We start from the raw sequence: 144,179 nt of genomic DNA, 5'->3' as shown, positions 1-144,179 counted from the left end.
TGTTGAATAGACAGCCTTTTTCTGGAAATTAAAAAGGAGCAGTTCAAAATTAAGGTTGACTATTAGGGTAAGGAGTATCGCAACGATGGTGATGAATGGATATCTAGAATCAAAATATGAGTCTAACTAAATGCATAGTGCTTACTTCAAAACAGTGGCACCCCTCGTGATTACAGCGAATGGTGTGGTTCTACTTACCATTGTTGGGTATGCAGAGGTCGGTGATGTTAATCTGGCCAGCAGGACTCAGGGTGGATTCGTTTCTTCTTATAATAGCAACATTGATATCGATATCCTTAGCCAGCGATTCTTTGATTACTTTGGCTGTCTCACAATCTAGGAGAGTGCCTTCGTAGGACGGTGATTTGAACCTGACACCCATGAGGGATTCTCCGTAGTAGTCGCTAAGACTAGGATCAACTGTACCGATGACTAGCTTGTAGTCCCCTTCTCTGATGGCGGCCCAGCCGTTTAGGTCATCAATGCTTATGAGCATATCGTTTCTGGCTGACACTTCTCCTTTTCTTATGGCATCCCATTGGTTGACTCCGTCTATTTCAGCCGTGACGTTGCCTCCTGCGGCTGCTACTAGAGTCGGCACCCAGTCTGTGACGTGGAAGAGACCTTCCCAACTATCAGCTTCTAGTTCTGGATGCCACAGGACTGCTGCGGACCTCACAGCTCCGTCAAACGGGGTCCCTTTAAGACCTCGGAGAGGCAGGTTGGTTCCGTAGTTCTGAGTTTTCCCGACGGGAGCTGCGCCGTTGTCTGACACAAATGCGATGATGGTGTTCTGAAGCATTTTGCTGTCGGCTAGAGCGGCTACTATGTCACCGATACTTCGGTCCAAGCTCGTCACCATACCTGGGAAATAACAAACAGTTGTTACTAACAATGTTGGTGTATCTACCTATAATAAATAAATACTTAAATAAACAATTATAGAGCTTCCACTATGTTATTGTATTTTAGACGTTTCCTTATGTCTGGTAAGTAAAGTTGGTTTTCCTTTGCAGTCATCAAATATGTATGGGATTTCGGCTGTCAAAAAACCAATAATATAATGGACAGAGTATAGGTACATAATTTTCTTCTTCTAAATTAACTATGTTACTTTTTTGATAGGATTAGCCAGTCAGAATAGCGTTGAATATGTAGGGTAACGTAACGTACCTAGGGACACTTTCGACTACCCCAAGTTTGAATGAAGATATCGCAGCGTACAACTATCATATTAATGTGAAATTTACTTTATTCGGTAGGATATAATATAATCTATTATCTCTAGTATTTGTGATGAAGCTTTGGTGTAACCAGATTTTTTTTAAATGAAGACAAAAGTAAAAATGCTTGTTTTGACCCAAGGTACGTTACACGTTTGTACCTTGGGACACTTTTAAGTGTACTTTGGGACAAATTGATCTATTATATTTTTGGTGCAAAAAGTCTTGTAATCATCCTTATTTTATAATTACATCGACATCAAATTATCATTAGTTTTTAACGAAATTATATTTTGCGATTCTGTATGAATCTTATGTTCCAAATTGGAACATTCACTTAAGAGGAATATTTTCCCTTTCTTTTACTTTATCTAATGCTTGTTTCAAACGATCCAGACTTACTGCAACTCTCTTCGTTCCAGTTTTACTCTGCCACTAATAAGAACAGAGATTTATTGCGTTATTTAGAAGTTAACAGTCTCCATAGTACAAAACCATAGGATACAGTGTCCCAAGGTACAAACATTATCGTGACCCAAGGTACAAAAAAGCAATATATAACAAAAATCTCAATATTTTTATTTTTATGTTAGGAATCTTTCAAATAATTACCGTGACATAAAATTAAATAACTGATAATATATATGTGACATCCATGTCTCTATTTTGAGCATGCCTCAATGAGATAAAGCAGCTCAAAAAACTATACAAAAGCAAATTTTGACTCCAAAAAACTTCATATTGTCTTCACCACACACTCGATGCCGGTATGATCACGAGACTCACTAGTTTTGCCAAGCGAGTAAAATACTATGCCTAGGGTAGAATATTAATGTGTTTATTTAGCCGGTTTTTAAATAAAATCAATGTCCCGAGGTACAAGCGTCCCAAGGTACGTTACGTTACCCTAGGTATAATTTAGAGTTACTATCTACTCATCACTGCCGAGGCTAATTTCATGCACCTCGTACATAATATTTGCAAATTGTTAGTTATCTGTAATATTGGACTTAACTAATAACGAATTGATATTAAATATTGATAAATGAATATTCAGCGTTGACATCGATTTCCCAATTAGGGATTTAAATGTAGATTTCGTTCGCAACGGGCCTCAAATATCGCGTCGTGCTAATTACACCATCTGTCACAATGTTTGCTCTCAATAGCCTGTTCAAATAAGTGACAAGCGACACGTATTTTTGACAGTATTTGTAAATGTTTGCGATGCCAGCAAAAGCACATTACGTAGGCAAAGAAAAGTTTCCGTAACATTTTCCGATGTTGTCGGAAAAGTAATATCGCACATTCTAGACACGTACTTTACTTGCTGTATTATCGTAATGCCAGCGTATGCGTATCATGAAAGTTAAGTGTTCGTATATGGTAGAAAAAACCTTATTTGTCAAAGTCGCTGAGACTATTATCATACACGTCCCGGCTCTTATTCAAGACTGAAGAGCAGCTAAGGCCTTTGAATCTTGTTAAGTTACATTGCTCTTGCTTTCATGTTTATTACTTGCTTCAGAAATATTTATATTTTACTGAAGGATACCAGAGCGATTTTCTTAAGCAAATCGAAGTAAAAAAGTTTACCATGGCAGAGCTTTCTGTACCAATAGTTGGATAATCGGAGACTGACAACTGGTTCACCATGGTGACATATACCCTACTCTACTTCTTGTGTTTGTCACCGACGCGGTGAGAAGAACCTATAGTTACAAATGCAGTGGCGCTTATTTATTTATTTACTAGCTGTTGCCGCGAGCTTCGCTTCGCCTTAAAAAGTTTACCCGTGGGAATTCCGGGATAAAAAGTAGCATATGTGTTAATCTAGTGTCTCAGTTAACTTAACTCCATACCAAATTTTGTTACAATCGGTTCAGCTGAGCCGTTTTGACGTGAACAAGCCGCGTGCGACACTTGCAGGAAGAGGGGGCGACAGCCGTCGTGGCTACGGATAAGATCACTAACTAACCAGCATAGAGGCGTCTAGTGGAGTGCGCGACGTGGTGGTTCCAGGCCACGGCGCCGGGGGGCGGCTGCAGGCTCACCATGCCGCCCCCGGCGTGGGGCGCCGCGTCCTACACCTGCAGGAAGAGGGGGCGGCAACTGTCGTGCACGCGGATCTACTAACTAACCAGCATAGAGCCGTCTGCAGGTACAGGGGGCGGCAACTGTTGTGGCTGCGGATCAGATGACTAACTAACCAGCATAGAGTCGTCTAGCGGAGTGCGCGACGTGGTGGTTCCAGGCCACGGCGCCGGGGGGCGGCTGCAGGCTCACCATGCCACCCCCGGCGTGGGGCGCCGCGTGCGACACCTGCAGGAAGAGGGGGCGCGCGATGTCGTGGCTGCGAATCACTGTAATCAAGGGGGGAGGGTGTTAGGATTAGTAAAGCGGTGTTGCATGGTTTGGTAGTTGATTTTTTGCTTATACACTTGCGACCAATGAAAAAGTTTCATAAAGGTAAGTTGCTATGACACTGAAACTCTTCCATTGCTCGTGAGTGTATTAAAATATAAGTGTCTATAACATCCACCTATATGCTATTATATTTTGTCAGTGCATCATTATACCGGGGGCTCCAAAGAATAATAAATTGAGCTCTGCCTCAATAGGGAACAAAAGTACTTAAATGCAATGTTATTTTGGTTTGATAATGTTGATATCACATAACTACAATATGAAATACCATATTATTTGTAAGTAAGTAGGTATATTTTTTCTCCACCAAAATAACCTTAATTGCTGAATTTACAAATCAACCTCAAATCATCTTTCTATGATACTCAGCACCGGTAATGCTATACCTACCAATTCAGTAATGATTCTTTGATTAAGCTAACGGATTCAATTTCCTTTTTCAGAGAACACAATATAATGAAGGATCCGTCCTCTCGCTACACAGAAGTAATCTTGCAACTATCTCTGCTCTAATAAATGCGTATTCTGTCACGTAACAATAAATTACTTCGTTCTTTGTAGCTGAATCCACTACTGAGCTAAATATCATTTATCACATTGTAAGAAAGCTCTTTTTAAAGTTATACAATTTTAAGTACCTTGGACGTAATAAGATTTATTATTGATTAAAAGTACTTATAAAAATACTTGTTGCAAAAGGGGTCATTCTGAACAACTTTTGCAATACGACTTTTGTTAATTTGCAAAAAATATAATATATTCTTATCCAGTACAGTTGATACACCATTCTAGAAGACTCTCCTATCTAGTGTTTGAAATTCACGAAAAATAAATAGTAGAGCAAAAGTTGTGCAGAATGACCCCTGAATCACCCGCTTTTGATGTAAGTATACCTTTTTTGCATCATCAAATGTACGAGTATAATATACATTTTAAATTATGAAAAAATAGCCCCTGAAGGGTTAAATTAGAAGGAGAAGGAAGTAAAACACTCACACTGCACGGCGTGGTCTGTGAGCACATCGGTCAGGTGGCCCTGCGGCTCCGGCGCCGGAGTTATGTCGTTGTACAGGTCCAGCCCGAATAGCTGGCTGTTGTTGTAGTTCTGGAACAATAATTAGTAATAATTGTGGTTAATTATGAAGTGTTGGGAAGGAAAAAGTGCATATAGGGGGTTTTTAATAAGGTGCGGAAATCATCACGCACGCTATCCGAGCGCTATAGGACAAAAGCCAATCAGCTAAATGGAATCAGTGTGTATTTTCATAAATTGAGCTAAGACTCTATGTTGAGTTAAAGCTCGGTCTTAATTTTATGGAAATAGATAATATCAACATACCATTTAAAAAAAAACCTTATACGCTAACCAAAACCCATCCTCAACATACCTCAATATGATCGAATGTGTAATAATCGATCGAGTCATCCAGAAAGCCGAAGAACGAGTCGTATCCCCTATTGGTAGGCAGGTAGGCGGGGCGGGACTTGCCGAGCCCCCACTTGCCTACCAGGTGGGTGCTGTAACCGAGCTGCTGCAGCCGCTGCGGCAGGGTCGTCTCCTCGGAGGGTAGGCCGCGGTCCTCGTGGGCCATGATTGAAGGTCCTTGCATTCCTGCGGAGATTGGGGAGTGGGTTGTAGAAGATAAATTGAGAACTGCAACTGCTTGAAAAACAGTTAGAGAAGAGTTATAACGTGCCATGAAATTAGTATTGGATGTCGTAAAGGTATATTGTCAAATATATTTAAAGTTATTGGAGTTTTCGTACGTAACAAAAATAAAGTAATCAGTAATGTTCTCAAAATAGTCTAACTAAATGGATAATAATTTCAAGATCCAAAGGCGTCATTATTCCGGCCCAATAAATCTAACGACTGGAAAATTTATCAGACGACGACTTCAATTTCGGCGCTAACCTGCCTGTAACTGAAATACGTACAAATAATATGTATGTATGTTTGTATGTATTTAGGTAGCTATAGTGCTGTTAATACATACTAGTCAGTACCCCAGTAGACCCAAATCTATGTAGAAAATCTTTTCATATAAAATGTAACTTTTTTATCACTACAGGAATCTAATTCTTGCTTAATTTAACAAAACTTATAGGCCTTACAAGTCATTAACGTATAGGGACGTACAGTCGTACATAGGTACTTATATATTTCCTGACAATAATCTATTATTTGCCTACCTAGTCTAAAAGCTCCCGTAAACAACCATCGGTAATGAGAGGTACATGTTCATTATCACAATAAAATACTAGGTTATTGTTTGTGATTACGAAATTAAATATCGCTTTTGACTATCCAACCGACAAATGTTTTATTAAAACAGTAGGTGCGTTGTTCTGAATGTTATTTCAAAAACATGTGAATGCCAGTTTAACTTATTAATTTGAGGGTTATTTGTGTTTATTTTTACCGTAATTATATTTTGCTCATTAACTGTGAACAATTGTATGTTTGGCTAGACCTGTGCCTACCTGTGTAACTAAGTAGCATGTACTACACTGGATAAATATTGCATAACTAATTGTATACAGAATATTGCAAAAAGGTTTGAGTAAGCAGAAAGAAGTGACTCAAATGGCCATTTTGAACAACTTTTGTTTTGCGATTTTTGAAAGTTCGTGATAAAAAAATGTTATTCAGTACAGTGGATAAGTTGGCAGCCGAGGACGCTTTTTCGTCTACCCCAACATGGAGGAAACTAACCTGATACATCCATCCGTCTTTTCAGTCAGGCGAGCTGCCCGACACATAAATTTTATCCTGCCATTGTTGGTTTTCATTTGTTGGTTTTCTAGGGAAACTTTACTTAATTCACCAGGTATAAGCATATATTCTTAAACGTCACAGGACTCTTGCTTAATTTTACAAAATATAGTTCCTATATAAACAAGTAAAGATCAACGTACCAAGCCTCATAGGGTACTTCCCGGTGAGGAATGCGGTCCTTGCGGCGGAGCCCCACGCATCCGTGTAGTACTGCTGGAGGGAGACCCCCGTGTACATGATAGCGTCGATGTTGGGCGTCAGGATCTGGTTGGAGCCGTGGAAGGAGACGTCGTTCCAGCCCTGGGGAAAGGTGGAGTCGGGGTGAGAATTGGTGATGGTGGGATGGGATTGTGAAGAGATGGAATAGCGGTAAATCCTGATAATTGGAATAGGGCTAAGTCTCGTAAGGTAAATCCTTATGATCAAAGGATGAGATTAAGGTTAACTGACTGCGCAAATAATAATATGTTGTTTCTTCAAGAAAAAAAAGCGGGATTTGAGACGACCGAATGGCGTAGTGGTTAGTGACCCTGACTACTGAGCCGATGGTCCCGGGTTCGATTCCCGGCTGGGGCAGATATTTGTTTAAACACAGATATTTGTTCTCGGGTCTTGGATGTGCCCGTAAAATGGCAATAGGCCCGCCCCCTATTACATTGGGACTAACATAACACTCTGGCGAAAAGTGGGTGCAGCAATGCACCTCTGCCTACCCCGCAAGGGAGTACATTAGTACAAGGCGTGAGTGCGTGTTTTTTTTTTTTTTGAGAGGTAATTTGATGGTGAGGTAGTTCATGGTTCATCTAAAACGCTTCAGCTATTCATAAAAATATTGCAGTAAAAGGGTCTAAAATATTGCAGAAATATTCAAAATGTGTTTTATTATAGAAAAGTTGTCCTTACCAAATCGTCCGCCATGATGATCACGATATTCGGTTGCGGCTGTTTCACCTCTTCTTTATTTTCGTTGGAGATTTCTGGAGACGCTTCCTGCTCTGATGCTGCGCTTTCCGCAGCACTCGCAGAAGCGTTGCCTCCAGCTGATGAGTTGTTCTCCTCAGACTGGTTCTGGTATATTTCAAGAACTACTTCCTTTCGTTTTTGCTCTGTTTCAGCCTCTTGTGTTTTGTTTTCGTTGGAATTAAAAGTTTCTGATTGCGCATTTGTTTGATTAGTGGCAGGGTTTTGGTCATTTGGTTTACCGGTGGCAGGGATTTGGCCATTAGTTTGGTCATTTGGTTTGGTGGTGGCTAGATTTTGGCCATTACTTTGGTCATTTGGTTTACCAGTGGCAGAGTTTTGGCTATTAGTCTGATTATTAGTGGAAGCTTCAGATTGTGATGCTGTTTGAGCTTGCGTATAATTTGGGGATTCTGATTGAGCAGTTGTCTCGGTAGTGGCAGACTTTTGAGCATTTGTTTGAGTACTGGTAGGATTTTGGGCATTTGTTTGATTGTTCGTGGTAGCTTCAGATTGTGATGTTGTTTTTGCTTGATCTCGTGGATTATTTTGTGTTTCTGATTGCGCAGTTGTCTGGGCAATAGCAGATTTTTGGGCATTTGACTGGGCAGTGGTCGAATTTTGATCAATAGTTTGATTATTCGCGGTGGCTTGAGATTGTGCTGTTGCTTGCGCTTGAGATTGCTGCCCTACTGCTTGTGAATTATTTTGTGATTTAGTTTGATTATTTGTCTCTGCTGTTTGTGCCTGATCAACTTGACTCTGTGCTTTTGTGTTATTTTGAGTTGAAGTTTCCGTTTGATTGGCTGATCCAGTTACACTCTGCGCGTTACCACCAGATATATCCTTGGACTGAGATGTACTTACAAAATTTGATTGGGCACTAGACTTTGTGTCATTACCATTCTGGTTATCAACAGATTGTTTATTCGTTTCTGCAGACTTAAAATTTTCTGGATAAGTGTTTTGTTCTCGGGGTTCGATGTACTGTGGATAGTTGAATGAGGTTTCTTTGGACTCAGGGCTCTCGTCAGAGATACTTCTGGAGTTTGCATCCTGCGCCGTCGATGGAGAAAGAAGAGACGAGGCCATCATGGCCACGCTGTAAAGCATAACACAACTATTATAAACTCAGCTTTTAAGAAATCAGGGTTAAGGTTAAAATATACTCATAAAAATTATTCCATCGTTAGTCAATTGTTAGTGAAAATTTGAAATTTGAAATATTTACCCTAGTATTTTGAAGGCGGTGATCATTTTCGTTGATCGTAATCGCTTGGAAGTGTCCAAGTGCTCCCACTACAGCGACTTTGCTAATACGAACTGATGTGGAGAAAATAATTGGAGGTGGAATTATACGAAGCTATTGTGGCTGAGTGATAGCCGATAGCGTCTTAAATAATTGTTATTCTTAGATTATGGTAGCTTCTCAGCAGCTTTTTTGGATAATTTAAGTTTTACGTTTTATATACCAGAAAATTTATGTAAGCTACTAAATAATTATTTTTTATGTAATTTTCAAACTTTTTTAACTTATTTTGCGAAGGTTGGGCAATGACTGAACCTCGCTGAACGCTACGTCTTGTCAGTATGCCACCACCTTACCCCGCACCTGTATACACAATGTATTATTGCCGGTATCTCATTCGTCATTGCCTAAAACTTGAAAATACATATCGGCCTCCAATTAATTAAAACAAATTGTAGGTTATTAGCTGTTTTCCACTTCATGGAAAAAGTTAAGAGCTGTAAGCCGTAAACCCTATGCTGCTATTCATCCTGACATAGGATTTCATTGAGGTCTAACCAATTGATCTATATCTATCTATGTATATCTAGACAGCCGCTAACACTAATAACAATAGGAGTCATTCATTAACCGACATTATGACAAGGCATGTGTCAACTGTTTTTGTAGTAGGTACTTCAGCAAACAGTGAAAGTACTTGTTGAGGAAAATAACAAAAACTACTCATTAGCAGGTGTTTATATTTCTTAGGAACCTTTATTATAATTTAAATAAGTTAATTAAGTCACGCCACGCACTATTAATTCAAATATGGCATTTACTATCATATAAATATACCTATGCTGGCCCGATGAAATAATATCCCGTGCGCAAGTCATCGTCCCGGCTTGTGTGATTGTAGTAAACTAGCGAGCTGACTTCAAGCAGGTCTAAGTGTTAAGGCCGATTCCCCAATTGTGCTTAGAAAGAAAGAAAAAAGGAAAGAAAAAAATATTAGAGTAGCGTATTTAGTACACCTCTACAGGCTCTACATTGTACAATCTAACCATATTTTCATTTTTTTCATATAATTCAGTTGTTCTTAATCCATGTTAAAATTTTCTAACATTATTATTACATTGTATTATGTAGATTCAGGAGTTCCTGCTACTATATGGACAGAATTGGCACTTAATAAAAATAATAAAAATAAAAATAAAAATCATTTATTGGCACCGATAAAACGTTTTTACAATAGTCTGGTGGTTACAATAATTTGGTGAGGAGTTGATCTATATAGTGTTGACAGTGTCCCCTACACTAGGTACAACCCGTATCGTGGGGGACGGTAGGCAGGTTATTTGTATTGTTTGGTCAGGTATTCGTTAGGTGGCTTTATAATAAAATTATGGACCATTAAATGACATTAATTAACAATTTAGATTTTAAACTAACAAAATTAAACTTAAAACCTAAAACCTAAGTTAAGCAGAATGTAGGATAGAATTTAGGCTCGCTTGTACACTTTTATAGGAAAAAATATATATAATAGTTAAGGATAAATAAAGTCAAATAAACATTAGTTAATATATATAAAATATAAGTTTATAAATATATAAGCAAAGTATATGTACTTACTCCAGATTATTACACAGATAGGAACGGTCCTACAAAGGGTTTCAAGGTCATTCCGTTATACAAATAATGTCCTCAGTTTGGTCATAATTCAAACCAGTGAGCCATTTTTTCATGGTATCCTTTGCCTCCTTCATTGTAGCATTATTCATACTACAGTGTTTTATAGCTTTGTTGTATGTATGTGGGCGAAGAAAATTGGGAAACCTTTGAGCGAACCTTGTGTTTGTGGCATGTACGGGCAATTTAAATGTTCTTTTGGATAAGAGAATGGGATAGTCCGTGGAGTTAATTGTATTGCGGTGTACTTGTAGACATGTGCGATAAATAAATAGTTGTCTCATTGTTAGCACTTGGCAGTCGGCATATATTTGAGTTGTGGGGTACCGTTTCGGCTTTTTGAGCATTACTTTCAGTATGGACCGCTGCGCTCTTTCTAATATTAACATACTTGTTTTAGACGCTCCACCCCAGCATGTGATGCAGTATCCTAGGACTGATTGACAGAGTGCCATGTATACGTTACGAAGAGTATCTAACTCTGCACCGTTGCGGAGTAAGCGCATAATATGAATTAGCTTTCTTGCTCTGCCAGAGGTGTATTCTATGTGTTTATTAAAGTTCACTTTTTCGTCCAAGATTACTCCGAGATATTTTAAGGAAGATAGCCTTTGGATAGTTTCGCAAGAACAGGGTTATAGTTGATGTTGACACATATGCATTTTTAACTTAAGAGCTGGATCGGGTGCAGACGCTTTAGTTTTATGAAAACATATATAATTTGTTTTAGATATGTTGAGGGTCAAGAGATTATGTGAAAGCCAAGTTGCAGTTTGAGTGAGGCCAGTCTCTGCCTGTCTATATGTCTCATCCCAATCGTCTCCCGAGAAAAGCATAGCTGTGTCGTCCGCATAGCATACAATTTTGGCTTTGTTGGAGGTTAGGACATTGCTTATGTCATTCATATAAATAATGAATAGCGTTGGCCCAAGAATGCTGCCCTGCGGTACTCCATAGTTAATGGCTGATGGGTCACTTGTAGTGTCAGTAATTTTGGTAAGCTGTTTTCTGTTGGTAAGGTAACTTTTAAACCATGAGAGAGTTTGTCCCCTTATGCCTAGGTTTTCTAATTTTTGGGTCAAAATAGGTATCGATACCGTGTCGAATGCTTTTGCTAGGTCTAGAAAAGCACCCAGGCAGCATCTCCCATTGTCTAAGTGAGAGGTGACAATGTCTAAAAGTTGTGAGACTGCGTGCTCTGTGGAGCGCCCCCGCCTGAAGCCGAATTGGATGTCGGATAATAAGTTATTTTGCTCTAGGTACGAGGTGAGTCTGTTATTTGCAATTTTTTCGAGTAGTTTAGAGAGTAAAGAGAGTAGTGAGATAGGTCTGTAATTAGAGGGACAGGATTTATCACCCGCCTTATATATAGGTGTGACTGTTGCAGTTTTCCAAATCTCAGGAAAACAGCCATTGGACAGGCTTAAGTTGCAAATGTGCGCAAAAGGTTCGATTATGTGTTTGCATATTATTTTAATGAGCGGGCTTTTAATGCCGTCCAGTCCCGGGGCGCTTTCATTTTTGAGTTGCTTGATGTACTCAGATATTTCCTGAGGGTCGGTGGGTTGAAAAAAGAAAGATGATGTTGGGGTAGATGTACTTTTCACTAGGGCAGCAAGTTCAATCTCCGTTTTTCCAGTTAATGAAACTATTTTACTAGCCAAGACTGAGCCTATAGTTGCAAAGTGATCATTGCATTTGTTGATTGAGTCATGTTTGTCTTGAGTTGAAATTATCTCAGTAGCTGGATTATGTTTTGGCGTTATTTCACAGATTGTTTTAATTGCGTTCCATAACTTTTTTGGATGTTCTTTGCAGTCATTTAGCAGGTTGTTTTCGTATTGTGCTTTGACTTTGCGCAGGACATTCTTGTAAAAATTACGGTATCTGGTGTATATGAGTCTGTCTGTTGCGTTGTTAGGAGATTTTCTACTTTTAAGATGCAATCGATCTCTGTGGACCATACAGCGTATTAGGCCTGGAGTGATCCAGGGTTTGGAGTTAATTTTTGAGCGGCTAACTGTTACTAGTTTAGTGTGTTTGTCAATAGAGTTTTTGACTAAAACTGAGAACTTGTTAGTTGCCTCGTTGACGTCGCGTGAAGAAATAATGTCAGTCCAGTCTGTCTGTTTTAGATCCTCCGCTACCGCTTCGTAGTCTGTTTTTAGATGTTGTCGTTTGCTACTGTTCACGATTTTTTTATTTGTAGATATAAAAGCCATGGGTAAATCATGATCACACATTGAGGTTTTACATACGAGAGCTACTGCTTTACTTTTGGATTTAATAAGAATGTGATCTATACACCTATCGTTTCTAGTTGGTATAGTAATTATTGGAGCTAAGCCATGTGCAGCTGTCGTACAGAGATATTCGTTTTTATTCTTATCGTCCCCGCCAGGCATAATATTGATATTTATATCACCCATCAGCAATATGTTTGATTTCTGTTGAATAGAACTAAGGTGGATGTCTAGAGATTCAATAAACTTATCCGTGTTCTTGAATGAAGGTGATCGGTATAGTGCAATTATTGTAAAATTATTCGAAAGCTCAATATTAAGACAGTCAGCTTCCAGAATTGGCGGTTCAGTAATTTTAGCTTGTAAGTAGTTTTTTATATAAACAATGACTCCGCCATTCTGATTTATGTATTCAGAAGAGTGGTAATGTGAGTAACCATCGATAGAATTGACATGTGGATCTTTTCCAAGCCAGCATTCTGTCAGAACAATTACGTCATATACAATATTCAGGCGTTTTAGTAATACGAGAAAATTTGCAAAGTTACACGTGTGGCTCTTAATGTTATAGAGTAGGACCTTGAAGTTGTGACTTTCCAGTAAAAACCCTTTGCATTCTTCGGCAAAATCAGTAGCGTGACAGGTAGCGTCAAGTGTGCTGTCTATATCAGATGTTATTTCTAAGGTGGCCATAGTTTATATTGGGGATAACTATGAAAAGTTAATTTTGTTTTTTGGTCACGCTTGAGATTTGCTAGGTAATTGGACTGAATGCCTGAGATAGGGTTGGGGTAGCTTGGAAAACGGAGAGGGCATGAGTAATATGAAGATAAATTAAATGAAAATAATATACTATAATAATACATAAAAGTATATAAAAACAGAGTACACATAAAGGTTAGCGTAATGTTGTGTTTAAGTGAAATAAATTTAATCTTCGTTTGGGGTAGGTGTGGAAGCGAGCCTGAACTTAGAATACTTATCAATGTTATACAGAGCATTGCACTGAGGTAGTTCGCTATACAATTTTTAAGTGAAGTAAATTTAATCTTCGTTTGACGTGGGTGTGGAAGCGAGCCTGAACTAAGAGTACTAATCAATATTATACAGAGCATTGCACTGAGGTAGTTCTCTATACAATTTTTACTTAGAATACTAGGATAACATTTACTATGATTTGGCTTATTTTTCAAGAAGGAACATGGAGTGGACGGTTCTAGAACAGGTGTGGATTCAATGTGTTTATGCGCTGGGAACAGAGACTGTGACTTTCCCAAAGATACGCTCAATGTCATCGCAGTTTCGTATTTGTCTGGGTGACTTGTCTTGCTCTCTGCGGACGTATATGCAGCCGTTTTTGACCCAGGTATATCTGAATCCTGCTTGTTTGGATCTGGTCCTAGCTTCACGAAAAAGTCTGCGATTTTCTTTCTTATTAGACTTATTAGATAACTTTCTCTTTTGCAAACGACAAATTTTATTGACCTTTCAAACTTTGCCTGTGAGCTTTTAAACATTTCGTATTACATTACTTAATTAAATTTCAACAAACTGAAAACTAAAAATAGGTCTTAGGTACTGAAGTAGGTATTCGGTACAAATGTCATTGTTAATAATTATTCAGAATTGACTTCACATTATAAGGGCTTTCTTCAAAAAGAGGTTTCTATTCTATTCTCTGTGGGGGTGTCAGTACCTGCACCTGGCTCTCTCGAATGGAACCTTTGTGCATATCCCCAAGGTCTAAACTGCCTTCCTAAGCTTGGACCATTTCCCACCACGCTGGTCCACTGCGGGTTGGTGGGTTCACATAATCTAGATGTGCTAAATCTAGATTATGCAGGTTTCCTCACGATGTTTTCCTTCACCGTAAGAGCAATGGTATACATTGTACTTAAATTCAGAAAAGAACTCATTGGTACATGTCAGCGCCGGGATTCGAACCCGCATCTCTGGCGTGAGAAGCGGGCGCTTACCCGACTGAGCTACCACCGCTCTAAGAGGTTTTTATTTCGACATCTTCGATTTATACAGGAATAAGAAGTCCAACATTACAAAAACATCCAAGCTCTGAGAGGTAAATCAATAATAATAATAAAAAATTGTAGCTCCCGAAAATCGAACCCCAGAATCAGTGCCAGAGTTATAACTGTAGAGAGTCAAATAACATCAAAAGTAAATTTAAAGTGACAAAACTTCTGTACAAAGTTTACTGAAACATTATACAACAAGAAATTCCTTGGACTTTTTGGTTTATAAAACACCCATTTGCATGAAACAGGCTGTAAAATGTTTACAAGAAATTCAGCCGTCCAAGTTTCTTTGAATAAGTATATTATTATAGGTAAATTCACGTAGGGTTTGTGAAATGATTGTAGTCATAATACATTTTTTAGACATTTAGTCTATTCTTGGTTACCCCAAAAGATGATGACAGAATAAATTTATAATTATAATAGTCGAGTTATCGTATGATTAATTAGGCACTTTCGTACAACCATACTCTACCCAGTTAAGCATGTTACAACAATTCAGTAATGCTATTTATTTCCCAGTTATCAGCTAAGCACCCCTACGTTCCGTATAAACCGTCGATTTTCTACAGCTGTGTATAAGAGGCTACTCTTTTGACATGCGCTTTTCCTGTTACGTGTAGCATAAGAGCTAGATTTCAGGATCTCCAGTAGCTTGTGGTATTATTTTAAAAGTATTTGAGTTAAGCTAAACAATGATACCAAAACCGTATCTCTACGTCGAGGCAGTCAAGAATTATTGAAAGATCAAACACACCTAACGGAGCTCATGAAAGTTGATTTCCTTTACAATCAGAACTCTTTCACTAAAAATTATGACTCTAAGTAACAAGTACCCCTATTACATCACTTTAAACTAGTACATTTACATGAGTAAAATGCCTTTTTCAGTTTTAAATTAGTGTGTTTTTGAAAACATCTTTGACATCATTCTTGTTACAATACCAAAAGTTTAATTTCAGCTTAATTAAAATGCAGAACAAATATCAAACAACGATGTGTCCCATGCGTCACAGCTGACGTCTCCTTCTATACAAAATTAGCGTGTCTAATCTTAATCATACAATATTCGTAGTATTCTAGATATTATACCAGTAGGTGACGACAATTATATACTTAAATCCAATTAATATTCATAAAGTAAAAATCAGAATTGAAATTTTAAAGGCAGATTGCTCTTTAGGATTGATGGATAATTATAATTGGAACCCCATTTTAAACCGTGAATACATTACAAAATGTTAACTATTACATCGCCAACATATTCAATAATTCGTAAATTTATTGCCCTCCATTAAAAAAATAGTTAAGTAGGTACTAATATGAGTATGCACAGCAAAAATTTATTAAGTACATGAATTCCCAAAAGTTGCTTATTTTTATGAGACGTTTCCGCTTGGCTCACCTGCTGAGAACACCCTGTAGAGATGAAAAATATTAGATATTATAATGGTCAAAACAATAACATAAATTCCTATAGCCATAGACTAATATTAGTGTATTAGTCTTTGCTATAGCTATATCAATATTCTATTCTATTCCGTGTAAGTACCTACCTACTTCAAATTAATAAGCTACCCACGTAAGCAACCTTATTCCACAAAATTGCATATAAGGGTCAAATTGGTTATTACCGTTGTGCTCAAAATGCCCACATCAGCATGAATCAGCGGCCATCCATCACACGCGATCCTCGCCCCTCGCACCCGCCCCTGGGGGGTAACTCTATATGAAAGATAAAGAAACATTTATTCGACACTTAGGGCCAGTTTTTTGATCCGTGGTCAACTTTAACCATTAGTCAAGTCACTTGTCAAGCATGACAGCTGCATACAAATTTGGGTGGTTTTTAACTAATGGTCGCCATTTTTGACCAATAGTTGAGTTAACTAGGGATCAAAAAACTGGCCCTTAGACAGCAACAACAACAAAAAGAAAAATACAGAATTAAAGAAAATAAATACATATACAAAATAACAAGTTTGGGGGCCTTACTACGGCGGCCACGACTGTATCTCGTTGTATTAAACGAGCTGATTGCACGATAGCTCTCGTTCGTTTGTTTTTCGTCAGTATGGAGTAACCCCCATGCCGCTACCGATAAAAACAACTATCACTAGACAAATTGATGTTAACAGCAAAGATTACGTTCGCCTATCTTGCTAATTATTAGTTCTTTAACTGATTAGATTATTGTATTAATTATTATACTTTTGGCCCTGATAATGAGCGTATCGCGCCGAAATTACCCGGATTAGCGAAGGTTGAGGAGTAGGTAATAATAAATGTGTCAGCAGTGTTTTTCAGTAGCCGTACACTGCACTGCAGCCTCTAATTTTTCATACCTACAGCCAAAATGTTGACTTAAAAATCATGAAACTGCTGAATATTATACCTACATAATTATATTTCGAGGGTTTCTCCTTTTAATTTCAGTCCCATATGGTTTGGTTTGGAAATTTCTTGAATTTGGAAGGCAAGTAGAGCAAAGTAAAGTCTATGAACTATGCCATAGACAACTTTTTATGTTAAAAACAAGGGTTTTGTGTTTAACCGGTTATCTGTACAGTCTGAGGCCGTGAAACCTAACTTATATCAGAACGGGTAGCACGGGGCGCAATTAAGACGTGACAAAATTTACGTAGCGCGCTAACTCACATCGCACAGTCTCAAGAGCGAGCGCGACGGACTTTTGTCACGTCTTAATTGCGCCCCGTGCTAGCCCTTCAGGTAGACTTGCCCTGGACTTATACGACATAATTATGTAAGTATGTTAGATGTGCCCTCATAACTTCAAAACTACATAAGTACTATTTATAACATTTTGAAGAAAATATTACCGGCAATGTGAATGTGGACCATAAAGTAGTGATTGAGAATATTTTTTTATCAAAATACGCCTTATCAGCTGTGTGGGGTATTAATTTATGCTTGCATGACTGACTCCTCTGAGCATGATAATCACGAGTTATTTTAATTTATATTCTTTTATTAATTAATCTTTCATTTGTAAGATCAAACTGTCTCCTAATATGTATGTTAAAAAAGTCTCAAGTACCTAGTTTGGGAGCCAGGGTTTCCATGTTTTATATTTTTTATGTATAAAAATAACTTTAAATTTGAGATATAGGTACAATATTATATTGCAATAAATTCTGAAAACTAGGTTTGCAATTTTCCGTGGATTTTCCAAAACAACAGGCCGGCAGGTGGGAGTGAATGTGCGTTTATTTCAGCGGACAGGGTGATGGATGCGCGCCCACACTGACACACACACACATATAAATACACTGACACAAACACACACACAACACTAGTTGGTTACAGCAGACATTTAGAATCTAGATGTGCAGGTTTTGAGAAAACAGTTAGTTTGGCTTCACTGTTTGTGTTTTAAGTAATAATAAAATTGTTGGATGTTAAACATGTTTTATGTATTAATTTGTGCAATAAAGTACTAATGCCTAGTATCACCATAGTCTGTTAGATCATTGACACCCCGGTTATATTGTAATTTCATCAATTATGCGTCATCTTCATATTAAATTCATGTCAGATGTGTCAAAAGTCGACAACTAATCCCTTGTTATGATCTAACAGAGTATGGTGAAACTGGGGCTTACCCAATTAATTAAATAATTAATCCACTGCTTGCTTAATATCACTGCGTGTTGCTCGAAATATGGTCTAATCGTAGAAAAAAAAATTGGAATGACCCTAGTCCCTCTTTCCATCCACCCCGCCTTTTCTCTAACGCTAAGACTCTACCCATTTCTAGCATCTAACACGATAGCTAAGTAACTATATACAATGTAGTGGTAGCAAAAACAAGGCTCCATGATATATTGCAGCTGTCAGTGAGCACATCAGTCTGCTCAGTGGCGGCGAACTTACACAATAGATATCTACGGAACCGCTGCGGAACTTTTTGTGAGGCCGACCTCTTTGATGGAGTACCAATTAGATAGATAGACTGGAATTATTGCGAAGATTTGGTTTCTAACTTTACAATCGCTTGAGGTCCACTGTTGGATATAGTTCAAGAAACTATTTTTTTGGGTCTCTCACATTTTTCTACATAAGTATGTGACAAATTTAGTAAAAGATGATTAAAAGCGCAAAGGATTTAAGAGTTAACAGTCAGATTATGGCTACTGCAGTTCAGATCATGATCATGATCATTATACAACATTGCAAGTTTGCAACTAGGTAAATCATAATCAATATTAATAACAGCAGTATACAAATCCATAACCATAATTCGGGCTTATTACTTAATTAATTTTGCGGTGTTTATGTAATTAGGTTTGGAATAGCCGTGATTAGCACATCATATATTATAATATCGAATACCAATCTGTGAAATGCATTCAATTAAATCGATCGCAATGGAATGTCAATCACCTTAATACCAAGAGTTCTATTGCTATTTGTAATTCATGCAGAAATCTATTCATAAATTAGGTATAAATAATTTGTCAAATACAATTTTGTAAAAACCCAAAATTAATCAGCAATCAATCGGCGTAATTGAGGCTAAACTTTTATATTAAGCGGAAAAGGGTGAGTCAGTAGCTAATCCTTACTAATATTATAAATGCGAAAGTAACTGTGTCTGTCTGTCTGTCTGTCTGTTACTCTTTCACGCCAAAACTACTGAACGAATTTGAATGAAATTTGGTATACATACGGTCTAGACCCTGGGAAAGAACATAGGCTACTTTTTATCCCGGAATTCCCACGGGAAAACTTTTTAAGGCGAAGCGAAGCGCGCGGGAACAGCTAGTTAAAAATATAAATAAATAACTGTTCCTGCGAACTTCACTTCAAAAGTTTTCCGTGGGAATTCCGGGATAAAAAGTAGACTATGTTCTTTCTCAGGGTCTAGACCATATGTATACCAAATTTTATTCAAATCCGTTCAGTAGTTTTGGCGTGAAAGAGTAACAGACAGACACAGTTACTTTCGCATTTATAATATTAGTTAGGATTAGGATTAGGGTAGGATTAGGAAAAATACATAGGGTAAAATTACAGTGAAACAAGCTGTCAATGTAATATGAAGTAAGCCTCTTCCTCATATTTGGACTAGACGAAAGAACAAGTGCTTGAAACTATGCTAAGTGCCAATTTCTCCATAGTCGGTTAGAGCATAAACAGGGAGTGGTGGTTGACTTTTGACACATCTTACATGAATTTTATATGGAGATGACGTTTAATTTATAAATCAATCCCTGTCGGTTAGATAACCGACTATGGAGAAATTGGCACTAAAGCAAACAATATCTGACGTGGCCAAAGGAAGATACCAAGGAAGAAGTAGAAGAAATATCTTTACATACACTTGACAAAGAATAGCTTTCGAGCATTGCAGCGGTAGTCCCGTCACGTGGCAGCGAGTGCTCGTTACGACTCCACAGGAATATTCTAGATAGAGGAACAATCTTGTCGATTGTGAAGGCATAAAAAAAATTTGGGGTTGCCAAAATCTAAAATTATTTGTTGTAATTCGACTCTGTGTTTCTATAAATCTCATTGTCCACGATTTTAATTAAAATCAAACTTTGTGCCTTCAGAATCGACATTAATGTCACAGCAATCCTGAGCCCAATGACGATTAAGGTTGTAATGATAGAGCTTGTTTTATATTCTAGTCATAATTGTATCCCACAGCGCGGCGGGGCAAAGGGCCTGGCCATGCTTATTTCACATGACCTGCTGTCGACCACCTGACAACATTCGTTGATATAACGAATTATTTTTATACTTGATTATTACGACTGTTTAGTTACAAACTATAGACAAAAGGATACGAAGTTGAAGAGTCGGTTTTATTATACCTTACCTTTAGTGCCCTATTTGAAATAGTATGTTACACTGCAGCCGCCTATAGTAGTATCCCTATCATACTCATAATCTTATAGCATAGTAGGTGCATCATTCTGTCATTTAATCTTCAGTAAATCCGAGCCTCTATTGTATCTCTATCTCTTTAGGATCTCTTCATGATCGTTCCATAACTCCGAATAGGTCGGCAGTGCGCACGGCTGCTGATCACAGGATGCAAATGTTTGCTCAGATTCAGACTCCGCCGCCGCTGCATGAGCTCGGTATAACCTGAATATTTCAGATGACTTAGTAGTCTGAAAGGATTCTTGGAGATACGAACTATTTAATTTGTCATCATAATTTCACTGGGTCTCTTTAACGATTGTTTGTTGGTGTAATTGATTGGGGATAAGGATGGTTAAGAGCTGAGAGTCGTGTTACACCTTTGCACTAAGGATGATGTTTGATTGTTTATGATGAAATAGGTAAGTCCTATATCATATTTTATATGATTTCCTAGGTCCTACTTAATACCTACATATAATACGGAAAAATTCAAGAGGTGCCAACTTAAAGATAGGGAAAGCTTTATCATACTTACTTAATTCAAATATAGGAAAATTTATGTAAACATCAAATATTCATTTATCCAAAAAAAAGTTACTAACTAGGTAAGTACCTTCTTAGGTACATATTTTCCAAAGAAAAAAGATGATGAAAAGCTAGTTTTTCTATTTTACTTAACGGTGACTGGGAATCATCATTAACTGCAATGAAACTCACATTACTACTCTGTGTACCAATGTACATTGCACATGTACCTATAGGAAAGAAGTTTTAACCCTGCACGTGTGGAAAGAAAGAGCGTTTTTCTTTTCGCTTGAGTGCACGGGAAAGACCTGAAATTCCTTTCATCAAAATTTCAGACAAGCTCTTTTACAGTTCTACAAAATCTGTGCAACTTATTTTAGTAAGTATTTCTAGCTCTCACCTCTGCATAGTTTTAATACTCTTCGGCTTTTACTTATGTACTTAATTTTTTTATGTTTTTTAATTTTAAATGCGAAATGATGAGTTTCACTCGCTCAACTTCGCCATTGCAATATCAGTATCTGATAGGGGGAGACGCCATCGCTCGAGTGACGGAGGTGCGCGATCTCGGAGTAACATTCGACCCGCAACTGACCTTCCGTCCTCACGTCATGAAGGTGACTAATGCTGCCTTCCAGCGACTCGGATTTGTGCTGCGCAACGCGGCGCCGCTCACGGCCGCGGCCACGCAGGCCCTGTACGGGGCTCTGGTGCGCAGCATCCTAGAAACAAACACAGTGGTCTGGTCTCCACATGAAGATAAATATATCCTTATGTTGGAGCAAGTCCAGAAACGATTTCTTAGATATTTATATAAGAAAAAGCACGTTTACTACCCGTTTATGTACCCTACTAGATTTCTGGAAGGACATTTAGGTTACAATTCGATAGAGCTGCGTAGGAATTTGGCTTTGGTAAAGTTCATCTTAAACATTATCCGGAACAAGATTGATTGTATGGATCTTGTTGAGAAAACAATTAAATTGTTTGTACCTGATAGGTACCTAAGGGCGCGTAGCCACAAGTTGTTTGCGGTGCCGCCGTCGCGCACGAACCTGTACCGGTGCTCGCCCGTCGCGCGCGCGCTCGACTTGCTCGGCTCCCTGCTCGCCGAAGCACCAGAATGTGATGTATTTGTGGATAGAATGAGTTCGCTGATGAATGTATGTAAATGAATGTTAGAGAGAAGTATGAAAGTGAGTGCTATATGTTAAATTAATATTGTAACGATTTGGGTTTTGTGTTCCTGTTATGTTACAATGTGTGTGTGTAAATAAATAAATAAATAAATAAATAAACTTAAGTTGGGGTACTTAATAAAATCATACAATTTTATTGTCGTTTGTTGATTTAAATTATTTATTTATTCCAACTTCAGAATGACCGACCACCGGTCAACCGCTATAATTACTTTTTGTGTTTCTATTATTTTGATTGCGGCCCTGATTAATGATAAAATTAAATTTAAATAAGCACTTGAAAAATGCTGAAACCTGCTTTAATAAGGTACCTATTTAATGTTATTTTTCCAGTATCTTTGTAAACCTGTAATTATTATTAATTATTTAATTCTTTTTTGTACAAATATTACAAATAAAAGTACAAAGGGTGGATTTAATGCTAAAAGCATTTTCTGCCTGTAATCATACGTCAACATTATAATGAATTTCTGCTTATTTTAGCTATACGATACGACCCGTAGATATGTACGTGTTAGACCAGCCACCTTATCGATCAACCTAAGTTTGCCCAGTTCTACTACATTGATTTGAGCTCGAGTCCGCTCAAGTACTGCCGTGTACACAAGCGTAATTGGTTTCCTCCTGGACACACAGACTGAAGTTCCGACCACAGCTATACATATAGCTAAGTACAAGAAAGTACATAGCTATACAGTTAAGTATAAGTACTAGAAACTAGGAACTCTTCAGTGTACTTATATAACTCACGTGTAGGTAGGTACCCTCCTATATTAATATCGGAGGCAGTGAAAATAACCCCCAAATTAAATTCATAGAATGAAGTTAGAATCTTTGTGTTAGAAAGAAAGTAAAAATTGGAAAAGGTATCACGATAACGCTTGCAAGGTGCGTGCAAGCCTCTTGTAAAATGACAGATCGATCCATAACAGAATTAGACAGGCCAAGTGCGAGAAATAAACCTATAAGTACGAATAAGATTTCATACGTTCAAATCTTGTAAAACGAATAGGTAGGTACATGTAAACAGAATCTCAGCCATAAATGTTAACACAACGAACATAGTCCAGTAGAAAATGAATATGAAAATCGCAATTAGTCGCTGTCCGAAGCAGGCGGGAATAAAACACAGGGGTCCGCGTCGACGCCATATATTACTAGACTCATTTTGGTGCAAAAAGTGGTAGTTTAGTGCAAATTAGTTTTACCTCCGTGGTCGCCGCGCCGCAAATTGAATTGTGGCGATTCGTGATATTAAATTCTAATTCTCGCAGAGAACGCTGGAAGATAACTCTGTTATAAATTGCGATGGAAAGAATTACTTTTTATTTTAGATTTTTGTGGTTTGAAAGTTTCTTACCCTCTTACATGCGTAGATAATTAAACTGATCAGGTGAAATTGTCGTTTAAGTAACAATATACAACATTAATTAAATTAAATTTATACATATGCTCACGACAGTAGTCAGAGGTGACTCGCAAGCGCCCCGCTCTTCGCTGTACATTTGTACTCACGTGATAGGTCGCGAGCCGTATCGCCGTTTTTGAATGAGTACAATGCACTGAAGTTGTCATAAAATTAAATTTATATTATAAAACCTAACGGTTGCATTAATTGAATAATTATGATGAATGCTTACGACTGTAATCCCCGAAAGGGTAGCCAGAGGTGACTGGCAAGCCAGCCACCCGCTTTTCGCTATAAGTACATAAAATTGATACGTAAGTGTTATTCGATTAATACATAATCTTCATCAGAACAGAAATAGACATTAGATAACTATAATTTGCCTCATCATCATACGTAGCGGCGCGACCAGGACGCGACTTTGTTGATTGTATACTAATTGTTGATTGTACTAATCAATAATTAAAAACAACATGTAGGTACTTACCTATAACGCAACTAAAATTATCAGTGATCAAACTGACAGTACAGGACCTGAACAGCGTCAGCAAAAATCCTAATCTACTAAAGTCTAATTCTATAGATAGATAGATATAGTACTCTTTATTTTCACACCAAGAATAATTAACAATATTACATTACAACTTAACCAGGGTACAAAATGCGGTCTTATCGCTTATAGCGATCTCTTCCAGACAACCTTTAATATAGCTAGTATTTCAATACAATAATACACAAATTCACACAAGTGCGTTCACTTCATCGGCAATGCTCGCGCCGTTTCTCCATACATTCATGAAAATTCGTTGAAAATCGGTCCTGAATCCGATATGCCGCTTACCTTAATGGTCCACTGTACAGTCGACAACAATCATAATTGTTATGATATCCTAACTGTTAGACTAAATACCTCAATTTTGTCAGGTCCCTGCAATACCTGGATTGTAGAGAGATAAATGTGGCAAAATAATACAGACAGACAGGGGACAATTGTAAAAGTTGACTAAAACGAGCTAAAACTTGCGGGTGCCTCGAGAGTGCTTCAACAAACTAGCACTTCGGACTGAATATCATTGCAAACTCGGGAATACGTACTTTCTAAAACTGGTAAATTGACTTCAACGCGGTTTTCAACCAAATAGAGACTCCTAGATTTATATCAACAGTACTTAAATACTAATATTATTATACTATAAACCTTGTATAATATTATGTGTAGTCCTCGTGCAGTTAGTTAGTTAGTTTACTCTAGTGTTTGTTACCAACACGCTAAGAAGAAGCATAAGAATAAAGAGGACAGATAGATTTGTTTGCAGGTATTGAATTAAAGTCCTGAAACTAATAAACGAATTCAATTGTTACATTATAAGTTTTCATAATGATGTATTTGTCACATGATTACGTACTAGATACAGACAATACCGTTCTGTCCCGGCGGCATGGATACGTTATCAACGTCAATAGACTCCACAAATCACAACGCCGTATTTATGGCGAATCGCGTTTACCTTTATCTACGTAGATAACGGCCCCGTGCAGCGGGTACTGTCCATGTCTCCATGAATTCATAAACTGTCAAACGCTATCTTCCCCACCCCGCCGCGACAGTTACACAAACTTTTGAAATAAGTTTTAAAGCGTTCATTCAGACTGCATGCATAATGTCTGGAATTATTCACGAGTCTTTGTAATTGTGTTAAGTGTAGTATAGTTTCTACCGTATCTTAATATTTCAGCCAGCGGAGATAGTAACGAATCTAGAAAATACAATAAGAGAATGAGCTTCTATACTTATATAAATTAAGAAGTAGGTTTGAAAGAGGCATAGCACTGAAGATATGCTACAGATAGAGTACCTAAGGTAGTACATAAACCATCTATCGTTTTCAGACTTAGGTTAAACAACTACACCCTTATTTCATAAGTAGACTAGAGATAGTATTGGTTTAGAACCAGTTATAGACCAGGGCTTTCATAAAAATCAGTTCCTAAAGCCGGGATTAAACCAATCCTTTTTTTATAATAAGGCGGTTCATGTCTAAGAATATGGCTAAGAGAATTTAAGTCGTGTGGTTACACTGGTACATTTTTCCATTCTTGTGTTGCTTTCGATCGGCTATGCCCAGTCTTTTTTGTATACCTATGTACCTACTTAGATACTTAGTATCAGGGCAGGGGTGCTGAACTTTTAATTAGTTCAGTAGTTCTGTAGTGCCAGAGGATGCTTGCCTCCAATAGGTTACTAATACTTTTTATTCAGCTCCCTTTTAATTAAAATTGTTTCGCTTACGCTTTCTTGTGAATTTGTAAGTTGTAGGTAAGTATACTTAAAATATAGTAGGTTTTTTTATGTAACATCAATACTTAGACACTGATTAACGCTGTCTAGAGGCTGATAAACATCTTATAATGTAATGGTGTTAAATTCACATTTGAGCATACGTTTTTTTAAAGAAATATTTATTAACATTTATTGTACACATACAAGCAAACAATATACAGAACAGAAACAAATAAAAAAAAAACACATGGGACGTATACAAAGGCGGGCTTATTGCATTTTTAAGCATTTTTTTCCAGCCAACCTACGACTGGATAATGCTTTACTTCGAATTCTAATTACAAACAATGAATATTTGTCACTCAATCGCTCACCTATTATTGTTTACTGAGATCAGACATGATAAAAGCATAGTGGTACACGAAGAGCTCACATAAACAATAAACGAACAAGATCTCACATACAAAAACAAAAAAAAATACTGTCCGTATTTGATTTAGAGCCCTAAATCAAATAAATCTAGATTTAATATGGCCCTTAGTGTTAAACCGTAGTTCCTCCCGAGTTCAACCCAATAACAACCATTGTACCAATGAATAAAGATACAAATCTTCAATCCCATCTAATCCTAATCCTAACTATATTAATATTATAAATGCGAAAGTAACGCCAAAAATACTGAACGGATTTAAATGACATTTGGTATACCTATGGTCTAGACCCTGAGAAGAAACATAGGCTACTTTTTTCCCGGAATCTCCACGGGGAAACTTTTTAAGGCGAAGCGAAGCTCGCGGGAACAGCTAGTTCAAAATAAGTGCTCATATAGTAGAAGTGGGGTGTATTAAATTTGTCGAGACGTTTTTTTGCACTGACACTCCATCTAGTTTGTATTATATCGTTGTCTATGAGCGAAGGTGGCTGCCACCTCGCCTATGGGTATAAGACATGACAGGGTATTTCATAGCCGGTGGATATGGAAATTGAATAGTGGAATGTGTGAATACTACGAATCTGCGAGGAAGCTGGCGAATATACAGGATGTCACCATTACGCTTTGGAAATCAGACGCTAAATGAAAAAAAAAGAGTCGACAACAGCTACCTACATTTCGTAATAAATAATGTAATTAAGTAAATTCTACGAAATAATAATAGGTTTATTATTATAGGTTAACGCGAAAGTTTTTAATCCATGTATTTGTGTAGATATATCAGCTGTCCGATACCCATAACACAGGCTCTGCCTAGCTTGGGGTCGGCTGGCCGTGCGTGAGATGTCCCCACATATCATATTATATATTAATGAATGGATGGTAGATCAATGTACTCGACATACGGAGATATTTTCAGCAAATTAGAAATCGCAAAAATATCTATTTGTTTGGTCGAAAACCAAAATATAGAATAGTTGTTTTTTTCTCTATTCCTGTGTTGCTTCCATGATGAAAATTGCTCGGTACATTTTGTATGTCCGGTACATCGACCGGTCACGCTGGCGGGAAATAGAATGATAGCATTCCACCATATACAGGGTGTTTCAAAAATAATTCAAAAGGGGCTGATTCAGCGGGTCATATAATACGCAAATTCTGTTCTAGGCCTTTTGGAAATTCGTAAAACAAAACCTAGTCATATTCCCCTGCGTCACCCCCTTTCGACTAACTTTATTTTAACACCCTGTATAAGCGCACATGCCCGCCAGCGCGTCATGTGGCCAGCATGTCCAGAATTACAATATCCTTTGCTCTTTTTCTCTCGACTGTATAATATAGCAGTGTGACAGCAACTTCAATAACTTCCGTGTGGCTGAGCGCCTTTTACTATATTTTTAACCCTGATCCTGAAAAGATAGGTGTTATAAGTTATAGGTTAGACACGTTAGGAGTGTGTTATGTCTGACATTGGTAATTGTTACGGTGACGCAGTGGATTCAATTTTGATGAAAACCTTGTTACCTTTTACAAAAACCGGCCAAGTGCGAGTCGGGCTCGCGCACAAAGGGTTCCGTAGCAGCAAATATAATAAACTTATTATGTCATTACAGTTAAATCAACCTATCTCAAAAACTATAAGAGATACTTTGATCAAACCAAAAATCGTTGAAAGAGTTAATTAGCATGCATCACCTCTATTTTTTTTAGAATTTTATACCCCGTAGTTATAAAAATAGAGGGGGGGGGACATACTTTTTACGACTTTGAGAGCTGATATCTCAAAAACCGTTCACTTTAAGAAAAATGTTTTTTAGAAAACTTCATATCATTTTAAAAGACCTTTCCATTGATACCCCACACGGGTATGTACATCGAAAAAAAAAATTTCATCCCTCAGTTACATGTATGGGGGGCCCCACCCCCAATTCTTTTTTTTACTATTTAGTGTCATATTTTTGTAGCGGTTCATACAACACATATTCCCATCAAATTTCATCACTGTAGTACTTATAGTTTCCGAGTAAATCGGCTGTGACAGACGGACAGACGGACAGACGGACATGACGAAACTATAAGGGTTCCGTTTTTGCCATTTTGGCTACGGAACCCTAATAAAAAAATACCTACCTTAAGTATATTATTTTTGCAATTTTTTTAAAGAACCTTTTTTTTTCTTTAGAAATTAGTTTAAATTGAGTCATTTTTCCGCTTACTACTACTACTTTTGCATCAACCTGTATAAAACGATCGCGTACTATAAATTGCATATTGTGTGAACTGTGTAGATAATTATTAATAAGAAATTACAATATTCAGCATGAGTAGTGAAAAAGTGAATGAAATCTAAAGGCAACCACACACAGTGCCGGCAGCAGGCGGTTTTTCCGAAACGGACCAAGCAGCTGAAACTTGAGGGTTACTCTATACTGACGAAAAACCAACGAAAGAGACTAACTGTTGTCGCGCTTGTAAAAAATGGCTAGCTAACGGAGAGGTAGAAATGAGAAAGCCAGGGTTTAGCTTGACACAAATTTATTTAGGAGGTCAAGTGTGGGTTAGGCCTACACTACACGAACAGTCTGTATCCTAACTAATATTATAAATGCGAAAGTAACTGTGTCTGTCTGTCTGTCTGTCTGTCTGTCTGTCTGTCTGTCTGTCTGTCTGTTACTCTTTCACGGAAAAACTACTGAACGGATTTGAATGAAATTTGGTATACATACGGTCTAGACCCTGGGAAAGAACATAGGCTACTTTTTATCCCGGAATTCCCACGGGAAAACTTTTTATGGCGAAGTGAAGCGCGCGGGAACAGCTAGTTTTAAATAAATAAATAACGTTACACTGTCGTGCAATCGGCACGTTTAATACATCGAGAAAGAGTCGTGGCTCGCGCAACAGTTTTTCGTCATATAGATTGTCCCTCCTTACTCGGATTTATATCCGGACGGCACTTTAGTGTGGCCCTGTGTATAGTATCCCTTATGAATTAATTCAGTATTTATCGGTATGTAAATGATAATTATGCTTTCTTAATAGATAAGATAAAATTGGCCAAGTGATATTCGAAGTCGATCACGGTGGGTCCTATAGCAATTTTATAAGTACCTGACACATGATAAAGATTCAAAGCTTCAAAATTGAGTTACAAGATTGCAACCAAACATAATATTAAGCTTTTAAAATAATTACAGAGACTAGTTCAAAAGCTGTTATGGACTTTGATGCATGATAAATTCCATTTCCTTTGGTCAATGTTCATGGGTAACCATGATAACCAGGATAATATAGGTACTACTTAGTTACGAATGATTATCGAATGAATTATCGAAGACCACCGAGCCGAAGGTCTCGGGTTCGATTTGCGGCTGGGGCAAATATTTGTTTAAACACAGATATTTGTTCTCGGGTCTTGGATGTGCCTGTTAAATGGCAATAGGCCCGCCCCCTATTGGGACTAACATAACACACTGGCGAAAAGTGGGTGCAGCAATGCACCTCTGCCTACCCCGCAAGGGAGTACATTAGTACAAGGCGTGAGTGTGTGTGTGTTACTTAGTTACTTTTATTTAGTTATGTACATTATATATATATATATATATATATATATATATATATATATATATAATGTACATATATTGTATTGTAATGTACATTATATATATATATATATATATATATAATGTACATAACTAAATAAATAATATAATTATATATATATATATATATATATATAACAATATAGTAATCAATTTAAGGTAGTATCCAACAAAGTAAGTGCAACTTTGTGACACATATACCTACATAGGTAATTTATTATTATCTACCTTATAGCGACTCAATATCCGTATACTGACGTCTATTCAGTTATCTATTAATTAGACAACTTATCAATAACTAGTGCAAGTAGATATTCAGGAAATTTGATTAGATACTTATTAGGTACTAGCAAACAAAATGTTGTGTACTTGTATCTTGTTATGATGTAGCCAAGTCTAGCTTCTTCACTTAGTGCCAATTTCTCCATAGTCAGTTATCTAACCGACAGGGATTGATTTATAAATTAAACGTCATTTCCATACAAAATTCATGACAGATGTGTCAAAAGTCAACCATTACTCCCTGGTTATGGTCTAACCGACTATGGAGAAATTGGCACTAAAGCTGGACTAGCATTTTTTTGTCACCGTTAGATTAGCCAGTCAGATAAGTTGTCAGTCGCTGACTTCCTAGTTTGGGACGGACCTATATTAGATTTGGAGGGTTACTTCATACTAAATTTAAGAATTTTGTATAAACGACATTATGTAGTAAAGCTTATTATAGTATATATGATTATCTAAACGACAAAAACGCGTGGTCTTGTCCACCTCAGCTAAGGCATTTGGAAAAATGAAATGGATATATGCTTTAGTAACTTTAGTAAATTTGTATTAACTAGATATAAGTAAAATTGTATTAGTTATAAGAAAAAGTTGAAAAGATGCTCGAGGAGTTTCTTTCGCCATTTCTTTCCTCCTTAATGACGGGGCCTTTGTGAAATGGTGGTAGATTATGACTTTTGACAAGTAATTCTTATATTCTACGTCGAAAAAATAAACGATTTCATTTCATTTCACTGACGAAAAACGAACAAACGAGAGCTGTCGTGCAATCGGCACGTTTAATACAACGAGATAGAGTCGTGGCTCGCACAGCAGCGGCAGCGCTCCGAAACTTCGTATTTCGTTTTATAGAGTAACCCTCTTGATGCGAGTCTATCTTGCATCAGACTTTATTGTACTGCCAAAATATTATTCATAGACAAGTTACAGGACGTTTTAGCTATTTAACAAAATTTTAGCTGTTTTGTCCCTCTCTAACTCAGAACAATTTGTACTTTGACAGAGAGGGACAAAACAGTTCAATAGCTAAAACGTCCTATAACTGTCTTTTCTATGAGTACATTTAATTTCAAACATGTAAATTCGTGTAAACTCTTTTAAAAACTGAAGACTTTGTTGTCAAGAATTGTACAAGTTCGAAATGGACTTTTTCAGTTCTGATACGTTAACAGCTATAGATAGCTGTGTGTGATATAATTATAATAATTATGAGGTATTATTATTTAATTCGCTTATCATAATCTGTGAAAAACAAAAGTCATTGCGGATTAAAAACAAAAACAGTCCATGCTATTATAAATAGTAATTTAGTACCTGGAAGCCATAATCAAATTACATAACTGATTACAATTTATGCAATTTTTATGCAGGATTTGCCCGATTGGAAGTGTTGAGGAGGTCTGGGGTTCGATTCTCATGAAATCGAAAAATTTATGAAGTACCTCAGATGTAGACAATAGCACGCGATAAAATAGATATTTTATAGATAGGGAGGGGCAGAAATTCACGAAATCTTGTCCTAAAATCTAAGTTCAAAAATGTACCTATTCATAAGATTAAGACAGACTAGATATAATTATATATTAAATATAGTAAAAATAAATATATTAGGTAACTTACTTAATTTATTTTAGACAACATTATTTAACGCCCTTTCTCAAAATAAAACATTGTTTGTCGTTTACACTAACTATACCTACTTATAATTCATGCGAAAACATAATATAATAAGTAGGCCTACCTATGTGATTGTAATGGGAAATTATGAACACCTTTTGAAAATAACAGAAGAGACAAAAATAACGTTATTTTTTTCTTAATAGTGGGTAGGTACCTACAACAGCAATGCACCTCTGCCTACCCTCTAGGCTAGGAAATACAATCAATCAAAAATATATTGAGCCACCCCAAGCAGTTTGATACTAAGGCCCAATTTTCACTTGAGTATAATAAATTAAGCCCAACTTAATAGTCATAAGAACCATTGATGTATAATTCATACAAAAAATCTGTATTGAATAAGTTTTTCATAGCACCTTTCTCCCGTCAGTAGATTTTAATATTACAGTGTTTGTGCTACGGGGGTATACATTGTAATACCTCATCCAGATGCTATGGGTCAAAGCCCCAATTTCTCCATAGTCGGTTATGCACCCGACCAGTTATCTAACCATAAATTATACGTCATCTACATATAAAATTCTTGACAGATGTGTCAAAAGTCAACCACTAATACCTGGTTATGCTCTAACCGACTATGGAGAAATTGTCACTAAACATCTCTCAAATTTATGCGTGGCACTAAATAATATTTGATTGTTTTTGATTTGCGGTCATGACTGCAGTTACTTGAATTGCATTAGGGAAATATGTACCTATTATTATCTAAGTATTCCAAGTTAGGAAGTGGCGATGGATCGGTCATACCCACAGAAGATCAGACGACCACCCAACTAAACAGGTCATGGGTTGGAACCCGGTCGACAGGAAGAAAAAGGGGACGTCCGAAAACCACTTGGCGAATTGAGAAAGAGGCACGGATCAAAAAACCGGCTTTAAGCCATTTTCCTATTAGCTGTTAAAGGTTTTGTTTCTTTTTTTTTGAGGTGTGGTTTGTTGGTCAGTCATTATAACCAAAATTTTAGATTTACAGGTTATTGTTTATATTTTTAAACCAATATCTTTCGCTGCCGGGGATCGCAATTCAAGACATTACGTACAGTCAACACAAGTCAGATTTACTTGATAGTTCAGATTTGCACTGATAAAAATATATACTTCTTATTATACTTTCACATACATAAATCCTAGATAAGACTGCTAATAGTTATCCTATCTTTCACCTTGATCTCAAATCTATTTGTTCAATCCTGTATTAAACCAATGAAACTGACCTGTCTCACCAAGAATTCAAGTAAGTTGCAATTCCATATAAATAATAGCTCTATTCTACCCTACCCTACGCTTCTTACCTTTTAAACATTCCCTGGACTTCCACAAATATTTCCTGATCAAAATTAGAGAAATCGGTCCATCCGTTCTCGAGTTATAGCGTCAGTAAATAAACTCAACTTATTTATATATATATAGTAGATAGAAGATTTAAGGGCTGGGACTAGGCAAAAATTTCTCCTTGGAGGACGCATGACATTATTGGTGTTTCTGATTCCACAGAGTGCTATTAAAGGCCAGGTCATCACACGAACTCCTTCAGGCCCCTCTGCATCGGATCTCATGCTGGTCATAATGCACCGTCTATTTTAGCGTCCAGTTGCATACAACGTATAAGGCCCAGTCCCACCCAAAACATCAACCAAACCAACTAAATTATCATGCACGGAAGCCCTAAGAGTATCTGATTTAGTACAAAATGACAATCCTATTTTACAGATATCAAGTAATTAAAAATAAGTAATCCTTTTTTATCGTAACCCAAGCGAGATATCGCGAGATCTCTGCCGGTATATATAGTCAAGCCAGTGAGTCGGTAGCCATTGACTGCGGTGATCCAACAGGCATTCAACCAACATGGCGATTCTGCATCAAGCTGTGGTGCTCCTCGGCGCGGCGCTCTGCGTCTCCGCCGCCACCAAGCCCCACGTCATCATGATCATGGCTGACGACATGGTGAGTGCACCAATCATTTACTCTTCTTCTTCTAAGAGCTAGACTAGTGCTTGTCATAGCGGTGAAGGGAGCCAGCCAGACTAGCGTCAGTCTGGTGAGTCAGGCGCGTAAGGTACACGTGGTACAAGTAAGCCCTTTTCGTGAACCCTAAGTTTCATGCATCCTGTTTACCGATGAGCAATTTTAACCCTGCACTTCATATACTTTGCAAATTTATCACTACACATGTCACATTTAATTCAGTAGACCTATTTAAATCTATTATTAGAGCGGCAATTAGTAAAGTACTGCATGGTCACTACGTGTTTTCACACGTTTAAATGCCTCTATTAGTTCAGCCAGATTAGCTTAACCTTGGTTCTTAGGGGATTTTAAGTGATATTTTAAAAGCATACTAGTTTAATGATTCGAATTTATTTAGAATATCCTCATTTTCAAGTGCACTTTAAGAGTGTTAACTATACTGTAGATAAGATTTGCTCGCACGTTTAGTAAATATCGATATCGAAGATAAAACTACTCAGGTGTTGTTGATGATCTATGTAGGAAGTTAAAATAAGAATTCGTAACGGTTGGTCTATCTGGTTTTGTTTTGATTTCTATAATTTATTTACTGCTACGTACCTAAATGCAGCCCAAAGAAACAATGGATCATGACATCATGAGCTGAACATTCAAGTTTTTTCTACTTAGCGCATCTGTCCTAACCTTTGAATTGCTCTTTAGTTCACTAACGTCCCTTTTCTCCATCACTTTTTTTCCATATGTCATCAAACTTAAATCCAAATGTTCTTGTTTCCAGGGATGGGACGACACCTCGACCCACGGCTCCAAGTCCGTGCTGACCCCCAACCTGGACGTGCTGACCCGCTCCGGAGTGTCTCTCCATCGCTACTACACCCACGCCCTCTGCTCGCCCGCCCGTACCGCCGTGCTCACCGGAAAATACGCCCACACCGTCGGTACGTACCAATGACAATCTTCTGGCTATTCAACCTTATAAACTAAGTACTAGCGCTCGATATCCTGCTTTGCAAGAAGGAAGCTCACTTTCCTCTAGAACTCTGCGTGAGCCAATGACTTCTTTGGCGTTTGACGTGCACAATGTACTGTGTAATGTACCTGTTGTGTGATGCCAATAAATAAATAAATAAATGTGTGACAGTGATTACGATTAATGACATCTTCGAAAGGAAACCTACTAGATTCTCATCACAATTGACATGCCTTCTCAAGTCCGATTCTTTGCTCCTTACAGGTATGCAGGGTATGCCCCTGTCCAACGCTGAGGAGCGTGGTATCCCCCTGGAGGAGCGCCTGATCTCCCAATACCTACAGGACGCTGGTTACAGGACCCAGATGGTCGGCAAGTGGCACGTCGGTCACGCCTTCTTCGAGCAGCTGCCCACTTACAGAGGATTCGAGAACCACTTCGGAGTCCGCGGTGGATTCATCGACTACTACGAATACAACGCTCAGGAGCAGGTATGCATCAGCACATGATATTATAGTGGTACGATGAATGGTTCATTTTTTTAGGAAATATTGGCTGTGTTGACGCCTCATCAGTCTTTCTGTTTTCGATCTTCTGGATGAAGCTTCCCTAAGACAATTATTTATAAAATGTGCCAAAACACTCCTGCAATAATTATTGTTTGTCTTCACAGCTTGACGGCAGGCCAGTCACTGGACTGTGTCTGTTCGACGACCTGCAGCCCGACTGGACCACCGAGGGTTACATCACCGATGTCTACACCGAGAAGTCCACCACCAGTAAGTATAATGACGACACGCTTGTTACGTACATGCAAAGTAATTCAGTTATGTAGACTTGCCATGAAATAGAGCACTAGTTTCTCCTGTTGAAAGGTTTGTAGGTAACTAATCGAATGAATATATTTCAGTCATTGAGAACCACAACGTCTCCGAGCCCCTGTACCTGCTGCTGACCCACCACGCGCCCCACAACGGCAACGAAGACGCTTCCCTGCAGGCCCCTCCTGAAGAGGTCCGCGCCCAGAGGCACGTCGAGCTCCACCCCAGACGTATCTTCGCCGGTAACTACATCTATACTACACTTATTATCATGAATGCACATATTATACTTCAATTATTGATCATCTTTTAAACAACTGTCTCCGCTATTCCAGCTATGGTTAAGAAACTGGATGACAGTATCGGAGAAATCGTCGCTACCCTCGAGAAGAAGGGCATGCTCGAGAACACCATCATCACCTTCTCTACTGACAACGGTGCCCCCACCGTCGGTCTCGGTGCCAACTCCGGTTCCAACTACCCCCTGAGAGGAGTCAAGAAGTCCCCCTGGGAGGGAGGTATCCGTGGTAACGCCATGATCTGGGCCGGTCCCGAGGTTGCCCCCGGAAACGCGTGGCGTGGAAAGGTTTACGACGGCAACATGCACGCCGCTGACTGGGTCCCCACTCTGCTCGAGGCCATCGGTGAGAAGATCCCCGCCGGTCTGGACGGTATCCCCATGTGGAGCCACATCATCGAGAACAAGCCTTCTCCCCGTACTGAGATCTTTGAGATCGACGACTACTTCAACCACTCCTCCGTCACCCTCGGCCGCCACAAGCTCGTCAAGGGAACCATCGACGAGTCTCTCAGCAAGCACTACGGCGAAGACCTCCGCGGCATCATCGGAACTCCCCCAGACTACAAGCAGAAGCTGCGCGACAGCAAGGCCTGGGAGTCTCTGGAGACCATCGGCATCCCTCTGGACGCTGACGTCATGGCTGACCGCGATGAGGCTATCGTCACTTGCGGCAATGTCGTCCCTAAGCCTTGCAGTCCTTCTGCCGGTACTATACCTTTCTATAAAATTTCAAATCTTCTATTGACAACCTTATTTTTGTGATTCTAAATTTTTCATCATTTTTTATAGAGTCTTGGTGCCTGTACGACATCATCGAGGACCCTTGTGAGCTGCGCGACCTGTCTGAGGAGCTTCCTCAGCTGGCTCAGATCCTTCTGTACCGTCTGGAGCAGGAAGAGGCCAAGATTATCCCCAGGGAGGGCCAGTACGTCGCTGACCCCAAGTCTGCCCCCAAGTACTTCAACTACACCTGGGACGCGTACCTGTCCGTCGAACCTTACTCCGACTCCGAATAGACGAAGCTCAGCTCAAGCGGCGCAGTTCGCCGTGAAAGTTGTAAATGTTGATCCTGACCTTAATTTCAGTAATAAAATCTGACTACTGATATTTTTATTGTTTTAATATTTTACCTTTTATATATTTTTTTTAAGTTAAAATCTTAGGATTATCTAAAAGCTTATGATAAGGTTCAAATGCCTTTCTCAATGAAGAAGAAGAATGGTTTATTGGTTCTATAAGATTATTGTACATGTACCTACAGACAAACCAGTACACTTATCAAGGATATAGACAAAGCATACCTAAGAAATAACATTGTGCAGGTCAAATAGAGAGAATAGTCAAACGCTATATCTAAAACTATTTACCTGCATACTAGAAGAGGTGATAGGGATACTGACGATGTCGGTCTCACGCAGACGCAGGCAATGGAGTTGGTGGCAGAAGAACCCTCACCTCGCCAGCCTTCTCTACGTTGACGACATTGTCTTCCTGTTAACAAAAAATATAAAGTAAATAAAAGTTCTTAACAAACGACTCGGAAATATAATATCGCATATCAAAATTCCTTGGGTCGTGTGGAAATATGGCTTTTACAAACGAATTATGATACCAGCTACTTCAGCTTTCAAATCTCCTCACAATCAGAAGAAGATGGAAAATATATTACTGTGAATGTGACATCTGTAGTTGTAGGGTCTTTAAAAGACCACGAAGAGTGAAAATATGTGCATGTCCTTGCAACTATCGGGATCGTCCCTAGGAGGTGAAGGATTCCTTGTCAGTAAGACCCTTGCCAAAAACTTTGTGGAGATCAGCATGTCAAATTGGATAGAAGGAATGAATCTGACTGAATGGTATTTGATTGATGACATCACCCTCACACACTGTGCTAAGCGTAAAGTCTACAAGCAGCATGCAGCAACTTTTTTGTAAAAATAAAAAAAAAACATGTTTAATTATTTGAGAACCTGGTATCTGGTACCGAAGAAGTTATAGTTTCTCGACTGCAGTGAAACGAAGGGAACGTGTTCTTGATTTTGAAGATTGCGGAAGGGCTATACCATGGCCAAATTGGCCAGGACTTGACCCCATCGGATTTTTATGTGTGGAGTCACATGAAGAGCATCGTTTACCAAGATGGCCACCTGATTCAGCCGACCGTTGAAGTTCTTAAACAACGAAAAATCGATTCAGCAAACTTAATCAACTAAAGAGTAAGGTGTGGGTTACGGCAAAGAATGCGAGTATGCGTACCGAAACCGGCCAAGTCCGAGTTGGAATCGCGCACTGAGATTGATTTTAGATTCTAGATGTGTTTGTGTACCCTAAGTGCATTGTCCACATTCAAAAACGACGATAGGGCTCGCGACCTATCACATGAGTACAAATGAACAGTGAAAAGCGGATGATTCGCATGACATTACAGTCGTGAGTATATGATGATGATGATGATGAGTATAATATGCATTTATATTGTCAAGTCCCCTGGACTATGATAGTAGCACAAGGTTTTCAGGATTGAAAATTTCAGAATTAACTATAATATACCTACTATCATGGAATCTACCTATCAACCTGTTGGTATGCGATGTTAAATTTTAAGCGTCTAAAACGACTGACATAATAATGAAACATACTTGCGATATAGGATTTAAAAAAATGGGAACACAAATAGAGAATCAGAATAGTTCTTCACAACTATTTAATTATGGATTTGGTAGTGCACGGACATACTTTATATCTACTTACATACTTTAAAATACCATTACCTAAAAACGATTGAATGATTTTATCAGTTCTTAGGTAGAGATTATGGCGGTAATGTACATTGATAAAATGAGGAAAAATAACATAATTTATATTTACCCGACTGCCGAAGGAGGAGGGTAATGTTTTTCGATTGTATGTTTGTATGTATGTATGTATGTATGTATGTATGTCTGTTTCTTTGTGGCCTCCTGTAGCCTAAACGGCTTGATAGATTTTGATATATGTGGTATCGTTAGAAGCGTATTAATTGCGCAATGGTTATAGGCTATTTGACGTCACATTAAAATGTATATAACGCCCTCTATTTGACATAAAGTGATGATCGAAAAAATAATATTTTTCCAACAATGCCGTGTAACATTGGGCCTTGTTTTCATCTTTTTAGCGTGCAGTCGGGTTTTTTGTTTGTTTATTAGTTACCTACTTACATACAAATTCCTACCAGCAGAGATAGACAAGTAAGGAGGTTAACCATTGTATTTTTTTCTGTTATCTCAAGCATTTATGAAATCTTCTATAAGAAATAGTAGTTTAACATACTTACAATAAATATTGATACCTAAATGACGATGAAAGCGCCTGTGCAAAATATGTAGTCAAAAATCTCAGTGTGCACAACTGCTATGGTTTTCGCGGAGGCGTTTGGAATAAAATGGATTATCTTGCGAACTTTGTGACATTGCCGAATACATATTTCAAGGCTTCATTCATTTCAGGACATTTCAAGCTCCATAGGGTCACTTTTACCAAACGCTAAACGTATTTAAAATGGTATTTAAATCGTGAATACATTTTGTTAACTGACAGACGTTTGGCAGGCGGCTAATTACTAGTAGTAGTAGTTAGTTACGTTTAGCGTTTGCTGAAATTCCACCTAAGAACACGCAAATAAATACTTTTCATAAATGGAGGATCAGACAAAATGGCCCAGGAATCAATAACGACATGACATTTGTCCTAAAAAGGTATTTTAATATACTACGATGCCTATAGGTTCAGCCGTTTGAACATCATCAGGTAAGTATATTATTTAATAGTTTTTAAGTTTATTTAAATCAGGCATAGTGCCGACAGTAAACGCTTCGCTTACCTCAAAGCCTGCGAGAGTTTTAGATATAAAAGGTGGGAGGAGCTTTAAATTATAATTTATCTGTCCACGCCCAAATGAGAATGTTATAATTAATTTAACAAGGCGCAATATAACAAGATTACACGAAATATTCACTAATCACTCTATATCACCAAATAATCTCACGTGGCTTGCATTCTTAATGATAATAAATAGCAACTCATAGACATCCTGTGACTCATAATGTCTAACAATGTTACAATATAACCTATGCCAGACCTATGTTTTGTTTGTTTACATTAATGTAGGTAGGAACCTGCTGTATACGTGAGAGCTTTTACGGTTTCATGACTTTCACATCCTGCTACCGCACAAACATCTGTCAAATCCATATAAGTAACGTCAGATTTCACAAGCAAGCGACCGACGCTGCTTAAGAATTTTTAATTGCTAATGTTCAGTGGTAGCGGTGCCAACCCCACTGGCTTAACTATGCACAACCTAATGAGATGCATTAAGATATCATGCTCGTGTGAAATACCAACTCTACATTATACACAGTCATATATTATATTATAATATATGGGGTCGCTCTCTAAATCAACAAACAAACGTACAAAAAAATTCAAGCAATCGGCACGCCTAATACAACAAGATATAGCAGTGGTTTGCGCTGCGCTCCGAAGCTTCGGATAAAGAAAACTGCAGCTACTCTATCTGGTTGTATTCAGCATGCTGTTGTTGCATGTTCGTTCGTTCGGAAAAATCGTTTTCTTCGTCGAGCCACTGGTGCTCCCTATATACTTTGTCCGAAATTACAACTCGCACAATATGAACTTTAAAATTCCTACCATCCGGAAATTTCTTAAGGATAGCCCAGCCCGTTATTTCGTGCGTTGCGTCGCAACATTCAAAGGGCGCTTACCTAGAGAATCGGGTTCCCTGTATCTACCTGTACCGGTAACCTGATTATGCGAAAGCGCTCACTCACGGAGCATTTCCCGGATTTTTAAATGTCATGAGCGCTTTCGCATAATCAGGTTACCGGTACAGGTAGATACAGGGAACCCGATTCTCTATGTAAGCACCCTAATCCTTTAATCTCTTCGTCATGCGATGTGGATACGTCCCAAGTATGTACATAATGACAGACCCAGATGACCGACTGACTGCTAGGTTGGCGTCAGCGCCCTTTAACATTAGTATACCCCACCCCAAGTCCGGGTAGCGGCATCATCATCATCACTATTAGAGGAGGCTATCCGGCGCAGACGCCATATCCTACAAAATAGGTATTACACACATTTCAGATACGTGGCAGGGCGCTTCTCGCCAAAGCTTTTTTGAATTCAATAAAGATGGTTAAAATGTGCTTCCACTTACCTAGCTGCTTAATATTGTCTCAGGGAATTGAGATAAGGCACTGGCCGTACTTTTATATTTGCGTTTTTGTAAGTACTTACTAAGTACATTATAATTCTCTTAAAACTCTGATATCTGGGTGATTCTACCATAACTCGATTTTTATGTTCGCGCGAAATAACTCTTAAGAAATCATACTACTACTATTGCACTGTCGCAATCAAACTATGTTCTATCTAGTATTACCAATTGATTCATTATGATGAAATATTTCATTTAATTTATTGTAAAAACCATATTGACACTATGTGATTTGTCACGAATTTATTTATGAAGCACACATTTAAAACTTAAAGTTACAAGAATAACAATGAAAATATTTATATTCTACCTACAAGATATATAATAGTAAGCTTTTGAAACCTGCACTAGGGAGACCTGTGCGGCAGCTATCAGTGCCCTTACAGTCAAAATATATATGTCAATGCTTACAGTTAGTGTTACTTACCTACATTATAACATTAGATCGTTACATTTCAAGATTCATGTCCATTTAAATATTGGTAAAACTAAAAGTTCATATTTTTTCCTAAACTACTGCCGTGTATTCTTTATTTTTTGTAAATAATGGTCCTCTCATTATAGAAAAGATAAAAATGTACTTCAATATGTGTAAAAGTTGATTTCGTTTTTTTATATATTTTTATTCCGTACTTCCGAATTACCCATGAGTGACTAGCTTTTTCTAAAATTTTGTTGATAACAGATAAGATTGCGAGCCTATAATTTATAATCCTCATGCTTCCCTTGTCTATAATAATAATAATAAGCTGGCCGTATAATAGACTCATTTAATGTCGTTGGATATACAGAATGTTCAATGGTTTTGTTTACCAGCCCTGTAGACCTGTTCAATGTATTCAGTTTTTAGTTGGAAGGTTAAGCTATTTTCTGCACCAATTTCATCAGGTTTTTGTTTTCCTTGGCTTCTACTTCTACAATTGATATGTTTTTTCAAGTTTTTCATTTTCTAACGTACCTAATTACTCACTGATCTAACGCTTGGTTTTAGTCTTTGCATAATTATCATGCTTCCTTTGTCTAAATATGGGCCGTATGACCTACTGATTTAATGTCGTTCGATACAATATGTTCAATGGATAGGTTGACAAATTTTGCAAGAATACGGCGGATTAACAAGATATAATCCTAACTAATATTATAAATGCAAAAGTAACTGTGTCTGTCTGTCTGTCTGTTACTCTTTCACGCCAAAACTACTGAACGGATTTGAATGTAATTTGGTATACATATGGTCTAGACCCTGGGAAAGAACATAGGCTACTTTTTATCCCGGAATTCTTACGGGAAAATCTTTTTAAGGCGAAGCGAAGCGCGCGCGCACAGCTAGTTTTCAATAAATTTTACATCCCATGATCTTACCCCATCATAGCCGGGGGGCCTTATCAGCTGACTTGTAGGTACTGCTGAAAATTTTGTTCTCATACTGACATTACAGCATTTCGCATAGTCCTCTCTGTTTAAAAATAAATGAATGTCTCTGTTTAAAAGAACACAGGTACATTCTTATTCCTTAAATTTTCTATCTCCTTCGTAAAAGTATTGTTAAAACTATTACAGTGAGGGTTCCGTTAAGTATACTTGCCTGAGATAGTTTTCCTTTTTAACCGACTTCAAAAAAAGGAGGAGGTTCTCAATTCGTCGGGATCTTTTTTTTTTTTTTTTTTTATTTTTTTTTTATGTATGTTCACCGATTACTCCGCCGTTTATGAACCGATTTTGAAAATTCTTTTTTTGTTGTATTGGGTTGAGCTTCCAGGTGGTCCCATTTTTTTTTCAGAATTTTATCTCACCCCCAAGGGTGGGTAAAGGGGTAAAAACAGGGTATGAATTTCCATTTTGGACACATATTAACCGATTCTAATGAAATTAAGAACGTAACATTTACGTTACAACAAAAAAATATGATGGTGACCTTGAGCTGATCTGATGATGGAAACGGAAGGCAGTCAGGGGAACTCCTCAACGGTATATAGCAACTACTTCGTGTTTAGGCTTGAATGATTCGTATTGATTAGTAGGACTTTTTGGTATCATTTGCACCTTAATTTTGATTGAAAATTATTACAAATAAACTAAAAACTATTAAATAAAATAATAATTAAAAAAATTAAAAAACCGACTTCAAAAAACCACTAAAATGTAAGAAATAATTTAAGGTTTACACAAATTCTACTCGTATGAGACAGTACAAATATACCTAAGCAGGAACTGTTCTTTTTTGAAGTTGGTGCCATATTTCTTCAGATTACTTTGTCACCGCACCAACATCAAAAAAGAACAGTTCCTGCTTAGGTATATTTGTACTGTCTCATACGAGTAGAATTTGTGTAAACCTTAAATTATTTCTTACATTTTAGTGGTTTTTTGAAGTCGGTTTTTTAATTTTTTTAATTATTATTTTTAATTTCGTAATATATGTACTACTACATAACATCCGTGATTTTTTCATACTTTTGAACCAACCATTTAGCCAGCAGGGGGGGACAGTCGAGTCTAACAAAAATTTGCACTTTGAAGCTCGTTAACTGAATCAATCACTGAATCAAAAGATGGTTTGAGCATAACTACAATATTTTAGAAAGACCTATTCAACAATATCCCATACCATCGAAACAACGTTAATAACAGAGTAATAATAAGCCTGAAAAATTATTAGAACAAATCTTTCCCAGCCGGGGATCGAACCCAGGACTCTCCAGACAGTCGACACAACAGTCAGAGTTACTAACGACAGCTCTGTTAAAAATATACCAACACTTTCATATAGGTACTCGTTTTTCCAAGATAAGACCGCTACTTATTTAGTAAATTGGTACAAAGGCGAACTTAATGCTAGCAGCATTTTCTACCAGTTAACCTTTGGTGATGTTGAAAAAGTGATTGGTAGTGCTTAAGGCTTAAGGCTTATCCTACACCTTCATCACAAATTTATTTGTTACAATCTGTATGAAATCACTATCTCTTTATTACAATATGAATAAAACTGACCTGTCTCACCCTGTATTCAACTAAATTACTTGTAATTCTATGTAGGTAAATAATAAATTAAAATTCTAAGGATTCATAATTTTATAAAACCATGTTTCAATTATTTAAGGGCTAGGCAAAATTTACTCCCTGAATATGAATTTTTTGGCGTTTCTGATTCCACACAGTGCTATGGAAGGCCAGGTCATTCCACGAGCTCCTGCATCGAATTTTCCACGACTGGTCATATTGCACAGTCTATCATAGCGTCCAGTTGCATGCAACGGATGCGGCCTAGTTCCACCCCAAAACATCAACCAAACCAACAAAATTATCACGCACGGAACCCATAAGAGAACCTGATTTTGTACAAGATGACAATCCTTTTTTACAGATATCATGTAATTAAAAATAAGTAATACTTTTTTATCGTAACTTAAGCGAGATATCGTGAGATCTTGGCCGGTATATATAGTCAAGCCAGTGAGTCGGTAGCCATTGATTGCGGTGATCCAACAGGCATTCAACCAGCATGGCGATTCTGCATCAAGTAGTGGTGATTCTGGGCGCGGCGCTCTGCGCCTCCGCCGCCACCAAGCCCCACGTTATCATGATCATGGCTGATGACATGGTGAGTGCACCAACCGTTTTTATTATACTTTTTTACAGCTAAGAGCTAGACTACTATGTCTTCGAAGTTAATGGATCGGCTAGTTTGACTAGCATCAGTCGGGTATGCCAGATGGTCGCAAACGCTCCTAGCCCCCGCCGCGCCGCTGCACGCGCAACGTCAATTGCTGTACAAAGTACATGCAATATGTGGCTAAAACTAAACTTGACACAGTGCAGTGTATGTGTAAATCATGTTCAGAAGTCTACCATAAGATGTGTGTTTTAAATACACTCACCACAAGCAATGAAAAAATTTAATTGAGAAAATCACCAAATTACTTCTAAACGGAAAAATTAAATTAATGGCGCCTTCTGCAATAATTAAGTACATTTAAAAACGGCATATCATAATATGTCCAACTAAAAACGTAAATATTTTGTTATAATTTCCTAAAAAAATAAAAAATAAATTGGGAGCAACTTAGGTGTCTGCATTTTACAAGTGGAACTGTTTCTTTGCACGTGAGTGTAACAAGCGACTGTGAAACAGTGTTATCACAATCACATCAATTGCGATCAATTATCATCGATAGCATCGAAACATGTTTTTTTTAAATGTTTAAAAAATGTTAGCCCATTTAGTGTCGGAATTTTGTGAGTGGAACTGTTTCTTTGCCCGTGAGTGTAGTTGTTTTTAATAGGACTTTTTTACAATATATTTACGTTTTTAGTAGGTAATATTCTGGCGCGTTTTTAAATGTAGTTCAATATTGTAGAAGGCGTCATTAATCTAGTCTTTTTCGCTTAGGAGTAATTTGGTGATTTTCTCACTGGAACTTTTTCATTGCCCGTGAGTGTATAAGAAGTGCATGTTACTATGGATTTCTATACAGAAAAATAACAGACCCTATTTGAATTACTAATGGAAACTATCGAACGGCTAAAGAAATCGGAAAACAAGATGGCAGACCTAATACATAAAAGTAGCTATCTTGAAAAATGCACCAAGCGTTAGAGGAGCGAGTATGAACGTAAGAAAATGAAAAACTTGAAAAATAACATAAATATTGTAGGAGCAGAAGTCAAGGAAAACTAAAACCTAATAAAAGTGGCGCAGAACATTGCTGAAAACCTCCACCTAAAAACTGAAAACATTGAACATGCTACAGGGTTGGTAAACAAACCCAATGAATATAAATATTTATCCAACGACATTAAAGCAGTCTATTATACGGTCAGACATTATTATTGTTATTATTATAGAAAGGGCTGACTAAGCAGAAACCCATCGAACAGGAAATCCTCATAAGAAAATGGAGGTGGCTGGGTCATACCCTCAGAAGACCCGAAGAATTCCCGTCGAAGCAAGTGCTCAGCTGGCAGCCAACCGGAAAACGTAAACGGGGCCGCCCAAAAACAACCTGGCGATGTTCTCTGGAGAATGAGGCAAAAGTTGTGGGAATGAAGTGGGAGGATCTCGCAGCCGCTGCCCAAGATCGAGCCAGATGGAGAAGCCTACTTAAGTCCCTTTGTCCCTGCTGAGGGACGTCAGGATGGATGTATGTATGTATGTATTATAGAAAGGGAGGCATGATGATTTTGCAAATTATAGGCCGATAGCAATCTTGTCTGTTATCAACAAAATTGTAGAAAAAGCTATAAGTTCATGTGGTCACACAGAATATATCAGAGATTTTAGAGAATAATAATGTACTTACAAAAACGCAGCATGGGTTTCGCAAACATAAAAGTACGGCCAGTACCTTATATATCTCAATTCACTGAGACCATGTATCTATAAGGGCCTCTACACACCAAAGCCGCTGACCCGGCGGCATAGCCCGGCGGCCTAGTGCCGGCGGGTTAACATAGTACAAAATGAGGCATGATTGTTCAAAATGAGGCCGGCGGGTTGAGCCGGCGGCCTGAGCCGGCGGCCTGAGCCGCCGGGTCAGCGGCTTTGGTGTGTAGAGGCCTTAAGCGGAAGCACATTGTAACTGTCTTTATTCACTTCAAAAACGCTTTTGGCACCCTCGAGCTCGAGCTATTGCTGCAGGCTGTGCAATCTCATCTTGCATGTGTACTTGCAAATATTAGACCGGCGTGCAGATAGGATTTTTGGACCGATTGGGTATATTATTATGCTCGTTAGCAATGTTGCCAATGTAATCTATAACTACGATGTGTATTCAGACGATATGTGCATCATAATATTATACATATACGAGCATAAATATCAGGATATCATAAAAAACAGATTCAAAGCGACCAAGATAAAAAAGTTAGCACATGAAAATGGGATTATAAATGAAAAACTGACCTACTGCTGACGCTGTATCTGACCGATACAGATCATATAGTCCGAGGTCTTGATGCCGGCGAAAAATGTTTAGCAATCTTCCTGGATCTCGCGAAGGCGTTTGACACGGTATCTATCCCTCGGCTTCTGTGTAAGTTAGAAAGATTGGGAATTCGGGATCTCCAACTTCAACTTTTTAATGATTACCTTTCTAAGAGGACACAGTCTACGAAAATTGGAAATTTTACTAGCGAACCACTTCCAGTTACATATGGCGTCCCTCAAGGTAGCATTTTAGGTCCCACTCTTTTCTTAATTTATATAAATGACCTATGCAACCTTGAGCTACCAAATGGAAAAATCTTTACGTTTGCTGATGACACGGCATTGGTCTTTAGCGGTAAAAGTTGGGAAGAGGTTTACTTTCGTGCACAATCTGGTTTCGATAAGGTATCCACTTGCTTACGTCAAAATCTGCTTAGTTTAAATCCTGATAAAACCAAATATCTACCATTCACTATACTTAAAAGTTCCCAACCTGCGAACCGTCTAAATTATCTCATTACTGCTCATCAATCTGACTGTCACAGGTTTCCTTTAGTCGCATGCAATTGTCCGAAAATTGAAAATGTACCGACAATTAAGTACTTGGGTGTAGTATTGGATAGACACCTTAAATTTCTGCCCCATATTCAACAATTATCGAATCGTATTAGGAAACTGATCGTTGTTTTTAAAAATATTCGACATGTTGCTGACACTAAATTGATCAGAATGGTTTATTTCGCCTTATGTCAGTCTTTGCTGACATACTGCATCGATACATGGGGAGGAGCAGCCAAGACTCACTTGATTATCTTAGAAAGAGCGCAACGGGCTATACTTAAGGTTAGCCATTTCCTTCCGTATAGACACCCAACCACTCTGCTGTACAAGAAGACAAACCTACTGACTGTCCGTCAGCTTTTTGTCCGCCAAGTATGTTTAATACAGCACAAAACTAACCCGAGTTCGTTAGGTAGACGTCGTGCAGACAGAGTGTACAACATAGTCAAATTCAAAAATTTTTTTACACATAGATTCACTTGTTATCTTGGTAGTTTTCTCTATAATAAGTTAAGCAAAATAGCGATGATAAAAAATCTTAATAAAACTAGCTGTAAAATTAAACTAACTGAAATTCTTCAAGATCTTTCTTATGATGATACGGAAGATTTACTTTTGTCCACAAGATAAACTTTCATTTTACTTAATAGTAAATTTGTGTTTAGTAAACTTATAAATTAATAGTAACCTTATTTTTATATAAATTTTGTGATTTGTGTTTAATTTTAAGTAGGTAAATTCTACTTTATTTATGTTCTGGCTGTTTAGTTATACTTACAGTACTGTTGCACCTACTCTATTAGTTCCAATTAACAGTAACGGAGTAAATACCATATCTGTGTACCTAGTTTACTTTGCGGGATGGCACTATTGCCTATAATACAGGTTTTACCTAGCTTAGGCATCAGTAACCAAACCAGAATTTTATGTTTTCTTTTGTTCAGTAATCAAACTGTTAATTACTTTTACTGTTTACAGGATGTAAAATTCTTTGTTGTACTTAAAAAAAATTTATGGCCAATAAATAAATTTATTATTAAATGTAAGTTTCACCACCTTAAGCGAATTTTAAATAGAAAAACCTTATACAATGGTTTCCTTGGCAGTGGTACATAGATTCTCTTATCCATTATGACTTTGTAGATTTAATTTTGTCCTCAATCATCAACTACACATGTCATATTTAATTCATTGGCCTATTTACATCTCCGTGTTTTCACACGTTTTAATGCCTCTATTAGTTCAGCCAGATTAGCTTAACCTTGGTTCTTAGGGGATTTTAAGTAATATTTTAAAAGCAAAATAATACATTCATTCTAATTTATCCATTTTAGAACATCCTCATTTTCAAAAGCACTTTAAGAGCGAGTGTTCGCTCCTACTTAGATAAGATTCGCAGATAAAAAAAATACGCAAATATCGATATCGAAGATAAAACTAGGTATTTAGGTTTTGTTGATGATCTATGTAGGAAGTTAAAGTAAGAATTCCTAAGTGTATACCTACTTTTGTTTTGATTTATATTATTTACTTATTGGTAAATGCTCTTGTTTCTAGGGATGGGACGACACCTCGACCCACGGCTCCAAGTCAGTGCTGACCCCCAACCTCGACGTGCTGACCCGCTCAGGAGTGTCCCTCCATCGCTACTACACCCACGCGGTCTGCTCGCCCGCCCGAACCGCCGTGCTCACCGGAAAATACGCTCACACCCTCGGTAAGTACCAATGACAAAAGTATGACTATTCATTCTTATAAGCGAGGTACAGGAGCATTAAAAATTGGTGAACATTCGATATCCTGCTTCATAAGAAATCACCTTACATTTTCATGTTCCACTACAGAGCTCTGCTCTGTTTGCAAAACGGTTTGTGTGATAAGAAGTATTCCTGGAACCCTTTTTCTCAATCCCAGGTCGTTGCTCCTTACAGGTATGCAGGGTATGCCCCTATCCAACGCTGAGGAGCGTGGTATCCCCCTGGAGGAGCGCCTGATCTCCCAATACCTGCAGGACGCCGGCTACAGGACTCAGATAGTCGGCAAGTGGCACGTCGGTCACGCCTTCTTCGAGCAGCTGCCCACTTATAGAGGATTCGAGAACCACTTCGGAGTCCGCGGTGGATTCATCGACTACTACGAATACAACGCTCAATCGAGGGTATGTATCAGCACACATTATGACGTTTACTATGTCACTTTACTGATACGATATCGTTGATGTTTTAAGGGCATATAAGCTGTGTTGATGCAATATTTGGGACATCAGTCTTTCTGTTTTCAATCTTCTGGATGAATCTTCCTAAAGACAATTATAACATCTGCTAAAACACACCTGTAATTATGATTGTTTGTTTCCGTAGCTTGACGGCAAGCCAGTCACTGGACTGTGTCTGTTCGATGACCTGAAGCCCGACTGGACCACCGAGGGATACATCACCGACGTCTACACCGAGAAGTCCACCACCAGTAAGTAGATTGACGACACGCTTGTTACGTAAATGTAAAGCAATTCAGTTATGTAGACTTACCATGAAATGTAGTAATAGTTTCTCCTGTTGAAAGGTTTGTAGGTAACTAATCGAATGAATACATTTCAGTCATTGAGAACCACAACGTCTCCGAGCCCCTGTACCTGCTGCTGACCCACCACGCGCCCCACAACGGCAACGAAGACGCCTCCCTGCAGGCTCCTCCTGAAGAGGTCCGCGCCCAGAGGCACGTCGAGCTCCACCCCAGACGTATCTTCGCCGGTAACTACATCTATACTACACTTATTATCATGAATGCTCATACCTCAATTATTGATCATCTTTTAAACAACTGTTTCCCCTTTTCCAGCTATGGTTAAGAAACTGGACGACAGTATCGGAGAAATCGTCGCTACCCTCGAGAAGAAGGGCATGCTCGAGAACACCATCATCACCTTCTCCACTGACAACGGTGCCCCCACCGTCGGTCTTGGCGCCAACTCTGGTTCCAACTACCCCCTGAGAGGAGTCAAGAAGTCCCCCTGGGAGGGAGGCATCCGTGGTAACGCCATGATCTGGGCCGGTCCCGAGGTCGCCCCCGGAAACGCGTGGCGTGGAAAGGTTTACGACGGCAACATGCACGCCGCTGACTGGGTCCCCACTCTGCTTGAGGCCATCGGTGAGAAGATCCCCGCCGGTCTGGACGGTATCCCCATGTGGAGCCACATCATCGAGAACAAGCCTTCTCCCCGTACTGAGATCTTTGAGATCGACGACTACTTCAACCACTCCTCTGTCACCCTCGGCCGCCACAAGCTCGTCAAGGGAACCATCGACGAGTCTCTCAGCAAGCACTACGGTGAAGACCTCCGCGGCATTATCGGAACTCCCCCAGACTACAAGCAGAAGCTGCGCGACAGCAAGGCCTGGGAGTCCCTGGAGACCATCGGCATCCCTCTGGACGCTGACGTCATGGCTGACCGCGATGAGGCTATCGTCACTTGCGGCAATGTCGTCCCCAAGCCTTGCAGCCCTTCTGCCGGTACTATACCTTTCAATACAATTTCAAATATTTTATTGAACACCTTATTCTTATTTTCTGATTCTAAATTTTTCATCATTTTTTATAGAGTCTTGGTGCCTGTACGACATCATCGAGGACCCTTGTGAGCTGCGTGACCTGTCTGAGGAGCTTCCTCAGCTGGCTCAGATCCTTCTGTACCGTCTGGAGCAGGAAGAGGCCAAGATCATCCCCAGGGAGGGCCAGTACGTCGCTGACCCCAAGTCTGCCCCCAAGTACTTCAACTACACTTGGGACGCGTACCTGTCCGTCGAACCCTACTCCGACTCCGAATAGACGAAGCCCAGCTCAAGCGGCGCAGTTCGCCGTGAAAGTTGTAAATGTTGATCCTGACCTTAATTTCAGTAATAAAATCTGACTACTGATATTTTTTTGTTTCAATATTTCATTTCACTTATGTATGGTTAATATGGTTATGTTATTGATTAACATTATAGGATTATCTAAAAGCGTATGTTTAGATTCAAATGCCTTTCTCAGTGATAAATTTAACGCGCTTAAATGTGAATATGAACAAAAAAAGGCTGGATTACATATCTGCTTTTTGGTTTATTGGTGCTATATAAGATCATTTTACAGATATATCAGTACACTTACAGGATATAGACAAAGCATACTAAGTAATAACATTGTGCAGGTCAAATAGAGAGAATAGTCAAACGCTATATCTAAAACTATTTACCTGTATACTAGAAGAGGTGATAGGGACACTGTCGATGTCGGTCTCTCAGGCAGACGCAGGCAATAGAGTTTGTGGCAGAAGAACCCTCGCCTCACTAGCCTTCTCTACGTTGACGACATCGTCTTCCTGATGGCACAAAAAATATAAAGTAAATAAGAGTTCTTAACAAACGACTCGGGAATATATCGCATAGCAAAATTTATTTTGTGATGCTAAATATGACTTTTTCAAACAAGTATTGATATCAACCACTCTTTCTCGGCTTTCAAATCTTCTCACAACCAGGAGAAGATGGAGAATTTAATAAGAGACATGTGGAAAAACTACGAACAGTGAAAATATGTGCATGCTCTTGCAACTATCGGGATCGTCCATAGGAGATGAAGGATTCCTTGTCAGTAACAGTTTTTTTTTAACAGTTTAACAGTTTATTTATTTATTCATAAGAAACACAAATTTAAATGACAGTACACACCGCCAAACTGCAAAGCAGTTTATTGGCAGTTAGGCTCTCACTCATAGGTAGAACTTAACTAAGTAGGTACTTATAATAGGACATAAGACCCTTGCCAAAAACTTGTGGAGATGAGCATGTCGAATCGGATAGCATCTGACTGAATGGTATTCGATTGATGACACCAACCTCACACACTGTGCTAAGCGTACAGTCTACATGCAGCATGCAGCATTTTTTTTTGTTTGATTTGCATGTTAAATTATTTGAGAACCTAGTACCTGGTACCCAAGAGGTGATAGTTTCTCGACAAAGGGAACGTGCGCCAGATTTTATATACTCTTTCTAACTAAGTAGCAATTATCAAACATACATTAAAGGGATATTTTGGTTTAGGTACTCTCTATTTTAATTTTCTCTCTCTGTCTTACAGTGAATTATGAATTAAACCATATTACTCTTATATGTAAGTAAAGTAGTATTAGAGGCACCCTAGAAGGAGGGGTAATTCATAAACTCGCCATTGAGGTAATTTGGCAAAAAATATGGCCCAATAAATGTATTGTCCATGATTCCCATCTAGACACTTACGCTGAATCTGAGCTGTGAAACTTTTGGATTTATATGTGTGGGGACACATGAAGAGCATCGTTTACCAAGATGGCCACCTGATTCAGCCGACCGTTGAAGTTCAAAATCGATGCAGCAAACTTAATCAGTGGTAGACTATCGAGTAAGGTGGTGAAGAGTGGGTTACGGCACAGAATGCGAGTATGCGTAAGAAAAAACCGGCCAAGTGCGAGTTGGAATCGCGCACTGAGATTGATTTTAGATTCTAGATGTGTTTGTGAACCCTAAGTGCATTGTCCTCATTTAAAAAAATTAAAAAACCGACTTCAAAAAAACCACTAAAATGTAAGAAAAAATTTAAGGTTTACACAAATTCTACTCGTATGTGACAGTACAAATATTACCTAAGCAGGAACTGTTCTTTTTTTATTTTGGTGCGGTGACAAAGTAATCTGAAGAAATATTTTTAATTATTATTTTATTTTATAGTTTTTAGTTTATTTGCAATAATTTTCAATCAAAAGTAAGGTGCAAATGATAATGAAATTTATCTGACTGAATTTATTAAGGGTAAGTCATGTTGGAATGAGTAAAAGTAAAATAGGTGGTGGGGTCAGCCGTGGCAACATAGATGACGCAAAAATAGCTAAGAAAAAACTTACCAAACTCTTATAAAAAATATTTTTCGTTTTTTACACCTTATTTTAAAAAAAACATTTATTGACTTTTATTTTTATTTCTCAAAATTATAATACCACCTTATTATATTAAGTACGGTGGCCTGCGCCTAAAAGTATACAGGCGGAGTTTTTAAAATAGCGATCTCAAGCTCACATGCTGCTCAAGCACATCCACATAATCACCACTGCTACACACATCACACACAACACGTCCCCGGATTTATAACAGATGTAGCTGGTCCCTTCATCATCAGGTATCGCTATTTTAAAAACTCCGCCTGTATACTTTTAGGCGCAGGCCACCGTACATAATCAGCAAAAAATAATACTCATTAATGGTCATAATCATAATTTTGAGAGTTTGGTTTTGTTTAACAATAACTTTAAAATAAATAACAAGTAATTAGAGGTAATGTTAATGACAAACTGATCTGTCCCTTTTTTTGATACTGTGGGTGTACAATGTACATGTGTAAGCGTTTTACTTGTACAATATCACACATTAGCACTACTCAGGAATGTACATTACCATGCGCTACATTTATGGGGAATGTGGAGTTGCTATAGTCCACTTTTTTCGAGAAAGATACTCAAAATGCGTTTTTTTTATTAACTGTGACAACGCTGTCTCTTTTCCCTCTCCCGGCCACACCACCTATTTTACTTTTACTCATTCCAACATGACTTACCCTTAATAAATTCAGTCAGATAAATTTCCTTCAAACAATTTTACATCAAGGTCGTTTTGTACTAAAATAGCAATAACTTTTTTGTTAATTGAAACAATAGCAACGTTTCATACCATTTTGGAAACTGCATTAAATGAGCAACTTTTTTAAATAAGGTTCCAGGTTTGCGTAGTATATTTTTTTTACAGTATGTAGAGTCAAAGTTGTTTATAAAAAAATACGATTACCTTTTATGACTTTGAAAACCGTGTTTTTTTTAAACATACAGCATTACTCGATATTTTTTTGACTGCGATCAATAGCAGGGCTATACAGGGTGATGCAACACCAAACAAATTCTAACAATATGGATTTTTGTACCGGCGGCACGCAAAAAACTGATCCAAGGTGTCGATTTTCAGCAAATTTATAAAAGTGTCAATATCTCGAAAATTATCGAGTTTTTACTAAGGTCATATTGTGATATTCTGGCCTCTCATGAGCTGACCTATCAGCCCTTTAAGGGATGACGTTGACTTTTGGGACACCCTGTATACTCTCATGGAATCAACCTGTTGGTATGCGATGTTAAATTTTTAGCGTCTAAAACGACTGACACAATAATAAAAAATACTTGGGATTAAAAAAAAGTGGAATACAAATAGAGAAACAAAATAGTTCTTCACATCTATGTAACTATGGATTTGGTACTTTTGGTAGTGCACAAACATACTTTATATCTACATACATACTTTAAAATGCCATTGCCTAAAAACGATTTCTTGAATGATTTTATCAGTTCTTAGGTAGAGATTTACCCCCTTATTCATAGAGAAGTTACAAAACGTTTTAACTAATAAACTGTTTTGTCCCTCTCCAACAAAGAACAATTTGTTCTTTGACAGAGAGGGACAAAACAGTTTATTAGTTAAAACGTATTGTAACTTTTCTATGAATAAGGGGGTATGACTGTAATGTAGATTGATAAAATGTGGAAAAATAACATAATTTTTATTTGCTTTCATACATTTTCCTACTAGCAGAGATAGACCAGTTAGGAGGTATACCATTGTTATTTTTTCTGTTATCTCAAGAATTTATTAAATACTTCTATGAGAAATAGTATTTTAACAAAAAGTTAATATTGATACCAAAATGACTTTAATGATTATTATCAAAGCGCCTGTGCAAAATATTTAGAGAGAAAACTTCAGTGTGCACAACTGCTATGGTTTTCGCGAAGGCGTTTGGAATAAAATGGAATATTTTGCGAACTTTGTGACATTGCCGAATACATATTTCAAGGCTTCATTCTTTTCACGTCATTTAAAGCTCCATAGGGTCACTTTTACCAAACGCTTAACGAATTTAAAATTGTATTTTTTAAATCGTGACGTTTGGCAGGCGGCTAAATGCGTTTAGCGTTTGCTGAAATTCCAGCTAAGAACACGCAAATCAATACTTTTCATTAAAGGAGGACCAGCCAAAATGGTCCAGGAACCAATAACGACATAACATTTGTCATTAAAAAGGTATTTTAATATACTTACTACGATGCCTATAGGTTCAGCCGTTTAAACATAATCAGCTCTTTAATAGCTATTAAGTAAATAAATTATATTTAATAATTGTCAAGTTATTTTTTGGCATGCATTCGTCCCGCAGTGGACGCTTCGCTTACCTCAAAGCCTGCGAGAGTTTTAGACATAAAAGGTGGGAGGAGCTTTAAATTATAATTTATCTTTCCACGCCCAAATGAGAATGTAATAATTAATTTTACAAGGCGCAATATAACAAGATTACACGAAATATTCAGTAATCTATCACCAAATAATCTCACGTGGCTTGCATTCTTAATGATAATAAATAGCAACTCATAGACATCCTGTGACTCATAATGTCTAACAATATACCTAGGCCAGACCTATGTTTTGTTTGTTCACATTAATGTAGGTAGGAACCTGCTGTAAGTATACTTGATACAGCTTTAACGGTTTCATGACTCGCACGTCCTGCTACCGCACAAACATCTGTCAAATCCATATAAGATACGTCAGATTTCACAAGCGAGCGACCGACGGACGCTGTTTAAGAATTTTTAAGTGCTAATGTCCGGTGGTGGCGGTGCCAACCCCACTGGCTAAACTATGCACAACCTAATGAGATGCATTAAGATATCATGCTCGTGTGAAATACCAACTCTACATTATACACAGTCATATAATATTATATATTATGGGCCAACGCACCGTTTCGGGGGGTCACTCTCTAAATCAACAAACAAACGTACAAAAAAATTCAAGCAATCGGCACGCCTAATACAACAAGATATAGCAGTGGTTTGCGTTTCGCTCAGAAGCTTCGGATAAAAAAAACTGCAGCTACTCTATCTGGTTGTATTCAGCATGCTGTTGTTGCATGTTCGTTCGTTCGGAAAAATCGTTTTCTTCGTCGAGCCACTGGTGCTCCCTACTTTGTCCGAAATTACAACTCGCACAATATGAACTTTAAAATTCCTACCATCCGGAAATTTCTTAAGGATACCTCAGCCCGTTATTTCGACAAAGGGTCGCAACATTCAAAGGGTGCTTACCTAGAGAATCGGGTTCCCTGTATCTACCTGTACCGGTAACCTGATTATGCGAAAGCGCTCACTCACGGAGCATTTCCCGGATTTTTAAATGTCATGAGCGCTTTCGCATAATCAGGTTACCGGTACAGGTAGATACAGGGAACCCGATTCTCTATGTAAGTACCCTAATCCTTTACTCTCTTCGTCATGCGATATGGATACGTCCCAAGTATGTACATAATGACAGACCTAGATGACCGACTGACTGCTAGGTTGGCGTCAGCGCCCTTTAACATTAGGCCTGGGTCTCCTATTACGCGCCGTAGATCGCGTCCAGCGTCACGCCGTAGGCCGTGTCACGATGCTCACTACGTCTACGCGCCAACGTCGGCGTGTGAGGGAGACCGCATCAGTACATTTCTATAGTGAGCATCGTGACGCGGCCTACGGCGTGACGCTGGACGGGACCTACGGCGTAAATAGGAGACCCTGGCCTTAGCATACCCCACCCCAAGTCCGGGTAGCGGCATCATCATCATCACTATTATAATTATAGAGGAGGCTATCCGGCGCAGACGCCATAGCCTACAAAATAGGTATTACACACGTTTCAGATACGTGGCAGGGCGCTTCTCGCCAAAGCTTTTTTGAATTCAATAAAGATGGTTAAAATGTGCTTCCACTTACCTAGCTGGTTAACATTGTCTCAGGGAATTGAGATAAGGCACTGGCCGTACTTTTATATTTGCGAAACCCATGCTGCGTTTTTGTAAGTACTTAAGTACATTATAATTCTCTTAAAACTTTGATATCTGGGTGATTCTACCATAACTCGATTTTTATGTTCGCGCGAAATAACTCTTAAGATATCATACTACTACTATTGCACTGTCACAATCAAACGGTGTTCTATGTTAAGTATTACCAATTGATTCATTATGATGAAATATTTCATTCAATTTATTGTAAAAACCATATTGACATTGTGACTATGTGATTTATCACGAATTTATTTATGAAGCACACATTTAAAACTTAAAGTTACTTACAAGAATAACAATGAAAATATTTATATTCTACCTACAAGATAATAGTAAGCTTTTGAAACCTGCACTAGGGAGACCTGTGCGGCAGCTATTAGTGCCCTTCATGGAAGTAATAATACAACAGGAATGCGCACTGCACCAAAAAAACGAGCCGACAGAGATAGTCAGCACGGAGCCCTCCATCTCTTTCTATTTTTGGTGACCATAATTTTAGGTAATTCATGAGACATCACTTCTAATCTATCATGTCGCGAATAGGTGTCGATGGTCTCAAAGTCACCTATTATTCGAATAATTCGATTGCAATGTAGGGTACGAATGTATTTTGGTGATATGACAATTATTGAGTAAACAAATAGGGTGAAGGTAAAATTTGTATTGATGTGTTGTTGCAGCGCAAACTGCAATGTAATATTGATATGTTTTTTTCCATATCAATCAGATATTCCCAAGGTTTGAACTAGCAACAACAATCTGTCTTTTTACCAAATTCTACTAAGATGGACTGGTTTTCATTAGAGAGTTAGGATTGACGTAAATAATAAGATGAGCGAAATCAAACAACACACATTTTTATAATAAGTATGATACAATGTATTTATTTGATCTTCTTTATTTACACGTTACTATTCTATTCTATTTTCTGTGGGGTAAGTAGGTACCTTATTAAATTAAATTAAATAAATCTGTCCTTCAATACGCTCCGCAAGGTTAAAGTTTCAACCAAAGAGAAAATGTTCAATATCACTTCTGTCAATCTAAAGTGTAATATTCACTGAGTCACGATTTTGATGACGGCTGCACGGAAGCCACCTAATGATACTTAGGTATAAAATAAAACTAAAAGTTGAATGAAACAGGTCCCAATTAATGGAAAGTGATTCAAAAGTACGAATGAATGGTCACCCTAACCATAACGTCTCTCACAACAGTATAAAAGTCATCCGTCATCTTGACAACTTCGGTCTTGTCGTAAAGTATTTTAGAAAAACTACCAATATTTTTTATGAAATTATTATTCATACAAATACCAAATATTTCATTAAAATTACATGTTAATAATGATTTGTTATAAATTTGTTTTTGAAAATGATATGATATACAGTAGTTATCTAAATGATAGAAAATTAAAAATTATTAGGAAATAATATATATACTTAAATAAAAATAAAAGTTCTTAGAGCGTGGGTTAAAGCTAAAGCTAATAATTATTTTATATACTTTTATATGATTTTTCCTGTTTTTTTTTAAATTAGCTTAGGTACCTATCTATTCTCTCTACACTATTTAGTGAAAATATCTTCCGGAGTGAATGTTTCTTGCGGCTGAGTCCTTTCTAATTGCATTTGGTAATTTTAGTAATGTTTGATTATTATCTTAATATAATATACTTCTCCAATGACACATGACAAATAACAAATAAAATTTTGTAAATATTTACAAAAACGTATATTTATCGTCTCAGAGTGCAAGAAACCAAATTTAAAGTGCCCAGTTGTAATCCTCAAAAAAGAAAATCTATGTGAAAACACTGCGAGTGCGCCGAGTGGCTAGTGGCTAGTGTGGTAGTGTGAGACCCGCGGCTGATCGAAGACTCGTGATCCTCACCTTCGTTATTACGACCTAAGGCACAGCGGCACATTTGTTCCTTGAAACATTACAAATATACTTTCCAGTGATAAAAATGTCCAAATCACATCACGGCCGTAAAGTGATGAGTGATATAAGACGATCTCATAATTATAATATATCATCATTATCACCTTAGAACTGCTGATAATGCTGATCCTTATAATATATACTTACTAGGATATAACTATTTTAGTCCATAGAGATATAATATACTTAGATATAATTATTAGTTTGTCGGTGCTATTTTTGCTATTGCTATTTGTTGGGGGGATGTAAGACGGTTTTAGAAATTATTCGTTAGCATCCATTGTCTTATCTTATTTGCCATACCTGTTTTGTATTTTAGTAAGTAATTATTTTTAGATTCTGTTAATAATTGGTCTATTTTTTATTTTTTAATACAATGGATAACCCTCCTTCAAGAGTGCCTTGCCCGCACTGCCCTGGCTCATCCCGTAGTTTTATAGCGCCACATGGACTTAGCGTTCATATTGGCAGGATGCACAGAGATGTCCTCACACAACCTTCCGGTAATCTCCCTACAGGGCATCAAAATAATATAAGCATCAACAATGTCACGCTCGATAATTTACCAATTTTAAAAAATAGAGTCCGTATATTGAGCCACATTCCAAAAGGTGCGAGACACTCTGCTGCAGATAAACTAGCAGCAACTATCGATAAATGCTTAGAGACGAATGACACTGATGATTGGTATCATTTACTTACATTTTCATACACTGCCCTGCGGGTACCAGATAGGACGGATAGGAGATCCCTAACTGCTAAAGTGAAAGCGAACATAAATAGCGACAGCGTCTACTTCCCTTCTGAAGGTCCCCAAACAAATAAAAGAGGTATCTATAAATTAATTGAGTCCAAAGTTTTCGAGGGTGATTTAAGGGGGGCTGTAAGACTACTTACTTCGGATTGCTCCATAGCTCCGAACAATGACACTACATTATCATCCTTAATTGATAAACACCCGCCCCCATCCCGTGATTTATCAATGCCCACGGAACCCAGCTTGACCACTCCCCATCTGACAGTAAGTACAGAAGATGTCAGGCTGTCGGTAGGGTCTTTTTATAATGGATCAGCATCGGGTATGGATGGGCTCCGTCCGGAACATTTAAAAGAATTGACTTCTTTTACGGCCGGTGACAGTGGTGTCCGTTTGCTGCAGTCTCTAACCAAATTGACAAATTTTCTCTTGAAGGGTACCCTAAATCGAGAGGTGTGCCCATACCTTTACGGAGCCTCACTGTGTGCTTTAAACAAAGCCGATGGCGGCATCAGACCGATTGCTGTAGGTAGTGTGCTGAGACGTTTAGTCGCAAAATTGTGCTGCCGGGCGGTAAAAGAAGAAATGGCTGCGTACCTTCAACCGCATCAACTCGGCTTCGGAACAGCACTAGGATGTGAAGCGGCCATACACGCCACTCGTGCGTTTACCAGTGACGATCCCGATCACATAATTATTAAATTAGACATACGCAACGCCTTTAATAGCGTTGAAAGAGACGTTTTGCTGAGGGAAGTAATGGAGCAGGTACCAACACTCTATCCCTTCTTACATCAGTGCTATTCGTCTCCTAGCAATCTATTTTACCACGAGACATCGATCGCATCGCAGGTTGGTGCCCAGCAGGGGGATCCGTTGGGACCGTTGGTGTTTAGCCTCGCATTACACAAAACTATATCCTCCATTAAATCACCCCTTAATATATGGTATTTAGATGATGGTGTGATTGGCGGAAGTCCAGAAACAGTTTTAAATGAGATACCAACTTTAATCTCGAACCTAAAATCGATTGGGTTGATCCTCAACAGCAAAAAATGTGAATTTTTCGGTAACACCCCAAGGGCGCAACAAAGCTTTTCGCTATTTGAAGCTATTGTGCCAGGTTTACAAAATACAGTTAAGGACCAATTTATGTTACTGGGAGCACCAATTTTCCCAGAAGGTATACCCGCTCTACTCGAGAATAAACACCAAACGTTCTCCAAGCTGACGAATCAGTTAGATAAACTATCATCTTGTGTAGCCCTCATCCTATTAAGGAGTTGCCTTGCTATGCCCAGGCTGACGTACACCGTGAGGACATCTCCCGCCTGGCTGTTCCCTGATGAGGTGGCGGCATTGGACGCGACTGCAAAGCGGACATTGGAAAACGTTCTGAATGTCTCTCTAAATGACGCGCAATGGTGTCAAGCATCTTTACCCATACGACATGGAGGCATTGGGGTTCGTAGGCTGCAAGATACTGCCCTAGTCGGATTCCTTGCGTCGGCGCACGGGGTCGTAAATCTAGTCACTCAAATACTCTCAATTAATGGTGATGGATTTACGGTTCCGTTCGTAGATGTAGGGTTGACAGAGTGGGCTAGCAGGCATCCGAACCAGAATGTTGTCAAACCGAACATACAGAAAGAATGGGATGAAATTCAGTGTAAGGCTCTCGTTGCTGATATTATGGCAAACTCCTCGGGGGCCCACCTTGCACGGATTAAGGCGGTTACGAGACCGGAAGCGGGAGCCTGGTTGCATGCACTGCCTTCGCCCCAGCTTGGCACATATTTGGACAACGACAGTTTACGCATTGCAGTAGCATTGCGACTTGGCTGCGACGTCTGTGTCCCACACAAGTGCATCTGCGGGGTGATGGTAGAGGCAGACGGCCACCACGCTCTCAGCTGCACGAGGTGTGCCGGGAGGTTGCCCCGTCATAGTGCCCTCAACGACATAATACGCAGAGCTTTGGTGTCAGCTAACATCCCGTGCGTCCTTGAACCTCCTGGTTTGTTTCGGACCGACGGGAAGCGCCCTGATGGCCTTACACTAATTCCTTGGAAGAGGGGCCAATGTCTGGTTTGGGACGCCACATGTGTAAGTACCTATGCCGCCGCTCATCTCGGCAACACAATTCGTGCTGGAGGAGCTGCTGCCGAGACAGCTGCAGGGGCAAAGCATTTAAAGTACTCCAATTTGAAAGCCTCTTACAGCTTTTTGCCCTTTGCTGTCGAAGCAGCAGGTTCCTGGGGAACAGAGGCGTTATGCTTCATCAGAGAGCTTGGCAAGCGCCTGAAGGAAAAAGGTCATGATGCTCGCTCTGGGTCGTTCCTGGTTCAGCGCATTTCGTTGGCGATACAGCGCGGTAATGCGGCTGGCTTGTTGGGCACTTTCGAGCCAGGAACGATACGAGGCGGCATCTTCGACTAGTTAGACTAAGTTTGAGGAAAAATTTGTAAAATTTTATCTTTTAGTTCAGTTTTCATAATTTTATTTACAATTAGGTTAGGCTTCATTAGTTAAATGTTAATTTATATTATAACCTTGAATAAATGACTTTAAATATACTTAAGTATTTATATACCCTTATATATATATACTCATTTATATCATACCATATTTATATGCACTAAGTATTGTATTATTATATTTAAATATGTAGCTACAAAACTAAAATATAAAATATGTCTAACAAGTAGGAAACTCAAGCGATGAACGAAAGACACTGGCTCCTACGATACAGGTCTCCTAGTGTAGGTTGCCAGGGCCATTTCATGCAGCCGAAGCCTTGTGTAATGTAAATTGTTAGTTAACTCGGTATTATTTAAGATTAACTACTTCTACTTTATTTAGATCATAAACATGTTGTAATAGGCTAAGTTTTTGTCAATAAATATATTCTATTCTATTCTTCTATTCTAGTCTATGAGTTAATTTAATATTTTTTTTGCATAGCTCTCTTCGTACAAAATCTACTAAAGTTTACACAACTAAATCCTGGCAATTATTAGAAAGAGAGGAAGGGCTCTGTGGTAACCCTCTCTATCGGCTCGCGGCCTCTTTCACTCCAAATATAAATCTTAAGGTGAATTCGTTAGGTCTATTTTTGTTTGCATTATTTTGGTGAGTGCGCATTCCTGTTGTATTATTTCTTCCATGGTGCCCTTACAGTCAAAATATATATGTCAATGTTTACAGTTAGTGTTACTTACCTACATTATAACACTAGATCGTTACATTTCAAGATTCATGTCCATTTAAATATTGGAAAAATTAAAAGTCCATATTTTTTCCTAAAATACTGCCGTGTAATCTCAATTTTTTTTACATAATGTTCCTCTCATTATATAAAAGATAAAAATCTATTTCAATATGTGTAAAAGTTGATCTAATTTATTATTATTTTTTATTCCGTACGCCCGCGTACCCATGAGTGACTAGCTTTTTCTAAAATTTTGTTGATAACAGATAAGATTGCGAGCCTATAATTTATAATCCTCATGCTTCCCTTGTCTATAATAATAATAATAAGCTGGCCGTATAATAGACTCATTTAATGTCGTTGGATATACAGAATGTTCAATGGGTTTTTTTACCAGCCCTGTAGACCTGTTCAATGTTTTCAGTTTTTAGTTGGAAGGTTAAACTATTTTCTGCACCAATTTCATCAGGTTTTTGTTTTCCTTGGCTTCTACTTCTACAATTGATATGTTTTTTTCAAGTTTTTCATTTTCTAACGTACCTAACTGTATGTTATTCTTTCACGCCAAAACTACTGAACGGATTTGAATTTAATTTGGTATACATATGGTCTAGACCCTGGGAAAGAACAAAGGCTACTTTTTATCCCGGAATTCTCACGGGAAAATCTTTTTAAGGCGAAGCGAAGCGCGCGGGCACAGCTAGTTTTCAATAAATTTTACATCCCATGATCTTACCTCATCATAGCCGGGGGGCCTTATCAGCTGACTTGTAGGTACTGCTGAAAATTTTGTTCTGATACTGACATTACAGCATTTCGCATAGTCCTCTCTGTTTAAAAATAAATTAATGTCATGCTTATTCCTTAAATTTTCTATCTCCTATTCGTAAAAGTATTGTTAAAACTATTACAGTGAGGGTTCCGATAAGTGTAATTGCCTGAGATAGTTTTCCTTTTAATTTCGTAATATATGTACTACTACCTAACATCCGTGATTTTTTTATACTTTTGAACCAACCATTTAACCAGCAGGGGGGACAGTCGAGTCTAACAAAAATTATCACTTTGAAGCTCGTTAACTGAATCAATCACTGAATCAAAAGATGGTTTGAGCATAACTACAATATTTTAGAAAGACCTATTCAACAATATCCCATACCATCGAAACAACGTTAATAACAGAGTAATAATAAGCCAGAAAAATTATTAGAACAAATCTTTCCCAGCCGGGGATCGAACCCAGGACTCTCCAGACAGTCGACACAACAGTCAGAGTTACTAACGACTGCTCTGTTAAAAATATACCAACACTTTCATATAGGTACTCGTTTTTCCAAGATAAGACTGCTACTTATTTAGTTATCCTATTATTAAATTCTTTATTGCACAAAGTAAATTGGTACAAAGGCGAACCTAATGCTAGTAGCATTTTCTACCAGTTAACCTTTGGTGATGTTGAAAAAGTGATTGGTAGTGCTTAAGGCTTAAGGCTTATCCTACACCTTCATCACAAATTTATTTGTTACAATCTGTATGAAATCACTATCTCTTTATTACAATATGAATAAAACTGACATGTCTCACCCTGTATTCAACTAAGTTACTTGTAATTCTATGTAGGTAAATAATAATTTAAAATTCTAAGGATTCATAATTTTATAAAACCATGTTTCAATTATTTAAGGGCTAGGCAAAATTTACTCCTCCTACTGAATATGATTTTTTTGGCGTTTCTGATTCCACACAGTGCTATGGAAGGCTAGGTCATTCCACGAGCTCCTGCATCGAATTTTCCACGACTGGTCATATTGCACAGTCTATCATAGCGTCCAGTTGCATGCAACGGATGCGGCCTAGTTCCACCCCAAAACATCAACCAAACCAACAAAATTATCACGCACGGAACCCATAGGAGAACCTGATTCTGTACAAGATGACAATCTTTTTTTCCAGATATCAAGTAATTAAAAATAAGTAATCCTTTTTTATCGTAACTTAAGCGAGATATCGTGAGATCTTGGCCGGTATATATAGTCAAGCCAGTGAGTCGGTAGCCATTGATTGCGGTGATCCAACAGGCATTCAACCAGCATGGCGATTCTGCATCAAGTAGTGGTGATTCTGGGCGCGGCGCTCTGCGTCTCCGCCGCCACCAAGCCCCACGTCATCATGATCATGGCTGACGACATGGTGAGTTCACCAACCGTTTTTATTATCTAAGAGCTAGACTAAGTAGTTTGTCATTGAAGTAAATGGATCGGCCAGTCAGACTAGCGTCAGTCGGGTATGCCAGATGGTCGCGGACGCTCCCAGCCCAGCGCAAAGACCCCCCCCCCCCCCCGCCGCCGCACGCGCAGCGTTAATTGCTGTAAAAAGTGCAAGCAATATGTGGCTAAATCTCTCAACTCAACTCGACACAGTGTAGTGTATAAATCATGTTCAGAATTCATCATAAGACTTGTGTTTTAAATACACTCACCACGGGCAATGAAAAATGTTCATTGAGAAAATCACCAAATTACTTCTAAACGGAAAACTAACTTAATGGCGCCTTCTGCAATAATTAAGTACTAAATGTACTAACGGCATATCATAATATGTCCAACTAAAAACGTAAATATTTTGTTAAAATTTCCTAATCAATGTAAAAAAAAATTGGGGGAAATTTTGGTGTCTGCATTTGGAACTGCATTTGCAAATGGAACTGTTTCCTTTTACGTGAGTGTAACAAACGACTGTGGAACAGTGAAACAGTGTTATCACAATCACGTCAATTGCGATCAATTATCATCGATAGCATCAAAACATGTTTTTTTAAAAACAACTATACACTCACGGGCTAAGAAACAGTTCCACTCACAAAATTCCGACACTAAATGGGCTAACATTTTATAAACATTTAATAGGACTTTTTCAAAATGTTTACGTTTTTAGTTGGTAATATTCTGGCGCGTTTTTAAATGTAGTTCAATATTGCAGAAGGCGTCATTAATCTAGTCTTATTCGTTTAGGAGTAATTTGGTGATTTTCTCACTGGAACTTTTTCATTGCCCGTGAGTGTATAAAAAGTGCATGTTACTATCGATTTCTATACAGAAAAATAACAGACCCTATTTGAATTACTAATAGAAACTATCGAACGGCTAAAGAAATCAGAAAACAAGATGGCAGACCTAATACATAAAAGTAGCTATCTTGAAAAATGCACCAAGCGTTAGAGGAGCAAGTATGAACGTAAGAAAATGAAAAACTTGAAAAAAACATAAATATTGTAGGAGCAGAAGTCAAGGAAAACTAAAACCTAATAAAAGTGGCGCAGAACATTTCTGAAAACCTCCACCTAAAAACTGAAAACCATTGAACATGTCTACAGGGTTGGTAAACAAACCCAATGAATATATATTTATCCATCGGCATTAAAGCAGTCTATTATACGGTCAGACATTATTATTATTATTATAGACAAGGGAAAGGGAAGCATGATGATTTTGCAAATTATAGGCCAATAGCAATCTTATCTGTTATCAACAAAATTGTAGAAAAAGCTATAAGTTTATGTAGTCACACAGATATCAGAGATTTTAGAGAATAATAATGTACTTACAAAAACGCAGCATGGGTTTCGCCTTACCTTATCTCAATTAACTGAGACCATGTATCTATAAGCGGAAGCACATTGTAACTGTCTTTATCGATTTCAAAAAAGCCTTTTGCACGATACCTCGAGCACGAGCTACTGCTGCAGGCTGTGCAATCTCATCATGCAATGTCATCTTGCATGTGTACTTGCAAATATTAGAACCGGCGTGCAGATCGGATTTTTGGACCGATTGGGTAAATTATGCTCGTTAACAATGTAATCCATAACTGCGATGTGTATTCAGACGATATGTGCATCATAATATTATACATATACGAGCATAAATATCAGGATATCATAAAAAACAGATTCAAAGTGACCAAGATAGCATAACAAAGTTAGCACATGAAAATGGGATTATAAATGTAAGTTTCACCACCTTAAGCGAATTTTAAATAGAAAAACCTTATACAATGGTTTCCTTGGCAGTGGTACATAGATTCTCTTATCCATTATCACTTTGTAGATTTAATTTTGTCCTCAATCATCAACTACACATGTCATATTTAATTCATTGGCCTATTTACATCTACGTGTTTTCACACGTTTTAATGCCTCTATTAGTTCAGCCATATTAGCTTAACCTTGGTTCTTAGGGGATTTTAAGTAATATTTTAAAAGCAAAATAATATATTCATTCTAATTTATCCATTTTAGAACATCCTCATTTTTAAAAGCACTTTAAGAGCGAGTGTTCGCTCCTACTTAGATAAGATTCGCAGATAAAAAAATACGCAAATATCGATATCGAAGATAAAACTAGGTATTTAGGTTTTGTTGATGATCTATGTAGGAAGTTAAAGTAAGAATTCCTAAGTGTATACCTACTTTTGTTTTGATTTATATTATTTACTTATTGGTAAATGCTCTTGTTTCCAGGGATGGGACGACACCTCGACCCACGGCTCCAAGTCCGTGCTGACCCCCAATCTCGACGTGCTGACCCGCTCAGGAGTGTCCCTCCATCGCTACTACACCCACGCGGTCTGCTCGCCCGCCCGTACCGCCGTGCTCACCGGAAAATACGCTCACACCCTCGGTAAGTACCAATTACAAAAGTATGACTATTCATTCTTATAAGCGAGGTACAGGAGCATTTAAAATTGTAGAAAATTCGATATCCTGCTTCATAAGAAATCACCTTACACTTTCATGTTCCAGTCCAGAGCTTTGCTCTGTTTGCAAAACTCTTTGTGTGATAAGAAGCATTCCTGGAACCCTTTTTCTCAATCCCAGGTCGTTGCTCCTTACAGGTATGCAAGGTATGCCCCTATCCAACGCTGAGGAGCGTGGTATCCCCCTGGAGGAGCGCCTGATATCCCAGTACCTGCAAGACGCCGGCTACAGGACCCAGATAGTCGGCAAGTGGCACGTCGGTCACGCCTTCTTCGAGCAACTGCCCACTTATAGAGGATTCGAGAACCACTTCGGAGTCCGCGGTGGATTCATCGACTACTACGAATACAACGCTCAATCGAGGGTATGTATCAGCACATATTATGACGTTTACTATGTCACTTTACTGATACGATATCGTTGATGTTTTAAGGGCATATAAGCTGTGTTGATGCAATATTTGGGACATCAGTCTTTCTGTTTTCAATCTCCTGGATGAATCTTCCTGAAGACAATTATAACATCTGCTAAAACACACCTGTAATTATGATTGTTTATTGCCATAGCTTGACGGCAAGCCAGTCACTGGACTGTGTCTGTTCGACGACCTGAAGCCCGACTGGACCACCGAGGGATACATCACCGACGTCTACACCGAGAAGTCCACCACCAGTAAGTAGATTGACGATACGCTTGTTACATAAATTTAAAGTAATTCAGTTATGTAGACTTACCATGAAATAGAGCAGTAGTTTCTCCTGTTGAAAGGTTTGTGGGTAACTAATCGAATGAATATATTTCAGTCATTGAGAACCACAACGTCTCCGAGCCCCTGTACCTGCTGCTGACCCACCACGCGCCCCACAACGGCAACGAAGACGCCTCCCTGCAGGCCCCTCCTGAAGAGGTCCGCGCCCAGAGGCACGTCGAGCTCCACCCCAGACGTATCTTCGCCGGTAACTACATCTATACTACACTTATTATCATGAATGCACATACCTCAATTATTGATCATCTTTTAAACAACTGTCTCCGCTTTTCCAGCTATGGTTAAGAAACTGGACGACAGTATCGGAGAAATCGTCGCTACCCTCGAGAAGAAGGGCATGCTCGAGAACACCATCATCACCTTTTCCACTGACAACGGTGCCCCCACCGTCGGTCTCGGCGCCAACTCTGGTTCCAACTACCCCCTGAGAGGAGTCAAGAAGTCTCCCTGGGAGGGAGGCATCCGTGGTAACGCCATGATCTGGGCCGGACCCGAGGTCGCTCCCGGAAACTCTTGGCGCGGAAATGTTTACGACGGCAACATGCACGCCGCTGACTGGGTCCCCACTCTGCTCGAGGCCATCGGTGAGAAGATCCCCGCCGGTCTGGACGGTATCCCCATGTGGAGCCACATCATCGAGAACAAGCCCTCTCCCCGTACCGAGATCTTCGAGATCGACGACTACTTCAACCACTCCTCCGTCACCCTCGGCCGCCACAAGCTCATCAAGGGAACCATCGAGGAGTCTCTCAGCAAGCACTACGGTGAAGACCTCCGCGGCATCATCGGAACTCCCCCAGACTACAAGCAGAAGCTGCGCGACAGCAAGGCCTGGGAGTCTCTGGAGACCATCGGCATCCCTCTGGACGCTGACGTCATGGCTGACCGCGATGAGGCTATCGTCACTTGCGGCGATGTCGTCCCCAAGCCTTGCAGTCCTACTGCAGGTACTATATTTTTCAATACATTTTTAAATCTTCTATTGAACACCTTATTTGTTCTAATTCTCTGATTCTTAATTTTTCATTCTTTTTATAGAGTCTTGGTGCCTGTACGACATCATCGCGGACCCTTGCGAGCTGCGAGACCTGTCTGAGGAGCTTCCTCAGCTGGCTCAGATCCTTCTCTACCGTCTGGAGCAGGAAGAGGCCAAGATCATCCCCAGGGAAGGCCAGTTCGTCGCTGACCCCAGGGCTGCCCCCAAGTACTTCAACTACACCTGGGACTCGTACCTCTCGGTCGAACCCTACTCTGACTCTGAATAGACGAAGCTCACCTTAAGCGGCACAGTTCGCATTAATAAAAATTGACTACTGATAGTTTTGATGTTTTAATATTTCACCTTTGTATGTTTATTTTTTTAGTTTGAGTTTGGATGTCTGTGCCTCACACAAGTACATCTGTGGGGTGATGGTAAAGGCAGACGGCCACCATGCTCTCAGCTGCACGAGGTGTGCCGAGAGGTTGCCCCGTCACTGTGCCTTCAACGATATCATACGCAGAGCTTTGGTGACAGCTAACATTCCATGCATCCTTGAGGTGAAGTTCCTGTACTTGGCTCTCTCGAGTAGAACCTTTGTACATATTTATTTCTTTATTTATGCTTTTATTGCACGATTTACAAAAGTAGATGTACAATCAGGTGGACTTAATGCTAAGAGCATTCTCTACCAGTCAACCTTGATTTCAGCTCAGCCAGCCTAGCTCCCGAGTAAACTGGAGTAGCAGGCCTGGGTGTTTCAATAGCTGAGGTAGGCGCTCTGTTGGTCCAAAAAATAGATAATCTTGTTTCTGTAGTAGGTGGACAAGCTAACAGAATATGTTCAACCGTCTCATCTACTTCCTTACATGTCCTACAGAAGGGACTAGTTGAGTTACCTATGGTATATAAGTGTTTATTCACGCAACAATGTCCTGTTATTAATATTACCATTAATGATATATTACTACGGGACAGGTTGAGTAAGTAGCGTGTAAGTTTATGGTTCAATAAACGCTTTAGTTTGTCTGCAATCTACCCGATTTTTCCACTCCTGATTGTGTTCAGATAGTGTTTTATCGGTGAGACATTGCCTTATTGCCTTTGATGAAAAACTAATAAATGGTTCTGGCCCTATTGGTAGGGTATTTGATCCCATTCTTGCTAGTCGGTCAGCCTCGCAATTTCCTATATTGTCGTTATGACTTTTGATCCATTGTACCTACTGTTACATTATTTGAAATGCTTAGGTTTTCCAGTGTTCTGTGACATTCTAAAATTAATTTAGATTTTGTTATAGTTCTGCCTAAGGCACCTAAAATAGCCATACTGTCTGTGTAGAAGCAGATATTCCTATTTTTTGTGTCTTTTATTTGTGTAGCTCCGTCAAGTAGGCTGGCAGCTTCTGCCTATTATTGACTAGACTAGACGATATGATAAAGACAAAACATACCTAAGTAATAACATTGAGCAGGCCCACTGGAGAGAATAGTCAAAGGCTATAATTATCTGAAACTTCTTACCTGAATACTAGAAGGGATCTTAAGGAATCTGCCGCGGTTACATGGGCAGACGCAGGCAATGCAGTTGGTAGAAGAAGCCCCATCTCAGAAACACTCGCTTCGCTGAAGACATTATCTTCCTGTTGACACAAAAACAAAAAATCCTGTCAATACCTTGTTGGTAATACAAACAAAATGATAAATAACAAAATACCTTTCGTGTCGCTAAATATGACTTTCACAAACGAGTGTTGATAACAACCACTCACACTTTCAAATCTCTTCACAATGTATGCTTAGGAGAAGATGGTGAATCAAAGTACATGGACATCGGTAGGGTGTTTACGTTTACTACTATCATTTCTAGGAGGAGGTCAGTAAGACCCTTGCCAACAACGCAACTTAGTAGAGATCAATATGTCGAATCGGATAGCACCTCACCGAATGGTATTCGATTTATGACACCAATCTTACACACTGTGCTATGCTCTACGGCGCGCGGCGGCGGCGTATGATCTGCGCGTGGTCTGCGCTAATGCAGCAACTTTTTTTGTTTGATTTGCATGTTAATTATTTGAGGAACTGGTACCCAAGAAGTGATAGTTTCTCGACTACAATTAACAAAAGGAATTTAAAGTATCTACGTGTGCCAGATTTTACATGTGAAAACAATATACTTAATACTCAAACTTCAAACTTCAAACTTCAAAATCATTTATTTGTGACACATAGGTTTCAGACAGGTGTTTACAAAGTCATTTTTAAATCTACTGCTATGGTCTACCGTGAAGGTGTACAAATAATATTAGTTATAAATTGATTATATAAAATATTTAAATGTCATGCTATGATATCATAAAGAAAGTCAAATTACATAAATTATCAAATTGTACAGACATTAAAATAAAAAATAATATATAAGTCAAAATAGTTATTAATCGTGTCAAAGAATAAGTATAAATTAATCAATGATAATGTCGTGCCTGACTCATGATTAAGTACATATTTAGCTATTCGTTCGGATGTGCCCTTAATATATCTGGTTTTGGTCTGTAAAGAACTCATGTACAGTGTAATATGCCTTTGCAAGTAACATCTTTTTCAATTCCTACCTAAAATGCACGACGTTGTCTATATCTCTTATTTGAGATGGCAAACTATTAAATATTTTTGGAGCCATTCCTAAGACGCTTTTGTTGTACAAAGCCGACTTATGTGAATTTGAAGCTACTTTGTTTTTGCATCTTCGACTTCTGAAAGTGTTAAAGAGATGTCTGTTGGAATTCAAATAGGAAACTATCTCGTAAATGTACAGACACGGCAATGTAAGAATTTTTAATTCAATAAAGTGCTGTTTAAAACTATCAGTCGGTTTTAATTTTTTTATAGCGCGAATGCACTTTTTTGCGATTTAAAAACATGTCCTATGTCAGTAGAATTACCCCAGAATATTATGCCATACCTTAGAGTGGAATATACATATCCAAAGTAGGCTATGACGACCGTTCCTTCATTCGCAATCTTTGATAAAATATGTAATGCATAAGAAAATTTGTTCAGTTTTTTACAAATAATGTCAATCTGTGCTTTCCAATTCAACTTATTGTCAACATACAATCCTAGGAACTTGGTCACTTGTGTTTCGTCAATAATAGTGTCTCGATAATGTATATCAAATTTATCAGGATTAACCCTCTGTCTAAAATTCATGAAATTAGTTTTTGTCAAGTTTATGATTAAGTTGTTTGATGTCATCCATTCAATTATTATTTCCAATGATGCATTTATTTCTGCTACTTGTGTAGTTTTATCTTTTTCCATAAATAATGCCGTACTATCATCAGCAAAGAGGACCATGGGGTGATTAACTACTTTTGGAAGATCATTAATATATACTAGGAACAGCAATGGTCCTAGCACGCTGCCCTGTGGAACTCCAAATTTGGTTTGACGTGGACCTGAAGTATATACTGTTTCAGTACTGCACTTAGGACATATCCTCCCTATTTGTGTAACTTGTGACCGGTTATTCAAATATGATCTTATTAAATTTAGAACAGTCCCTCGAACTCCATATCTCTCTAGCTTGTTTAAAATAATATTGTGGTCAACAAAATCGAATGCTTTTTTCATGTCCATGAAAAGAGCTGAGACTGGTTGACCTTTATCCATGCAGGTGATCACTCTAGAAATAAATTCAAATACTGCCATATCTATGGTTCGACCTTTCCTGAAACCTTTTTGCTCCTCCACCAATATATTATTAGCTTGTAAGTATTCATATAGACTATTATAAATATATCGTTCAAAAATCTTGGAAAACACTGGAATTAGTGCAACAGGCCTATAATATTCCATGTTTTCTTTATCAACTTTTTTAAACATAGGTTTAATGACTGTTAATTTTAATGTGTCTGGGAATTTGCCTTTTTCGATACACATATTTATAATATGACTCAGCACAGGAGATATTAAGTCTTTTACATATTTAATAATTTTTGTACTAATTTCGTCATTACCTGTGCTATTCGTATTTTTTAATTTTGAAATTATTTCTAACACATCACAAGGATCAGTTGGCCTCATAAACATTGATGAATAGTGCTTATGCTCATTAAAAATTTCATTATGTTTTGTGTTGTCATGCTTTTGAATGGTATCAACATAATGATCATTAAACGCTTCTGCGATTTCTTGTGGGTTTGATATCTTTTTATCATCGGTCTTTATATGTTGAATGGTTTCTTTTGGGATTTTAGATTTGCTGCTACTTATACTCAATAATCGCCCTCTTTCTAACTATAAATACACCTAAGAGATAGTTTGCTTTACTATTTATTTTCATTTCCTTTCTCTCTTTTTACTGGCGGATAACTAAACCCTCGTTTAAGAGTTATAACTGTTATAAGAGTAACCCGGTGAGGATTATAGCTGGAGGTTTTGATATTTTACAGTTTTGAAACTACTATGACTATGACTCGGTTTGACTTGTACATAAAAAAATATTCCTGAAATAGTTGGACTAAATTATGAGGAATTTAAACATAGTAGGTACTTAATATTTCTTTACTGTTTAACCCATTAAAGTTCCTCACATCTATATACTGGTCGAGTTGGTAGTGTACGAACAATACATTTTTTACATACCTACCTTATAATAGGTATCATTACCTAAAACCGATCCTTGAATGATTAATGGTACAGAATATGGCAGAAATGTATGTTTTTTTTTAAATACTTATAGGTATAAGAAATAGTATTTTAGCATACTATGTTACAACAAATTTTAACAACGTCTTGTCTTTAATTATTATGATTAAAGCGCCTATACAAAATATTTAGTGAGGTTCATAGTCTGCACAACTGCTATGGTTTTCACGGAAGCGTTTGGAATAAACTGGAATATTTAGCGGACTTTACATTGTGATGTTACATTGCCGTATACATCTTTCAAGGCATCAAATTTCAATTTCTATGAACAATCATTAATAAACATGAATACTTTTCATTAAATTTTCATTTCATTTCCAACACCGAAGCTCTGTCGCACGTAGGCTTTGCTGACATCAAAGCCCTAAACAGATTATTTTTAACCCCTGCAGAAGAAAGAGGACTTTTATAAGATTAACGTGACAGGGTTATCTGTGTATCCTTGTGTGTGTGCCTGTGGTAGCAGCAACACTGATTATTTTAAAGAAAAAATGCATTTCTACGTTTGCCCTAAACTACTTCAGGCAAAGGTCAATATTATACTTTGTTTCAGTATTAGGGAAAGCTCAAACGCTTCGGATGTCTTGGACGGATGTTTCCAGGCTGGACCCATACCATAACGAGTGGCGGCGCTTCACTACGGCCCTTTGCTCCCCAGCGGGAAGTGGGAATAAGTACTTAAGTAAAGTCTGCAGTCAATCCTAAATCCTAGGATAATCAAGTCAAACCAGGCATCGTACGCAGCTGATGCATCGCATTCAGTATTCTGTGTACCTATAAAAATTCAAGTGCGTCCACTTCATACATTTATGAAAATCCGTTCGCTCCGATACATAGGTACAATATCGATAGGTGGACACTAGACACTTACCTTAGAGCCTACGAGAGTTTCAGTAGGGCGGGGTCCATCGACAAATTACGCCCACGATAGTAAAGGCGGGGAGCTTTACATTATCACTTATCTGTCCACGCCCAAATGACAATGTATTAATTAAATAATGCCATTTTACATGGCGCAATATAACAGGATTACACGAAATATTCACTAATCACTGTCTATCGCCAAGTAATATCACGTAGAGCAGCTGCATTTCTAGTGATAATAAATAGCAACTCATATGGTTTGTTTGTTTACATAAATTTAGGTAGAAACCCGCGGAATAAGTACTTATCTATAGAACGATCTCCCTGATACTATTATGAAAGCTCCGTCTTGTAACGTTTTTAAGCGTGTTACTTGGACTCACTACCTCAGTAAGATAGTTTATAATCCTCTCCTGAACCTTTAAATAATTGTTAAAATATGTATAATTATTTGTATTAAGTACTTATATGTATTTTATATATATTATTTCGTATTTATAATTTATATTATGTATATGTCGCAGGCATCTGGTTTAATCTCCGGTTTGATTGAACCGCTAGCCCGTTCATTGGATGACGCTACTCAGTTGAATGACTAAAGAACAACTCGTCAAGTGGTTGACTGTAACGTCCAACGTCTTGACTGAACGTTATTCAGCGAAGTCGTTAAATGGGATATAGTATAGCAACTTTGTAATGTCTGGTTAGGATAAACATGACCAGACAAGAGTTAACAAAAAGACTATGTTACAAAGCTCTCATCTCACAAATTAACTAAACAATAACAATAAACGTACCTTGATATTGTTGTTCATAATTATCCAGTTTCAGCTCATTTTTTTCTTTGAAACTATCCGCAGGCGGTGTAATAATAGGTAAATCCATGTTGTCACACTATTTTAACATAAATAACGCACTTTAAAGCTAATTTATTTGCAAAAAATAACAAAACAAGTGCTTTTGTGTCAGCTGTTCGCTGTTAGACGCCATATTTGTTTTTTTCACCACCTGACTGATTTTAAGTCCGCTAACTAGTTGGACGTTTTGTGACGCTTGTACAATCAACGTTCGGTCTAGTCATACAACTGAATAGCGTCATCCAATGAACGGGCTAGCGGTTCAATCAAACAGGAGATTAAACCAGATGCCTGCGACATATATATAACGACATAATGATGTCGATTCTGAAGGCAGAAATAAGCCAGCAGGGTGGGACACTGTCTTGAGTCTAACAAAAAATTGTATTTTGAAGCTTAAATAGATAGATAGATAGATAATTCTTTGTTGCACACAAACAGAAATTAGAAAAGGAATTGGAGGCCTTATTACTAAGAGTAATTTCTTCCAGACTACCTGGGAGGAGAGAAATTATATAAGAAAAGGGGAAAGTAAAACAAAACATTTATTAATCTTTCGCTAAATATTTTCGTAAACGTAACGTATTAGGTACTTACTGAATGAAAAAATATTATGTACCTATATAATATTTTTGAAATACCTATTCAACGATATCTCACACCATCAAAATAACGGGGGGAAAATATTCATCCCACTTTACCTGCATGAGAGGTACCCCCAAAAATATTATATTATATTTTACTACCTTGTCGGGCCGTTAATGAGATAAAATGAAATAGTACTATAGATGTAAATCAGTAGACTAGGTAGTAAGTAAATCAGGAGAAAATAAATTAACCCGGTTATCTGTCCTACAAACCCTTGTCTAGCCCTAGTTTTTGTCACCGATAAGACAAGAAGAATTTTATTCAGCCTTTACAAAAGCAGTTAAGTATAGGACTGAATTCCTACTACTTACTGCAAAAAAAAATACTTAAACAAGAAAAAAAGGCTCCTGGCGATAATAATATCAGAGAATAGCCTAACAATGAACTACATATAACGTTTTAACAAAGAAAGTGGTAGATAATCCAGTCTAGACCCTTCTCAAGAATATTTCTGTATTTTACCTCTGAATACCATCTAATACTTAGCTATACATAGGAACTAATATTAAATCTGTTCTAATACTACACATTGAGGGAAATAATTATCTGAAAACTAGATGGTTGTAAGTGGTTAGCACTTTAATTCATTAGTAACTTACTGCCATGTAACTAACTATGCTGTAACATTGTTGTAGCTAGGTTAATGGGAAATACCGTTTAAATATTATATTTATTATTATTATTATTTCAATTTATATGAGATCGACAAAATAGTAGTATTTCGCAAAGTATCTTAATTTTAAACCGACTTCAAAAAAAGGAGGTTCTCAATTCGTCAGGATATTTTTTTTTTATTTTTTTTTATTTATGTTCACCGATTACTCCGCCGTTTATGAACCGATTTTGAAAATTCTTTTTTTGTTGTATTGGGTTAAGCTCCCAGGTGGTCCCATTTTTTCAGAATTTTATCTCACCCCTAAGGGTGGGTAAAGGGGTAAAGACATGGTATGAATTTCCATTTTGGACACATATTAACCGATTCTAATGAAATTAAGAACGTAAATATAGTTCTTATAACAAAAAAATATGATGGTGACCTTGAGCTGATCTGATGATGGAAACGGAAGGCAGTCAAGGGAACTCCTCAACGGTATATAGCAACAACCTCGTGTTTAGGCTTGAATGATTCGTATTGATTAGTAGGACTTTTTGGTATCATTTGCATCTTACTTTTGATTAAAAATTATTGCAAATAAACTAAAAACCATAAAATAAATATATAATATTTAATAATATAATAATAATTATTATTATTTTAACATAGAAGAATGATTTGTGGAGTTTCCTAAATAAATGGTCTTGAAAGACAGACGGATGGACATCAAAGTGATCCTATAAGGGTTCCGTTTTTGCTTTGTGAGGTTCGAAACCCCCGGCTTAAATAATGGGCATTAGAGTCTAATATACTCACACCCGCCACAGTTAACTTGAAATGAACTAGTTTTTTTCCGTTTAGGAACAATTTGGTGGTTATTGGAACTTTTTCATTGCTCTCAGCAGCGATTCCCGATCGGTGTTCTGCGAAACCCAGGGGTTCCGTAAGGGGCTGAATTTTCAGGAAAATTCAGGAATACTGAAATCACGCACTTGTAGCCCAAATAGATGTATGGGAACATGTACATGACTTAAGTTAGGGTTATGCTAAAAAACGACGAACAAAAAGGGGTTCCGTATCCGCTGGCATAGACGCAGGACTCAAAGTTATATAACTCATGCGGTTTATAAATTTCGTTACTGGATTCATTGCTCTTACCGCGATCTGTCTTCACTGGTACCACGAACTAGGTGCACTACTTCAACCACTGGCTACATATTACTGATATTTCTTAGGCTTTTTTTTAAATATGTCAAAATGGTACGGAAGAAACTATTGTTAAGGTGAGATATTAAAAATGGCCACTGCTGGGCGGAGCCTCCCATCGTATTGTCGGCTTATTATAGCAACTGGTATCAAATGATTTCCGTTATCATTATCATCATTTTCGCTAAGTACGTGTAATATTTTGCCAGTTGTGTCGGATTAATAGTCGGTAGACCGTGATTAGTTGATATTTCAATTTGTGCCAATCTAGGGATGTTCGTTACGATGAGATGGTCTTATCGAGTAACTGATATAATACGATATATCGATATTTTACACTAAACGACAGCTGTAGGTAGTACCTACTATATACCTACGATACATGTTGATATTATATCATATCACTATAAACACACTCACGACAAATGAAAAAATCCACTTATAAAATGCCAACGTAAATAAGACGTCTTTTTTAAAAAAAGGTAATTCAAAATTTGATCTCTATATTTAAGACGATGGGATTAAGCTAGCCTTTTCCATTTTGAAGTAATTTGGTGCTTTTTTACCAGAAAATGTTCATAACTCGTTACTTACTTATTACAAGATAGATAAACTTGTAATTCGTTATGGGATTCTGCATACATACAACTAGAAAAGATTACCTAATAAAATGATAAGGTTGGTCGGGAATAGGTACCCAAATTATGAAATGCAACGATATATCATATTACAGCCCCCTACTCTTGAAAGGCAATGTACTGCGTCTGTCTTGCGTTGTCAACATTTAAAAAATCAAAACTTCTCTTTAAAATCGATTTTACAAAGACTAAAAATACTTATATAATCAGCTAGGTAATGCCTATTTTAAGAACCTGATTCGTTATTATATTACGATATATCGATACATTTCATAATGTTGGCGATTCCAAACCTAATCTTGTAAATCTTGTTACGTTGTATGACATGAAGAATCCAAATATTTATATGTTTTTCATTAATGGGCAGTTTTTCCGAGGTAATCTATAACTTAATTTCAGTTTTTTTTTTGTGACACAGGCTGTTAATACTTTTGGTGTAAGTTTTAAATAGAAGTTTTATTTAAATTGGCGGCTCTAAGTTAACTCTATAGTAACTACTAGTTACTTACTATTAATACTAGTTACCTAGTATTAAGTATACATTGCTGGGCTTGTTGTATAGTATTTGCAAAACTTTTGAATCTGCCATACATACTCAGCAATGTACGTCTACGAATTTAACTCGCACTAAACAGTATGTGAATCGGCCTTAACGTAGTAAGCGAGAGTCCGCATAGGAAGAACGTAGATTGGAAAAAATACCTACAATATACTTAATAATAAAAAAATAATAAAAAATACGTAATAAATGGTAGTAATACTTATTACTAAAAATGTGCTGCGCCTTAAATTACTGAATGAAAGATTAAGGTTATCCAAAAATATATTATTTCATAATGATTCATGATTTGATTATATCTGAAATACAGGGTGAAAAATAATTAATATTGATAACGTAGAATATCATACCTAACTGAGTTTTCAGTTGGAAGGTAAACTGGAAAATTTGGATAGGTTAATTAAGATAAGAAGTGTTTCCACTTGGTTACCAGTATTGATATTTCACATCGAGATAAATTGTAGCTATTGGGCGTACAAGTACAGTTTTACCCACCAACGGGAAATCCTTTTTCAGCTCAAGTTTTCAGGGAAAGTTGCGGGCAGCTTGTGGCAAAATACGATAAGCTACACTCACGTTCACGAGCAATGAAAATTTCCAGTGACAATAGCATCAAACTACTCCTAAACGGGAAAGACTAGACTGACGCGGTCTACAATATTGGAGTGAGTACATTTACCAGCGCATCAGAATATAACCAACTATGTAAGTATGTAAAAGGTTAAAATTTTGATAAAAATGTTTTAAAAAATTTCGGTCATTTGGTGTCGATATTTTGTAAGTGGAACTATTTCAATGCTCTTGAGTGTACCTCAATTATTATTTTTTCGATTTTCTTTTAATCTGCCTGTAGCGTCTAATGTACGGTATTGATACCAATAACGACTTAAAAAAACGCCCTGTCACATTACGCCGTTATCTTCAATATTATGCCTACTAATTGTTTTAATTATAAGCCCCTGTTTGTGAGTTAGCATGTTTAATAGATTAACTAGTTTAATCAGCAGATTTTTATCAATCGCTTTGCTTTAAAAGGCCACGGCCTTTGGGTGATGGTATTGTAGACTGACAGACAGTGTTCCATTCACCATGGGTCGACTAGTGCAGATCTGTCTCGTGCTGAGTGTCGCCCTCGCGGCTTCCGCCCAAAAGGCCAAACCCAATGTACTGTTCGTCATGGCTGATGATATGGTGAGTTCAAGTTTTACATAAAAATATCTAAGTAGGTACTTGTCAGTTACTTATAAGTAAACCTATATTTATTAAACATAATATTTGGGTCTTTAAAGGACCAATGTAAGAAGAGTGTTAATTTTGTTTTAAGTTCTGTTCTAATCCTCGAGTTTGAGATGGATATCGGATGTCGCATGTAGACTAAAGAGTGTACTTTTAAGTAGTCCCTTTTCATTGTAACCAAAAAGAGAGCTTTATTAATAATATTATTGCTTAATTTTGCTATAGTAGATATATTATGTGGGTTGGGTAGTAAAAACATCCCTGACTTCTGCAAATAGGATAAAATAATTATTAATTAATTAATTAATAATTAAGTATATACTTATCCAATTATGTACGTAGTCAAAATTACTATGTCACAAATTATTTTAGTAACTCAATACCCACAACTAATTTAATCTGCTTGAACCATCTTATAACAAATTCATAAATTTATCAACTTATGTTTTAATCACTACCAGCTAATCAGTAATTAAATTAGATATCTTGATATCTGCATTTAAACAAGGTAAACACTGAAGATACATAATTATAATAATTTATTAGATTGCCCAAATAAATTGTATTCTTCACATACCTACATAATTATAGACAGCTACTTAGGTACTTACCTACTTATACTTAGGTATATTAAGAAATTAACTGCATAAAATCGTTAATAACCAGTGAACAATGAAAAATGAAACACTTACCTATACTTAAGCAACATAAAAAAGTAAATTAATGTACTGTACTAATCATAAAATTAATTTTGGGATACCGCAACGCGGACTTGATCATTTTGGCCATATGCAAAAGCACGGGTTTTGCTGCCTTCATTCTCCACCACATCTCATGCCACCAAGCATTAAAACTTCCTACTATTCACAGGGCTGGGACGACTGGTCCTCCCACGGCTCGCGCCAAGTCCTGACTCCCAACCTGGACTCCCTGGCGGGGTCTGGAGTGCTGCTGCACCGCTACTACACGCACGCCCTCTGTTCGCCGGCGCGCTCCGCCGTGCTTACTGGACGCTACTCGCACACCATTGGTTAGTTCTCAGTGCTGTTGTATACTTGGATGACTTACTTTGTCGTAGGATCCCGGTGTATTAGGCATCCTGGCAGTTACTAAAATATAATGGGGATTCTTGGCTGCCTAGTGGGCGGGCTCCTATATAGCTTAATATGTTTTACTGGCTGCCGAAACCCTGGCTGCGTACCTAGTGCGCGGGCGGCCTTATATAGTATCGTTGGTCCTCTAGATCGGGCAGAAGGCGTCCAGAGTCCAGAGTGACTCTCCATCGCAACCGGTCTCTTCTTGTCGCATATTCATAACGCTGTCACATGAGATCGAATGTGCCGTCCGTGTGACAGTATCGATGAGCGATCGGAGTCCCTGGTGGGTTCCGGGGTGCTGCTGCACCGCTACTACACGCACGCGCTCTGCTCCCCTGCCCGTTCCGCCGTGCTCACTGGACGCTACTCGCACACCATTGGTTAGTGCTGCTGTATGCTCATTGTCACATATTCTTAACGCTGCAAGCTGATGATCGATGGGGTTAAGGAAGTCCATGAATTTGTTAGCAATCGTTGCGATGGACGCCCGGCCAGGACCTTTAACTTTAGTGAGGAAATAAACCAATAACCGGTGTCTGCATGACGTAAGCATGGACTATAGTCTCGTGGCGCTCCTTTGGAGATGCTTATGTGCAGCAGTGGGTGATTACGGTTTACTGATGATGATGATTATCCCTAAAGCGTAAAGACAAAACTCTTTCACCATGAAGGAATCCTAAACGTTTAATCAAATATTTATAACCTTAGAAACTAAACATTTCCTCTCCCACACAGGAATGCAAGGCCGCCCGCTCCTGCACGGCGAAGCCCGAGGCATCCCCACGACCGAGCGTCTGCTGCCGCAGTACCTCAAGGAGCTCGGCTACCGCACGCAGCTCGTGGGCAAGTGGCACGTGGGCCACGCCTACCGCAACCAGCTGCCCATCAACCGAGGGTTTGAGAACCACTACGGAGCGAGGACCGGATTCATGGACTACTACGAGTACAACTCTCAGGAGGCTGTAAGTACTTTTCATAGAAGTCATTAGAGTTAGACAAAAGGTCAAATGAAGGCATTATGCTGACGTATAGTAAGACTTTATTTTGAATATCGAGTGAAAGAACTACACAGAATAAAAGTGTAGTTAAAAACAGCTTGGTTTTATAGAGGTAATGCCATAAACTAATATTGTTCTGTTTATTGCAGTGGGCAACTGGTCCCGTTTCTGGTCTGTCTCTGTTCCGTGACTACAAGCCCGACTTCGAGGCTGAGGGATACATCACCGACCTTTACAACGAAGAGGCTAAGCACAGTAAGTTAAAAATAATATCTTGAAGTAAATGTTGACAGCAATATGCTTCTTCTCCTTCTATAAACATCCAGTGGGATAGAGGATATAAACGTCAGTTTTTATTCCCCATCTGGCTGGCTTTATAATTATCAGCCTGATATTCCATATACTTAAGCTAATGTCAATCGTTTTTTCCAGTCATCCGTAGCCACAACACCTCGGAGCCTCTGTTCCTGATGGTGACCCACCACGCGCCCCACAACGGCAACGAAGACGCTTCCCTGCAGGCCCCTCCTGAAGAGGTCCGCGCCCAGAGGCACGTCGAGCTCCACCCCAGACGTATCTTCGCCGGTAAGACCTTGTTCTTTATAATCACTTTCAACCTAGAGAATGAACACCTCCTTAATTTTTCGTTTATATTGTGACAATCGGTTCTGTATCCCAATTGGCTCCCAATTTTCTCATAGAATTGAATAGATTTACATTTTATATATATTCATATACTTAAATCGTTTTTTCATCTCTACAGCCATGGTCAAGAAACTGGACGACAGCGTTGGTGACATGGTCGCTACCCTGAAAGAGCAAGGAATGCTCGAGAACACTATCATCGTATTCGTCGCTGACAACGGTGCCCCCACCGTCGGAAACGGAGCCAACTCTGGATCCAACTACCCGCTGAGAGGAGTGAAGGGATCCCCATGGGAGGGCGGTATCCGTGTGGACGGCCTTGTCTGGGCTGGACCTGAGGTCGCTGAAGGAAACGACTGGCGTGGAAACATTTTCCAGGGCAAGATGCACGCTTCTGACTGGCTGCCAACCCTGCTCGAAGCCATCGGTGAGAAGCCCCCGGCAGGTATCGACGGAATTCCCCAATGGAAGCACATCCTCGAGAACCAGCCGACCAGGCAGGAGATCTTCGAGATCGACGACTTCACCGGCTACTCTTCCATCACTCTTGGCAGGCACAAGCTGATCGTCGGAACCGTCAACGCCGCTTACAACCTGCACAGAGGAGGAGACCTGCGAGGAATCATCGGCCAGCCCCCGAACTACCAGCAGGCGGTGCTGAACAGCAAGGCCTACGCCGCCATCACGGCCGCCGGAGTGCCCATCGACGTGGAGCGTCTCGAGGAGAACAAGGAGAAGGCCACCGTCACCTGCGGCGAAGGAGTCGCCAAGGAGTGCATCCCTACCGCTGGTAATACTCCATTTATATACGTTACTCTAGTTTATTTACGTTTACTAAGCTAAATCATACTTACCCTTAGATCTTGAGGTATACAATCTTCATGCGAGTCATCATAGTCTTAACCCCGGTCCTATATTTCAGACAAATGGTGCCTGTACGACATCATCGACGACCCTTGCGAGTACCGTGACCTGTCAGACTCTCTGCCCGGTCTGGCCGAGGTTCTTCGCTTCAGACTGGCCCAAGAGGAGGAACGAGTTGTCCCCAGGACCGACAAGAACGACCCCATCGGCAGCGAGCGCGCCATGCCCAAGAACTTCAACTACACTTGGGAGACCTTCATGGATCTGGAGCCTTACACCGCTTAAGCTGGTTAGATTTGAGATTGCTTCGGGGTGAATTAATCTGTAAGATTAGTTTTAATGCTGCCTTGAATGTGATTTAAATAAACTTGATGTAAATAAATTTATATTTTTTTAGTTACTGACCGACAAAATATACTTAAGTAATATGCACTAGGCTTTGTAGAGCACTGAACACTATAGGTAGGTAGACTTTTTAGTTGTTACCGCAAATACTTTATTACGTAAATACTTAGGGGAACCCGGGGTAAGATGGGGTCGCGGGGTAAGACGGGACCCCCCACATATATGCAAAACTATACATCTTAGGAATATGAGTAATGAGCCAATAGAAAGGCTTAAATGATTGACCTTTAGTGCGCCAGTGACAGCAGGTGTGAGCGCATGCGTTTTTTGTGTAAGCTCAATTGTTTGTTTTTGCGTAGTGTCCATGTTATTTTTACCGGTAGAAACAACGTCACAACACAGTAAGAAAAACAGTGGCATTGTTGGTAATTGTGTCTTTTTATTTAAGGTTTGGTACGCTTTGTTTAAATATGTGCAAAATCACTTTAACATTGAAAATATTTTTTTTATAAATTATTTTTATAAAAAATGTAACGTGGGGCAAGACGGGGTATTTTTGGAGGGGCAAGATAGGGTACAGATCTAGCTTGGTTAAGTTTTTTTTTCTCCAACCTGATATTTGACATTGTAGAAGGGCTCTAAAAGGGCTACAGGGAAGTTGGCTAAAAAGACAAAGCAGATACTGCCTGCGAAGAAGAATAACTACGAAGATGACTGTGTCTACCTCTACTGTGAGGATATCAACAGTCCTACTTTAATTCTAAGGAAAAGTGGGTCGGATTTCAAAGGTGCAGGCATTGGGCTCACACTGAAGGTGCTGGTGTTGACTTTACAATCACAGAAAAATTGTTGTTTGTCTGTTTTGTGCCCCACATAGTATACTTACCCCATCTTACCCCGTACATGGGGCAAGATGGTTTATTTCCCATTTTTTACATTTCTTAAAATAAGTCAATTGTAATGATTACTTTTTTGGCAAAAACTGTGCCAAAGTGTTCGTCATTAAGTTCCAAATGAGCCATAAATAATTGATAACGTTGTGGTTATAAATACGTCTTGTTTTTTTAATTTTCCCTTAGCGACCCCGTCTTACCCCGGGTTCCCCTATCTCCATTTTCCACTATTATTATTTAGATAGATAGGGTAAGCTACCAAAAATACCAACAAAATTTAAACACAAACTTGAGTACAATGGAATTCCATTATGTTAGCATGTAGGACTTAAGTACTTATATGTTGTGAACTCTAGCCCATTGCTAAATTCATAAACAGACCAAATAACTTTGTAGGTTGGTACTAACTCGTACCTAACATACCAGGCAAAGGTTTATAACTACTACAGACGATTGATTGTCGGCCTGTTAGTAAAAACTAGTGGAGGTGGTCTCTGGAAAGAAGGTAAAGATCTCATACGTATTTGTTATTAGTAATTAGCTCAGACCATGGTAATTAGGTACATACTTACATATTTTATTTAAACAAACTCTTTCGACAGTCCAATCTCAGTCCAAGCTGTTATTGTTAGACGACCGAATGGCGCAGTGGTTAGTGACCCTGACTACTGAGCCGAAGGTCCCGGGTTCGATCCCGGCTGGCGCAGATATTTGTTTAAAGACAGATATTTGTACTCGGGTCTTGGGTGTTGATATTTATATTTAGTATCTATCTATCTGCCTATCTATTTATATTTTGTATCTAGCTGTCCGACACCCATAACACAGGTTCTGCCTAGCTTGGGGTTGGATGGCCGTGTGTGAGATGTCCTCACATATTTATTTATTTATTATTATTGTATTCCGTAATATCGTAAATGTTGAACATAATCATCAGATTTTTATAGAAGTCTGGGTGGAGATTTCATTAGTTAGTTACTTAGTTCATTAGCGGTAAGTACCAACATAATAAAGTTTAAGTAACCTACCTAGAAAATCAATCTACCTATCAAAAGGAAGACCACAGCACTCTCCAGTTATAATATTCTAGTCTATGCATAGCACTACGGGAGCCATCGACGCCAGAGGTTGGTTGAGGGTACGTATCCACCATCATCGTCCACTGGACTTGCTTTTGCGTTCAAACACTGTGTCTTTCTAAGCACAAACAATACAGATAGTAGTTTCTAAACGCTTACCAAAAAGTCAAATCGGTTCTGTCAACTGTCATCTGACCATCTGTCAAACACAGATGTTTTTTGTGTACATTTTTTACGAAAACACATTTTGATAAGCGCAGGAAGATTACAAGTTTTGTAGTAAATTATGTATTGTAATACAAGGCCGGCTAAGCGAAATAAAGTAGGTAATTATGTAGTTACTTGAGTTTCGTCATCACAACTGGCATGTGAGTGGTGTATTCTTTCATTCAGTCGTTAACATGCACTTGTGTTAAAACGTTGTGTAATAAAATTGAGTGTGAGATAACTAATTATAACATAAATAAACTCAATTTTCAGAACAGCCCATGAATTTAACATGACTACATTAAGTAGAGTTATTGGAAATGATGAAATGAAGTGGATAACTGACCAGTTTTCGAGGTTAAAAGGTAAGGGTTAATGTTTTTTACTATTGTTATTTTGTAGCATTGCTTCGTGACCTGAAGGATATGTAGTACCTAGTGTGGACTTAGAAGATAGCTGCTGAAATCCTGAATATCCTAGTGATTCATTCTATTCCCATTGAATTCCAGAGTGGTATCAATATTTTATACCATTCCCCCTAAAACTTATTTACTTTTTAAGTTTCCCAAAACTTGTTATGAGTAAAACAAACTCTTTTTTGATGTTGGTGCGGTGACAAAGTAATCTGAAGAAATATGGCACCAACTTCAAAAAAGAACAGTTCCTGCTTAGGTATATTTGTACTGTCTCATACAAGTAGAATTTGTGTAAACCTTAAATTATTTCTTACATTTTAGTGGTTTTTTGAAGTCGGTTTTTTAATTTTTTTAATTATTATTTTATTTAATAGTTTTTAGTTTATTTGTAATAATTTTCAATCAAAAGTAAGGTGCAAATGATACCAAAATGTCCTACTAATCAATACGAATCATTCAAGCCTAAACACGAAGTAGTTGCTATATACCGTTGAGGAGTTCCCCTGACTGCCTTCCGTTTCCATCATCAGATCAGCTCAAGGTCACCATCATATTTTTTTGTTATAAGAACTATATTTACGTTCTTAATTTCATTAGAATCGGTTAATATGTGCCCAAAATTGAAATTCATACGCTGTTTTTACCCCTTTACCCACCCTTGGGGGTGAGATAAAATTCTGAAAAAAAAATGGGACCACCTGGAAGCTCAACCCAATACAACAAAAAAAGAATTTTCAAAATCGGTTCATAAACGGCGGAGTAATCGGTGAACATACATAAAAAAAAAAAAAAAAAAAAAAAAAAAAAAAGATCCCGACGAATTGAGAACCTCCTCCTTTTTTTGAAGTCGGTTAAAAACAGACAATATGGGTCCACATAATTAAATATATTATTCTTAATGACTAGCTATAGACTGCAAAAGCAAACTTCACCGCATCACCTTTTAAAAATAATCTGAGATCTTTACGGAATAAAAAATAGCCTATAATAAAATAACCTTACTTTATGCCAAATTCCATAATAACTGTACAGCTATTTTATTATGTTCAAGTAACAACTATCTATACTCACACACTTAAACATTTTAAATATTAGTACAGTATAAGGTCTATGTATCCCATGAATCACATCCCATGCTGCCATGCTTAGAGTCACAAGAATCACAAGATCCTTTTTCTGCAGTAAAACATAGTCTATTTTTTATGTTTTTTCCTTTATAAGTAAAAAAATATGCTTTTTAAAGTTTCTTATAAAAATAATTAACATAGCTACTTAAAAAGAACATAGGGCACACAAGTACTGCAAGCCCAAATTAATCAGTACCTATGCCTATAATAAACTTTCCAGAAAACAAATGAATGCCTTGCTTTCTTCATACTATCATATTTTTTGAGTTACAGTTACATCTACATTACTACATCCTTACCTTATACCAATTGATAAGCATGTCTAATGTTTCCGGTGTACAGTATGCAAATTTGAACCAATTAACAAAGAGCCACAGCCAATTGACATTTGTTTAAATAAAACTCTGATGTAGATAATAAAAAATGCATTACAAAACCTTAATAGCACTTGATCAAACTTCCTTGAAACAGTTTTTCATATTATACATACTAAATAGTCTTAAAGAAAACATAACAGACGGAAATTTGTATCTAGTACAATGATTATTCATATCTCTAAGTAAATGTACAGGGTGCCCTTTAACAAGGCAGTAGAGCGCGTTTAGGGATTGTCGCCTTGGGTTAGTCACTCAGAATAGCATCAGTCACTGACTGCCCAAAGTAAGAGGCTTCTTGTAGCAACCCAAAATCAAATCACTGAACACTTTCTTCAGAAAGGAAATATTTAGGTCTCTAGACTACTGAGTTATGTGTCTACGATGTCGCGTAAGCCATACTTAACTTGAAAGTGACTACAGTATATAACAAAACTCCATAATTATTATAGAGCCATTTTGTTTACCATTTACAGACAAATGCTACTTAGAAAGTGCGGGCGCGGCGCTGTACCCCAAAAACCTGATAACTGCAGTCAACGATGACCTCCTCAACAACACTTTCATGAACCCACACACAGACAAGTACACACGCGACTGCATAGAACATATAAGAAGCCTCACTCTTAACCACTTCAACACCGACTCTTCAAGCTACGACGTAATATTCACCTCAGGAACCACGCAGTCTTTAAAAATCGTCGTGGAATCCTTCCGCTTCAGTGAGACTCAAGACAAGAACGCCAAGGAAGGGTCGTTTGTTTACTTGAACGAAAACCACACTTCAGTCCTCGGCTTGAGGGAGATCGCTGCCGACAAAAATGCGGACATCATCCACATATCGCATAATGACTTCCTCGACGCCGTCAGGGACCAAACTAACATGTTCTCCAGTTCAAATCTACAGGACCAGAGCATAAACAATAGCTTGTTCGTGTACCCTGCTGAAAGCAACTTCAATGGATTCAAATATCCCATAGATTGCATGGGGAACATCAGAAACGGCTGTTTGAACAGCATAATTGACGGCCACCCGTGGAAAGTCAATCGGAAATGGTTCGTTATGCTGGATGCAGCCACGTTTTTGGGGACCAATAAGCTGGATCTCTCGAAGAGTCGGCCGGATTTTGTGGTGCTATCGTTTTACAAGATATTCGGGTATCCGACTGGGCTGGGCGCTCTGCTGATAAAGAAGAGAAGTGCCTCGATACTGGATGATAAGAGGTATTACGGCGGTGGGACGGTGGATGTTGTGCTCAGCAGCGAACGGTTTCATGTCAAACGGACTGATATACATGAAAGGTAAGATGTATTTTCAAATGCTTGTCTGCTGATACCTATGCACATACTGTAGTATTTCTGAGTTTATCCGCATTTCCCGCCGTTCGGTAATTCACTGATTGCTAGGTATATATGGGATGATTGCGTGTCTTAAAAATATTCCCTAGACCAAGTAGGTAAGTGCTTAAAAAATGTACTTAATTATAATTATGAATCCATTTTATGACGCAACTCTTGTATCTTAATCACCACAATTACCAGCATTACATAAATCAATTCTAACCACAAAATGTTTTTGCTTCCAGATTCGAAGACGGCACTACATCGTTTCTATCAATACTGGCATTGAAACATTGCTTCGACGTATTGCACAGTTTGATACCGAAATCTGTAAACAACGATCTAATGGAGACGATATCCCATCACACTTTCTATCTATCCAAGGATCTTTATGATCAACTAAAGGGTCTGAAGCATAAAAATGGGACGAAAGCTGCAGTTTTGTACATGGATTCTGATTTCAGTGATGTGACGAAGCAAGGCGGTATAGTTACGTTTAATATTGTCCGTGATGACGGCACTTATATCGGATATAATGAGGTGAGTGCTTGTGCATGCTTAGCAAACCATCATTAAATCATCATCATTAGAAAATAATCGTCCACTGCTGGTCATAGGCCTCACACAAAGGGTACAACGACAACATTCTTTCCTCGGCCTTCCTCCACTAACGACTAACAATAAAATAAAAATAGCATTGATTTGAAGTAACATTTCCAAGAGCAGCAAACTGTTGTATGATAATCTAGGTATCTGTGATAGTAATGTGAATAATGACTAAAGTGAATACCTACTTATCATAGCCATTGTAAATAATGCTTGTTACATAACTTAAAAACATATTTTTATATTGAATAGCCGGGTATGCCGGAATGTCTGTCATTAAACTATTGACAAAATGCATTACTATAACAATATACATTGGTATCTATGAATGAATTGGTATTAGTTATCATTATTATTATCACATATATGCGTCTGAGCTAACTATCGTCCATAGATGTTCTAGTACATTTATTCTAGTAGTAGTAGTAGATGTATTTAGTTATGTGCTAACTAAAGTCTGTTTTCTAATCTCAGATACTTACTAAATTTACATATTCTGAACGGTTCATCAACAGTCCATTATCCTGCGATTAAGTGACGTATTGTTCTATTGGCTGGACAATCGACTGTTGATGAACCGTTCTGAATCTGTCAATTTAATAAGTACCTATACAAATAATTAAATAAAACTGTGCTATAATTTATTCTCAGTTCCAACACATGGCGGACCTCTTCGGCATATGTGTTCGCACCGGCTGTTTCTGCAACTCCGGATCCTGTCAACGACACTTCAAAAAGACCAACAAAGACATCAAGCTACTCTACCAATCAGGCCATACTTGCAGCGGAAACATAGACCTCATGGATGGCGAACCAACCGGCGCTATCAGAGCGTCTTTCGCATACTACAACACTTTTAACGACGTGGATAAACTGATGAAAATGATCTGCCGTTGTTTCGTAAATACACCCTTAGTGCGGCCGAACAGAAGTTTAGTCTCATGGAACAAGGGTGTTGTGACTGAAATGAAAGCAGAATATCATAATAATAATAATGGATTGGAACCAGAGTTAAGTCATTATTCCGAGGAATCTGAAGAGAAGATTGAGTTTGATGTGCAGGCTGAGGAAACTGCAGTTTTGAAGGAAATAGCTCTGTTTCCTATAAAGTCGTGTGGGGCTTTCAAGGTGAAATCTTGGCCTATTGGGGACAAAGGATTCGCGTACGACAGGGAATGGATGATAACCAACCACAATGGCGTTTGTCTGACTCAGAAGAATAACACTAGAATGTGCCTGATTAAACCGACAATCGATATCAACAGGAATCTGTTGGTTCTCCATTGTAAAGGTAGGTTTGTGAATGAATAACTTTAGATTCCTTAGGAATGCTTGTTTCATTATTTTGTAGGTATCATATCATTACAACAATAGCTAACAGAAATTGTAATGCTAGAATGGAATACATCAATCTATACCTACATAAAATGAACAGTCACGCCTTGATGCCTTGTATTCGGCTTCATAAATGTAGGTATTTTTTTCAATTCAAGATATAAAACTTAGTTTGACAAGGTACAATAGTCTTATCTATCTAACCACCTATACCTATCGAGGCATAGGTGCATTATTGCTACACCCACTTTTCGCCAGAGTTACGTCATCCCCAATCAAACTCAGTACCAGCTATCTTCACGCAGTTTAGATCTAAAATCCTCCTAATTCCATATTCCAGGTCGAGTCCCGATCTCAATCCCGCTCAACGTATCTGCAAACAAGAGCCAATTCACACAAGTGTGCCAAACCAAGGTCTGTGCTGACATGATAAAAGGATATGACTGCGGGGACGAAGTGGCTCAATGGATCTCCGAAGCGCTAGAAGCCTCATTCCTAAGACTCATTAGACAGGCCAGCGACGACCTAAGACAATTAAAAAGTAAACAACCAGATTTAAGCGGGAAAATACTGTCATTGAGCAACCAAGCGCAGTTCTTGCTGATCAACAAAGCTTCGGTTAGATGGTTGAAGAAGAAGATCAAAGATGATAGTTTTATGGATGAAGTAGATGCGTTGATAGATCGTTTCAGAGGGAATATAATTGTTGATACGAGCACGGAATTGGTTGAGAAGCAGTGGCAGAGGGTTATTATTGGAGATCATGAGTTTAATGTGAGTATTGCATAATATATATTTTTAATACCTACCTAAAAAAATTAAGAGTAGGTACGGCTTATGAGGATATCATAAAATTGTTAAATAAACTTCGTTACCTAATACTTAGTCTTAAACAAATATCTGCTTCGGGAATCGAACGCATTGACACTTTAGCCAGTGTACTTTATAAATAAAACAAATATCATGAAAAAAAATACATAATATCTCAAAATCTCCATTCCTAGGTCCAAGGCGCCTGCACACGCTGCCAAATGATCTGCATAGACCAGCAGACGGGAAACAAAACTGTGGAACCCTTGAGGACGATCTCCGAGGCATTTTCCGGCAAAATGAAGTTCGGAATATACCTCACTTACATAGGACCAGTGAACGGGCCAGCGAGCCAACCACTGGCTGTCAACGCTCCGGTTAAACCAATCATGGGCGACGATATTAGCAGGTGATGAATGTGCAGTGTCACCATTGGCCCACTGAGTGCAGGGACAGCAAAGCCTAAGCTCGTGATTGGCCATAATAAAAACCTTAGGTCAATCAAAGCGCAAGATCTTGCTGTCCCAAGTGGCTAGAAAATTAAATGTTGTATAGTTATGGTCTACTGTAGTTACATTTTTGTTGTATGATAGGTACCTCCTACCTTTATAAAATAAGACCCCTCTTTTGACGTCGGAGGTTAAAAAGCGACTGATGTGCTGAACTTAATGATATTTTATAGAATTTAAGTAGATTGAAATTTATTTAGATAGTGTTGTAATAATGTGGTTGTTTTTTTTATTTAATGTAGGTACTCTAACTTAGTATTACACACCGGGTAAAAGGATAAACTTGACAATATCCACAGGGCTCATTACCTATAAGTACTGTTAATGTTTTTACCTGTATTGTAGTAGTAAGTATATAAATTGGAGTTAAAATCCTCAGATATGACTGGCCGAAACTCCGCTGTCTAGAAAGATAAGTACATGTAACATAACTGTACCTAAAAACTAACCCCGGAAAATATTACTGCCTTTGATGAGTGCCACTTCTATGTACAGTTAAAGAAAGAGATTAGGTACTACCCATCCCAAGTGTAAACAGTTTGACGCTAAGAGTCACTGGTGAATGATAAGATAGATCAGTTGAAAGATCTATTTGGGTTATTTATCACTCATCTATCCCCATCAGTAGATTATATCAAAGTATCTGAGGTGGGTCAGGAGTATACTTATCTCTATTGTTAACTTTACATGGTCCTATAATTTTCCTATAAAATATCTGATCCAATCCAATATATGGATAAAGCATGGACTGTCATATTGCAGGTTCGTCAATAAGCAAAAAAGAAAGAAAAGAAAATATGTACTTCCACAGCGTTTCCGGGGATTTGTAGGTTTAACTTAGCAAGTCGTATTTATAGGGTGTATAGTTTCAGGTCCAATTTAAGCTAGCACTTACAAAATATTGTAAACATTCCATTATTTTATTATTCTATTAGCTCTACCTGAATGGATGCATTGATGCATTATTATTTACGAATTTAATTGTGCACCTACATGTTCAGGATAAAATAAGCATTAGCTATTGCTATAGGGTATTTAATTTGTTCTCTTTTATACCTGACACAGTTTCTATATTTACTCATATTATTTTTTTGATTTTTTATATTTTTCATTGTTAATCTATCATGGTTGTTTCATGGGTTATGCCTATGCCTTATTTTATGTTGTCACTTATTTTAGCACAATTTATGACTAATGAATTTTATAGATTTTATATTGTGCCTTTTAATGTAACATCTGTGGTCTACATATTTAAACTTTACTATGAGTAAAAAAATCTTATTGAGAAAAAACTATTGAAAATTGTATTGTTTACTAAGATTTTAGACAAAAAAAATATACACTATGTATACTTATTTACACAACTTTTTAAATAAATATACCAACTATAAATATAAGTGCATCTAATCTAATAAGACTACACCTAATCAAATAAGTTAAATAAATGTTATGATATCACACAGTTGACTGGTTGTTCTCCCTTGATCTCCCTCGGTTCCCCTCCTTGTGCCACGTCGCTCACCACCTGTGCCACCTCCTCATAGTCTGGGAGCGCCATTGTCCGCAGCTTGGAATACACCAGCTTGTCGTTTATGGCTACTTCAAATGAACCTGTCAATTAAAAAGGAAGAGGTTATAGCATTGATGAGTATACTGGATCTTTTAAACTTTTATGATAATAATGGGGCTCAGTTTGACCCATAATCAGAGAGAGCAACCCTTTCTAGAGTTACCCTCCTAGACTTAGGCTTAGTAGCTTGTGTTAGTGAAAGTATATCTATCTATTAATTAATGAAAGTATATAAAAACTATACCTTGTCTACCCCTCTTGCACACAACTCTGGCATTAGGGGTACCACTTTGTATTGTCTTAGCAAGAGCTAAGCAATGACCGCCATAATCACAAACGCCACTGAAAATAAAGATAGGAAATAGAGCTTCAGGATATTAAAAGTTATTTTGGTTCAAGAATGTCAGTGTTGTATAAATAGATAGAAAATAAGCCTAGTAGCTAGTCATGCTGGTATTTATAACTGGCAAAGTAATTACGCAATATAGTATGTTTAAAACCTCACCAATATTCTACATGGACATTGAGGTTATCCGAGATTTCATTATTTTTTCCGTCAGACATTTTACAAGTAAATTATTAAATTATTACAAGTAAATTAAATATTTTGCATGTTATTTTTCAAACACCGTGTAGTACATTGTATGCAATGTAAAAATAGTTTTCTGATCAAAATTTAATTAATTTTGTGAGAATGCGAATCACAAAAAGATCACAAACAACAAAACAAAACAAATAAATGTCAATGTCTGTGATGCTGTCAATGTCAAATTATGTAAACTTGTCTGTGGGCAATAGTGTAGCAAGAATCATCATAATCAAAATCATTTAATCGACAACTTTTTTAAAAGTATAATACTTGTTGCTAAAGTTGTATTGTTTTGTAACCTAAAAAACTATCGTAAATCAATTATCTATAAATAGTAATATATATATATATATATATATATATATTAAATAAATATTTATATATATTAAATAAACAAAGTTAAAAAAAATAAATATATAAAATACTAACAAATAAACCTAATAATATATCTAAATATTAGTAGGATATCGTGGCAAATAGGTATGAACTAACTATGTAAGTTTAAATATATTTATTTGTCCAGAGGCGCCCGTCGTCCCCAAACGCTGAAAATTTTAACTTACATCCTATATTAGTACCTACTTGCAAGTAATTTTTTATGTCAGAGATTTTTTATTTAATTTTGCACTGCCGAATAATACCTATACTCAGTGTTAGCTAGCTGACTCTCCAACTGCCAGTTTTAATAACTCTATCTATCGAAAACTGGTAGATAGTTACTTTCATACTATTTTGACATAATAATTATGAAAAGTTACAATCGGTCAAAATCGTATAAAAGTTCCTAACTGTCCGCTATCGATAGATAGAGTTATTGTAACTGGCAGTAAGTGGGCCGCCTGTTTGTGCCATACGATAGCTGTAGCCATAGTAGTAGAGACTTGCTGAAAATCTCGACTGTCGATTGAAAGTTGCATACAAACCTATTCAACACTATTAAAAAAATATAAAAACCCATAGATCTACTATCTAAATTGCCATAAGAAAAAAATACTATTTTTTCCGGCAAAATATAATAGAACAATGATACTAATTTTATTGAAATAATATAAAACTTATGACGCACCAGCTACTTAGGCCCTTCTCCCACGGCTCCCACGAAGCGACTCTATCTAGCGATTTGTGTTTCGTACGCGTATGCTACGAGTTACATGTCAGTAACTAGTTGTACAGTACAACAACAATGCAGGTTACCTAAGTAGCTCCCAACATTGACATAGGTAGGTACCGGTACCAAACCAAGATACATTTGGCTAGATTTACACACGTCTGTGAATCTTAATTTGAATCCTACTAACTAAGGGTGGTAACTACTATAGTAACAACCAGAATCCTGTATAGAGGAATTTCACATTTCACGCCAGCACAAAGCACAATAGTGTTAGAAACCAAAGTTCTTATTTTTAATAAGAACAAATTTAAGAACCATGGCGCATGCATTGGATGGGGTGGTAGGTAGGTATGGCATTCAAGTTCATGCTTAAATCTAAGCGCCCCGTGGCAAGCGCAACCGCTAATGCCGCTGACACTGAGGAATCATTGTTGTGGCCCAAAGGTTAGTTCTAGTAAGTATTAAAAAAAAAAAAAAAAAAACACGCACTCACGCCTTGTACTAATGTACTCCCTTGCGGGGTAGGCAGAGGTGCATTGCTGCACCCACTTTTCGCCAGAGTGTTATGTTAGTCCCAATGTAATAGGGGGCGGGCCTATTGCCATTTTACGGGCACATCCAAGACCCGAGAACAAATATCTGTGTTTAAACAAATATCTGCCCCAGCCGGGAATCGAACCCGGGACCATCGGCTCAGTAGTCAGGGTCACTAACCACTACGCCATTCGGTCGTCGTAGTAAGTATTAATAAATTAAATAAAATCTAAAACACTGATATTATACACCAACAGAAAATTTGCACTTTACGAAATACTGTACTTAATCATTTTATTGTTGGCTTGCTTGCAAGTTTTGCTTTAGATTTCTGGCAACACTATCAATCGCGCTTGAAATTTCCAACAAAATTTTGTGAAAGCGTAGCGCTCTTGAAACTATTGCGTCTCAATTTTCATTTCTTTTGTAACAAAATCATTAAATTTGACCAAAAAACATGTGCATGAACTCTTGAGTGAGTGGATTCTATATTGTTTAAAGTTATAACGTCGATCCTTTACTGATTTAGTTGATAATTTACATCAAACGTTCAAGTGATTACTGATCTAGCCAATGGCCACCATTTTAGAAATTACTCGCTAGTGCATAAAAGGAATGTTATTTACGCCCCGATCGAGAGAGTTTTTTTTTCGTAAATGGTGCCATTAGAATTTAGGAATATCTGTTTTTTTATTGGCAATATCCATTGTTTCCGAATTGAGGCGTGTCAGTGACGAATGTTGTAAAATATGTGTCGGGTCGGATTGTAACGCGTTTGGGTTTTAGTTTTCAGAGTATTTTAAGGTTTAAAGCTGGGCAAGATGGTGTCGACTCGGCAGATGAGCAGCGTGGGGGGCGGCGGCGGCGAGGCGGCGGGCGGGCCGGGCGAGCCCGCGGCGGCGGTGGCGCGGGTGACCCGCCACTCGGCCGCGGCGCCGGGCAGCAGCTCGCCTCACGCCGGCGGCTCCAAGTGCCCGCTGCTGCTGCCGGCGCCGCGCCCCTACTCCACCTCGCTCAACGACTTGCCCGTCGAGCTCATTGAGAAAATCTTTCACAATCTGGCCTACAAGAATGTCTCTCAACTCCGAATGGTGAGTTGCTTGACTGTAGTTTCAGAACTTTCATTTCAGGGCAAACGTCAGCATATCCTAAAATCCTAATATGTCTTGGCTTTGTGTGAATGTCCTAATTGTTTCAATGCATTGTTTGATTTTGTTTTAACATGTATTGTATTACCACAATCTTTTCACACCTATTACACTATCTTTGGAATAGATATCAAAACCTCCTAACTCAATAAGCCTGCCATAAAATGGATGCAATACAGCAGATTTTTTATTTATTTAAAATATGCCCATTCAATTATACAATGTTTATGCAGTAGCGGCTTATTTTTTATTGAAATCACAAGTTTCCTACTTACACCCAGCATAAAACAACTTGTATCTGACTGAGAGTATTTTGTCATTTGTAGACCATCAATGGATCATACAACAACACCTACTCATAGTTACTTGCAGTCTACATACGCAGTCAACCTACATTGATAATGGGTACAAATTGAAACATGAATGTTTGATATCTATTTACATAAAATTTCATGAAATATTCTCCATTATGCACCTAAGCACTGTGCAATAGAGCTAATATTAATGCACACACATTTCTCTTCTGTACATCATTCATTCTCCGTTACCAATTATTAGCACATAGATCTAATAGTCCTTTCATTTAGAAATGATGACTGGGACTATAAAACTTCTATGAAATGATGTTACCGTGTAAAACTCATGTATTTGAATGAAAGACACTTGAGAGAGACTAAAATCTGTATCATGAATGATGAACTGCAATAAAACTAGTAAATAATGAAAGTAATCTTTTGGGTTTAAGACTATATATTCTAGATATTTTTAAAAGATTATAATAATAATATTATTATACAATTTTTTATACTTTAGGCTAGTTAGGATTTAGCAAGAAAGTTACTGCTCTATAAATAAACATCAAATGATAAATTACTCTAGTCTACTACACTTTACATGATACCAAAATCAATATTACAGACAGCCAAGTTTGCCAATAGACAAGCATCTGTGATTAACAAATCAATATTCTATTTTTACTTTTAAATCAATTTCTTTTGAATAATTTACTAAGACTTTTTCCCATACCTAACAGGATGTGGTTATAAGTTCATGAACATGTTATACTGGTATTAAACTTTATGAATACAGCCTTACGAATTTGAGAACCAAGATAAAATTTCAATAAATGACTTAGATTAGATGGGTATATGTATGACTGTGCACTTTGGTATTTGATTCTATTGTTAGTAATTTTAACCTGAGTTAACCTATAATAGGTGTTCCTGAAATTTTAGGAATGGTGTCCTAGCCATTATAAAATTCTACAATATAATTAACTTTGTTTGTGAAATATTTTATATTTTATGCAGTAGAGAAAACTTGCGTCTCTGTACTATCTACATGCCTACATTTCACAGGTCATTTATTCACAATACACTTTGGGTACACATTTACGTGCAGATTTCCTTAATTATCATAGGATAGATATTTTTATTGGTTCCTGCGAGGCTTTGCCAGATTTACCGAACAAGAGGAGGTACAGTCAGCTGCATAAGTAGCTATACACTTTTGTACTTTGTCAATCTGAAACCGCCTATCCATCCATTGAAATATTGACGGATCGTCAGTTTGACAAGGTACAAAATTGTATAACAACTTATGCAGCTGACCGTACATACTTTCCATTACGCCCCAATACAAGTTAGTAGCAAAAATAAAGTAGTACTATATAAAATCGTCAACACCCCGTCACATCCCGTCTACCTGCATTTGATACTGCCCAGTCGGCAGTCCTAGTGGAATACCTGCGACCCGAAACCCGGGTTTTCAGTGTGACTACCTATGATCTCTTGTGTGTCTCGCGCCGAAATAATTTCATTACTTCTACTTTTTTGTTGCTTGAAAAACTACGCTTGAAATAAGGCTTGTTAAATTTGTCATCAAATCATGATATTTTGTCGAAGTTTCGAATTAGGTAATTACATCTACATTTTCAAAATACAACCAAACTTAATCCTTAGGTATAGCATTCTCTATTTTCTCAGAGTTATTCATGAGAAAGCGATACCGTTGTTTACGTTTAGATTACATTATCCAAGCCCCTCGTTGTCGCATCAGCCACCGCCCGTGTCGATTGGCTTTCCTAGAATCGTGCGTCCTTGCGGCTTTCAAAAGATGGAGTAGCTTGTACTTATTTACTTATAGTACCTTAGCCTTCAAGTGTCGTGTCCGTTATGTACCTATTAGGTAATATTAATAAGTATTTGATACTGAAAAGCTCTTAACCGCGTCTGTATCATACTTTATTACTCGACTGATTAAATAAAGGTGTCATTGCTTTGACACGAGAATAGGGCATTATATCCGCATATATCCAAATTAACCGGATACTGTTTTTAATTATTCGTCCTATCCCGATACTAAATTTCTGCGGATAATTCAATGCCCTACAAGAGACGTGAATGTGTCTGTAAACACGCTGCGATAAAATATGGCCGAATGGGTTATTCTTTTCCCTGTTTCATTAATCAGAAAAGGAGAGGTTATTGGTTAGGGTGTTTTTATAAACTTTGAATAGGTTATGTTTTATGCGACAGACTGAGATACCCAACTGGGAATAACTATTATAACTATTTCTAACCTACTTGAGTAAAATATACAAGTTAGGTCTCTAATTACCTACCTACTAGCAAAGCACATCAATAGTTTTTTTCTATTCTTTTGTTACCTTTTTACTGTTGGATAATGTATTGAATTACAAACAGCTCTATCAATAGTCTTTGAAGCTCCCAATCATCTTGTACAAATAGGCTTTGTTCAGCATTGTTTGTGTTAATAACTAGGCAATTCAATTTACACATCCTTACATGCTTTATTCATTATTCCTTCTATAGATTATAATCTAACATAGCTATTTGCTAGATCTATGGAAAAATTGCTGCATTTAAGCAATACACTAGCTATGAATAACATAAGTAAGTACTCTTTTCTGTTAATTCCAATAGGTTAGTAGTTACTAACCTTAATTACCTTGCATAGTACTGCATAAACACCTAACTAATCATTCAATACCTAACTTGTCATAATATTAGGTAAAAGTGCTGTATGTTATGTACTGTCAATAACCCTATTACCTAGATCTAGATTTGTAGGTAACAAGCCAAGCAATTATCTATAATTTATTACTTACACGTGTATGTAACTAACTATGTACAATCTAGATGCACAGGTTTCCTCTTTTTACCTACTTTAGTAGTGAATGGTTTGAAAATCTACATTAAACATTAGCTCTTGACTAAGTATAATTATTCTAGATGCAACAACTATAGTGGATAGATCAAATCGGCTTGATTTATAGTACCATTATACTTAGGTATATGGTATCCTGAAAGGAATTACTGATAAAATCTATTTTCAAACGCAACTACGTCTATGAAATCTGAAGGATAATATCTCTCAAAATCATTATGCATGTAAATTGTACAACTTTGCATAAGAACTGCTGCCATCCTCATAACTTAATGGTTTTGTTTCATCTCCAGTGCACACATGATATTGTATCGCATTGACGACCGAATGGCGTAGTGGTTAGTGACCTGACTACAGGAGCCGATGGTCCCGGGTTCGATTCCCGGCTGGGGCAGATATTTGTTTAAAGACAGATATTTGTACTCGGGTCTTGGGTGTTGATATTTATATTTAGTATCTATCTATCTATGTATTTGTGTAGATATATCAGCTGTCCGACACCCATAACACAGGTTCTGCCTAGCTTGGGGTCGGATGGCCGTGTGTGAGATGTCCCCACATATTTATTTATTATTTATTTATTTATTTATTTGTAATTATACTGATAATGCTTTTCTAGCTATAAATGAACATACTTTAAGTTGAGTACTATGAAAGAACGTGTCAGCGTATTCTCGTACCCACTTCCGACATATTTCTGATAATATGTATATGTTTTCCCATCCTGTCAGTCACCACAAGATCTACCGAGATAATTATTGCTGGAGAATCTTCAATTACCCTGTTCAAGTACTAAAGTTTGCTGATTGTATTTGTATTAATAATGCCCGACTTGTGATGTAATATTTTATATCCTATCCAAGTCTATTGCTGTTATCGCACTTTTGAATATCAAATCCTCAACTTCTACCTTAGAAAGGCGTCTCTTATCGTCAGATGAGAGTCCTGTAACAGTTGTCCAATTGTACATACCATACCATGATATTACTTGCAAAAATCGTCCATGGCTGGAAATTTTAAATATCCCACACCAGACCAGATCCTACACAACCATGTCTCCAGTCTTCCTCACGCAATACCTAACTCTCCCTATCATCACCAGGTGAACCGCCAATTCAACACGATATGCAGCAGCGTGCTCAACTCGACGTTCCAGCGTCTCCAGAACCAGATGTTACACCGGTTCCAGTCGATCAAGGCGAAGATGCCTCGGCGCGAGTCGGCCCGTCGCAGTCACCCGCTGGCCTGCGAGTCGGACATCATAGAGACGCTTCACATGAGGCTGAGCCTGCTGCAGATGACCTTCGGCAAGCATATTGAGAGGAAACACTGCTGCTTTTTCCCTGGGGAGGTGAGTTTTGACACATTGATAATCCTAAGCGTATGATACCTATATGATATATATTTTATTAAATTTGATATGCTACCTGCAGTGGACTAGTGTGATGGGAAATGGACCAAGCTTAGGAAGGCAGTTTAGACCTTGGAGATATGCACAAAGGTTCCATTCGAGAGAGGCAGGTGTAGGTAACTTACACCCCCACAGAGAATAGAATCCTTAGGTTACATTTCCACAAGAGATGTCCTATGCTTTGTTGCTATGAACATAATTATAATAAATATAACTTGTTTTGATGTTCTACGGCTTTAGGATGTTTGCTAAACACAAAGAAGACCAATTAGTTATGAAGTCCTAAAGCTTACTTTGGTAAAGAGAAATGCAATACTCATTCCAATTATATTGTCTAGTTTATTTCTTCATTCCCTTTATGCTAGTGGAGTACATAAATACCTGACTAAGTGAAGCTTATGGGTGTGGCCCTATTCTATTACTGGTCAAGGTAATACAATACGATTGTATTAACTAGAATTATAATAATGTATGTAGGTAGTAAGCTATGTGACTTGATGTTTATGTAAATATTGGATTCAGCTTCCGAAATGATATATCTTATTGTTATGTTTTACTCTCATATCAGTATCAATTTGGAGTATTTATTATTGCTATGAATAATTGCATGTTTGAAGTACTTACATTATTTTAATGATGATGATAAACCAGGCCAATACCATGAATAAAATGCTGATTCATTATCAGACGTATCTATGTTATGTTTCATACTATCTGTGTTCTATACTATTATGCATCGTTACTGAATATACATATACATATCCACTAAAAGTGATACAACACATTTTATACATTGCAATTTTATTGTAACTTTATATTTATTTAACTTTATAGGCTGTTCAATTTGTAATGAAGGCGACATTAATCTACAATCTACATTGCATAAACAAAGCCATTAAGGATAATGTATTAATAATTTACTCTGATACGATCGAAGGTATTGTTTTGTCAATAGTCAGTAATCAACATAGGTAAATAATGATAGAAACTGTAAATTTAAAAGCTATTTTTAAGAAATATTTGCTATAGTATAATAATAACTCCAACGTTGAAACCCCCCGTCGTTCAACACTGAAAGTCGCATAACTTTTGAACGGCTAGACCAAATTTGATAAAATATACCTAAGAACACCCGGGGTAACAGTCTCAAATAAAGATTTAATTACTTATACCTGTGATCCAAAAAAAAAACAATTCTTATACCTTATCCTATCCAAGGTCCTAGGTAACTAATTCTAGTTCTCTGAGCTGTATTTTTTACTACGCTAATGCCGAGTTGTAGAAAAACTATAAGCTAATGTCAACATAATATCTATTTCTGTCTCTTTCTGTCTGTATACTGACAAAGACAGGTAGCAATATATCTACAAGTATCTGAGTTCCTTTCTGCAACTCAGAGTAAGAATAATACTTATGACTAGACTAACCCAACCATTCTCCTTCAGATCCTAGACGAAGTCTACAGCATCCTGTCCTACCTGAAGACGGCCACGAAGCTGGCGCGGCCGTACAAGGTGACGGACGAGCTGTTCGACCTCACCACCATGGCCATGGAGTACTTCAAGGAGCACATCGAGCCCAACCTGCCCGAGATCACGTACTTCGGGACCGACTTCTTCGATATTACTACGGCGTTTTCACGTGAGTTCTTGCATACATATACATCCAGCAACCCGCACTAGGTCCGCGTTGTGGACTAGGGCTAAAACCCTTCCTTCATTGGAAGGAGACCCGAGCAGCATCAGTGGGGACGTGATTTTTGCTGTGTATTAATATCCTATCCTATCGGTCGCGAGCCGTATCAATGTTTTTGAATGAGTACGATGCACTTAGGGACCTGCACATCTAGATTCTAGAATTTAGATGTGCAGGTTGCCTCCCAATGTTTTCCATCACTGCTGCATGCTTTTTTGCCGATTGCTAATGTTCGGTGGTGGTAACCCCACTGTTAGACCTGATTTTACAAATCGCTCGACCAGTCCACCCATCAATCGACCAACAACCCACTCATTCAACCAACCACCCTCTTATTCCAGCGGGAGAGAGCAGTAAATCCTACATGTGCATCGACTCGCCACCGCCCTCCGGTTTCGACTCGTCGTCCAATCAGAACGGCGGGGCTTCTGTCAGCTCGCGCCGGATATCCGTCAACTACATGATGGAGGAGTCCCTGCCGCCGTCGCCGCCGCCGCCGCAGAGCAATATGGTGTTGAGGAAACGTATTCATCGCATCAAGCAGGGGATGAAGAAGTGAGTGTGCTTTTTAGTAAAGTTTTATGTATATAAAATTGACGTTAGATAAGTATGAATGTCAATAGCTACAAATAATCTTTTACCCATTGGGAGCACGAAGGACAAGAATGGTAGCCTTTTAAATCTTAGGTTGATATCATCATGACCTAATCTTGTGGACATATATTTAATATTATGCAGATGCATCGGAGATCCCAAGAAGCACTATGTCACTCTGTACTCAACCTTCCTCATTCAACTACTACCGGGTTGTGTATAGATAGATAGATAGATTTTCTTTATTTGTATAGTATAGTATAGTTATAGTGTTGTCAGTAAGTCGCTTTCTTGCTTTAGTGAAGCAAGAAATACAGAAGCTAATAGGTTCCTCAGAGGCTTCAGCGATTAAACACTTGAGAGACAAATCCCTGACAATTTTCTACAATAAACTAACATACAAACATCTCAATTCCAGATACAACGACCAACTCTCAGCCCTTCGGAGCGACCTGCGCAGTTGCAAGCGTAAAACCGCGCTCCAGCAGAAACAAATAGCGGAACAACAGAAACAAATAGCAGAACAACAGAAGCAGACGCTAGAATACGCGAACCGCCTCGATGACTATGACAAGAAAAACGAGGAGACAAGCAGAAAGTTCCAGACGCTACTTCAGGTCCGATACGTTAATGGCATTCCGTTGATTGAGGTATTCGTTTTGAGGGATTTGTGGGCTGTGAGGCCGTGCGTTGACAGTCCGTGAATGTTGTTTTTTTGTTATTTGTAAGTGGTTGCATGTTTTGGTTAGTGCTTGCGGTGAAGCTGTGTTTGTAGGAGTTTTACTTCCGTAGTCATAGACAAACAACTATTCTGACTGATTAATTAAACCTTTCCCAACGGTGTCGAACCTTGGTCCATCTATAGCAGGGATGCACAGACTTATCAAGACTAGGGGCCACTCGAACAAACTATGAACTGATGGCGGGCCGCCAGAAGTATAGGTAATTAAAAGCAATAAAGAATCGATAATAATGTTAAAATTTAAAAAGAATTGTTTTATTTTGAAGCGTGGCACCGCATAGTGCTTACAATCTTTTTTTATTTATTTTGCAAGGCGGTTTAGATTTTTTTGTCGATTTAGATTAGATTGAAAAGGTTTGTTCACATAATATAGGTACAACCAAATAAGCGGTCACATTTTCAGCGTTTATACGCAACTTTTTGTACGTATTTTTATGAATTCAGCGGTAAAAGTTCGGCAATTTTCTTTCGTTGAATTATAGTCGTCGAAATATAATAGGCCCGTTTGGACAGCTACACAAATTTGCTATTTACTCTTGATTTACTTGATGAAATACATAAAAAGACACATAATCTGGCTTATTTTTTAACGGCTGAATGAAAAAAGAACTTTTAAAGCACCAAAAGTTACTTATTGTTTAGATTTTTTATGATTGAGATTTGACACCAGCTGTCTTCCCATACATTTTCAAGCTGTCCAAACGGGCCTATTATATTTCGACGATTTTAGTTGCGTAAATCTTGGTCATTTTGAATGTTGATAATTTCTAACTGCATTGATCAGAATTTTTAAGTTCCTGGACAACCCTTTGCTTTTCTGCCAGAAAAAATCCAATTTCTTTTACTTAGGGCTGATTTTTCAATACTCAGATAAATGTTATCTCAGGAATAAAATTGTTGCTGTCACTGTCTAATACAAACATTCAGACGCGACAACATCAGAATTATTCCTTATCATTTTTATCTGACTATTGATTGAAAAATCGGCCCTTATTAAATTAAGAAATCGTTCCAGTGTCAATCCCCACCTCATTTCTGTATAATACAATAAATCTCTATATTCGCAATCGATGTCATCAAGGAATTTTTGAATTGCCTGTGATTGAGTACTTTACGAACATATTTTTTTAGAATTAAATAGTTTTCGTTAAATAGAATACACTAGAGTATTATTTTTGCTGTTGGCGGGCCACCAGTATTCGACTGGCGGGCCGCACGCGGGCCGCGGGCCGCGGTCTGTGCATCCATGATCTATAGTGTTGTATGCAGTGTATGCTACAAACAGAAGAGAATAGCAGTACTTAAAAATATGAAAATGTCACTTCAATCTAAGCTCTGTGGATTCATTTAAAAAAACAGGCTGTTTTTTTAACTGCTAAGATCCAGGGTTGTTCTTCTAGATAGCAATTTAAATTATAATTATATTATAATTTTTGCATGAGGAGGAGTTCATAAGGCTTACTTACTTCAAAGCGATCTTAAATCTCAATCAATCTTTAAACACGTAACTAGTTCCAAATACCAAAGCGTGTTATAATGCTATGCTCATTCCACTACACCACAAAAGTTTCTCCCTAACTACAACTAGCAACCCACCTCACAATATTCCTAACTACTCTTTCTTTCCTTTGGAGTTGAACAATAACCATTATAACATGTTAAATCCGCTATCTCTTTCTTCCTTTGGAGTTGAAAAATAACCATAATAATACGTCAAATCGGGCTAATCTCTTTCTACCACAGAAGTTCAGCAATAACCACAATAACATATCTAATCCTCTATCTCTTTCTTCCGCAGGAGCTGAACAAGTGCAAGACGGAGCTGCAGTACTGGCGCTCACGCTCGCCCGCCGTGCCGCCGCTGTGCGCCGAGTGCGCCGCCGCGCTGCCGCAGGTAATTACAACCTTATTGTGTGGTGCTAGAGGTTATATTAGTGTGACAAGTGCCGTGCCGCCGCTGTGCGCCGAGTGCGCCGCCGCGCTGCCGCAGGTAATTACAACCTTACTGCGTGGTAATAGAGGCTATATTAGTGTGACAAGTGCCGTGCCGCCGCTGTGCGCCGAGTGCGCCGCCGCGCTGCCGCAGGTAATTACTACCTTATTGTGTGGTGATAGAGGCTATATTAGTGTGACAAGTGCCGTGCCGCCGCTGTGCGCCGAGTGCGCCGCCGCGCTGCCGCAGGTAATTACAACCTTATTGTGTGGTAACAGAGGTTCATCATCAGCCAATAATGGATCGGTCCTCTGCCGTCCTCATCCAGCCACTATCGGCCACCCTAAGGTAAGGCCTAAGGTCGTCGGTCCAGCGGGCAGGAGGACGCTGCGTTTTCCTGTTCGTGTTGGTTACAGATTCAGCGCTACGAATCTTAGTTTTTCGTCATATTCGTCATAAAGTGACCCTCTCTACTGGCGCTTGCGCTCGCCCGCCGATAAGCGAGCCACCTTGACACCTGACTCAATATTTCCCTCTGAGTATAATTTGTTATGCTGTAATGTAATAAATTAAAGCTACAATTTACAATTACCTTCCCAGTGGCCGGGGACCAGCCAAGACATGCCCGAAGTGGAATCAACAGCGAGCGGCAGCGGTGAGCCGGCCGCCACGCCCGTGCCCGCCCCGGACGAGGCCAAGCCAGCGGAGAAACCAGAGGCCAAGGCGAAACCAGCGGAGAAACCGGAGGCCAAGGCGAAACCCGCCGAGAAACCGGAGGCGAAGGCGAAACCAGCGGAGAAAACAGAGTCGAGCGGCGAAGATGTGTCTACACCGCCCTCGCGTCGGCGTCCCTCGGGAGAGAATAATGCTACCCCGGACAGGAAGAAGCGACGTCTCACGAGACCAAGGAAACTATAAATATAGACAGTATGGTGAGTCCACGGTCGCTGAACGGTTAAAGTCCAATTTGAGAGAAGAATTCTATTGTAACAGGTACTGTGGCCGTATTCAAGGCCTGGTTTTACTTTGCGCAAAGTGCATGGGTGCATTTGCGCATCTGTGTCGACGGGATTAACAAGGTTGTTTTAAGGTTCTTTGTATACGTAGCAGTTTTTGACATTTTCGATGTTAGCTTTGCCGTTTTAGTGTCCGGACGGGGGCGGATTGTGATTGTGTTTCTGGCGGATTGTTGGCGCGAAATGGACTTGTTTTTGGCACAGTCGTGGAATCGGTTTTGTATGTACAAAGTTGCTGCTAATACCAGTTTTGTAAATATGTTATCGATTGCGCGAATGTTGATCAAAACTCTGAGAATAGGTGCTTGTACGGTAAAATTTCAAGAAGAAAGTTGGCCTTAATTAATTCAGATGAAACGAAGATTCAGTGTAGTTATGTAGTTCCGTAAACTAAAGGAATCTTGAAGTTTTACCGGACAAGTAACGGGTGTGATTCTACATGACTAATCCATGCTAATGTAAACTTAAATTCAGAACTGATGGTATTAGGCCTGTCCTAACCTTATAATATATTACTTCAAATCTTATCATCGTAAGGAAGCGTTCTGAATCACACCCGAAATGTTGTAGTTTGTAATCGTTTAGAGTTTTCGAATGTTGTCCGGAGCGGGGCCTCCGAAACTCGCTATTGACGCGATGTTATTGTATAAGAAGGAACGTCACTGATTTGTTCGTTATACACTATTTGTATATAGAACGTTCCGCAGCCTTTATTAGTAGATGTTACAGCTTAGGTCTCACAAATATTACCTTCAAAATAGTTTGTTTATTGTCTATTATCTTTTACATCTAAGGGTGCGTTTAAATGGCTCGGGATAGAGCGAGCCGAGCCGAGCAAGGCAGTCCAAGTAGGTGTTTATTCAACACTATGCGATCATGCCCTTATGTAAGGCTAGAATCATACAAAATTTATGACGGGTCAACTGACTGGGTTGCTCTATTCAAGGCTCGGGGCGCCCTAATCCCCGCCCTTTAAATGCACTTTAAACTGCACACAGATTATTGTGCATTGATCGACTTACCTGACCTGATGCTAATCAATATTGGATTTTTCAACACCATTTTTCAATTTCCTTTCCCTGCTATCTCTGTCCTTACCTGACAGCAGCTATCTAAAACAGCTAATAATGGATCTCGAATGTTGTTATAAATCTGATAAATATATGATGTGGTCTCGTCTAGTAAACACTCAATATCAGTCTGTGTGCGGTTCAGTTTTAGATTTTTCGACACCCATTGGGTGGTACATTGACTGTGAATGAAAGTTTTAACTATGCGACTTTGGTTTAACTATGAATAATATATTATTTTCGTAAGTGACACTGGGTATGTATATGTACAATTTCGTGTGGGCTGGAGTTTCTTTGGTGCGAATTTCCTTTATCTTTCTTGGGCCTGAGTTCGCCGGGTTTACAATATATTTATTTAAAATACTTAATTTATTTTTCAAGATATACATATGTAATAGAATCTACTAGTTTGTTAAATGTTAGGGCTAAATCACTTCGCTTCAGCCCATACTTTGCTACTATTTAAACTGTTGTCCACGACCTATCATAATATCTATTTGACTAAATGTTTACGATAAAAAAACGATACTGTGATTCATAGAAAACGAATCCGACAAGGTTTCTTAGAAATTAATTCTTTTAAACATAAGTTTTCGTTTAATTACAGTATTTATCTCTTAGTTCAATTCCGCAGTTGTAATGTTGTTTATGGGTATAAATAAATAGGTATACGTTTCTGGACAGACGCTAGGCTTGACTTTGCAGGGCAGTATTCACATACCAAAAATAATCCATGTTAAAAGAGTAAACAATTTTATACTGGTCTTCTATTGGTGCGGGGCTCCAGCCTTAGCTACAATAGTTGTTGTAACGTTTGGGTGAAAGAGATGGGAAGATACATAAACTTTAATTATTTAACTCCCCACGTAAAAAGAGGGGTGTTTATAACAATTTATTGTAAGATAGTGGTATCGTCTGCCTGTCTCATTCACCCTAGTGTTGCCACAATTCCTCGGTGCGTCCCGGTTGTTCTACCTCACTTCACGCCGCTAATATTTCCTTACCTTTTATCCGCCTAATGGTCTCGCGGTATATCTGACAGACAGACAGACGGGATACACCGACTTCATTATAATTATATGTTCACTTAGTGTAGATTTTACAGCCCTGATTATTTTAATTTTAGTTTTAATATTTAAAGTTTAAAACGATGTGAATAAAGGTGACGGTTCGGATAATTTGTAAATAGTATATAGAGATGGGGGGAAAATCACATGTGTAATGTACAAAATGAATATATTTATGATAATTGAATATTTAAAGAATAAAATTACAAGCATGAGAAATAGATATTTTGTGACATGGTGTAGTTTTTCGGCGTAGGCTATTCTCAATAGTTGTTGTATGGAGACTTGGGGCTTCACACAGTTTATGCGTCATGTCACTCATTACAAAGTTTAACATATCAAGATTAACATAGCAACACTGCGCCGCCTGCGCGCGCGCCGCTCTCAGTTCTATACAACACGCACAATCATGCCAGTCAGTGTAACAGCTGTGCAGAGCACACGTTCAGAATTCATCACCAAATAACTTCATCAATATGGCGCTGGATTTGACACCTCACAAATGACCAACCACACATTTCTGAACGTTATAAGTAAATGCATGAGCAGTACGTTTATTTTTTAAATGGCTCATGTCGTTTGTTCAATAGTTACCAGTCATGGGTGAAGTCTGAAGCGTTTTCGACTTGCAAGCAAACTTGCCTTACTAGCATTTACCCGTAATCTACGAAAAGAGCTCTAAATTTTTATAAAGAAACGATGACAAAGCCTCTGTTGTAAACTTATAGGTATCCTAAGTATAAAGTTTTGAACTACAAAAACCAACAAATGATAAGTTCAAACTAGTTTTACGTTACAAAGAGTAATGAGCAAGTCTTAGAAAAAATATGCATTTTTAACCATAATAGAATATGGGCTCTGTTCAAATGTATGGGTATTTTGTGGCTGGGCGGTCATTGCGTGGCGAAATATCTCTCCCTTATTAATAGATGTGACGATTTAGAAGGGCCGTCTTATTTTGTGTATATAGTTACGAATGTACATACTATGTATGCTGATAGAATTGTAGATTGTTTCACGATTCTACAATAAATAAACAAGACAAATTATCTAAAACAAATGAGTACACAGTATATTTATTGATAGGAAGAGCCCAAACTATTCCGTTTCCAAACAATAATTAACTCCTACCTGTTGTGTATCAAAGATATCGGATCGCTTGAATCTGTTTTTCTTTTCAGGATATTACAGTCACTCTTAGTTACATATTTACTTTTTGTATTTGATTTAATTTAAACATAGTTTCAATCGAGGCTAATCACTTCGATGGTCACTTAGCAAATTTATTTTTAGTTACATTGTGTACATAATAATTTACTTTAAGTAGTCCTTTTTTAATTATTTCTGAGGGTGTACTTTATGTAACGAACAAGGGATCTCTATCGGTACACAAAGTACGCCCTGATATGTGAGCTTGCGTATTACATAAAGGAGTCAGGTGGGCATATATGAAAAAAGGATTGAAGATGTATTTGTTAATCTTATTATGTGTTAATTCGAATAGAGTATGGTGAAGAATTAAGTCCCATCTTTTTCTAAATGTTAATGAGTTTAAATGGAATTGAGAACTTGTAAGTATTTTAATTATGTTGTTTAAAATTTCGGGAGTAGGTAACCTATTTTCCACTTGAATCACATGACAGCCATTAAATTAAAAACTTTGAAAGGCCTAATGTGGGTCTAAACATGTTGGAAAGATAAATCAGTTCCGCAGATGTGTAATTAAAGTTTCCTGTAAATTATTATTGTCCGTTTTCACAAAGCTACAAATTTGTATTACCTACTTGTAAAAGTTTACTTCATTGGACGGTTACTCGTTTAACCGCGCATGGATGCCTCTACTGTAGCTTTATGAAACTACTTCTTCGTAATATACATACCATATACAAGTTGATGTTTAAATAGTTGGTGTTTTTGTCTCCGCGATAGTATGTTGCAAAGCAGTTCTAAGTGTCTACCGCCCATTCTAAATGTTCAAAGTAAAGAATCTATAAATTTAAATTAAAACATAGTTCACACAGCAATTCAATGTCGAAAAGCTTTTTTGAAAACAAGTTGTTTGTCTACGCTTCTACAATAGTGCAATATCAGAATTATACCCATTCAAATGGGCCACATTGAATAGAATATGTAGGTTTTTCGAAATATTAAATAGATGAAATAGGGCTGTAAATTAAGGTTTATATAGAATTAATGTTAGGAAGAGATACTATTGTAACATCTTGCGTTGAAGAGTGTGGGTCTTGGCCCTGAAGCTGAAGCTTGTGAACCAACGAGACTGTCGGTGTAGATATCCCTTTACGCTAGTTATAATGATATAGTATTTTTATTAGACAAAAATACAATAAATGTGTGAAGTCCAATTTAAACTTTGTTTTTACTTTTTTGTACCTACACCTTACTTTACCACTAAAACGTAGAGCATAATATATAATGACATATTTATATGGTTAGACTTATAGAGCTATCAAATCATATAACATTGCCCTATCCATGATGTAATTGAAAACATTTTGCCTCACAAAAGTTTCAGGTTAGATTTTCCCAATAACGTTTGAGACGTCAGCAAAAAAACTCTTGAGTCAAGAGGGTACTGGTACGGTTGGTGACCTTACCTGACGGACGGAAGGTCAGTATTGACCTCCTAGACTTTAATTGGAAGGCCTCTTCAATGCTCAACTCATTGGAGACAAAAACAATCGTCGGAAATAAGGTAAATTTGGAACAGTTGACGATTACGTACGCAGAAAGTGGTGGGAAATACCTTCTCAAGAAGGAAAAGCAGGTTGAACATTTACTTACTATCGGCCTAGTCAGAGAACTTCAGGCAGCTTGAAGTGAACATCTGACAGTCGGGTTGACCGGCAACTCTCTCAGCACAAGCTTGCTTGTCTTGGGGTCCACCAACCCGCACTAGGCCAGCGTGGTGGACTAGTCCTTAAACCTTTCCGGCATTGGAAGGAGACATGTGCCCCTTGTGTGCCCCAGCAGTGAGGACGTGATGGGTTGTGATAATGATCATGATGATAGGTAGGTAACTCATACCAACACCAGCCTACATTGATGCATTTCTCCTAAGCTGGGTCTTGTCACTACTGCAGTATCAATTTGGGTAAGTAGGTATATAAGAACGTCCCATGAAAAACCGCAGGGGCAAAACAAGGGAGACTCACCAACTAGCTGTAACCACGTTGTTGCACCATACATTGCGTTGCTAATGAATGACGTACATTCAAGTGCCACTGATAAAATTCTATCCTGTATATTCGTATCGTAGTCAACAACGTATGCACCTATGTATCTACGCACCCACTCGTACGGGTTGGAGCCTAAAGATGGATTTTCAAATAACAATGAAGCGCTAGACCATGGACCACATCATATGGGAGCGCCCTGGCAGGAGGTTCCCTGGAGACCCCACCGACCTATTCTATTCACCCTGAGCCGCCGAATGTGCCCATATTCCTGTGAGAATCATGGTGTGGTGACGTAAATAAATGTGTACATTCACTGCCTTAACTTAGGCCCGGTAGACTCAACGGTATAGAGTCCGACAACATAAATTTTGCAACGCGTAAAAGAGTTCTTTATAACTACAGCCGCTACACGAGTTCATATCGACGTAGATAAACGTCAATACGAGTTTACCTACGTCGGCGTCGATAACGAAACGAATCCATGAGCGGCCGCTGATAGCCCGTAAAAGTGTAAGTAAAATGTATTACAAATATATTTTTTGGTTATGGAAAGTTAATTTTGTTGGACACTATCTCTAACAATACTTTCGTACCTAGTAAGATTTATAGTGTCTAGATTCCAGACGTTTCACAGACTAGAACGCGTGGGTGGGATATGAAAGTAAGGGTACCTGGGTATCTGTTGGTAATGCCAGGTAATAGTCCTAAAGTCCTAATAATTATAGGATACCCTTTCTAAACTACTCTATTTGAATATTATCTAGTGGTTCTAGGAAGTTGGCCAACAGTTCTGACTTTTGACTGACGAATGATGACAGTATCGAACACTTTATTAATAGGCGGGACGATAATAATTATCAATTGCACTTTTAAAGATATCGGTGAACATAAAACAAAACACGTATATCATCACGTGTATTACCGCCCGAAGGCCTCTGACTAGGCTTAACGACTGCTGCCGAAGCAGCAACCGGGACCCACGGCTTAACGTGCCGTCCGAAGCACGGAAGCGTCCAGAAAAGCACCACTTGAAATTGGTCACCCATCCAATGGCTGACCATGTCAGTTGTTGCTTAACCTCAGCGATCAGTTACGATCACTGAGGCCCGCTCGACTACGGACGCTACAGTAATACATAGTTACGGACAAATTGAGAACCTATGATTTTTTAAGTCAGTAGTCTGACCCGGTCGGGATTAGAAGTGCGAACTACCATCCCAAACATAAACTCAGTTTATTACCTATGTAAGAGGGAGATTCGTGAAAAGTTTGTAAGGACGACGAAGGAACCTTTTAACTACTTATAAGTAGATACTACTCAAGAGGGAATCCCATCACAGAAATTCATAGTTAAAAGAAAATGTCGGAGTCCTAATATTAGTTAGGTATTTAGATCTTACTAGGTATAGTCGTTTGCAATAGAATACAACAATCATGTAAACAAATATGGCGGACTGACATTGACAGCGTATTGTTTATGCCCATAGTGATGTCATAGTGTTCTAATTAGATTAAATATATAAGCCATAGACTATAAAATAAAACTGATTATATATAAAAAAGTGATTATTAAAACAAATTTAAATCTTCGTCTTCTTCATCATCACTATCAGAAGTGTCGCCGGTGACCGTAATTATAAATGGAACCACTGTGTCATCGCTTGCCGTGTCTAAAATGCCGTCGAGCTTTTTCATTTCTTTCTCTTCCTTTTTTCGTTTTGGTTAATTATATTAAGCTCTTAAAAATTATTTTTTATTGTATTCAAATAATATTAAATTAAAATAATTTATGAAATTAAAATTAAAAAATAACTTCTGATTACGAACAACACTAACTTTTCAATGACTTATAGAGTTCGATGAGTAAAAAACTAAGATGACAGCTTGTCAAATACTTCGAAATTTTTACGTTGCAAATGTTTTAACAAATTTATCTTATAAATACAAGTTAAATCGTGTTGAAGATAATGTGAAAACAATGGTGCGTTCGTTGAAATCAGACTATGTTCATAGTTGATCGTCAAATGTATGTGATTACGGAGTAATCGTGACAATTTGGTTTGTTTACATGATTGTTGGATTCTATTGCAAACGACTATAGATTTTCTATCTTATGCACGCGTTGCTGACTAGAACTAGAAAGTCAAGTAATAACAATACAATAAGGTCAATGTCTCCCAAACAATTTAGGGCTGCGTCTGCCGCATTTGCAGTTGAACTTGCGGCAAAAAACTAACTCGACCGAACATGGACTGAAGCCAGAAGGTAAAATGGAATCTGGACTGCATTGTTTGGTTCCTAATTTTAAATACAGATTATGCCTAAGCGTGAAAAAGATATTTATGCGTGCAAATTTAGTCCTAAGAAACTATGAAAAGATATAAAAGAGAGTACTTAGTTACCTACTGTACCTACAAGTTAGTCGCCTAGGCTAAGTAACACCATAGCCTAATCAACGCACAGTCCAAACGACTCAAGCTATAATCGTGAAACTTGGCACGTCACTAGGTTCCTTAGGTGTGTAAGTGAGCACTTAGAAAGAATTTTCAGAAATTCCCACGGGTACGGGAATTACTTTGCGGGAAAATCCTTTTGTATGAAAAATATAAACCGCTTAAGTTAGACGCTTGAAATTGGCATGACACCTTTAGTAAACTTAAAGCTTAGTTACAACAGGATACTTATTGCAAAATTTCCACGGGAACGGGAGTTAGCGGAAAAAACATTTCTATAGCAAAACATTCTAAAGCTCGCGGCGGGTCAGCTACAGATATGAACCCACCAACCCGCAGTGGACCAGCGTGGTGGGAAATGGTCCAAGCTGAGAAGGCAGTTCAGAACTTGGGGATACGCACAAAGGTTCCATTCGAGGGAGACAGGTGCAGTATACTTAATAGAATAACACCGTCGTATTTTTACCAAATAATCGTAAAGAAAGTTGAGGTTTGGGACGGGATTGGGACTGCAAATCAAGGTAAGTCTTTTAAGTACCTACTAACACAGCTACAACCTTGTCAAAATCAAAACTTAAGAAAGTAATTAACTGCCGGTCGATAGAAAAAGTTATTGAAACAAGCAGTTTGGGTTTAACGATTACGTTGAACTTTACAAAAAGTCAAAGTTAAATGCTTTTTATAGACGGGAAACACGGGAAAATATCGAGCTTGCAAGCAGCTGTTGTCTTTGACAGATAGTTAGAGTACAAAAGCGCGGGAAATTGGTTCCTACCTGCAGTAGGTTGGCATCGCTGCGGCCGCGCGGCGACACGAACGCACGCACCATTTTTTTAAATCGAATTTTCGTTCGGAAATTATGGTAGCGAAAAAGTTTTACTGAATGAAGTTACTTTAATATTTACGTGTAATGTTTTCTAATAAACCTAAGTATTTTTTATATAAATAATTTATTTTTAAATGTGGTTCAGTGAAAGTGGACGCTATGCAAATTATTATATCGACTTTTTTCGTGCTCGCGCTTATGCAAGGTAATTTTTTTTCATATTATTGAGATTAATTCTGATGTTTTTTTTGCTATTTTACTATGTGATACGGTCATAGGTGTTTGTTTCTTTTAACTATGTTGAGGTTTCGCTATTTCTTTAAAGTTGTACTTACAGTTAATAATTTTTGCATATTGTAATGTTAATTTTCTTTTTTAGCTTCACCTATTTTTTACTTTGCTTATTTCAGTAGGTCACCACAATTATACAATAATAATGTTATTGCTTCCATTGTACTTATGTATTTTTCTCATACTTTTGTATAAATTCACCCACAACAGGGTGTTGAAAATGTGGTAATATCTTCGTAATATACTTAATACTTAGTTAAGACGAAAGATTAGTCTACGCCAAATTATGCAGTAAGTAAGTATTTAGGTACAGTTATTGCGAATACCTAATCTTATTTTTTAGGTTACGCTACTTAAATGTTTCTATTGAAAATAAAGCAATTTTTAATAGAATTGTTAACAATTTTGTTTAGAATGACCCCCTGAGTCGGTACTATCCCTTCTTTTAACAACCTGAAAAAATACTTATACAAACGGAGTCTTCGTATCCTTCGTATGCTTGCTCAACGGCCACTCAATTAAATTGTTTAAAGAAATAACAGTCAACCAGAGTGAAGATACTCATTATGTTTTATGAGCGAAAGTAGGAATATTTGTTTGCGGTTGGGGAGGGAAAGCTAGAATGTATATTAGGGATCTTATACGTTTGAAATACTTATACCTGGTGTCTGTCTGGAACTGTATCAGGGATTGTATACTTATATGAAAGCCTTGTAATTTTATGAACTGAATTTCAATGCGTAGTTAATAAGTAACTAAGTACAAAAAATTCAATAATCATGAAAATGGTATCAGCCGTTCGTTGTAGAGATTCGAAAGAAGTACCTTTCACTGTAGGATATTATAAAAAGCGATACGGAGAATAAAAGTACGCACAATAAAAATCTACTTGAAAAAATTGCCCAAAACGTACGAAATAAACATAAAACTGTGAAATTATTCGGTAACTGGGCTAAGCATCTCAGTAAATCCTTCTCAACGAATCACTGCGTTGTATTCCAAACTAAAGTTCTACTTAACTTATGATTCTCAACTGATACTGAGAAGAGAAGTACCTACATAGAGTATGATAGGTTTGCATATTGCTTAGCTTAGGTTGGTAACTAACTAATTTCGGTCTCCTTCTTCTTTGGTGTCAGTGATCATGCGATTTTTTTAATTTCTCCAGACCAAAAAGAAGCAACTTTGATAGCATTCTGGTTGGCCTGGAGTAAGTCTTCCCAAGTGCAGGTAGAAGGGCACAGGGGACAGGAGAGCAAATGCTCAATTTCGGTCTCTTTTACACCTTCCAAACTTCCAATTGCAAATAGGTACGCTATGTTGTAATAAGAGTCCCATTCAATTGCTAATCTAATGAAAATCTGCAGATCTAAATGTCGTAACCAAATGTGGCAATCGCATTCCCGGACAGCAGTTTACAATGAGAAACTATGTTAGATACAAGTCGTACTCAACTGCAGTGGGGTAACAGCGCTTGGATTTTCATATACAGTCCAACTACCTATAAAGTCGTGAAAACGGAAGTGGATGATCGTATTTAATCGATCTGTTATAGGTATTTATTAAAGGAAAAATCCGTTAAAAATCCATAATCAATCGGTATTTTATTTTTAAAATGTATGTAAAAAAAAAAGTCCCAGCAAAATCGCACTCTTTGATGTCAGGACTTTATAGTTTGACTGTAATGTAAGTAGTGTTTGTTAATGACTAATGCCCAGCAGTTACAATTAATTTACCTGAAGTGACAACCGATCATAAGTACTTTACAATTACCGATTAATATTTCTCATGAAATGAGTATTTATTATTTATATTATTGTTAGGTACACCATGCGTTTAGTCATCATCATCATCATGCCTGAGTATTCCTTATAAAGAGACGATAAGATAAACCTATTTTGAAATTTTACAAGGAAATTACTTCGTTAAAAACACTTAAATATTGTGTAAGTATAATCATAATGGTGAATAAGTATTAATTTTAACATGACACCATTTGATTGAACCTTTATAAGTGTAGCACTCAAGAATAATGTAATGTTCATTAAGTACCTACAGTTATAATAATAATTATAGATAGGTAGGTACCTACTACTTAAATTGTTATTCTTATTTTCTACATGCCTACCTAGCTTAATTATAACAATCTTCAATAACTGTCTCTACAAATACATAAGAAAACAACATACACAACCTTATTTAACCCCATTTTTCTTTCGGTCAGGGCCTAAAAATAAAGCAAACTTCGTTTATAAAAGGTTTGTAGTTAGCTAGGTGTGAATTATTGAAGTGGCATTGTAGCGTCTAACACGTGGGAACAAAGACTATGATGCCACAACGGCTGAAGACATCTGGTACAATTCCGATGATGTATTTTTGATGATTTGGGACACGAGGTGATGGGGTAACGTCACTTAAAAAATGAAAAGACTCTACTTAAGTAAAATTTTCGCAATTGAACCTGAGTCTAAGTATTATGAGATACATGGATTGTGTTCGTAACAAGGGTGCCCAAAATGAGCCAAAGTAACAAAATAAATGATAGTATTTTTTGTGTAAACCTATGGGTATCGCTCTTTTATACTATGACTCGGTGTAAAAATCTGGTGTTGTCATTGTCACCGACATGCTTAAAGAAGACTCCAATCAAAGTAATAACTGTTAAAAAATAATTAATAAAAAAATAAGATCGGGTCGTCTAATGATCTGTGTCCTATGGCTGTTCATGGCTTCAGTAGTTACCGTGGTATTTAGAATTGACATAATTCACTCAAAAACTCTACCTAATTCTAAGTGTACCAATTTAAGATAAACTTACATACCTACTTGTTATAAATTAATATTTATCTGGGAAGGTACTTTTTGTTAATAGGTACCTACTTAACTACTTAAGTAAAGATGGATTCCGAAACGTATAATATGGATTTGCAATTTTCATGAAATTTTGGCCACCCTACTATTTCATAGAACATTACAAAATTAATATCTAATAGGCCCGAGTCGCAGTCAATTTTTAAACCAAACGAACGTCATTCGAGACCGAAATTTTAATTGCATCATATATTTTCAAAAGATACCTTATCGACATAGAGCGAAGGTCCGTTATGACACAGACAAATACACACGTTCAACTTATAACCGGTCACTTTAACCGTCTGAGACAGGGGCAACAACAATCTCAATCTCTTATTCCACCCATCCAAAGCGTGTCTGGCAAACAAGACCCCCCTTTTCTAATTTAGTTACAACTTCTTAATTTTATTATTCTTTTTGGTGTACAAATAAAGAGTATTCTATCTATCTATGTATTTATCAAATTTATGGAATCAGATGCAAAATAGGTACATAGTCAATATGTACCTATTTTGCATCTGATTCCATAAAGGCTGTTAGGTTGGTGTTAATACCTAAGTTAGGTATTAACACCAACCTAACAGGCCGCGCTACGTGAATGAAGTATTATTAAAAAAATGCCATTTCCCAAGATCTCATTCACGCAACATCCTGACAAATAAAAAATAAGTGGTTTCGGAGATGGGCTGGCTGGCTTTATTTATTTTACCTCAGTATTATGTTCTGTTTACTTCCTTCCAAGTACCTAAGTTATATGGTGGAAGATTATCAGTGATGTAGCCGTTGAGGACAGATTATTAGGTACACCCACGGCTATTTTGGCTGTAGAAAAAAAAATGTGTCATGTCAAGGATCATGAAATGATGGTGATCAAACGTTTACAGGCTATCTGTGAAATTTTTCATGAGGCCCAAGTTTTTGAAATTTTTCAACCGCTATTACTGAATTGAAAACTTATTGGATACCATTGGACTCACGCCACGCCTTTAGTCCACGACTTTCGCGGATTTCTTTACTGAATCCGATGAAACTTTGTAAGGTAAATTGTGTGTGGCCAAATTATTAGAAAAGATCATAAAATAAATGGTCTATACATATAAATATTATACAACATACAAGTATATCTGCCCGTAAGGACCTCCTCCTTATAGGCGCAGATAAATAAATAATTAAGTAGGATGATTTAATTATTTTTTTCTTGAATATATAACTTTATGTACGAGTTTTAAATGTTTCAAACTTGTTGACATTTACGGTTTAAATAAATGTTAAATGATCGTACAAAAAATATTTTATAGTTTTTTTCATCGATATTAGTAATATTTAAATATTTTTTAGCCTATATCTGAAAATTTAAGTAGCATTTAACATTCGTTATTCACCACATTGGTTCTAGACTGTCATTGGTGATGCATTATTGTGAATGTGGGCACTATTATTAATGACGGTAATAGCAAATGTGCATAAATAACTATTATACAACGATAAAACTATAATTAGCGGATTCTTTGGCGCCAATCTCTAAGATAAGCTAAATTAGCGCCCATAAATGAGTTTAATAGGAAATTGGAACACAACCAAAAAGAGAATTGTATCACAAGTTACAACATTAAATTAAGTAGGTATATGTAAAACTAGGTGTTCCCGCGAGCTTCGCCTTAAAAAGTTTTCTCGTGGGAAATCCGGGTTAAAAAGTAGCCTATGTTCTTTCTCAGGGTCTAGACCATATGTATACCAAATTTCATTCAAATCCGTTCAGTAGTTTTGGCGTGAAAGAGTAACATTTATAATACACTCACGGGCAATGAAAAGGTTCCACTCAGAAAAGCACCAAATTACTTCTAAACGGAAAAGGATAACTTAATAACGTGTTCTGCAACATTGAAGTACATTTAACAGAGCCTCAGGATATTACCAATTAAAAACGGTAATATTTTGTTCCAATTTTAAATTAAATCTTTGAAAAAATTAGTGTCTTTTGGAATCAGAATTTTGTGAGTGGAACTTTTTCATTGCCCGGGAGTGTATTAGTTAGGATTAGGATTAAGTACTGGAAAAGGATAAATAGTCCATTGGGCCGGGCGAAGAGAGTCCCACGCCACAGCTGAGTTACCTCTTCCGTCAGATTGCCAACATTGCGCTAAATTTCGTCAAGTGTTAGGTATTGCGAGTTAGTGCGACCACAAAGTGTGATTTTCATTTAAACACGCACACATTACTGACGTTTCACGGTGTTCTTAAATTAAAACCTGTAACAAATCTACAAGCAAACGTTAACTTTAATATTATATGAAACCATAGTGTAACAAACTAATGTAATCAATGTTATTTTGTATTGTGACTTACATAAATAAAGTACACCATCTCGCACTGGGCCCGCGTGGTGGTTTAGGCCTAAACCATTCATCTATTGGAAAGACACCAGTGCCCCTGCAATGTGGAGTCAAAGTCAAATATTTTTATTCATCGTAAAAATATCAAATTTTCTGATGAACGTAAATTTTTACAAACTACTCTCCGTTCGGATAAGGGGCTCTTTCTGTCTTAGGAGAAGAACGGAGGCAAGTAACTCCTGAGCCATCTTTTCAAAAGTTTGGAGTTGGGGAGATGATAGGTTGTGATGATTATGATGATAAAGTGACTATTGTACTTTATGATTTGGCGTTGAGACCTAGTGATTGACTATTATGATGGTAATTAAGCTCTGTTTAATTTGTTTGTTTATGATTCACTCATCACTCATTAGTGTCCCAGAGCTTTAAAATAGCGATTAATGTTGTTAAAATTGGACTGAAATTACTGACTGCTGCCACATAAATACATTATAGTTTTTTGTTTATTTTATAACCGTTTTTTTAAATCCTATAGATAGTTATCTAGATTTATTAGTAAATAACTCAAGTAATGCCAAATACCTAAGTAAGTTTCTAAAAAGGTACAATGACCTTACCTATGTTAGACTCAAGTTTGATGTCAATAGTTTTTTGATACATTTTGTAAGTAGGTCTTTATTCGTACCTAAATAAATGTTAACTCCATAACATGCCTGGTCTAAAAACGAACAGTAGTAAAAAGTTATTAAACAACTAAATGACGGTAAAAAAACGTAAATCCGGTTGGTTTTATGCTGTCTCTAGGCAAATGATTAAATGCTTTGGATTTCCTTTTTTGTCGCTTTTCCATAAAATTATTAATAAGTATAATTAAATTAACCTACGTAGTTGGTTGCGAATTTAAATTCCATAAATAACTGGTTTTGGATTTCTAGATTAGTTTTAGATAACCGTAGATAATATTTTCATATTAATATATATTATTATTACTTAGGTAATTAATTAGCGACCGGATGCCGCAACGGTTCCTAAGTAACGCTAACTGTTCCAATGCCGGTACCATTCCTGGCCAGGGCAGATATTCTTGGGTCTTCTAAAGGCAGGAACCGTGTAAGAAGTGGCTTCGAGTGCACACTGCACAGCGGGCGTACTGTGCACTCCAAGCCATTTCTTACTTGTCAACTCCGAAAGATAGTGTATCGTGTGTGTAGGTCAAAGCTTGACCAAAAAATAGTTTCTATGTAGGTATATAGTAGTTGTTCAGTGGCCTCCCAAGAATGTATCTCTTTCGTCTTATTACTTATACCACTTTTGCAATACAAGAAAACCTATAATTAAAACGAATTCAGTTCATTTTTCCCTGATTTTAGATCGAGTTTTCTTTTGTGTTTTACATTAATGGTGCAATGCAAAACATTTACGAGTACATAAACACCATAGATACTCTACAGTGGGGAAAGTGCAAGCAATGTTGCGGTTGTGATGTTGTGAATGAGAAACAGTCTCACACTTTACAAGATGTGAGTCAGCCGAGTTACCTACGAAACCATTCATTGCAGCATCGTATGCGGAACCACAACAAAAAATAGGGTTCCTTAAGCATTTTAACCTTCTCATTTTGTACAGAGGTGTGACTCTACCTTTTAGAAAAACTAAATTTGGAACGCGGCTGCGGTAAACTCGACTATTGCGTCTGGTGCTGAAAATATTATTTACTTACCATAATTTAACGCATTGGTTGGTGACAGATGGTGGTGGTGGATCAGATTCCGAGCCAAGCCTGATATTTGTCTAAAGTTAGATATTTGTTAAATGATTGAGTTGTGTAATAGATATTTGCAGACCTATCGTAAAGCGTGGACATTATGCCTGCCATATCCTGCATTGGAATATTTACGATCTGTGATAATTAACTTTATAATTGATTCTTTATTGACTTTAATATTGGTTATGGACTGTTAATAGGATTTTCGGATCGGCATCGTCAACACTAGACGTCACCAAGTGAAAGTTCTTTCGCCGTCCGGAAAGTTGAAGTAAATATTTGTTTTTGTCTTTGTCTTTATGTGCTCAGGTACATAATAGCTATGTGTACGTTCACGCACCGTATACATAATATACACCGTCGTTTGTATGCAAGCGGTGTACCGTAGAGTCTCTAAATCGTGGAAGCTACGAAACTAGTGTAGTAGCGAACGTACCTAAATGCGATGCAATATGATGTTTATATTGTCTGGCTACATTCCCAGAAGGCGAACTGCTCACCCGCGCGCCTAACGCCTCAAATTGCGTAGAGTGAGCGCAAACCTAGCAACCTCTGAACACTCGACACCCTAAACCGATACGACGCTAACTTAATCGGCGGCAAACAGTTTTCCTACTGCCAACGCAGCCTAAATATTCCTATGAAAGATCCTGCTGTCTGCACTACAAAGAAATAGTCCGAGTCAAGCAAAAACACCTACACTTTGAAAGTAAAGTAAATAGCCACGTGATCCGTTACTATTTCTTACTAAAAACTATATCTTTCGCTAATTTCATAGCTCACAGCTCAAGGCACAACTAACAGTTAAAATTCTTTACCGGAGCGAAAAATATTCGTCTGTTGAGGTCGTTGCGTGAACTTGACAATGGCCCTTCTGGCCAGACCTTCGCGAGCGAGTGGAGAACAACAGACAACGCAAGTTACTCGGAAAAAAGGTGCAGAGTTGGTACCTACTTATGATCATAATAATTATTGTACTCTTGTTACCGTGTCAACACTAGCGGCTACAGGGTTTTCCAATGAGAGGATTAGTCAGTCAGATTAGCGTCTGCCACTACCTCCTAGGATGCGCCGGACGAATATAAGTAAGCTGATACTAATAATGGTAATTCGGCCTCCTTTCGTGCACTCCCGTATTAACTACTTAGGTTTCAGCTAGGTGGTTTGAATGAGCGCATGACTGAGGATAGGGTTAAATGGCACGTCACAACGCTCAAACTTAATGATAATCTGAAGATTGTGCAATGCGTATGATTTGTTTGTTAGAGTGGTTGGATGAGGAAGGCCGAACACTGACTATTGTGGCGTTCTTCGAGAGAGGCCTGTATTCAGCAGTGGATGATTACGGGCTGTAAAAAGTAAAAAGAGTAAAAATGGGCTGTAAAAAGTAAAAAAATGATGATGATTATGACAGAATACTACTACATATTTGTTGTGTATGTAAGAAAGTGGATCAAATAAACGCTTTATCTATCTATCTATCAGAATACAAATTGATAAATATTGTAGCCGTAACATATTGCTTTACATCTTACATACGGAATAGGTACACAAATAAAAAAGCAAGGGAGCCGAAGGATTTGCAAAGATTAACTAACTAAAATTGCATATCCCAAGGCATTGTTCAAGTTATTTAAATGACAAGCATTACTGCAGTAATGAATGTATTCTTTGCATGTAAAGACCGGACGTTATATACATTTTTCACACGGTATATTTTAATTAGAGCTTGTGATTGAATATAAAATGCTATATGGTTTACGGGGCATGATGTATGATACCGACATTGTCCTAGTCCTAGTGTTTTGTCCGATGTCTATCACATATTTAAGTGGTTATGTTGATAGATAATCTTATGAGAATACTATTCTTTAAGATCATGACTACTTAATAAGTTTTACTGTGTCTTGAAAACTACGTTGGAAATTATTATTAGGTATATATTTAATTTCATTATGTAACATTTCCTTGTGTAATTTATGTTTGTGTGTGCAATAAAAAAATATCTATCTATAATTAACGTATTTATTTACTTAATTATTTATTGCACAAAGATTACAAAATAATAGTACAAAGGGTGGAGTTCATGCTAAAAGCATTTTCCGCTAGTAAACCCACAGGAAAAATCAGCCCGTGCAAAAGTTTCACTCTTGTATAGGTGTAACCTCATAATTTGATGATCAGAACATTTTAGTTTTTCTTAGAGCGTAATAAATCAAAATAACCGGTACTTAAGTATGTTTTCATTTTATACATAAATCCATAAAAACGTATTATAAATAATGCATACAGAAGAAAAAAAACTTGTTCGAATTTTGTTAATAATGTGGAGTGGAGGCCTTTACAAATATTATTTTAATTTATTAATCTCTTGTTAGGCCTGTAACTGCTTACATTAGGAAAGCCATCAGGAAAATTGATAGAGATATAGATGAATGATTAAATTATTTATTATTGTAATGTTGTCAATGTCAGTCAGGTAAACTGTCACTACTCAATCGAATCGGAAGGTACATTATCAGTGATCTTGAAATAGTAGTGGAAGAAACCTACGTAAAATAATTTTACTAAGTGTACGAATACTTATGTACTTAATGTTGTATGATCTTATTATGATTTTAATCTTTAGTAAGTACCTATGTTTTAAATAAAAAATATTTTAAATTTATGTAATATACAGGGTGTTGCAAAAAGGGTATACTAAGCCGAATTTTGAAATTCTGATTTCAGTTTCGGGATTAGATATACCATGCTGCACATGTAGGTTTCGGCTGAGTATACCCTTTTTGCAACACCCTGTATATATTTCTTAATTTCATTATTTAGGTACCATCATTTAGCAAGAGTGCGAGGAATAAGTAATAAATTCAGTTAAGTTAGTTACTTATCTTTAAATTTCAATGGCTCACTACCTAGGCAAACAGGTAACAAAACGTTCTATCTTTAAAACTGAAAATTTTTGTTTTTTTTTCGGCAGCAAAACGTTGAAATGCACAATGCAAGCGGAAAATTCATCTTCATTGATGGACAAGCCCCACCGTAGCAGGCTGATTCGCTTGGGAGCGTTGAATTTTGCGAAAATACTTATATTGAAATGCTACCTACAGGTGGCTTCTCACATAATTGTGAAGCCTATTTAGTTACGGTGCGAAAGACAAAGAGTTCTGTGACGACTTCACCCGACAAACGCTATGTTTTGATGGAAATAAATTACGTTTTTGACGCGCCCAATTCATGCCTTCTGCCTGTATTCATGATGCTTTTGTTAGACTCAAGTGTTCTGTCTACGCATTCGTAAATAAAGTAGGTAATAAGAATAAGTATTGTCAGATAATTCTAGTTCTAGAGACTGAATAAGGCTGTGATTGTCACAAATGAGAAACAGTAGGGTCTACAACTGGCAAAAATTATAAGTGGTGTTGTTACAAGAATCGTATTGTAACTTTTATAACCCAAAAATCGTGATTCGTAAGTAAGGCGAAAAATATGTTGTGAATTTAGATCTCGTATTATGCTAACAAATGAGATATGTTGAACAAAAGTGGTTCAATAAAGAAGTACTTACACTATAATGTATGTGTCATGTGACTCTACATGTAGTTATCAAAGATCACAATTGATCCATCAAATTTCTCCTATACCTACTCGCAGAATCTTAATTCGATACACAATGGTGTATGAGAAATGCCATTACAAGTCACATCCCATCCCGAGCGGCCATTGAATGCTAATACGGTAACGGTAGTGCGACCTAGTCCAAATTTTATACGGACCACATCACCTTTTTGAGTGATGAAGCATGAATGAAAAAGAATGAAAAGAGAGCATATTAGAAGATAGTCTACAAGCCCACTTTACTAGTAGGAAATTACTGTGAAAATTTTGAGACTGAGATCGATTTCATAAAGAAGAAATAAGGGAAAAAATTGTCACATAAATTTCATTCTAAGCATTGAAAGAAGTATTTTTACCTATACTAAATTAGGTAAGTAGGTAAGCCTTAGTCACAAAACATAAAAAAACCGTTGTATTCCTGCCGTAAATATATAAAAAAAACGAAAGGCCAAGCTATTGTAAATAATAAGTTACCAACGTGCAATTAAATCTATCAACAAAGGTGCTTCGCATCACTGCACTGTGAAATTTTACGGCTGTAAAATTTAGTAAGGCTATTACGGTAATTAAAAACATTAATTAGTAAGTATATAATTAATTTATTACAAAAAAGTCAAAATTCTGCTGTCTGTACTCCGCGCGGGTTTCATCGCGATGATCAGATTTAAAATATTCTTTTTAATGGTTGGGTTTTTAAAGGATTATAGTCAGTCAAAATCTTTGATGTTATTATTTTTTTATACTTCTTCTTCAGCTAACGTTTTTGTCTACCCGCTGTAGAGTAGACATATAATTGGTCACAATAGCGTAAGTCGCCGACTGCTGAAATTAAAGTTGAAACCCCACTCGAGCCCTTTCCGTGCACCAAATTGTAAATAATAAAACCTACAAATTTATACCACATTATCTACTAGATTTGCTTTGCTTTGTATTCACCATGAAAGTCACGTAACAAGTTTTCACATGACATATTGTGCTTATTTCATTTTCATGTTTTCAAACGCTATACAGTTTGTCGCATTATCTCTGAACATTACCGTGTCCGGATAATGGCCTGTCCATGGCATGTTTTATTAACCTTAATAACGATACTTTACATACACATAGACCATCTTTTTGAGGTCAATTCTAAACACTAATAAACATAAATGAAATACCTTAATAGTTATAATAGGGAAGGGTGCAGTGGAGCACGGGTGGAGGCCACGATCAAAAGGGAACGCGACGGATAACTTTTGTCACGTCTTGCGCCCCGTGCTAGCCCTTCAGGCCGAGATACACAGATACACTCCAGCCCGCTGGACCGACGGATTCATTAGAGGACATTATAATATCGTTTGATTCACTTATAATGACAGTGGGACCAGTTTATCATGAATATTCATTTCTGATTCATCCAGTGCTCTACCTTGGTAAAATTAGACACCTGGAGATACGTACTAAAGAAAATCTAGATTTGTAGGTTCGCGACTCCGCCTTGATTGCCTAATGATTCTAATGACATATGATTAGATACGAGGAAATGGATACCCAGCCTTCGACTTCCCTAGAATCATAGGATCAATATCCGATCGTCAATATAACAACTTCCAAAGGTTGTTGGCTGCTGACGGTACTGTAGGGGCCATATTTATGTTTCCAGCTGTTCTTCGTATTATTATGCTTATGATTATGACACTTCTTATCTTATAAAAATTCGAAAGGTATATTTATGACGCCAACTGTACTTACGTATTTAATTGTGACATTGTGAAATTAACATTACTAATAAGTAGGTACACCAAGTACATTTTGAGGAAATACATAATGTACCTAGCTATAAATAAATACTATAAAATGTAAACTACAGTCACTAAGTGTTCTTCAATATTGTTATTAGTTAAGTGTTTCATTTATGTGTTGCACCATTTGCACACGAAATATGTATTGCTTCGGTAGTCGCCATAAAATATACTTAATGGTTTGTCTTGATGTGATCCAAACGACTGTACTATACTAACTATCGTCGTCGTAGTAGTCACTCTTAGTATAAAAATGCTGGCACTGCGTGGATCTCTTTCATCATCACAAACCATCACGGCCCCACTACTATTGGCGCATGGGTCTCCAACTCTTCATCCAATGAAGGAAGGCCTAGTCCACCACGCTGGCCTAGTGCGGGTTGGTGGAACCCAACACAAACAAGCTTATGCCGAGAGAGTTGTCCGGTAAATAGTCAACCCGACAGTCAGCGTGTTTTCAAGCTACCAAAAAACAGCAACCGGGACTCACGGCCTGCCGTCCGAAGCACGATAGCGCCTAGAAAACAACCAACCGTAGTGACCGTGCTAATATTATTATGTTGCTTAACTTCAATGATCAGGTACGATCACTGGAGCCTCCTCGATTACGGACCCTTCATTTTATATCGTTAATTTTCAGCAATTAATTAATTCATGTATCTAATAATTTTGTCCTATAGGTTCATATCCCATATTAACTTTATATAAATAAGGTAAAAGGAAGAATGAAATAAAATAATACAAGCATCATATTATAATAACTTAGTTGATAAAGAGATAGCACGACTACGGTCGATGCGCCAGCCCATGGCCAAGGGAACGGATTGCCAAATAAAATGCGATAAAACAAACAGATTTCGGTTATAAACATTTCAGCATAATATCCTTTACTTGTACTTTATTTACTTAGTAAGGTTTTTCCTGAAGCTTTTGTAATGGAAATGGTTCGTGATAGCATCAACTCTTCCGCCACACAAATAAATAAAACTTATTAATATGCAAATCACCGAGTTAGTAAGCTTAAGTGGCAGTGGGCTGGTCACATCTGTCGAAGAACCGATGACCGATGAGGTAAACGTGTTCTGGAGGGGAGGCCGCGACTAGGCAAACGTAGTGTGGGACGCCCTCCGGCTAGATGGGGTGACGACTTGCGAAAGGTGGCTGGTTATGATTGGATGCGGAAAGCTAAAGATCGCATCCAGTGGCGTGCTTTGGGAGAGGCCTACCTACGTCCAGCAGTGGATTGCTATAGGCTGATGATGAATATGCAAATCCTAGTATCTGCGAAGATCCTACTTCAACCGCCAAGGGACAGTTTTCTTGCCAGCTGTTAGTGTTAGGTTTATACGATCTTTTAATTACATACTTAAATAGGTCGCACCCGTATCTATGTACATAGTTACAACGGATTTCATTTCTATTAACTGATAGAGATAATGCAGTTTATTAATTTTAATTATTATGAAATCTGGAGTGAAATAATAATACTACAGTGTTAGCTAAAACTTACTACCTTGGGAAAGATCTTAGATGCTGATTAGGTACAAATATGTCAGGTAACGTTTTTTTTTACATCAAGATACCAACAGGTGGCATGCGGCATGAGGCGTCACTTATGGTTTCTATGGGATTAATTTGGCATCAAGTCACTCGATCTCACGTCTCATACATAGAAACAAGTGGAGAAGTTGCGACAGGTCACCGACTGCAGTACTCAATGTCGTCTCCTACCAATTTGCACCTTTAAAGTTAACACAAGGCAACGGCAGTAGCATGAGAATCAACAAAATTGTGCGAAGTTTAGGTCAAAGTCGCTTTGTAGTGTTATAAAAATGTTCATGATGACTCGTTTTTTTTAATAATTCTAGCGTCGTCCGTATTAAAGGTTAAATTTGAAGTTATAAAGTAAAATGTTTTTACATGTGTCTGACTTTACAATGAGATGTGTCCGTATTTGCAAGCTTGTTAACTAACTTTTAAGGCCATTACAATTCCTTTGTTTAACATTACTAGATGTATGGTGGCCTGCGCTTAAAAGTATACAGGCGGAGTTTTTAAAATAGCGATCTCAAGCTCACATGCTGCTCAAGCACATCCACATAAACCCCACTGCTACACACATCACACACAACACGTCCCCCGAATTATAACAGATGTAGCTGGTCCCTTCATCATCAGGGATGCAGCATGTTATTGTAGAGGTCATCATATTATCAGTAAGATTGAGGAATTCCCAATTACTAAGAACACTTTTAACCATACCCCACCCTTCTTACTATACTTACATCCGCTATTTTCATAAGTGTCGTTTAAAAGTAGTTATCAGATAGGTTACCTAGGTATATTAGACCGTAAGGTATGTACTAGTTTCACCGATATCGTTATCGGAAAATGAACAATCAAAATGCTTATAGGAACTTACATACATATTGAAAAACAAAACACAAACGAAAATTGCAGCATATCTTAAGCGGAAGGTAAAAGTAGCAACAATTTCAACGCATCTACTGATAAAACTGCATAATGGTACAGCAATCGTGCATTTCTAAACCATTTTCGAGTGCTCAAGTAGGGTAATAAATTATTAATGACAGTTGCATCAGCGTTGTTAATGCATTTCTTATGGCTAGATTAGATATTAAACACTAAACAAACACTAAGTTTGAATCCGTTGTATCATTAATGCAGTGAGATTGACGGGTGCCAAAAATTTCAGTTATTTCAGATGCGCTTCTCTATTGGCATCGGAATAGAATGAACACGTTTTATCCACTTATAGTGTGTGTTAATTTGAAAAGGGCGTGTTATTATGTAGATAGAGCGGTAGTAGCTCAGTCGGGTAAGCGCCCGCTTCTCACGCCAGAGATGCGGGTTCGAATCCCGGCGCTGACATGTACCAATGAGTTCTTTTAACTTAAGTACAATGTATACCATCGCTCTTACGGTGAAGGAAAACATCGTGAGGAAACCTGCATATCTAGATCTAGCACATCTAGATATGTGAACCCACCAACCCGCAGTGGACCGGCGTGGTGGGAAATGGTCCAAGCTTAGGAAGGCAGTTTAGACTTTGGGGATATGCACAAAGGTTACACTCGAGAGAGCCAAGTGCAGATACTTAGACCCCCACAGAGAATATAATAGAATAGAATATAATATGTAGATAGAGATAGGTACACCTACCGGCTATTGCGATCTGTTACCCTAGAAAATTCACCCAGGGTGGATTGTAGGAAACATACATCCGAGAATTTATCCTACCTTAATAGGATTTTTAACTATGATAGTGTAAATTCTGGGACATGCGTTTCCACGCATTAGGGTGAATTTTTACAGATCGGAATATAGCTTTACTATTAAATCATATTTTGAACGTACTAAAATCTTGTTCGGTAATTCTAAACTTTTGATCTACGTCTTTGGGAAATTCGCGATATAGTTGACCCTAAAGTGCCCTAAAACCAACATTGTTCAGAATTCACCTTTCAACTTACTATAATACTTACCTACTTACAATTTTCTGCCCTTGACCTGTAGATGTATTACATTTTCCACAAATACGAAAATAGATAAGTACAGTACAGAAGACGTAGCATTACTGAAACCTGAATATGTTATTCATGGAGTACGGCAACCAAATTGCCCCCATAATGCACTGCCATGTGAATGATTTGATAATAATAATAACCATTTTCCTGCATTATGTGCTGAGAATTGAATACAAAGGACGGTGGCCATTACTGCTGCTGTGTCGTTTTACATCAAATAAACATAACATAGGTACATGGGACGGCTATTCCATTCATAGAATAATACCTATATGCCTAGCTATGTACCTAATAAATACTTAAGTATACATATGTATAATATAATAGTGTTAGATGTGTATTGATGTATTCGTTATTTACAAAATTATTTGAAAAATGATGTGTTAGTTTTCTGAACAATTTAAACTTAACTGGTTTCCGTGAGTTTTAAGTTTAAAATATTAATAAGATAATCATGCACTTACATTAAAATTTGTATTTTATTGTTACAGCCCCTGAACTTACTAGCGGAGATCAAGACTTCGGTTATGACGGAGTTAGCGGTAAGTACTCCGATTTCGGAAACATTTGTGGCTATCTAACTAACCTAATATGTTATGCTGCTGCATTAATCTATAGACAAAATCAACTATGATTATACTTATAGTTTTTCTTTTTCATAATACATGACATCTATACGATTTATATTGTTTTATTTAAATTTAGTATTTTGGCTACCTAACTAACCTATGCTCTTGGTTTCTAACATACATCTATCCCCCTCTAACCCACAGGTCCCCTACACTGGGGTGAGCGGTACCGCGAGTGCGCGGGCAAGCACCAGAGTCCCATCAACATCAACGTCCTGAGAGTCAAGCAGGTCTCCCTACCTGACATACAGTTCGTCGGCTTCGATGACTCTATTGACGGAGTGCATGTCACCAATAATGGGCATACAGGTTAGTGTGGAGAGGGAGAGAGGTGTGATGGAAGAAAGAGATGAAGATGATAAGTTTGGTGTTGAGAGGGAGGGAGGTGTAATAGAAGAAGGGGAGGAAGATGGTAAATTAGGGCATGTAAAATTATGTTGTGGGATTCAATGATTCGATTGTGGAGAGAGGGATAGAAATAATTATTATATAGGTATAATAAGGTACTATATTGTGCTCAGCAACAAAAAGTTATATTTGAGAAATATATTATGGCTTATGGCAATTTTTGCCCGCAAACTGTTAGCATTGTAGATTTAGACAGCTATCAAGGCAAAATTATTATTGGATTTACTATTTAGCAGCTCTAGGTAGAGTTTTATGTAAATAAAGTGCTTATATACCTAGCTGACTTTCACAGATTACCGTGATATAAAGTACCTATACATGCCTACGTACGTGGTTTACTTCTCTAAGCTATGTACACAATACATACATAGGAACCTATATATCTAGTATTCAATGACTTCTTATCAATTTTACCAAGCATCCAGCTTTTGATACGGGCCATAAAGTTCGCAGTCCATTTTGCGGAACTAAACATACAGCTGCATGTGATTCACATGGACTGATGGTCGACAATAGTTCCATTGAAAAGGCATCATGACTGCAACGGAAGTACCTACTTATAGCGATAGCATCACGGCACACCTTCTGATTCATCTAGGTATCTACATTATCTATTTACAATATGTATAATAAAGTTAAGCATGTGAAAATCATATTATAAATAGAATTCTGTAGATATGATTGAATACGTAGAAAATTTAAGTGCGATATGACACACCTATTGCTCGAAGAATTAGGGCCGGCCACTTAGAAGGAATTATGCGTCCTTAGGAAGCCAATAGTGTCTAGATTCTAGATGTGGATTGCTTATTGATAATAGCCATAAGAGTATATTTATTTCGGTTCAGGAAGCGTAGAGTTGGTCACCCCTATTGCAGCAATGGATGTTGTGATCCTTCTTTCTAAATAGGCTTACAATTTAAATAACAATTAAACCGCTGTTAACACCTTAGAGGATAAAAGGATACTATTACCTTATTAGTTAATTACATTGTCTCCTATTCTAGCACCACGCAAAGACTGAGGAGGGATCTGAAATGCTAACAATAAAATCTATTAAATGAAGACCCTATTGATTAATTCATTCGGCCTAGAATTTAGAATATAACGACAGAGTTACAGAGAAATATAGAATTGATACTATTTCGTGTCTGCTCTATTTATATTGTAGGATCTAGAGTAAGTTACTCTGCACCTGGTTATAAAACAATAGGAAGGAAGGATGCGCATAAAACGACAACTTATTATTATTAATTTATGCATATCGATTAACCTACAATTCATTTCCGTTGGTTGCTTAATTCGGGTAGGGACATCCTTTTAAGGGTTCTGTATTCTTTGTCTTATTGGGTATATCAGCTTATACCTACTCGTACTTTGTTTAAGTTTGGCATGAATGGATGAGTCTTACTATAAAAGAGCAAACATAAATCAAAACTAAGCTTGCTCATAGTACTTCCTTCCCATAATTATTATCATTTAAAAGAAACACTTGTTGCACAAAGATAATCGTAAAGAAATGGATTTTGTTTTTTCCTGCGATATCCAAAAGCTGTTAAGCTTGGAGATTATGGCATACCCTTCCATATATTGGACGATGCATAGAATCGAGGACATTAGATAGGTTGCCGGTAGTGGTTGGGATAAGAAGCTATTCTGCTTAACAATTGATATGATTGGAGGATATCAAACGCATGCATATCTCATCTGTGGTTGAAAAGCCTTAGCCCCCGGGTCCAGAATCCTCTCTATATCTATCTCTTTGTACACAAATAATCTACCTCTTTACTCAACCTCTCTAACCCAACACCCTCTCTATTCCAGTCCTCATCGAGGTGGAGAACGAGCCGCACCCGCGCGTCCGCGGCGGCCCACTCGAGGGGGACTACGTGTTCAGCCAGATGCACTTCCACTGGGGGGACAACGACACGCTGGGGTCAGAGGACAAGATCAACCATCGGAGGTAGGTGGTAGGGTTGATTTTCGATTGGGGAATCTGGATAAGTTGACCTGGAGATAGCGTCATTCAGAAAATTATCTAGAATCAGAGGAATCAACCATAGAAGGTAGTCGTTTTGCCCAATATTTCCCCGAAATTACTGACGGATGCCTGCATAATATCTGAGTTATAAAAAATATAAATTTCTGATAAATCCATTACTGAATGTCAACACTTGTGGAAAACTCTTTAAGATTCCTAAGTAGCTAAGTAAGTCTCAGTAAGTACAGTCGTGCTCAAGTAATGTGGGTAATCAAGGTGTAGTTTATAGGTAAACCACGAAATTTACTCGTGCACTTTAATCTCTTCAAGGAGGTTCAGCTTCCTAATATCATGGTTGACCTCTTATTCTCCCATAAACGCAATTTTAACTGCCTTTAGAAAGATTAAAGTAACCAGTTAGGTAGGTAACATGTTTTATTTTTTAGTGACCATTTCCTAACATAGATAATAGAATATATTAAAGACCCAACCATCATAATTCTTTTTTTAAATAATAGGATTTTGCTAATACTAATCGTGTTGATTTTTGTCAAAGTATACCTATCTACTCAAAAACTATTTACCTACTAAGCAGATAAAAAGTTAAGTGCACTTACATACCATTTAAATAAAATTATAAAGTAGGTTTATGAGCAATTTACAACTATGGTAATTCTCAGAAATACACTTCACCAAGAATACTAGAATAATTAAAACATTATTGTATTGTATGAGTACTGTTGATAATTTAATAACTAAAACTAATAGAGTAGCAAACCGCAAACTGCACATGGCGATACGTGTGAAGTAACTCAACCTTTGTGTGCCTACTATGAGTTTTAATACAACTGCAGTAAAGATATTTACATAACTTATTAACCTATTCGCAGCTAGGACCTTGCCTAATCCTAGCTTTTACCCGAGTTCCCAAATAAATAATTTACTCCCGTGGATAAAAGTGTTAACTATATACAATACATATTTACATTTATTGTTGGATTAAAATTTGGCGCTACCAGTAGGTAGTCTTCAACTTACAGACATAGAGATTTCATGGTAGTCGTACTGACGTCATTACTTAATACACTGCTCACGACGCTATGAAAAACCATTTGTTTGTACGTAATCCCGGAGTATTGAGAGTACAAGTCAATGACTTGTGTTTTTGGAAACTATAAAAAGTATCGACTTTTGGCGACCTAATGGTGCAGTGGTTAGTGAGTTAGTGACGCTGACTGCTATGCCGAAGGTCCCGGGTTTGATTCCCAGCCGGGGCAGAGATTTGCACTCGGGCCTTGGGTATATGTATCTGTGTAGATATATCAGCTGTCCGCTACCCATATTACAGGCTCTGCCTACCTTGGAGTCGGATAGCCGTATGTGTGATCTCCCCTCCCCACTTATTATAATACTATTACCAGCTGTTCCCGCGAGCTTCGCTTCGCCTTGAAAAGTTTTCCCGAGGGAATTATGCGATAAAAAGTAGCCTATGTGATAATCTAGGGTGTCAGCTAACTCCATACCAAATTTCTTTAAATCGGTTAAATAACACACACACATACTCACAAATTTCGCCTTTATAATATTATTAGTATATTTTGAACAGTCATGTTGATGATATTAAAATGAAGTATTTTTCCATTTCCAGTTTCCCCATGGAGCTCCACATGGTGTTCTTTAAGGAGGAATACAAATCACCACAAGAAGCCGTGAAGCACCCTGACGGGCTCACAGTCCTGGCATTCTTCTACGAGGTGAGTTTCAATCAAATATGGGTAGGTATATTTTGTAGACCTTATGATTCTTCTTCTTAGCGTGTCAGTGACAAACACTAGAAATCTCTATATAGGGTTTGTCACTGTGGTTAAAGGCTTAGCTAGTCAGGTGCGTTTTCAGTCGTTGACTGCCCATGCCCAGAGTACGCTTTCCTCCCACAGTTGACGATTAGTTATTGCCCGATGATGATTATGATGAACTAAATACACTCCTAGAAATCTTGTATTTTGTAAATAATGCGGCTATCTGCGCTTGTTGCATTTATGACTGAATTCGGAGCCCAATATACGAAAAGCGGTAGCAATGGGGTCGAATGGGTTTTGAAATATACCATCCGCGACTCACCCCTCCTCTCCTAGGGGCCCTAAACAGCTAAACAGTAAACAGCATCTTACGCGCATTGGTCCACATCCGTATTTTTAGAATACCAACAGTATTTTATTTTTCAACTAACTTCAACCTTATAGCTGGACCGCCACTACCACCCAGCCTACGATGACATCACCGCGGCGCTCGGCAACGTGACCGAGCTCCACGCGTCCGTCACCATGGACCACCCCTTCTCCTTCCTCAACATCCTGCCGTATGACCTGAGGCGGTACTTCACGTATCGGGGGTCGCTGACCACGCCGCCGTGTTCGGAGGTCGTGATATGGTTGGATTTCGAGCAGCCGGTTAGGTTGGCGCATGATCAGGTGGGAATTTAATGCCGCGTTGAAAGGAACTTTAAGCTAATGTTGAGAGTAAATCAGTGTCTGGCTCTTTCTATCCGTATACTGTCAAAGCAAAGTCGATGTTAGCTTAAAATTTATTTCTGCAACTCTGCGTAAAGCTAGTTTTTAGTTGTGTTTAGTATATGTAATTCTCTACTGTTTTTAGTGTATGTAATATTTAATTGTGTTTAGTGTTGTACTGTTTTATTAGAGGTTCCGGGTTTGTTTCTTGGACTAGAAAGTAATTTTGCGGCTGCAACAGCTTGGATTAAATGCTATAAAGTTCTACTACTTTCCAAGTCAGACTTTATCTAAGTATTTTTCTTGGTTATTAGATAAGCAGTAAAAATGAAGCAATAAGGCACCTCTAAACTCCACAGCCGCCAGCAACTGTAGTTTAATTTGTATGTACCTACTTTTGTGTTTTTCTCTAACACCAAACTCTCCAAATTCCAGATAGAGGCGTTCAGAGAGCTCCGTTCAGCGCACGGCAAGATCAAACACAACTTCAGGCCGATCCAGCCAATAGGAGACCGAGTGGTCTTCTACAACATAGACAATAGCTACTTCAACTACAACGAGGTCGACGACCCCGATGATGACGTCACCACACAGAGGCCGTCGCGAAGAAAACATGGCCGCCACAATGGCGCCATTAAAAACAAATCCAGTGTTGCCATCATTAGTGTATTGTTTGTAGCTGTTTGTTATTTATTAAAGTAGTTTGTAGATTATTTCGTGCGTCCTTTTTCATTGTTATTTAAGTTAAAAGGATATTCGTGACCGTATGTATATAACGATAGCATTACGGAATCACGCCATAATTTCATGTTGATGTAAAGTTCGTGATATGAGTTTCAAGCATTTTTACTGTACATTGTAAGGCCGTTATTGGTAATTATTATAAATAATTATTAACCAGTGTGCAGATACTACATAATCAGTTTTCCGATAACATACAAGTTGTGTTTGTATTTGTTGAATGTTCTGTGATATTATGAAAACAAATATTTATAATGATTCTGTTGTGAATGAAATAAATATTTTTCAAGAGTGAACTGCCTAATTATTGTTCCTAAATATTCTTTTCTTTCCTAAGTTTCATCATGCAGATGGCATCCAAATAGTAATAAGGTGCCACTGTATATAGTTACCCCTTTATTCATAAAAAAGTTAGTGGATGCTTTAGCAATTGAACTGTTCTGTCACTCTCTGACAAAGAGCAATTTGTTCTTTGACAGAGAGGGACAAAACAGTTCAATAGCTAAAGCGTCTACTAACTTTTTATGTATAAGGGGGTTAGACTATCGAAAAACAAGCCTTCACCCCTTTTCAGAATTGAACAGAATACCACTTCAGGTAGACAATAGAAAACACCCTTTACAATCTTAAAAATGAGGTATAATGGAATCATTACTATTAAAATATAAATTAAATCTTAAGTAACATACATCAGTCATCGTCGGCTGGTCTGTTTTCGGTCATAGTGACCATAGCCCCGAGGTTGTCTTCCCCTCCTTCCTTCAGTCGCTCCCAGATCAGCTCAGCAATGGCTTTCTGGGTTCTTCGCTCTAGTTTCTCGAGTTTCTTTGACACGTCCCGCTTGAGGTCCCAGTCAGGTTTTCTTGGAGCTAGACTGGAGATGTCGAGGTCTTCGAGAACCACCTGGAATTTAGAGAATTGGTGTTGTTAAATAATGTGCTAGTCTAATGTATGTATTAGATTTTGATCCTATTGGAAGTATACCTAAAAAAAGGATCTGATGGACATGTTACATAGGTAAGATAGGCATAAAATCTGTGCATATTATATGACAGTAGCTTTATGTCTTATCTACCTAGACAAACAAGTCTTGATCAAAACATAGCGTTAGATATGTTTAATGTAAAAATGAGGTAGTAAAAAATACCAAAAATAAAAATAAGACCAAGAAAGATTATCTCTAAATAAGCCTATGGATCTTACATTGTTCAGAACATTAACTTATGATTTTTTTAAGTAGCCATGCTATATCAAGTGCTATGGCTCTCATGCTAAGGCTAAATACAAAATGAGGTACAGCAAAACCCAACCTTTTCCTTGGCTGCCTCCAGTAGATCCTTGACTTCCTCCTCGACCACCGGTGGCTGGGCATCCTCCATCTTTGACTCCTGCAGCTTCTCGTCTTGAGGTTTGTAGCTCCGGAACTTTGGCCTGAAGCATGATAAATATCAAGATTTATTTACAAACCCTGGCTGAGAATGAAATTCAGGATACTTTAGTCAGTACCACTGAATAATTGGGTTGCTTTAAATGAATTTTGCACATTTGAAAAGGTTATTCAACAGACATTTCAGGATGATGGTGCCAAACTTCCCAACTAGTCAGTATAATCTAATCAAGGTTTTCGAAACCCAACTCTATTTTATGTTGAACATGGCAAAAAGCATACAATTTTAGGTTAGTTTTAAATTTTCATTTTGGAATAGTACTTACTTGGGTAGGGACATTTTCTCATTACTATTTGAAGCTGCATTATCTTCTGTGTTTTTCCTCTTAAGGTTTTTAAGACGTTCTTTCCTTTTCAAAGCTTGTTCTTCCAAGGAGCCTACACCTTCCATGGTGTTCATTATAACCATAATTTGTTGGTGTATGCACGATAATAATAATTTATACAATAAATACGACTTTTATTCATGAACTATACGAAATGATTTACTTTTGTTGAGATTTTAAGACAGGAAATACAAAAATAAACAAAATATAAATTCACAACACAACAATCAAACAGTGGTAGTAGTCTGTGAATGACAGTTTTCCAATCTGTCACTGTCAGTTCTGTCACCGCTGACGTGCCTGACGTTAATATGCATACTCTGTGAATATACTATTTGACAGCAGCGATTACAGCCTGGCAAATAAGTTTACACAGCTAAGTACTTCTCTAATCTATTTTAGCCAGAGAACCAGGGAACTGATCTTAATTTCACTTAAATTTATAGAGAATAGAGTCTGAAAAGCGACTCTTGGCACCGATATTGGCGGCAAATTTAAAAATGTTTAGGATGGCCACACTTATCATAGTTGGAAAAAGCATTTTTGATACTTTTGTTATATATATTATGTAGTCTGAGCCTATCTGAAACCTAGTTAAACATTGTGAGATATGGCGTTTCGACTTTCTCCGTGTTCGGCATCATAAGGGTCACAGTGACAGTTAAATAAAGTCCGTTTTTCTCTCCACCTTTAATTTGCAAGGTGCGGGTGCCTATATAAATAGAGTGAGTCGCCCGCGCGCCTCAGTTGGTTTTTGATTTTTGAAGTGAAAACTTCGGCAAAATGGCTCAATGTAGCCACGGTTCTCGTCGGCTTCGCTCCGACGGGGAAAAATATAATATTGAATTTGCGGAGTCCTCGCTACCGGGAGCTGTAGCGTGATGCGGACCAGGCGGCGCGGGGCCTGCCGGCTGCTGCGCACGCAGCCATTGCTGAGGATTTCGCAACGAAGGTTTGAGTTGATAAGCCGTGAGTAAAATGCTATTATTTACTGCTTTTAAAAGCTCAGCCACTGGTCATAATGCTCCGGCGCTTGGGGTTTTTATCCCACGCAGTAGGGTCCGATTCAATAGTCGTGGTGATGATTGATCGGTCCTACTAGTGGCGCTTGAGCTAGATACTTACATTAATGACCGCTTTAAGTAAAGCATATGTTGATTTTATACAGGAAAAAATAATAAAAATATATTTTTCTACCCTCAATTTCTAATATTTTTAGAAAACAGTTGATAAAAACTTTGCTATTACAATAATGCACTTGATTATAGCTTATGTAAAGGCTTTACAAACAGGAGCTTTCCAGGACCGTCATAGGAATTTTTACAGGAAGCACGTGGCTCCGAGTTTCAGTATGTTGGGACATTGTGGCATGTGCGGCGAATAATGTGATCCGCCGGTACCTACCCGCTGAGGGTAGGCAGGCCGATTCGGTCAAATTGAAGTTTCGTGTAACCTGCACCCGGCCCTGTGCTCCTGCGCTGGCCGCCGTCTCGTGGCACCTGCATCGCAGCATACACCCGGCCCTGTGCTCCTGCGCTGGCCGCCGTCTCGTGCCACCTGCATCGCAGCGTTCACCCGGTCCTGGCCCTGGCCACCGGTATGTGGTACCTGCATCGCTGAATAGACCCAGCCATGCACTCCTGCCCTGGCGGCTGTACACCCGGTCCTCGCCCTGGCCACCGTTTTGTGCCACCTGCATCGCAGCGTACACCCGGTCCTGGCCCTGGCCACCGGTTTGTGCTACCTGCATCGCTGCATGGACC

At 37.9% G+C, this 144,179-nt stretch overlaps 10 protein-coding genes and 2 long non-coding RNA genes across 19 annotated transcripts in view; 8 read left to right on the top strand and 4 right to left on the bottom strand.

The window, feature by feature from the left end:
• LOC105390596 overlaps positions 1-8,829 on the bottom strand; it is a 9,686-nt gene extending 857 nt beyond the window's left edge. Inside the window, exons 1-9 of one of the 2 annotated variants that reach the window (XM_048623082.1) lie at positions 8,621-8,829; positions 7,333-8,491; positions 6,570-6,729; positions 5,039-5,262; positions 4,647-4,755; positions 3,518-3,586; positions 3,202-3,285; positions 199-864; positions 1-21 (exon numbers count right to left, since the gene is read on the bottom strand). The exon at positions 1-21 is cut by the window's left edge and continues 857 nt beyond it. In XM_048623082.1, coding sequence (XP_048479039.1) covers positions 1-21; positions 199-864; positions 3,202-3,285; positions 3,518-3,586; positions 4,647-4,755; positions 5,039-5,262; positions 6,570-6,729; positions 7,333-8,491; positions 8,621-8,646 — 2,518 coding nt within the window. In that variant the 5' untranslated portion in view covers positions 8,647-8,829. Of the gene's footprint in view, positions 22-198; positions 865-3,201; positions 3,286-3,433; positions 3,587-4,646; positions 4,756-5,038; positions 5,263-6,569; positions 6,730-7,332; positions 8,492-8,620 lie in introns of both variants that reach the window. The other variant, XM_011561926.3, reaches the window with a different exon arrangement.
• Positions 8,830-14,082: 5,253 nt separating this feature from the next.
• Positions 14,083-14,647, top strand: LOC125488962. Its single transcript, XR_007266626.1, has 2 exons — positions 14,083-14,217; positions 14,559-14,647. It is a non-coding gene; the product is annotated as an uncharacterized LOC125488962 (long non-coding RNA).
• Positions 14,648-15,248: 601 nt separating this feature from the next.
• LOC125488961 lies at positions 15,249-38,587 on the bottom strand. 2 transcript variants are annotated; one of them, XR_007266624.1, is made up of 3 exons: positions 37,327-38,587; positions 16,223-16,313; positions 15,249-16,007 (listed from the first exon to the last, which is right to left on the bottom strand). It is a non-coding gene; the product is annotated as an uncharacterized LOC125488961 (long non-coding RNA). The 2 variants fall into 2 exon arrangements; XR_007266625.1 differs by lacking the exon at positions 16,223-16,313.
• Gss (glutathione synthetase) lies at positions 33,710-37,066 on the top strand. Its single transcript, NM_001309054.2, is given in 7 exon segments — positions 33,710-33,843; positions 34,646-34,805; positions 35,102-35,328; positions 35,511-35,616; positions 35,748-35,900; positions 35,994-36,665; positions 36,749-37,066. Coding segments are annotated over 7 exon segments (1,644 nt in total). The 5' UTR covers positions 33,710-33,744; the 3' UTR covers positions 36,976-37,066.
• Positions 38,588-44,731: 6,144 nt separating the features above from the next.
• Positions 44,732-51,646, top strand: LOC125488959 (arylsulfatase B-like). The gene is made up of 7 exons (XM_048623080.1): positions 44,732-44,844; positions 49,288-49,447; positions 49,662-49,888; positions 50,091-50,196; positions 50,328-50,480; positions 50,569-51,240; positions 51,329-51,646. The coding sequence occupies exons 1-7, from the start codon at positions 44,746-44,748 to the stop codon at positions 51,553-51,555; spliced, it is 1,644 nt and encodes a 547-aa protein (XP_048479037.1). The 5' UTR covers positions 44,732-44,745; the 3' UTR covers positions 51,556-51,646.
• Positions 51,647-65,622: 13,976 nt separating this feature from the next.
• On the top strand, positions 65,623-70,407 carry LOC105390608 (arylsulfatase B-like). The gene is made up of 7 exons (XM_048623081.1): positions 65,623-65,768; positions 68,098-68,257; positions 68,472-68,698; positions 68,901-69,006; positions 69,138-69,290; positions 69,379-70,050; positions 70,142-70,407. Exons 1-7 carry the CDS (start codon positions 65,670-65,672, stop codon positions 70,366-70,368), a joined length of 1,644 nt encoding a protein of 547 aa, XP_048479038.1. The 5' UTR covers positions 65,623-65,669; the 3' UTR covers positions 70,369-70,407.
• A 10,789-nt stretch (positions 70,408-81,196) lies between these two features.
• On the top strand, positions 81,197-85,383 carry LOC119691077 (arylsulfatase B). 2 transcript variants are annotated; one of them, XM_038107593.2, is made up of 7 exons: positions 81,197-81,352; positions 82,268-82,427; positions 83,230-83,456; positions 83,642-83,747; positions 83,925-84,077; positions 84,256-84,927; positions 85,060-85,383. In XM_038107593.2, exons 1-7 carry the CDS (start codon positions 81,251-81,253, stop codon positions 85,284-85,286), a joined length of 1,647 nt encoding a protein of 548 aa, XP_037963521.2. In that variant the 5' UTR covers positions 81,197-81,250; the 3' UTR covers positions 85,287-85,383. The 2 variants fall into 2 exon arrangements, with proteins under 2 accessions (XP_037963521.2, XP_048479036.1); XM_048623079.1 differs by lacking the exons at positions 81,197-81,352; positions 82,268-82,427 and adding an exon at positions 82,732-82,874.
• Positions 85,384-87,365: 1,982 nt separating this feature from the next.
• On the top strand, positions 87,366-95,329 carry LOC105390609 (molybdenum cofactor sulfurase). 3 transcript variants are annotated; one of them, XM_048623147.1, is made up of 8 exons: positions 87,366-87,644; positions 87,799-87,890; positions 89,919-90,744; positions 91,029-91,323; positions 92,041-92,680; positions 93,065-93,498; positions 93,729-93,943; positions 94,806-95,329. In XM_048623147.1, the coding sequence occupies exons 2-8, from the start codon at positions 87,818-87,820 to the stop codon at positions 94,882-94,884; spliced, it is 2,562 nt and encodes an 853-aa protein (XP_048479104.1). In that variant the 5' UTR covers positions 87,366-87,644; positions 87,799-87,817; the 3' UTR covers positions 94,885-95,329. The 3 variants fall into 3 exon arrangements, with proteins under 3 accessions (XP_048479104.1, XP_048479103.1, XP_048479102.1); XM_048623146.1 differs by having other exon boundaries at positions 87,367-87,640; XM_048623145.1 differs by having other exon boundaries at positions 87,367-87,686.
• A 109-nt stretch (positions 95,330-95,438) lies between these two features.
• LOC105390598 (migration and invasion enhancer 1) lies at positions 95,439-96,188 on the bottom strand. Its single transcript, XM_011561928.3, has 3 exons — positions 96,119-96,188; positions 95,858-95,955; positions 95,439-95,654 (listed from the first exon to the last, which is right to left on the bottom strand). The coding sequence occupies exons 1-3, from the start codon at positions 96,175-96,177 to the stop codon at positions 95,491-95,493; spliced, it is 321 nt and encodes a 106-aa protein (XP_011560230.2). The 5' UTR covers positions 96,178-96,188; the 3' UTR covers positions 95,439-95,490.
• Positions 96,189-98,164: 1,976 nt separating this feature from the next.
• On the top strand, positions 98,165-110,592 carry LOC105391778 (F-box only protein 28). Of its 3 annotated transcripts, none has more exons than XM_048622948.1 (8): positions 98,165-98,322; positions 98,634-98,938; positions 103,287-103,535; positions 105,041-105,236; positions 105,632-105,845; positions 106,303-106,534; positions 108,425-108,520; positions 109,160-110,592. In XM_048622948.1, the coding sequence occupies exons 2-8, from the start codon at positions 98,669-98,671 to the stop codon at positions 109,475-109,477; spliced, it is 1,575 nt and encodes a 524-aa protein (XP_048478905.1). In that variant the 5' UTR covers positions 98,165-98,322; positions 98,634-98,668; the 3' UTR covers positions 109,478-110,592. The 3 variants fall into 3 exon arrangements, with proteins under 3 accessions (XP_048478905.1, XP_048478906.1, XP_048478907.1); XM_048622949.1 differs by having other exon boundaries at positions 106,303-106,501; positions 109,160-110,590; XM_048622950.1 differs by lacking the exon at positions 98,165-98,322 and having other exon boundaries at positions 98,657-98,938; positions 106,303-106,501; positions 109,160-110,591.
• Positions 110,593-118,129: 7,537 nt separating this feature from the next.
• LOC105391769 (putative carbonic anhydrase 3) lies at positions 118,130-140,939 on the top strand. Its single transcript, XM_048623167.1, has 7 exons — positions 118,130-118,393; positions 134,866-134,916; positions 135,148-135,312; positions 137,236-137,374; positions 139,041-139,146; positions 139,636-139,863; positions 140,338-140,939. Exons 1-7 carry the CDS (start codon positions 118,348-118,350, stop codon positions 140,602-140,604), a joined length of 1,002 nt encoding a protein of 333 aa, XP_048479124.1. The 5' UTR covers positions 118,130-118,347; the 3' UTR covers positions 140,605-140,939.
• Positions 140,940-141,260: 321 nt separating this feature from the next.
• On the bottom strand, positions 141,261-142,659 carry LOC105391770 (coiled-coil domain-containing protein 12). The gene is made up of 3 exons (XM_011563316.3): positions 142,357-142,659; positions 141,954-142,074; positions 141,261-141,546 (listed from the first exon to the last, which is right to left on the bottom strand). Exons 1-3 carry the CDS (start codon positions 142,497-142,499, stop codon positions 141,334-141,336), a joined length of 477 nt encoding a protein of 158 aa, XP_011561618.1. The 5' UTR covers positions 142,500-142,659; the 3' UTR covers positions 141,261-141,333.
• Positions 142,660-144,179: the final 1,520 nt, after the last annotated feature.

The sequence above is a fragment of the Plutella xylostella genome, chromosome 9, assembly GCF_932276165.1.
Source record: "Plutella xylostella chromosome 9, ilPluXylo3.1, whole genome shotgun sequence".
NCBI lineage: Eukaryota > Metazoa > Arthropoda > Insecta > Lepidoptera > Plutellidae > Plutella > Plutella xylostella.
This window is presented reverse-complemented; position numbering and strand designations above follow the sequence as displayed.

Coding starts and splice junctions, on each gene's coding strand:
- LOC125488959 (XM_048623080.1), top strand. CDS start 44,746: ATGGCGATTCTGCATCAAGTAGTGGTGATTCTGGGCGCGGCGCTCTGC. Junction 50,197..50,327: donor CACCGAGAAGTCCACCACCA/GTAAGTAGATTG, acceptor AATACATTTCAG/TCATTGAGAACCACAACGTC. Junction 50,481..50,568: donor CCCCAGACGTATCTTCGCCG/GTAACTACATCT, acceptor CCCCTTTTCCAG/CTATGGTTAAGAAACTGGAC.
- LOC105390608 (XM_048623081.1), top strand. CDS start 65,670: ATGGCGATTCTGCATCAAGTAGTGGTGATTCTGGGCGCGGCGCTCTGC. Junction 68,258..68,471: donor AAAATACGCTCACACCCTCG/GTAAGTACCAAT, acceptor TGCTCCTTACAG/GTATGCAAGGTATGCCCCTA. Junction 69,291..69,378: donor CCCCAGACGTATCTTCGCCG/GTAACTACATCT, acceptor CCGCTTTTCCAG/CTATGGTTAAGAAACTGGAC.
- LOC119691077 (XM_038107593.2), top strand. CDS start 81,251: ATGGGTCGACTAGTGCAGATCTGTCTCGTGCTGAGTGTCGCCCTCGCG. Junction 83,457..83,641: donor AGTACAACTCTCAGGAGGCT/GTAAGTACTTTT, acceptor TGTTTATTGCAG/TGGGCAACTGGTCCCGTTTC. Junction 83,748..83,924: donor CAACGAAGAGGCTAAGCACA/GTAAGTTAAAAA, acceptor CGTTTTTTCCAG/TCATCCGTAGCCACAACACC.
- LOC105390609 (XM_048623147.1), top strand. CDS start 87,818: ATGACTACATTAAGTAGAGTTATTGGAAATGATGAAATGAAGTGGATA. Junction 90,745..91,028: donor CGGACTGATATACATGAAAG/GTAAGATGTATT, acceptor TTTTGCTTCCAG/ATTCGAAGACGGCACTACAT. Junction 91,324..92,040: donor CTTATATCGGATATAATGAG/GTGAGTGCTTGT, acceptor ATTTATTCTCAG/TTCCAACACATGGCGGACCT.
- LOC105390598 (XM_011561928.3), bottom strand. CDS start 96,177: ATGTCTGACGGAAAAAATAATGAAATCTCGGATAACCTCAATGTCCAT. Junction 95,956..96,118: donor AATGTCCATGTAGAATATTG/GTGAGGTTTTAA, acceptor CTTTATTTTCAG/TGGCGTTTGTGATTATGGCG. Junction 95,655..95,857: donor GTGCAAGAGGGGTAGACAAG/GTATAGTTTTTA, acceptor TTTAATTGACAG/GTTCATTTGAAGTAGCCATA.
- LOC105391778 (XM_048622948.1), top strand. CDS start 98,669: ATGGTGTCGACTCGGCAGATGAGCAGCGTGGGGGGCGGCGGCGGCGAG. Junction 98,939..103,286: donor ATGTCTCTCAACTCCGAATG/GTGAGTTGCTTG, acceptor TATCATCACCAG/GTGAACCGCCAATTCAACAC. Junction 105,237..105,631: donor TATTACTACGGCGTTTTCAC/GTGAGTTCTTGC, acceptor CTCTTATTCCAG/CGGGAGAGAGCAGTAAATCC.
- LOC105391769 (XM_048623167.1), top strand. CDS start 118,348: ATGCAAATTATTATATCGACTTTTTTCGTGCTCGCGCTTATGCAAG. Junction 134,917..135,147: donor CGGTTATGACGGAGTTAGCG/GTAAGTACTCCG, acceptor TCTAACCCACAG/GTCCCCTACACTGGGGTGAG. Junction 137,375..139,040: donor GACAAGATCAACCATCGGAG/GTAGGTGGTAGG, acceptor TTCCATTTCCAG/TTTCCCCATGGAGCTCCACA.
- LOC105391770 (XM_011563316.3), bottom strand. CDS start 142,499: ATGGTTATAATGAACACCATGGAAGGTGTAGGCTCCTTGGAAGAACAA. Junction 142,075..142,356: donor GAGAAAATGTCCCTACCCAA/GTAAGTACTATT, acceptor ATCATGCTTCAG/GCCAAAGTTCCGGAGCTACA. Junction 141,547..141,953: donor TGGAGGCAGCCAAGGAAAAG/GTTGGGTTTTGC, acceptor TCTAAATTCCAG/GTGGTTCTCGAAGACCTCGA.